Source organism: Nerophis lumbriciformis, linkage group LG29 (genome assembly GCF_033978685.3).
Source record: "Nerophis lumbriciformis linkage group LG29, RoL_Nlum_v2.1, whole genome shotgun sequence".
Lineage (NCBI taxonomy): Eukaryota > Metazoa > Chordata > Actinopteri > Syngnathiformes > Syngnathidae > Nerophis > Nerophis lumbriciformis.
This window is the reverse complement of record NC_084576.2, coordinates 3192383-3336561: the sequence shown is the minus strand read 5'-3', so window position 1 is coordinate 3336561 and position 144179 is coordinate 3192383. Positions and strand designations below refer to the sequence as shown.

The following is a 144179-nucleotide window of genomic DNA, read 5'->3' as shown; positions in this document are numbered from 1 at the left end:
CAACCTGACAGGACTGCAAATGTAATCTCTCACATCTCCATGTCAAATGTTCATCAACATTCCAACATCAACCTGCCAGGACTGCAAACGTAATCTCACACATCACAGTGTCAAATGTTCATCAACATTCCAACATCAACCTGCCAGGATTGCATCAGAAAACGTAATCTCACTCCATAACCTCATTCCAACATCAATTTGCCAGGACTGAAGTAAGAAACAATATCACACAACTCCATGTCAAATGTCTTCATTCTAACATCAACCTGCCAGTACTGCAAACCTAATCTCGAACATCTCCATGTCAAATGTTCATCAACTATCCAACATCAATTTGCCAGGACAGCAGAAGCAAACGTAATCTCACACATCTCCATGTCAAATGTTCATCAAAATTCCAACATCAACCTGCCAGGATTGCAGAAGGAAACATAATCTCAAACATTTCCATATCAAATGTCCTCATTCCAACATCAACGTGCCAGATCTGCAGAAGGAAACATAGTCTCACACATATCCATGTCAAATGTTTATCAAGATTCCAACATTAACCTGCCAGCACTGCAGAAGGAAACGTAATCTCACACATCTCCATGTCAAATGTCCTTATTCCAACATCAAATTGCTAGAACTGCAGAATCAAACGTAGTCTCACACATCTCCATGTGAAATGGTCATCAGAATTACAACATCAACCTGCAAGGACTGCAGACAAAAACGGAATATCACACATCTACATATCAAATGTCTTCATTCCAACATCAATCAGCAAGGACTGCAGATGGAAACGTAATGTCACACATCTCCATGTCAAATGTTCATCAACATTCCAACATCAACCTGCCAGCACTGCAGAAGGAAACATAATCTCACACAACTCCATGTCAAATGTCCTTATTCCAACATCAATACGCTAGAAATGCAGAAGCAAACGTAGACTCACACATCTCCATGTGAAATGGTCATCAGAATTACAACATCAACCTGCAAGGACTGCAGAAGGAAACGTAATATTACACATCTCCATGTAAAATTTCTTCATTCCAACATCAACCAGCAAGGACTGCAGATGAAAACGTAATCTCACATATCTCCATGTCAAATGTTCATCAACATTCCAACATCAACCTGCCAGCACTGCAGAAGGAAACGTAATATTACACATCTCCATGTAAAATTTCTTCATTCCAACATCAACCAGCAAGGACTGCAGATGAAAACGTAATCTCACATATCTCCATGTCAAATGTTCATCAACATTCCAACATCAACCTGCCAGGACTGCAATCGTAATCTCACACATCTCCACGTCAAATGTTCATCAAAATTCCAACATAAACTTGCCAGAACTGCAAATGTAATCCCACACATCACAGTGTCAAATGTTCATCAACATTCCAACATCAACCTGCCAGGACTGCAAATTTAATCTCACACATCTCCATGTCAAATGTTCATCAACATCCCAAATTAACCTGCTAGGACTGCAAATGTAATCTCACACATCATAGTGTCAAATATTCATCAACATTCCAACATCAACCTGCGAGGACTGCAAAAGGAAATGTAACCTCACACATCTCCATGTTAAATGTTCACCATCATTCTAACATCAACCTGCCAGGACTGCAGAAGAAAAACGTAATCTCACACATCTCCATGTCAAATAACCTCATTCCAACATCAATTTGCCAGGACTGCAGAAGGAAACAATGTCACACAATTCCATGTCAAATGTCCTCTTTCCAATATCAACCTGCCAGGACTGCAAACGTAATCTCACACAACTCCATGTCAAATGTTCTCATTCCAACATCAACCTGCCAGTACTGCAAACCTAATCTCGAACATATCCATGTCAAATGTTCATCAACTATCCAACATCAACGTGCCAGGTCTGCAGAAGCAAACGTAATGTCACACATCTCCATGTCAAATTTTCATCCACATTCCAACAGCAAACTGCCAGGATTGCAGAAGGAAACATAATCTCACACATCTCCATGTCAAATGTCCTCATTCCAACATCAATTTGCCAGGACTGCTGAAGGAAACATAGTCTCTCACAAATCCATGTCAAATGGTCATCAGAATTCCAACTTCAACCAGCCAGGACTGCAGAAGGAAACGTAATATCACACATCTCCATGTCAAATGTCTTCATTCCAACATCAACCAGCAAGGACTGCAGATAGAAAGGTAATCTCACACATCTCCATGTCAAATGTTCATCATTATTCCAACATTAATTTGCCAGAACTGCAAATGGAAATGTAATCTCACACATCTCCATGTTAAATGTTCATCAACATTCCAACATCAACCTGCCAGGACTACAGAAGGAAACATAATCTCACACATCTCCATGTCAAATGTCCTCATTCCAACAAAACCTTGCCAGGACTGAAGAAGGAAACGGAATCTCACACAACTCCGTGTCAAATGTCCTCAGTCCAAAATCAAACTGCCAGGACTGCAAACGTAATCTCACACAACTCCATGTCGAATGTCCTCATTCCAACATCAATTTGCCAGGACTGCAAATGTAATCTCACACATCTCCATGTCAGATGTTCATCAACATTCCAATATCAATTTGCCAGGACTGCAGAAGCAAACGTAATCTCACACATCCCCATGTCAAATGTTCCTCAACATTCCAAAATCAAACTGCCAGCACTGCAGAAGGAAACATAGTCTCACACATCTCCATGTCAAATGTCCTTATTCCAACATCAATTTGCCAGGACTGCTGAAGGAAACATAGTCTCTCACAAATCCATGTCAAATGGTCATCAGAATTCCAACTTCAACCAGCCAGGACTGCAGAAGGAAACGTAATATCACACATCTCCATGTCAAATGTCTTCATTCCAACATCAACCAGCAAGGACTGCAGATAGAAACGTAATCTCACACATCTCCATGTCAAATGTTCATCATTATTCCAACATTAATTTGCCAGAACTGCAAATGGAAACGTAATCTCACACAACTCCATGTCGAATGTCCTCATTCCAACATCAATTTGCCAGGACTGCAAATGTAATCTCACACATCTCCATGTCAAATGTTCCTCAACATTCCAACATCAAACTGCCAGCACTGCAGAAGGAAACATAGTCTCACACATCTCCATGTCAAATGTCCTTATTCCAACATCAATTTGCTAGAACTGCAGATGCAAACATAATCTCACACTTATCCATGTCAAATGTTGATCAACATTCCAACATCAACCTGCCAAGACTGCAGAAAGAAACGTAATCTCACCAATCTGGATGTCAAATGACCTCATTCCAACATCAATTTGCCAGGACTGTAGAAGGAAACGTAATCCCACACCAGAATCAGAATCAGAAATACTTTATTAATCCCTGAGGGGAAATTAATCATTTTCAGCACATTTGACATATCCATGTCAAATGTCCTCATTCCAACATCAACCTGCCAGGACTGTAAACGTAATGTCACATATCTCCATGTCAAATGTTCATCAACATTCCAGCATTAATTTGCCAGAACTGCAAATGGAAACGTAATCTCACACATCTCCATGTCAAATAACTTCATTCCAACATCAATTTGCCAGGACTAAAGAAGGAAACAATCTCACACAATTCCATGTCAAATGTCCTCATTCCAATATGAAACCTGCCAGGACTGCAAACGTAATCTCACACAACTCCATGTCAAATGTTCTCATTCCAACATCAACCTGCCAGTACTGCAAACCTAATCTCGAACATATCCATGTCAAATGTTCATCAACTATCCAACATCAACGTGCCAGGTCTGCAGAAGCAAACGTAATGTCACACATCTCCATGTCAAATTTTCATCCACATTCCAACAGCAAACTGCCAGGACTGCAGAAGGAAACGTAATCCTACACATCTCCATGTTTGGTATTCGTCAATATTCCAACATCAATTTGCCAGGACTGCACATGGAAACTTCATTTCACACATCTCCATGTCACATGTTTGTCAACAATCCATCATCAAACTTGCCAGGACTGCATAAAGAAACGTAATCCCACACATCTTCATGTCAAATGTCCTCATTCCAATATCAACCTGCCAGGACTACAGATGGAAACGTAATTCCATATATCTCCATGTCAAGTGTTCATCAACATTCCAACATCCACCTGTCAGGACTGCAGAAGGAAAGGTAATCTCACACATCTCCATGTCAAATGTTCATCAGCATTCCAATATTAATTTGCTTGGACTGCAAGCGTAATCTCACATATATCCATGTCAAATGTTCATCAACATTCCAACATCAACCTGCCAAGACTGCAAACATAATCTCACACATCTCCATGACAAATGTTTATCAACATTCCAACATAAACTTGCCAGGACTGCAGAAGGAAACGTAATCCTACACATCTCCATGTTTGGTATCCGTCAATATTCCAACATCAATTTGCCAGGACTGCACATGGAAACTTCATTTCACACATCTCCATGTCACATGTTTGTCAACAATCCATCATCAAACTTGCCAGGACTGCATAAGGAAACGTAATCCCACACATCTTCATGTCAAATGTCCTCATTCCAATATCAACCTGCCAGGACTACAGATGGAAACGTAATTCCATATATCTCCATGTCAAGTGTTCATCAACATTCCAACATCCACCTGTCAGGACTGCAGAAGGAAAGGTAATCTCACACATCTCCATGTCAAATGTTCATCAACATTCCAATATTAATTTGCTTGGACTGCAAGCGTAATCTCACATATATCCATGTCAAATGTTCATCAACATTCCAACATCAACCTGCCAAGACTGCAAACATAATCTCACACATCTCCATGACAAATGTTTATCAACATTCCAACATAAACTTGCCAGGACTGCAGAAGGAAACGTAATCCTACACATCTCCATGTTTGGTATTCGTCAATATTCCAACATCAATTTGCCAGGACTGCACATGGAAACTTCATTTCACACATCTCCATGTCACATGTTTGTCAACAATCCATCATCAAACTTGCCAGGACTGCATAAGGAAACGTAATCCCACACATCTTCATGTCAAATGTCCTCATTCCAATATCAACCTGCCAGGACTACAGATGGAAACGTAATTCCATATATCTCCATGTCAAGTGTTCATCAACATTCCAACATCACCCTGCCAGGACTGCAGAAGGAAACATAATCTCACACATCTCCATGACAAATGTTTATCAACATTCCAACATAAACTTGCCAGGACTGCATAAGGAAACGTAATCCTACACATCTCCATGTTTGGTATTCGTCAATATTCCAACATCAATTTGCCAGGACTGCACATGGAAACTTCATTTCACACATCTCCATGTCACATGTTTGTCAACAATCCATCATCAAACTTGCCAGGACTGCATAAGGAAACGTAATCCCACACATCTTCATGTCAAATGTCCTCATTCCAATATCAACCTGCCAGGACTACAGATGGAAACGTAATTCCATATACAGTAAATTAGAATATTTTGAAAAACTTGATTTATTTCAGTAATTGCATTCAAAAGGTGTAACTTGTACATTATATTTATTCATTGCACACAGACTGATGCATTCAAATGTTTATTTCATTTAATTTTGATGATTTGAAGTGGCAACAAATGAAAATCCAAAATTCCGTGTGTCACAAAATTAGAATATTACTTAAGGCTAATACAAAAAAGGGATTTTTAGAAATGTTGGCCAACTGAAAAGTATGAAAATGAAAAATATGAGCATGTACAATACTCAATACTTGGTTGGAGCTCCTTTTGCCTCAATTACTGCGTTAATGCGGCGTGGCATGGAGTCGATGAGTTTCTGGCACTGCTCAGGTGTTATGAGAGCCCAGGTTGCTCTGATAGTGGCTTTCAACTCTTCTGCGTTTTTGGGTCTGGCATTCTGCATCTTCCTTTTCACAATACCCCACAGATTTTCTATGGGGCTAAGGTCAGGGGAGTTGGCGGGCCAATTTAGAACAGAAATACCATGGTCCGTAAACCAGGCACGGGTAGATTTTGCGCTGTGTGCAGGCGCCAAGTCCTGTTGGAACTTGAAATCACCATCTCCATAGAGCAGGTCAGCAGCAGGAAGCATGAAGTGCTCTAAAACTTGCTGGTAGACGGCTGCGTTGACCCTGGATCTCAGGAAACAGAGTGGACCGACACCAGCAGATGACATGGCACCCCAAACCATCACCCAACCATGCAAATTTTGCATTTCCTTTGGAAATCGAGGTCCCAGAGTCTGGAGGAAGACAGGAGAGGCACAGGATCCACGTTGCCTGAAGTCTAGTGTAAAGTTTCCACCATCAGTGATGGTTTGGGGTGCCATGTCATCTGCTGGTGTCGGTCCACTCTGTTTCCTGAGATCCAGGGTCAACGCAGCCGTCTACCAGCAAGTTTTAGAGCACTTCATGCTTCCTGCTGCTGACATGCTCTATGGAGATGGAGATTTCAAGTTCCAACAGGACTTGGCGCCTGCACACAGCGCAAAATCTACCCGTGCCTGGTTTACGGACCATGGTATTTCTGTTCTAAATTGGCCCGCCAACTCCCCTGACCTTAGCCCCATAGAAAATCTGTGGGGTATTGTGAAAAAGAAGATGCAGAATGCCAGACCCAAAAACGCAGAAGAGTTGAAGGCCACTATCAGAGCAACCTGGGCTCTCATAACACCTGAGCAGTGCCAGAAACTCATCGACTCCATGCCACGCCGCATTAACGCAGTAATTGAGGCAAAAGGAGCTCCAACCAAGTATTGAGTATTGTACATGCTCATATTTTTCATTTTCATACTTTTCAGTTGGCCAACATTTCTAAAAATCCCTTTTTTGTATTAGCCTTAAGTAATATTCTAATTTTGTGACACACGGAATTTTGGATTTTCATTTGTTGCCACTTCAAATCATCAAAATTAAATGAAATAAACATTTGAATGCATCAGTCTGTGTGCAATGAATAAATATAATGTACAAGTTACACCTTTTGAATGCAATTACTGAAATAAATCAAGTTTTTCAAAATATTCTAATTTACTGGCTTTTACCTGTATCTCCATGTCAAATGTTCATCAACATTCCATTATCAACCTGCCAGGACTGCAAACGTAATCTCAGTCCCTCAAGCATTTTTTCCTCGGTCACACATATCCCGCCCCACTATTTGAGAAGGACTCAGCCTCATCTAAAGACCTGATCTAGGTGGACTCACCTGCAGTCCAATCCTGGCTCCCTTTCAGGGCCCTGGTCAGCTCAGTCAGCAACTTCCTGTCGGCCTCCATCTTTACCTGCAGAGAGTCCAGAGCTTGCCTCTGATGCTCCACCTCCACCTGACCGTCCCTTAGGCGACTCTCAGCGGTCCGGAGTGCCTGGCGCTGATCCACCATCACAGTCTGCAGGCTCAGAACCAGGTGCCTCAGCCCGACTAACTCTTTCCAGATGAGTGGGAGTTCTGGGGGAAGATCTGCGTCCTCTGGTTCCTCTGTCCTCGCTTCTCCCGCCCAAGGCCTGACGGAGTCCTCCTGGGTCAGAACCAGACCAAAGACTGCAAGCGGGCTAAGTAGCAGCAGCAGAACCGCAGCCGCAGGTTTCATTGTGGCAAATGGACGTGAGTGACGGGTGTGCACCTTACACACACACACACACACACACACACACACACACACACACACACACACACACACACACACACACACATAATAGTAATATTGACCAATAGAAGCCGTGTCTACATTTCTCACGATGTAAAGCTGTTTCCAATCACAAAGCAGTTGTTGTCACTGGAAAGTCCAAAAGCAGATTAGAGATCATGTGACTCACTCCAAGGATTACTTCAACATAATGCTTTCTTTGTACTACATTGTACTACAACAACATCATGTACTACCAAATACTTATAACATTATAATGTACTACCAGTACTCTAGTGTGTCTATATTGTACTACAGATACTTTATTGTAATAATAACATTATAATGTACTACCAGTACTCTAGTGCACTATATTGTACTACCAGTTACTTTATTGTACTAACAACATTATAATGTACTACCATTACTCCAGTGTACTATATTGTACTGCCAGATACTTAATTGTACTAATAACATTATAATGTACTACCAGTACTCTAGTGTACTATATTGTACTACCAGATACTTTATTGTACTACTAACATTATAATGTACTACCAGTACTTTACTGTACTATATTGTACTATCAGATACTTTATTGAACTACTAACATTATAATATACTACCAGTACTCTAGTGTACTATATTGTACTGTCAGATATTTCATTGTACTAATAACATAATATACTACCAGTACGCTAGTGTACTATATTGTAATGCCAGATACTTAATTGTACTATACCATTATAATGTACTACCATTACTCTAGTGTACTATATTGTACTGCCAGATACTTAATTGTACTAATAGCATTATAATGTACTACCAGTACTCTAGTGTAATATATTGTACTGTCAGATACTTTATTGTACTACTAACAATAAAATGTACTACCAGTACTCTAGTGTACTATATTGTGCTGCCAGATACTTTATTGTACAACTAGCAATATAATGTACTACCATTACTCCAGTGTACTATATTGTACTGCCAGATACTTAATTGTACTAATAACATTATAATGTACTACCAGTACTCTAGTGTACTATATTATACTACCAGATACTTTATTGTACTACTAACATTATAATGTACTACCAGTACTTTACTGTACTATATTGTACTATCAGATACTTTATTGAACTACTAACATTATAATATACTACCAGTACTCTAGTGTACTATATTGTACTGTCAGATATTTCATTGTACTAATAACATAATATACTACCAGTACGCTAGTGTACTATATTGTAATGCCAGATACTTAATTGTACTATACCATTATAATGTACTACCATTACTCTAGTGTACTATATTGTACTGCCAGATACTTAATTGTACTAATAGCATTATAATGTACTACCAGTACTCTAGTGTAATATATTGTACTGTCAGATACTTTATTGTACTACTAACAATAAAATGTACTACCAGTACTCTAGTGTACTATATTGTGCTGCCAGATACTTTATTGTACAACTAGCAATATAATGTACTACCATTACTCCAGTGTACTATATTGTACTGCCAGATACTTAATTGTACTAATAACATTATAATGTACTACCAGTACTCTAGTGTACTATATTGTACTACCAGATACTTTATTGTACTACTAACATTATAATGTACTACCAGTACTTTACTGTACTATATTGTACTATCAGATACTTTATTGAACTACTAACATTATAATATACTACCAGTACTCTAGTGTACTATATTGTACTGTCAGATATTTCATTGTACTAATAACATAATATACTACCAGTACGCTAGTGTACTATATTGTAATGCCAGATACTTAATTGTACTATACCATTATAATGTACTACCATTACTCTAGTGTACTATATTGTACTGCCAGATACTTAATTGTACTAATAACATTATTATGTACTACCAGTACTCTAGTGTACTATATTGTACTACCAGATACTTTATTGTACTACTAACATTATAATGTACTACCAGTACTTTACTGTACTATATTGTACTATCAGATACTTTATTGAACTACTAACATTATAATATACTACCAGTACGCTAGTGTACTATATTGTAATGCCAGATACTTAATTGTACTATACCATTATAATGTACTACCATTACTCTAGTGTACTATATTGTACTGCCAGATACTTAATTGTACTAATAACATTATAATGTACTACCAGTACTCTAGTGTACTATATTGTACTACCAGATACTTTATTGTACTACTAACATTATAATGTACTACCAGTACTTTACTGTACTATAGTGTACTATCAGATACTTTATTGAACTACTAACATTATAATATACTACCAGTACTCTAGTGTACTATATTGTACTGTCAGATATTTCATTGTACTAATAACATAATATACTACCAGTACGCTAGTGTACTATATTGTAATGCCAGATACTTAATTGTACTATACCATTATAATGTACTACCATTACTCTAGTGTACTATATTGTACTACCAGATACTTAATTGTACTAATAACATTATAATGTACTACCAGTACTCTAGTGTAATATATTGTACTGTCAGATACTTTATTGTACTACTAACAATAACATGTACTACCAGTACTCTAGTGTACTAAATTGTACTACCAGATACTTTATTGTACTCCCATACACTTTATTGTACTAATAACAACATAATGTACTACCAGTACTCTAGTGTACCATATTGACTGCCAGATACTTAATTGTACTAACAACATTATAATGTACTACCAGTACTCTAGTCTACTATATTATACTACCAGATACTTTATTTTACTAATAACATTATAATGTACTACCAGTTCTCTAGTGTACTATATATTGTGCACTATGTGTATATGTATGTTTGTACAATGAATGTGTGTGTGGATGTACGAACTTTGAATGAGTAAGTATGTACTGTATTTGTGTATGTATGTGGGAGCGTAGGTACCTATGTGTGTACGTATGAATAACTGTGTGCATGTGAGTATATATGTGTGTTTGTATGTACAATATATTTGACTCCCAGTGTGTGCGGGAGCCAGAGTACGGCCCCAGCCACCCAGAGAGCCCAACCCAAAACAGCAGGTGTGGCGCCCAGGGAACAAGGGACCACCGGCCCCATGCAGCCAGGCCGGCCAGCGACAGGAACCCCAGAGCCCAGCCCACCATGCCGCCCGGAAGACCCAGCAGCAGGCCGTAGACAGACGTCGCCAGCAAAGGACAAGGCACTGGAGAAGCAGGGGACAGCCATCCCCCAAGCCAGTGAGAGACCACACCCCACACGGGCAGAAAGACGGGACGCCCCGCCCGATGGGCCAAGAGACTCCCCGCAACCAGACGGGAAAACCGCCCCCGCCCCACCAGCAACCGGGCCCCCACGAGCCCAACCCCCACCCCTCAGAGAACACGGTGGGGCCTGCCCCAGGCCACCCCACCCATGTCAGCCGCCGCAGGACCGCCCAACACGGGGCCACGGGAACCACCCACCCCACCCGAAGGGACCCCAACGATGGAGATGGAACAACCAGCAACCGCCCTTGGGAGGGGAAAATGAAAAGAAAAAAAAAAAATATATATATATATATTTTTTTTTTTGATAAATAGTAATAATACTAGTAGGGATTAAAGCAAATAAAAAATAATAATTTAAAAAATAAATTAAAAAAATAAAATATATATATATACAGTATATATTAAAAAAAACGTACCCCCAGAAACATATATATATATATATATATATATATATATATATATATATATATATATATATATATATATCGCCTGCCGCCCGAATGCAGCTGAGATAGGCTCCAGCGCCCCCGCGACCCCGAAGGGAATATGCGGTAGAAAATGGATGGATGGATGTATATATATATATATATATATATATATATATATATATATATATATATATATATATATACATACATACATACACACACACACATAAATATGAGGGGCCGTTAGGGACATTATTCAGAATTACCTCTGACATACACTACTGAAATGCTCTCACATAAACTGAAATGTTTTTCTCTCACACACACTACTAAAACACTCTTATACACACTACTGAAATGCTCTCACATACACTACTGAAATGCTCTCACATATACTACTGAAATGCTCTCATATATACTACTGAAATGCTCTCACATACACTACAGAAATGCTCTCACGTAAACAACTAAAATGTTTTTCTCTCACGCACACACACCACGTGCGTGTGAGAGACAACAATTTCAGTAGTATGTGTGCAAGAATTTCAGTTATGTGTATGAGAGCATCTTACCATGGTATATGAGAGAAGTTGCATTCCGCTTCCGGTCACCAATAATGCCCGCCCCTTTTCAGACAAGTTTTTTAAAATTTTATTTTTAAAGCCAAGTTGTTTGTGAACAAAATGCCTGCCTAACTGCCGACAAGTAGCTTAACCGAGGCAGGAGCTCTACTTTGGCTTCCAAACAACTTCTCTGCATCTCAACGCAAGGGGGAAAGACACCACTTCAGCTGTGGCATTCAGGTGTCATTAATAATGCAGGAATCCATCCAGCTATAAACAGCATTTTTGATGCTGACAACTACTATGGCATTGATGAAGGTCCACTACCTGAACTCCAGACAAATAACATTGTAATTCCAGACATAGATGTAAACATTAATGAGACGACAATGAACATTTTTCAACAAGTGAACCCACTTGAAAATGATGGCAACTATGGAATAGACATTTTCACTTCAATTCTGCACTTTCAGTGAGCAACATGGGAATTATAAGGTTTGTTAAAATGTTCTCTTCACCTGTGCAGTGTATTCTGCGAATTAACGTTTTGTTTAAACATTTTGTAAAAAAAATAATAAAAAAGGAACCTGTTATACAAGTTGTCCACTTTATTATTGCAAATATCAAAATAACACTGCAATACATTTGTGCTGTAAACATTTATGTTTCTACCGTTGAGGTTTTAAAGTTGTTTAAAATACATGATCTGACTAATGATGTCATCCAGCCCCCCACCACCACACACTTTGTCAAAATCTCCCCAAACTTGTCCCAAACGTTTGTGCTACACAATTTTTTTGTCTTATGATTAGTGTATTTATGTTAGGGGCTAGGTGTAAATATTAAGACATTAACTTACCGTATTTTCCGCACTATAAGGCGCACCTAAAAACCACAAATTTTCTCAAAAGCTGACAGTGCGCCTTATAACCCGGTGCGCTTTATATATGGATTAATATTAAGATTCATTTTCATAAAGTTTCGGTCTCGCAACTACGGTAAACAGCCGCCATCTTTTTTCCCCGTAGAAGAGGAAGTGCTTCTTCTTCTACGCAAGCAACCGCCAAGGTAAGCACCCGCCCCCATAGAACAGGAAGCGCTTCTTCTTCTACTGTAAGCAACCACCCGCCCGCGTAGAAGAAGAAGAAGCGCGCGGATATTACCGTACGTTTCATTTCCTTTGTGTGTTTACATCTGTAAAGACCACAAAATGGCTCCTACTAAGCGACAGGGATCCGGTTCATGAAAAGACGCAATCTCTCCATCCGCACACGGATTACTATTTCACAGCAACTGCCTAAAGACTTTCAAGAAAAGCTGGCTACTTTCCGTGCATATTGTAAAAACAAGATAGCTGAAAAAAAGATCCGGCCAGAGAACATTATCAACATGGACGAGGTTCCACTGACTTTTGATATTCCTGTGAACCGCACTGTGGATACAACGGGAGCACGTACGGTGAATATTCGCACCACAGGGAATGAGAAGTCATCCTTCACTGTGGTTCTAGCTTGCCATGCTAATGGCCAGAAACTTCCACCCATGGTGATATTCAAAAGGAAGACCTTGCCAAAAGAGACCTTTCCAGCCGGCGTCATCATAAAAGCTAACTCGAAGGGATGGATGAAGAAAAGATGAGCGAGTGGTTAAGGTAAGTTTACGCGAAGAGGCCGGGTGGCTTTTTTCACGCAGCTCCGTCCATGTTGATATACGACTCCGTGCGCGCCCACATCACGCTGGTTTTTAATATATTATTAAAGTTTGACTGACCTGACTGTTTTTTTGACATTCCTTTAGCGCAGTTAGATGCGGCTTATAACACGCGGGCGTCTTATAGGTGGACAAAGTTTTGAAATATGCCGTTCATTGAAGGCGCGGCTTATAACCCAGGGCGCCTTATGGTGCGGAAAATACGGTAAACTATAATTTTAGACAAACAATATCAGTTGTCTGACTACAAGAAACATTGAAAAGTATATGAACAATAAGACATAAGGAACCTTTTTTGAGAGAGAAAAAATAATATGTTTATGTGAATTTTATTGAATATTCCAAACAATATATTTGTGTGCAGAAAAGTTGTTTGGAAGCCACCTCCATGAATCCAGAAGTTGTGTATTCCGTCCTTGTTAAAATGGTCATGCATCTGTGTGGTGACTCTGAAATAAGAATGTAACAATCAGATCACATGAAAACAGCTAAAACAATATAAGTCATACGGGAAAATGCATTTTTAGACGGTATCATATGCTTGAGTGGCTAGGGGACACCAAAAAAATGGATTGGAAAAGACAGATTTAAATTAAAAATAAAAATTTCCCGCGGGCCGGATTTTGGACGCTGGCGAGCCGTAACCGGCCCGCGGGCAGTAGTTTGGGGACCCCTTATCTAGTCGATAGAAAAGCGCTAAGTACATGTAATCCATTATTATTAGTAGTAGTATTTGACAGAGGTGTGGACTCGAGTCACATGACTTGGACTCGAGTCAGACTCGAGTCATGAATTTGATGACTTTAGACTCGACTTGACAAAATGTAAAAAGACTTGCAACTCGACTTAGACTTTAACATCAATGACTTGTGACTTCACTTGGACTTGAGCCTTTTGACTTGACATGACTTGACATGACTTGCTACTTTCCCCAAAACCCAAAGATGAAAAAGTTATTCGGGAGCGCTCCGTATTTTTCATTGTGTACTTGTCTATCAGCGTTGCGTGTGTCAGCTGGTGTGCTCTCAGTACAACAGCCAATCAAATTAGATCTACTTTGTTTTCATCACACAGCATTCATCCAATCAAATTGCAGGACAACCAAGGAAGAAGACATGTCCAAACCACACGCCAGCGAACAAAAAATGATACCTAAAATAATTTTGTTTGGGTATAAAAATTACGAGGTGGTCAACACAAAACGGTTTGCAGTATGCAACACATGCGGTTCGAAAATTACTGATGGAGAGGCAACAACTTCCAACTTCGTCCGGCATTTGAAGTTGCACAAAGAACGGTAAGTTTTGAATGTAAGATAACGTTTATTGGCTAAGTAACGTGACTTTTATTTGCTGTGTAGTTAAATCAGTGAGGCTGTAAACTCACTGCTAACATTATAACGTTATTGCAAACACGGGAATCTGTTACAGTTCACTACCTTATTCATACTTTTTGTTCAGTGATTTTTTTAAGCAGGGTTACGTTAGTCAATATATCACACGTAACGTTAGACGGCGGTCAGCAGCACCGCGTATTTTAGCCACCTAAAAAAAAGACAAAAATAGTAAAATAAAGGTCAGTTAAAATGTATACTATATTATGAATATGTGTACCGTTTTAGCTAGCTTTCTGACATACTGTTGGTTGTTTACCTCAGTGGTCCCCAACCACCGGCCCGGTACTGGTCCGTGGATCGATTGGTATCGGGCCTCACAAGAAATATTTATTTATTTATTTATTTTTTTTTAAATTAAATCAACATAAAAAACACAAGATACACTTACAAGTAGTGCACCACCCAAAAAACCTCTCTCCCCCCTTTTGTTCTGGGCATTGAACATGAAGACTCTTCCTTCACTGTTCCAAGTGGCCATGAGAGTCTTGGCAGTGCCTGCCTCCAGTGCTCCAGTGGAGCGAGTTTTCAGCCATGGTGGCATCATACTACATCGTGCACAAATGACTGACAGACTCTTGGCTAATTTGGTCTTTTGCAAATGCAATGCAGCATAGGGCCCTGACATATAAAAAGTACAACTTTTTTGTTATGTTCACGTATATGTCATGTTTTTTCAATGTTAACACTTTTGTACAAATAAGTACATTTGCACTTTATTTTTCAATGTGTTTGTTCTGTAAAGGAATGAGTTAATGTTTAAAATGACTGGTTAATAGTGCTATTATGAAGTGCAATGTCAGCACAATTTTCTTTCCTGCAATTTAAAATGCACTTGTTTTAATAAATAAATACAGCGTTTGAAAAGCATACACAATCTGTGTTAATATATTAGTTTGTGGTTAAAAGGACTTTGAAGGACTCGAAACTCAAAATGCAGGACTTAGGACTTGACTTGAGACTTTCCAGTCTTGACTTTGGACTTGACTCGGGTCTTGCCTGTCTTGACTCGGGACTTGACTTGGACTTGAGGGCAAAGACTTGAGACTTACTTGTGACTTGCAAAACAATGACTTGGTCCCACCTCTGCTACTGACATACCACGACGTGACTCACATTTCGACATGTTACCATAGTAACAACGCTGCAAACATTACTCGCTGATTTGACGGTGTACTTTTTCCGTTTCCTCCGAGGCAAACGGCAAGTTTGCAATGGATGTCAGACTCTTAGGAGCCGCGGAAACACTAGTTGCTAACTTGTTTGTAGTAGAGGCATGTTGCCTTACATTTCGCGGGATTAAACAATCATTTAGAAATAAATACTGTCTAAATACCTTTTCCTCCTTTTGCCACGATGTTCATTAGCTGAAACGTTGCGCTTGATAATGCAGCGGTGCACACTCGCAACGTAACGAGTGCTCCAGGCTGCTCGGCTGTTGAGAGGAGAAAGCAGAGGTGGGACCAAGTCATTGTTTTGCAAGTCACAAGTAAGTCTCAAGTCTTTGCCCTCAAGTCCGAGTCAAGTCCCGAGTCAAGACAGGCAAGCCCCGAGTCAAGTCCAAAGTCAAGACTGGAAAGTCTCAAGTCAAGTCCTAAGTCCTGCATTTTGAGTTTCGAGTCCTTTCAAGTCCTTTTAACCACAGACTAATATATTAACACAGATTGTGTATGCTTTTCAAACGCTGTATTTATTTATTAAAACAAGTGCATTTTAAATTGCAGGAAAGAAAATTGTGCTGACATTGCACTTTATAATAGCACTATTAACCAGTCATTTTAAACATTAACTCATTCCTTTACAGAACAAACACATTGAAAAATAACGTGCAAATGTACTTATTTGTACAAAAGTGTTAACATTGAAAAAACATGACATATACGTGAACATAACAAAAAAGTTGTACTTTTTATATGTCAGGGCCCTATGCTGCATTGCATCTGCAAAAGACCAAATTAGCCAAGAGTCTGTCAGTCATTTGTGCACGATGGGGGCGTAGTATGATGCCACCATGGCTGAAAACTCGCTCCACTGGAGCACTGGAGGCAGGCACTGCCAAGACTCTCATGGCCACTCGGAACAGTGAAGGAAGAGTCTTCATGTTCAATGCCCAGAACAAAAGGGGGGAGAGAGTTGTTTTGGGTTGGTGCACTACTTGTAAGTGTATCTTGTGTTTTTTATGTTGATTTAATTAAAAAAAGAAAAAATATATATATATATATATTTCTTGTGCGGCCCGATACCAATCGATCCACGGACCAGTAGCGGGCCGCGGCCCGGTGGTTGGGGACCACTGAGGTAAACAACCAACAGTATGTCAGAAAGCTAGCTAAAACGGTACACTTATTCATAATATAGTATACATTTTAACTGACCTTTATTTTACTATTTTTGTCTTTTTTTAGGTGGCTAAAATACGCGGTGCTGCTGACCGCCGTCTAACGTTACGTGTGATATATTGACTAACGTAACCCTGCTTGAAAAAAATCACTGAACAAAAAGTATGAATAAGGTAGTGAACTGCAACAGATTCCCGTGTTTGCAATAACGTTATAACGTTAGCAGTGAGTTTACAGCCTCACTGATTTAACTACACAGCAAATAAAAGTCACGTTACTTAGCCAATAAACGTTATCTTACATTCAAAACTTACCGTTCTTTGTGCAACTTCAAATGCCGGACGAAGTTGGAAGTTGTTGCCTCTCCATCAGTCATTTTCGAACCGCATGTGTTGCATACTGCAAACCGTTTTGTGTTGACCACCTCGTAATTTTTATACCCAAACGAAATTATTTTAGGTATCATTTTTTGTTCACTGGCGTGTGGTTTGGACATGTCTTCTTCGTTGATTGTCCTGCAATTTGATTGGATGAATGCTGTGTGATGAAAACAAAGTAGATCTAATTTGATTGGCTGTTGTACTGACAGCACACCAGCTGACACACGCAACGCTGATAGACAAGTACACAATGAAAAATACGGAGCGCTCCCGAATAACTTTTTCATCTTTGGGTTTTGGGGAAAGTAGCAAGTCATGTCAAGTCATGTCAATTCAAAAGGCTCAAGTCCAAGTGAAGTCACAAGTCATTGATGTTAAAGTCTAAGTCGAGTTGCAAGTCTTTTTACATTTTGTCAAGTCGAGTCTAAAGTCATCAAATTCATGACTCGAGTCTGACTCGAGTCCAAGTCATGTGACTCGAGTCCACACCTCTGGGAGAAAGCAACGCTGTGTCGCGGCATGCAGGTGCAACAGACCGTTGTTGCATTGAAAGTGTTCTTATATTCTCCACTGAAGCCGTCAAATTATGAAGTAGAGCTCCTGCCTCGGTTAAGCGACTTGTCAGCAGTTAGGCAGACATTTTGTTCAAAAACAAATTGGCTTTAAAAAAATAAAAATAAAAAACTTGTTTGAAAAGGAATGCAACCTCTCTTACTGATGAAATTCTCTCATACACACAACTGAAATCCTTGCACACTGTTAAGTTCCACTCTTCTACTCCAAAAAGGACCCAGGGACAACTCATGATTCCCAATTAATCAACTTTTTATTTTCCAACTTGAATCATTGTTGGTTTAATTTCAGTTGATCTTCAAAATCATCAGTAGGTTGTAAACCTTTAAACCACAGAAACGGAGATGTTAATGTGATTACACAGGTATTTTCAAACAATGTTTTACACATGCTTTTAAACCGCTGAATAATGTTTTAAACTTTCTACATTAGGTTTTAACTTTTAGCAAGAGTTAAACATGAATTTATCCTTTAAACCTCTGAATAATCAAATCAAATCAAATCAACTTTATTTATAGAGCACATTTAAAATTTACCACAGGGGTAGCCAAAGTGCTGTACAATGAGCAGGTTAAAAGATAAAACGAGTACCGAGCAAACACAACACAACACAAACAGAACACGATAAAAAATAAATAATTAAAATAGAATTAATAAAAAAAACATAAAAACAGGATCACAGCAGGTGTATTATGGGGCGCCATTGCAGGATGGATATCACTCAGTGTTAAAAGCCATGGAATAAAAGTATGTTTTTAAGAGAGATTTAAAAACAGGAAGAGAGGAGGCTTGTCTAACACTCAGGGGTAGGTCGTTCCAGAGCTTGGGAGCAGCAACGGCGAAAGCTCTGTCACCTCTAAGCTTCAGCCTTGTGTCAGGGACCGTCAACAGCAGCTGATCGGCTGATCTTAAGGATCGGGTGGGGCAGTAAGGCTGAAGGAGGTCGGAGAGATAGGTTGGCGCGAGGTTGTTTAGACATTTAAAAACAAATAAAAGGAGTTTAAAATGTATTCGGTAACGCACAGGGAGCCAGTGAAGGGACGCTAAAATAGGGGTGATGTGCTCACGTCTGCGGGTCTGTGTTAGCAGACGAGCAGCAGAGTTCTGCACGAGCTGCAGGCGGGCGAGGGAGGCCTGGCTAATGCCAACATACAGGGCATTACAATAATCAAGACGAGTCGAGATAAAAGCGTGGATTAATTTCTCAAGATCATGTCTTGATAGAAGCGGTTTCACTTTCGCTATTTGGCGTAATTGATAAAAGCTTTTTTGAACGACGCTGCTGATTTGTTTTTCGAATTTAAAATCTGAGTCAAACTTTACCCCCAGGTTTGTGACACAGTCGCTGAGATACGGGGTCAGAGTGCCGAGGTCAACGTTGGGGGAGGGAGAGCGACTTGGACCGAACAACATAACTTCTGTTTTATCTTCATTTAGGCTCAGGAAGTTAGCTGAAAGCCAGACTTTGATGTCGTGCAGGCAGTCAATAAGACGTTGAACCGTGTTATTTTGTGCCATGGGAAAATAAATCTGGCAATCATCGGCATAAAAATGAAATGCAATACTGTACTTCCTAAAAATAGAACCAAGGGGGAGAAGGTAAAGCGCAAATAAAATTGGGGCAAGGATTGAGCCCTGGGGGACCCCATGTGGTAAAGGAGCTGTGGACGACATAAAACTGTCTACTTTTACACAAAAACTCCTGTCGGTTAGGTACGACCGGAACCAGTTGAGGGCGGCGCCCTTAATGCCCACACAGTTCTCAAGACGAGTGATTAAGGTGGCGTGGTCGACGGTGTGGAACACAGCAGACAGATCTAAAAGCACCAGGACAACATATTTACCAGAATCAGTGGACAGGAGGATATCGTTAAAAACTTTTAGAAGCGCTGACTCTGTGCTGTGGAGGGCTTTAAAACCGGACTGGAACATGATGTTCTAAACTTTAAACATTAAACCATGAGCTTTGACTTTACATCTTTTAACTTTAACCATTTGCTATTTTAACTTAAGCTTTAAACCTTTTAACATTTTAACTTCAGCTTTAAACTTTTACATGAGCTTTAAACTGGTCAAACACAGTATGCAATCAATGCTCAAATGTAATGCAGTAATTTACCTTGAAGCCAGCAGTTTAAGCAAACAAATTAGGATAGTTCAGTAAGCAATTTAACAAGCTTGCAGGTTCATTTCGACCGTCATCAAATGAAGCATATTCACCGACCATTGGTGTGTTTGGAGAAACTTGTTGAGTGGATCTTGCGGTTGTGGCTGCTAGCTGTTCTTCCTTCCATGTAGTTTGTTTGGTGAATGAGTCTGACTGTGCCTTCAATTAGTAATTTGGCGGCCATTTTACCTCTGCATTCTGGGAATTGTAGTTTTCACAGATTTTGACCATGTAGGGCATGGATTACTGCCACTTCTGAGTTTTTAACTCCACACACACATAATACTGAATTTGTTGTCTCTCACATGCACGTGTAAAAAGCTCACACACACACACACACACACACACACACACACACACACACACACACACACACACACACACACACACACACACACACACACACACACACACACACAGGTGAAATTTGTTTATACATACTAGTGAAACATAACTCCAGGTGTGTGTGTGTGTGCATGAGAGAAAAAAAATATTCAGTAGTGTTTATGAGATTATTTCAGTAGAAAAAGTGAGAAAAAGATTTCAGTTGTTTATTTTGAGAGCATTTCAGTAGTGTGAATAAGAGTGTTTCAGTAGTGTATGTGAGAAGTCATTCTGAATAATGTCCCTAACGGCCCCTCATAAACACGCGCCCCCTCGCACGTACACGCTCAATAACCTTTGTGTGTAGCCGTGGAGGCACCACCTGCGTCTGCCTCACTTCTCGTCTGCCTTGTTATTTTGATCAGGAAACACAGAATTTCCGCGATTTTGACCATGAAAATGATCAAAATATACATCAAATTCACATAGAAAGCATAGACCAACAGACAAATATTCAAACTTGTTTTATTTTATTACTTTGTTTTTTAACATCTCATGGTTAAGCCACCTGGTGGCAAGGTGAGGCACTGCCTCACTTGCCTCCCCTGACAGCACGTCACTGGAGTAGATGCCTCGTTAAGCGGGAAAAATGTATCTGGTTTGAGCCAGGTTTAGCTGAGACCAATGACGTTAAAATTGTTGTCTCTAATGACCTCATTAACAAATAACGTTTTGGGAGACGATGATCTGTTTTTTTTTGTTAATGTTATCTGTAGTAGTGACATTATTATCGTTACGATTATTTTGTGTAGTGCGCCTTAAATAATTTTGATCACATCTAAGAATTGATATGATGGTGAGCTTCAAATTGTTTGCTTGGTGCTGCAATTGATTTAATGCGTCATAATTTGCCACCTCCGTAGAATGCATGTTCACTGCTGGCACAGTCACTACAGAAAAAACATTATGTGAGTTGTGTGTTATTCTTGGAGAAATGCTATGTTTGCAGGAATTTTTCAGCCTGGCGCTGGTTAGTTCTAGCTTAACTGACTCCTCACCCGGACTAACAGACATTTTAATTGCCTGTGTTTGAGCGTGCTCTAGTGTAGTTAGTCAAGTGTGACTCAAACAGTAATCTATGTTCCTAGTCGGAGTGATGGCGCCTTCTCGGTTAGTGGGAAGGCCGTCCCTCAGCAAGCCCGTTTTTCCCCAGAAAGAGGGTCAATTATCAATAAATATTAGTCCCTGTTCTCTACAAAAACTAGCCAGCCACTTGTTAAGCGAGACTAATCTGCAATACCTCTCATCATTGCCTCTCGCAGGCAGGGGGCCAGAGACAAGTACTTGATGCCTGGACATCTTTATAGCGAGATTACAAGTCCTAGCTAGGTTCCTCTTTGTAATCTCTGACTGTCTCATCCTAGTTTCATTGGAGCCAACGTGTACAACTATGTTTGCATAGCTAGTGGTGCGATTAGCCTGTCGTACGTGTGTAGTAGGCCTTTTGCGAGTAAGCTCTCTAAGATTAGCTTCAATGTCAGGCGCTCAGGTCCCGGGAATACACTTAATTATGGCTGGTTTGCTGAGCTGTATGTTCTGGGTGATGGAGTCCCCTATGACTAAGGTGTGGTGTCCGGTAGACTGGGGTGTAGGACTAGCTAAAGGGCCAAATCTATTATGCGTCTCAACCAGTTCACCGCTGTTTGTAGGCCGCTTAGGGCTGCTACAAACTGGGCTAGTCAGCTCACTACAGCTAACGCTGGCAGATGTGTCCGCAGCATATAAAGTTACGGAATGACTCTGCTCTAGTTGGCGGACACGGTCATCTGAACAAATACGTGAGCAAATTGTCGAACAGTTTAAGAACATCATTTCTCAATGAGCTTTTGCAAGGAATTTAGGGAATTCACCATCTACCGTCCGTAATATCATCAAAAGGTTTAGAGAATCTGGAGCAATCACTGCACATAAGCGATGATATTAGGGACCTTCGATCCCGCAGGCGGTACTGCATCAAAAAGCGACATCAGTGTGTAAAGGACATCACCACATGGGCTCAGGAACACTTCAGAAAACCACTGTCAGTAAATAAAGTTAAAGTACCAATGATTGTCACACACACATTCGACCCATCCCCTTGTTCACCCCCTGGGAGGTGAGGAGAGCAGTGGGCAGCAACATTAAATATCTTGTCTTTGCAGTCGGCGTGGCGAAGTTGGTAGAGTGGCCGTGCCAGCAATCGGAGGGTTGCTGGTTACTGGGGTTCAATCCCCACCTTCTACCATCCTAGTCACGTCCGTTGTGTCCTTGGGCAAGACACTTCACCCCTTGCTCCTGATGGCTGCTGGTTAGCGCCTTGCATGGCAGCTCCCGCCATCAGTGTGTGAATGTGTGCGTGACAGAGGTGGGACCAAGTCATTGTTTTGCAAGTCACAAGTAAGTCTCAAGTCTTTGCCCTCAAGTCCGAGTCAAGTCCCGAGTCAAGACAGGCAAGCCCCGAGTCAAGTCCAAAGTCAAGACTGGAAAGTCTCAAGTCAAGTCCTAAGTCCTGCATTTTGCGCTTCGAGTCCTTTCAAGTCCTTTTAACCACAGACTAATATATTAACACAGATTGTGTATGCTTTTCAAACGCTGTATTTATTTATTAAAACAAGTGCATTTTAAATTGCAGGAAAGAAAATTGTGCTGACATTGCACTTTATAATAGCACTATTAACCAGTCATTTTAAACATTAACTCATTCCTTTACAGAACAAACACATTGAAAAATAAAGTGCAAATGTACTTATTTGTACAAAAGTGTTAACATTGAAAAAACATGACATATACGTGAACATAACAAAAAAGTTGTACTTTTTATATGTCAGGGCCCTATGCTGCATTGCATTTGCAAAAGACCAAATTAGCCAAGAGTCTGTCAGTCATTTGTGCACGATGGGGGCGTAGTATGATGCCACCATGGCTGAAAACTCGCTCCACTGGAGCACCTGTGGTAAATTTTAAATGTGCTTTATAAATAAAGTTGATTTGATTTGATTTGGAGGCAGGCACTGCCAAGACTCTCATGGCCACTCGGAACAGTGAAGGAAGAGTCTTCATGTTCAATGCCCAGAACAAAAGGGGGGAGAGAGTTGTTTTGGGTTGGTGCACTACTTGTAAGTGTATCTTGTGTTTTTTATGTTGATTTAATTAAAAAAAGAAAAGAAAAAAAAAATTATTTCTTGTGCGGCCCGATACCAATCGATCCACGGACCAGTACCGGGCCGCGGCCCGGTGGTTGGGGACCACTGAGGTAAACAACCAACAGTATGTCAGAAAGCTAGCTAAAACGGTACACATATTCATAATATAGTATACATTTTAACTGACCTTTATTTTACTATTTTTGTCTTTTTTTAGGTGGCTAAAATACGCGGTGCTGCTGACCGCAGTCTAACGTTACGTGTGATATATTGACTAACGTAACCCTGCTTAAAAAAAATCACTGAACAAAAAGTATGAATAAGGTAGTGAACTGCAACAGATTCCCGTGTTTGCAATAACGTTATAACGTTAGCAGTGAGTTTACAGCCTCACTGATTTAACTAAACAGCAAATAAAAGTCACGTTACTTAGCCAATAAACGTTATCTTACATTCAAAACTTACCCTTCTTTGTGCAACTTCAAATGCCGGACGAAGTTGGAAGTTGTTGCCTCTCCATCAGTAATCTTCGAACCGCATGTGTTGCATACTGCAAACCGTTTTGTGTTGACCACCTCGTAATTTTTATACCCAAACAAAATTATTTTAGGTATCATTTTTTGTTCACTGGCGTGTGGTTTGGACATGTCTTCTTCGTTGGTTGTCCTGCAATTTGATTGGATGAATGCTGTGTGATGAAAACAAAGTAGATCTAATTTGATTGGCTGTTGTACTGAGAGCACACCAGCTGACACACGCAACGCTGATAGACAAGTACACAATGAAAAATACGGAGCGCTCCCGAATAACTTTTTCATCTTTGGGTTTTGGGGAAAGTAGCAAGTCATGTCAAGTCATGTCAATTCAAAAGGCTCAAGTCCAAGTGAAGTCACAAGTCATTGATGTTAAAGTCTAAGTCGAGTTGCAAGTCTTTTTACATTTTGTCAAGTCGAGTCTAAAGTCATCAAATTCATGACTCGAGTCTGACTCGAGTCCAAGTCATGTGACTCGAGTCCACACCTCTGCTTGTAGGTAGAAAAGCGCTATACAAGTATAACCCATTTATTTATCATTTATTCAATTTAATATAAGTTGGAAAAGATTTGCAAATCATTGTATTCTGTTTTTATTTACCTTTTACACAACGTGCACACTTCAGTGGTTTTGGGTTTTGTAGTTACAGTCAAATATTCATGTCTTACATTTATCTACAAGTTGTCATCGATCCAACAAATGTAACGTCGAAGCATCTTCGCTCCGACGTCAAAGCGGAAAGGAAACAAGGTGAGGCTAAAGCAGCCGTGAAAGCCGTCCTCGTAATGCTCGCTGGTGACCGCCACGCCGGCATCCTTTAAGCGGCGCACGTACATGAGCCCGTCGTCTCTCAGCACGTCGTACTCGCAAGTCACCACGTACGTACGAGGGCACCTGGCCAGCACCGCCGAGCTCGCCAGCAGGGGCGCCGCACGCACATCCTGCAGAACTGACGGCACACGGCTCTCGTGCCGTGTTTGACCGTGCCATGAAACGACCTCGTAGCCGTCCTTGTACTTTGGCGGCAGGAGGGCTGTCCAGTCGACGCGCACCCTGAGCTGCGGCAAGATGGCGGCCTGGTAGCGGTTGGACAGGAAGTGGTCCTTGAAGGAGCGGTCCAGGCCGAGGTACTGCAGCCAGAAGTCCACCATCAGCGGCCTAGAGAGCAACACCATGTCTTGGTTCTGCCGATAAGATGGCGTGTTGAAGTCCACAGCTTGGAGTGCCGGGTAGACCAAGGCCTGCACGCTGAACTTCACGCTCATGTTGTCATCGTTGGAAATCTGTGACATAAAGTAGAAATGTGTTTGAAAGCAAATACCAAACTTCACATCTTCTCCTGCTAAAGAACGAGGAATAACTTTTGTTCTCAATCAATCAATCAATCAATCTTTATTTGTATAGCCCTAAATCACAAGTGTCTCAAAGGGCTGCACAAGCCACAACGACATCCTCGGTACAAAGCCCACATACGGGCAAGGAAAAACTCACCCCAGTGGGACGTCGATGTGAATGACTATGAGAAACCTTGGAGAGGACCGCATATGTGGGTAACCCCCCCCCTCTAGGGGAGACCGAAAGCAATGGATGTCGAGTGGGTCTGACATAATATTGTGAGAGTCCAGTCCATAGTGGATCCAACATAATAGTAAGAGTCCAGTCCATAGTGGGGCCAGCAGGACACCATCCCGAGCGGAGACGGGTCAGCAGCGCAGAGATGTTCCCTGCCGATGCACAGGCGAGCGGTCCACCCCGGGTCCCGACTCTGGACAGCCAGCACTTCATCCATGGCCACCGGACCTGTGCCCCCCCCCCCCCCCCCCCCCCCCCTCAAGGAAAAGGGGAGCAGAGGAGAAAAGAAAAGAAACGGCAGATCAACTGGTCTAACAGGGGGGCTATTTAAAGGCTAGAGTATACAAATGAGTTTTAAGATGGGACTTAAATGCTTCTACTGAGGTAGCATCTCTAATTGTTACCGGGAGGGCATTCCATAGTACTGGAGCCCGAATAGAAAACGCTCTATAGCCCGCAGACTTTTTTTGGGCTCTGGGAATCACTAATAAGCCGGAGTTCTTTGAACGCAGATTTCTTGCCGGGACATATGGTACAATGCAATCGACAAGATAGGACGGAGCTAGACCGTGTAGTATTTTATACGTAAGTAGTAAAACCTTAAAGTCACATCTTAAGTGCACAGGAAGCCAGTGCAGGTGAGCCAGTATAGGCGTAATATGATCAAACTTTCTTGTTCTTGTCAAAAGTCTAGCAGCCGCATTTTGTACTAACTGTAATTTTTTAATGCTAGACATAGGGAGCCCCGAAAATAATACGTTACAATAGTCGAGACGAGACGTAATGAACGCATGAATAATGATCTCGGCGTCGCTAGTGGATAAAATAGAACGAATTTTAGCGATATTACGGAGATGAAAGAAGGCCGTTTTAGTAACACTCTTAATGTGTGACTCAAAGGAGAGAGTTGGGTGGAAGATAATACCCAGATTCTTTACTGATTCGCCTTGTGTAATTGTTTGGTTGTCAAATGTTAAGGTGGTATTATTAAATAAATGTCGGTGTTTAGCAGGACCGATAATCAGCATTTCCGTTTTCTTGGCGTTGAGTTGCAAGAAGTTAGCGGACATCCATTGTTTAATTTCATTAAGACACGCCTCCAGCTGACTACAATCCGGCGTGTTGGTCAGCTTTAGGGGCATGTAGAGTTGGGTGTCATCAGCATAACAATGAAAGCTAACACCGTATTTGCGTATGATGTCGCCTAGCGGCAGCATGTAAATACTAAAGAGTGCAGGGCCAAGAACCGAACCCTGAGGAACTCCGCACGTTACCTTAACATAGTCCGAGGTCACATTATTATGGGAGACGCATTGCATCCTGTCAGTAAGATAAGAGTTAAACCCCGACAAAGCTAAGTCTGACATACCAATACGTGTTTTGATACGCTCTAATAAAATATTATGATCGACTGGTGCTCGATGCAAGTTGACTGGAACACCAAAACTGTAAGAGGAGATTTGAATGCTTCATGGTTCCATTCCTGATTACCTCTTGAGCAACTGCTGCCGCCAGGTTGCCCCCCGCGCTGTCACCGGACACGCCCACACGACACGGGTCCACGCCGTACTTTGCCAGCACCTCTGGGGACAGGAAGTGCTTGGCGGCATTGAGGCAGTCCAGATATTGCGTAGGAAATTGTGCCTCGGGATAAAGACGGTACCTGGGAGGACAAGACGGTAAGAATTGAACGTGTTCAACATTAGGTCTTCCGGCAGAACTTGGACTTACTCCACTGAGACCAAAACCGCATTAAGCTTTTTGGCCGTCATTCTGTTGTTTTCATGGTAAGAACCTTCTTCTGTCATCCAACACAAACATTCCTTCATTACCCAGTCTGCAGAGGAAGTCCAGATGAGCACTTACTGGCGCTGCCCAAAGCCCAGCCTCCTCCATGCAAGTAGAGCAGGCCTCTCCTCAGACCACCCTCCGCGCCAGGCTCGTAAACACGCACGGGGACGCCATCGAACGTCACATCCCGGACCCTCATCAAGTCCTTCTTGTCCCGCCTGCATGTCAAGTTTTTCATGATGCGCTCCACGCTCCTGGTATACCATCCAACCAACGTGATGCTGTGGCCCACGCCCACACGCTCCAACAGGAAGGCCTGGAAGATCCTTTCTATTATTATTCATATTTTTTATCACAACCAACCAACACCTATATATATATATATATATATATATATATATATATATATATACATATATATATATATATATATATATATATATATATATATATATATATATATATATATATATATAAATATATATATATACAGGTAAAAGCCAGTAAATTAGAATATTTTGAAAAACTTGATTTATTTCAGTAATTGCATTCAAAAGGTGTAACTTGTACATTATATTTATTCATTGCACACAGACTGATGCATTCAAATGTTTATTTCATTTAATTTTGATGATTTGAAGTGGCAACAAATGAAAATCCAAAATTCCGTGTGTCACAAAATTAGAATATTACTTAAGGCTAATACAAAAAAGGGATTTTTAGAAATGTTGGCCAACTGAAAAGTATGAAAATGAAAAATATGAGCATGTACAATACTCAATACTTGGTTGGAGCTCCTTTTGCCTCAATTACTGCGTTAATGCGGCGTGGCATGGAGTCGATGAGTTTCTGGCACTGCTCAGGTGTTATGAGAGCCCAGGTTGCTCTGATAGTGGCCTTCAACTCTTCTGCGTTTTTGGGTCTGGCATTCTGCATCTTCCTTTTCACAATACCCCACAGATTTTCTATGGGGCTAAGGTCAGGGGAGTTGGCGGGCCAATTTAGAACAGAAATACCATGGTCCGTAAACCAGGCACGGGTAGATTTTGCGCTGTGTGCAGGCGCCAAGTCCTGTTGGAACTTGAAATCTCCATCTCCATAGAGCAGGTCAGCAGCAGGAAGCATGAAGTGCTCTAAAACTTGCTGGTAGACGGCTGCGTTGAACCTGGATCTCAGGAAACCATCACCCAACCATGCAAATTTTGCATTTCCTTTGGAAATCGAGGTCCCAGAGTCTGGAGGAAGACAGGAGAGGCACAGGATCCACGTTGCCTGAAGTCTAGTGTAAAGTTTCCACCATCAGTGATGGTTTGGGGTGCCATGTCATCTGCTGGTGTCGGTCCACTCTGTTTCCTGAGATCCAGGGTCAACGCAGCCGTCTACCAGCAAGTTTTAGAGCACTTCATGCTTCCTGCTGCTGACCTGCTCTATGGAGATGGAGATTTCAAGTTCCAACAGGACTTGGCGCCTGCACACAGCGCAAAATCTACCCGTGCCTGGTTTACGGACCATGGTATTTCTGTTCTAAATTGGCCCGCCAACTCCCCTGACCTTAGCCCCATAGAAAATCTGTGGGGTATTGTGAAAAGGAAGATGCAGAATGCCAGACCCAAAAACGCAGAAGAGTTGAAGGCCACTATCAGAGCAACCTGGGCTCTCATAACACCTGAGCAGTGCCAGAAACTCATCGACTCCATGCCACGCCGCATTAACGCAGTAATTGAGGCAAAAGGAGCTCCAACCAAGTATTGAGTATTGCACATGCTCATATTTTTCATTTTCATACTTTTCAGTTGGCCAACATTTCTAAAAATCCCTTTTTTGTATTAGCCTTAAGTAATATTCTAATTTTGTGACACACGGAATTTTGGATTTTCATTTGTTGCCACTTCAAATCATCAAAATTAAATGAAATAAACATTTGAATGCATCAGTCTGTGTGCAATGAATAAATATAATGTACAAGTTACACCTTTTGAATGCAATTACTGAAATAAATCAAGTTTTTCAAAATATTCTAATTTACTGGCTTTTACCTGTATATATATACACTGTATGTATGTATATATATATATATATATATTAAGGATGTCCGATAATGGCTTTTTGCCGATATCCCGACTCTTAATTACCGATACTGATATCCACTGATACCGATATCAACCGATACCGCTATATAAACAGTCGTGGAATTAACACATTATTATGCTTAATTTGGACAACCAGGTATGGTGAAGATAAGGTCCTTTTTTTTTTTTTAAATTAATAAAATAAAATAAGATAAATAAATTAAAAACATTTTCTTGAATAAAAAAAGAAAGTAAAACAATATAAAAACAGTTACATAGAAACTAGTAATTAATGAAAATGAGTCAAATTAACTGTTAAAGGTTGGTACTATTAGTGGACCAGCAGCACGCACAATCATGTGTGCTTACGGACTGTATCCCTTGCAGACTGTATTGATATATATTGATATATAATGTAGGAACCAGAATATTAATAACAGAAAGAAACAACCCTTTTGTGTGAATGAGTGTAAATGGGGGCGGGAGGTTTTTTGGGTTGGTGTACTAATTGTAAATGTATCTTGAGTTTTTTATGTTTATTTAATAATAAAAAAACAAACAAACAAACAAAAAAAAAACCATACCGATAATTTCCGATATTATCGGCCATCTCTAATATATAACGAACATTGGACACAAATTCCTCAATCTGATTGACAAACACTTTCCCAAAGACAACATCCTAAGAAAAGTATTCAACAAGAACAACATTAAATTGAACTACAGCTGCATGAACAATATACGACAAATCATCTCAAACCACAACAAAACAATTGCAAATGAGCCGTCGGCCCTCAGACAGAGCGACTCCAAAACCGACAAAGGATGTAATTGTCGAAAGAAACCTGATTGCCCCCTCAACGGGGGGTGCTTACAAACATCAGTTGTCTACCAATCTAAGGTAATACGCAAGGACATTAACACATCCGACACATATGTAGGATTAACCGAGGGAGAATTCAAAACCAGATGGAACAATCACAAGGCTTCTTTCAGGAACAAAAACCTGCGAAATACCACAGAACTCAGCAAACACATTTGGGACCTCAAAGACAATAATGTTGAATATTCAATAACATGGCAAATTCTTGCATCCAGCACACCTTACAATAGTGGTAATAAAAGATGCAACCTATGCTTGAAAGAGAAACTGTTTATTATTTACCGTCCAGACCTGTCATCCCTCAACAAGCGCAGCAAAATTGTAACAACATGCCGCCATAGACGGAAACACCTCCTAGGTAACACATGAGCCAATCACCACGCCCCTAGGCCAGCCTGTACCCACCCACTCTGTGCCCTATATAAACCATGGTATGCGAATGCTCCCATTAAAATCTCCTGACGATTGAGGGTACCTCCCCTCATGAAACAGGCCTGTAGAGATGAAATAGTCTTGTGATTGTTTTCCCACACATACATATATATATATATATATATATATATATACGTTAGGTTAGAAAAAAACAGTTCCTGAACCCATGTGGTGATATCCTTTACACACTGAAATCAGTTTTTGATGCAGTACCGCCTGAGGGATCAAAGGTCCGTAATATCATCGCTTACGTGCAGTGATTTCTCCAGATTCTCAAAACCTTTTGATGATATTACGGACCATAGATGGTGAAATCCCTAAATTCCTTGCAATAGCTCGTTGAGAAATATTGTTCTTAGACTTAGACTTCAACTTTATTGATCCACAAGGGAAATTGTTCCACACAGTAGCTCATTTCAAAAGATGAAAAGGGTCGTGCACACAAGGGCACAAAAAGAAGGCGAAAACAAAAGGTATAAAATACACTAAAAACGTACCATGGTAGCAATATAAAATATAACATATATGTAATATTTACATAATATATATACAGTATATAATATATACTGATATATTATCCATCCATCCATCCATTTTCTACCGCTTGTCCCTTTTGGGGTCACGAGGGGTCGCTGGAGCCTATCTCAGCTGCATTCGGGCGGTAGGCGGGGTACACCCTGGACAAGTCGCCACCTCATTGCAGTACTGATATATTATATTCAAGTTAAAAGTTAAGTTCAAGTCCCAAAAATAGTCACACACACACGAGGTGTGGTGAAATGATCCCCTGCATTATGGAGATTCATTTGACCCACCCCCATGTTCACCCCCTGGGAGGTGAGGGGAGTAGTGAGCAGCAGCAATGGCTGGGCTCGGGAAGTATTTGGTGATTTAACCCCCAATTCCAACCCTTGATGCTGAGTGCTGAGCAGGGAGGCAATGGGTCCCATTTTTATAGTCTTTGGTATGACTCACGACCTTCCAGTCTCAGAACGGACACTCCAACCACAAGGCCACTGAGCAGGTCAATTTATTTGATCATATTATATTATATTTTTATATAATATTTATTTGTTCACAAAGTGGTGACCCTCGCCCCATCATTGTTTGTGAATGACTGAGCATTTCATGGAAGCTGCTTTTATACTCAATCATGGCACCCACCTGGTCCCCATTAAACTGTTCACCTGTGGGATGTTCCAAATAAGTGTTTGATTTGCATCCCTCAACTTTCGCAGTCTTTTTTGCCGCTTGTGCCAGCTTTTTTTAAACATGTTGCAGGCATCAAATTCCAAATGAGCTAATATCTACAAAACATAAAGTTTTACCGTTCGAACATTAAATATCTTGTCTTTGCAGTCTATTCAATTGAATATAAATTGAAAAGGATTTGGAAATCATTGTATTCTGTTTTTATTTACCATTTACACAACGTGCCAACTTCACTGGTTTTGGGGGTTTGTATATATATATATATATATATATATATATATATATATATATATATATATATATATATATATATATATATGTATATATATATATATATCCATTCTCATCCACAACAGTACACCATGGCAAAAAAAGAACAATGCAACATTTGACGTCACTATGGGAAGTTTTGACGGAGCAGAAACGTGTGAACTCGTTGGGAGTTTCCTCCTCTCCCAGCTCGCTAGCCTCAATCTGAACCTTGGCATTTACCGTGATGACGGACTGGCAGTGTGTCGCGCCTCGCCAAGGAGCAGCGAGAATACCAAGAAGCGCATATGCCAAATTTTCAAAGAGAACGGCCTACGGATCACGATTGAAGCCAACAAGCAAACCGTCAACTTCCTTGACGTCACTTTCAACCTGAGAAATAACAGCTACCAACCATTCACGAAACCCAACACAACACTCCAATACGTGCACCATGACAGCAACCACCCACCCACCACCACGAAAAGAATACCTACCGGAATCAATAAAAGGCTATCGATGCTGTCATCTAGCAAAGCTGAATTTGACCAAGCAACCCCCCCGTACCAAAAAGCCCTTGATGAAAGCGGATACAATTTCACCCTCACCTATGAACCCACGCCAGGAAACCAGCCAAAAAAGAACAGAAAACGGAACGACATCATCTGGTACAACCCCCCATACAGCAAAAACGTCTCAACGAACATTGGACACAAATTCCTCAATCTGATTGACAAACACTTTCCCAAAGACAACATCCTAAGAAAAGTATTCAACAAGAACAACATTAAATTGAGCTACAGCTGCATGAACAATATACGACAAATCATCTCAAACCACAACAAAACAATTGCAAATGAGCCGTCGGCCCTCAGACAGAGCGACTCCAAAACCAACAAAGGATGTAATTGTCGAAAGAAACCTGATTGCCCTCTCAACGGGGGGTGCTTACAAACATCAGTTGTCTACCAATCTAAGGTAATACGCAAGGACATTAACACATCCGACACATATGTAGGATTAACCGAGGGTGAATTCAAAACCAGATGGAACAATCACAAGGCTTCTTTCAGGAACAAAAACCTGCGAAATACCACAGAACTCAGCAAACACATTTGGGACCTCAAAGACAATAATGTTGAATATTCAATAACATGGCAAATTCTTGCATCCAGCACACCTTACAATAGTGGTAATAAAAGATGCAACCTATGCTTGAAAGAGAAACTGTTTATTATTTACCGTCCAGACCTGTCATCCCTCAACAAGCGCAGCGAAATTGTAACAACATGCCGCCATAGACGGAAACACCTCCTAGGTAACACATGAGCCAATCACCACGCCCCTAGGCCAGCCTGTACCCACCCACTCTGTGCCCTATATAAACCATGGTATGCGAATGCTCCCATTAAAATCTCCTGACGATTGAGGGTACCCCCCCTCATGAAACAGGCCTGTAGAGATGAAATAGTCTTGTGATTTTTTTCCCACACATACATATATATGTATATATATATATACACACACACACACACACATATGTATATGTGTGTGTACAAGACCATGAGAAGACTTGTACACAAGCGGAGATGTTTTAAAGTCTATTCTCTGAACAACAGGAAGTCAGTGCAGTGACCTAAGCACTGGACTAATATGGTCGTATTTCCTGGTTCTAGTCAAGACTCGAGCAGCAGCATTCGGGATGTACTGCAGCTGCTTTACAGCTGGTTTAGAGAGTCCAGTGAGAAGACAATGATAGTAGTCTAACCTGCTGTGGACCAAAGCATGGATCAGTCTTTCTAAGTCTGATTTAGACATTATTCCTCTGATTTTCAAAATGTTACAGGGGGTAAAAATCTGCTGATGTTATTGACTTAATGTGACGTTAAAGTCCAAGTCTGAGTCCATTACTATCTCCAAGATGTATAACCTGATTATTAGGTTTCATGGAGAGTCTCAAGGTGACTATTAACATGTTCTCTTTGCTTCTGTGGACCAAAGACAATGATCTCTGTTTTGTCTGAGTTAAGATGAAGAACATTGTTTTGTATCCACACACTGATCTCATGATAACATTCACCTGCCGTCAGTGACACCTAGATCTGATGTTCACCTGCCGTCAGAGGCACCTAGATCTGATGTTCATCTGTCGTCATTGACACCTAGATCTGATGTTCACCTGCCGTCAGACACCTAGATCTGATGTTCACCTGCCGTCAGAGACACCTAGATCTGATGTTCACCTGCCGTCAGAGGCACCTAGATCTGATGTTCACCTGCCGTCAGCAACACCTAGATCTGATGTTCACCTGCTGTCAGCGACACCTAGATCTGATGTTCACCTGCCGTCAGCGACACCTAGATCTGATGTTCACCTGCCGTCAGTGACACCTAGATCTGATGTTCTCCTGCTGTCAGTGACACATAGATCTGATGTTCACCTGCCGTCAGTGACACCTAGATCTGATGTTCACCTGCTATCAGTGACACCTAGATCTGATGTTCACCTGCCGTCAGCGACACCTAGATCTGATGTTCACCTGCCTTCAGTGACACCTAGATATGATGTTCACCTGCCGTCAGAGACACCTAGATCTGATGTTCACCTGCCGTCAGCAACACCTATATCTGATGTTCACCTGCTGTCAGCGACACCTAGATCTGATGTTCACCTGCCGTCAGTGACACATAGATCTGATGTTCACCTGCTATCAGTGACACATAGATCTGATGTTCACCTGCCGTCAGTGACACCTAGATCTGATGTTCACCTGCCGTCAGTGACACCTAGATCTGATGTTCACCTGCCGTCAGTGACACCTAGATCTGATGTTCACCTGCTGTCAGCGACACCTAGATCTGATGTTCACCTGCCGTCAGTGACACCTAGATCTGAAGTTCACCTGCCCTCAGTGACACCTAGATCTGATGTTCACCTGCCCTCAGTGACACCTAGATCTGATGTTCATCTGTCGTCATTGACACCTAGATCTGATGATCACCTGCCGTCAGTGACTCCTAGATCTGATGTTCACCTGCTGTCAGTGACTCCTAGATCTGATGTTCACCTGCCGTCAGTGACACCTAGATCTGATGTTCACCTGCCGTCAGCGACACCTAGATCTGATGTTCACCTGCCGTCAGCGACACCTAGATCTGATGTTCACCTGCCGTCAGCGACACCTAGATCTGATGTTCACCTGCCGTCAGCGACACCAAGATCTGTTGTTCACCTGCCGTCAGCGACACCTAGATCTGATGTTCACCTGCCGTCAGCGACACCTAGATCTGATGTTCACCTGCCGTCAGTGACACCTAGATCTGATGTTCACCTGCCGTCAGTGACACCTAGATCTGATGTTCACCTGCCGTCAGTGACACCTAGATCTGATGTTCACCTGCTATCAGTGACACCTAGATCTGATGTTCACCTGCCGTCAGTGACACATAGATCTGATGTTCACCTGCCGTCAGAGACACCTAGATCTGATGTTCACCTGCCGTCAGCGACACCTAGATCTGATGTTCACCTGCTGTCAGCGACACCAAGATCTGATGTTCACCTGCCGTCAGTGACACCTAGATCTGATGTTCACCTGCCGTCAGCGACACCAAGATCTGATGTTCACCTGCCTTCAGTGACACCTAGATATGATGTTCACCTGCCGTCAGCGACACCTAGATCTGATGTTCACCTGCCGTCAGTGACACCTAGATCTGATGTTCACCTGCCGTCAGCGACACCTAGATCTGATGTTCACCTGCTGTCAGCGACACCTAGATCTGATGTTCACCTGCCGTCAGCGACACCTAGATCTGATGTTCACCTGCCGTCAGTGACACCTAGATCTGATGTTCTCCTGCTGTCAGTGACACATAGATCTGATGTTCACCTGCCGTCAGTGACACCTAGATCTGATGTTCACCTGCTATCAGTGACACCTAGATCTGATGTTCACCTGCCGTCAGCGACACCTAGATCTGATGTTCACCTGCCTTCAGTGACACCTAGATCTGATGTTCACCTGCCGTCAGAGACACCTAGATCTGATGTTCACCTGCCGTCAGCAACACCTATATCTGATGTTCACCTGCTGTCAGCGACACCTAGATCTGATGTTCACCTGCCGTCAGTGACACATAGATCTGATGTTCACCTGCTATCAGTGACACATAGATCTGATGTTCACCTGCCGTCAGTGACACCTAGATCTGATGTTCACCTGCCGTCAGTGACACCTAGATCTGATGTTCACCTGCTGTCAGCGACACCTAGATCTGATGTTCACCTGCCGTCAGTGACACCTAGATCTGAAGTTCACCTGCCCTCAGTGACACCTAGATCTGATGTTCACCTGCCCTCAGTGACACCTAGATCTGATGTTCATCTGTCGTCATTGACACCTAGATCTGATGATCACCTGCCGTCAGTGACTCCTAGATCTGATGTTCACCTGCTGTCAGTGACTCCTAGATCTGATGTTCACCTGCCGTCAGTGACACCTAGATCTGATGTTCACCTGCCGTCAGCGACACCTAGATCTGATGTTCACCTGCCGTCAGCGACACCAAGATCTGTTGTTCACCTGCCGTCAGCGACACCTAGATCTGATGTTCACCTGCCGTCAGCGACACCTAGATCTGATGTTCACCTGCCGTCAGTGACACCTAGATCTGATGTTCACCTGCCGTCAGTGACACCTAGATCTGATGTTCACCTGCTATCAGTGACACCTAGATCTGATGTTCACCTGCCGTCAGTGACACATAGATCTGATGTTCACCTGCCGTCAGAGACACCTAGATCTGATGTTCACCTGCCGTCAGCGACACCTAGATCTGATGTTCACCTGCTGTCAGCGACACCAAGATCTGATGTTCACCTGCCGTCAGTGACACCTAGATCTGATGTTCACCTGCCGTCAGCGACACCAAGATCTGATGTTCACCTGCCTTCAGTGACACCTAGATATGATGTTCACCTGCCGTCAGCGACACCTAGATCTGATGTTCACCTGCCGTCAGTGACACCTAGATATGATGTTCACCTGCCGTCAGCGACACCTAGATCTGATGATCACCTGCCGTCAGCGACACCTAGATCTGATGTTCACCTGCCGTCAGCGACACCTAGATCTGATGTTCACCTGCCGTCAGTGACACCTAGATCTGATGTTCACCTGCCGTCAGTGACACCTAGATCTGATGTTCACCTGCTATCAGTGACACCTAGATCTGATGTTCACCTGCCGTCAGTGACACATAGATCTGATGTTCACCTGCCGTCAGAGACACCTAGATCTGATGTTCACCTGCCGTCAGCGACACCTAGATCTGATGTTCACCTGCTGTCAGCGACACCAAGATCTGATGTTCACCTGCCGTCAGTGACACCTAGATCTGATGTTCACCTGCCGTCAGCGACACCAAGATCTGATGTTCACCTGCCTTCAGTGACACCTAGATATGATGTTCACCTGCCGTCAGCGACACCTACATCTGATGTTCACCTGCCGTCAGTGACACCTAGATATGATGTTCACCTGCCGTCAGCGACACCTAGATCTGATGATCACCTGCCGTCAGCGACACCTAGATCTGATGTTCACCTGCCGTCAGCGACACCTACATCTGATGATCACCTGCCGTCAGAGACACCTAGATCTGATGTTCACCTGCCGTCAGTGACACCTACATCTGATGTTCACCTGCCGTCAGAGACACCTAGATCTGATGTTCACCTGCCGTCAGCGACACCTAGATCTGATGTTCACCTGCTATCAGAGACACCTAGATCTGATGTTCACCTGCCGTCAGTGACACCTAGATCTGATGTTCACCTGCTATCAGTGACACCTAGATCTGATGTTCACCTGCCGTCAGCGACACCTAGATATGATGTTCACCTGCCGTCAGTGACACCTAGATATGATGTTCACCTGCCGTCAGAGACACCTAGATCTGATGTTCACCTGCCGTCAGCAACACCTAGATCTGATGTTCACCTGCTGTCAGCGACACCTAGATCTGATGTTCACCTGCCGTCAGCGACACCTAGATCTGATGTTCACCTGCTGTCAGTGACACCTAGATCTGATGTTCACCTGCCGTCAGCGACACCTAGATCTGATGTTCACCTGCTATCAGTGACACCTAGATCTGATGTTCACCTGCCGTCAGCGACACCTAGATCTGATGTTCACCTGCCGTCAGCGACACCTAGATCTGATGTTCACATGCCGTCAGCGACACCTAGATCTGATGTTCACCTGCCGTCAGCGACACCTAGATCTGATGTTCACCTGCCGTCAGCGACACCTATATCTGATGTTCACCTGCCGTCAGCGACACCTAGATCTGATGTTCACCTGCTGTCAGTGACACCTAGATCTGATGTTCACCTGCCGTCAGCGACACCTAGATCTGATGTTCACCTGCTATCAGTGACACCTAGATCTGATGTTCACCTGCTATCAGTGACACCTAGATCTGATGTTCACCTGCCGTCAGCGACACCTAGATCTGATGTTCACCTGCCGTCAGTGACACCTAGATCTGATGTTCACCTGCCGTCAGTGACACCTAGATCTGATGTTCACCTGCTATCAGTGACACCTAGATCTGATGTTCACCTGCTATCAGTGACACCTAGATCTGATGTTCACCTGCCGTCAGCGACACCTAGATCTGATGTTCACCTGCCGTCAGTGACACCTAGATCTGATGTTCACCTGCTATCAGTGACACCTAGATCTGATGTTCACCTGCCGTCAGTGACACCTAGATCTGATGTTCACCTGCCGTCAGTGACACATAGATCTGATGTTCACCTGCCGTCAGAGACACATAGATCTGATGTTCACCTGCCGTCAGTGACACCTAGATCTGATGTTCACCTGCCGTCAGCGACACCTAGATCTGATGTTCACCTGCCGTCAGTGACACCTAGATCTGATGTTCACCTGCCGTCAGTGACACATAGATCTGATGTTCACCTGCCGTCAGAGACACATAGATCTGATGTTCACCTGCCGTCAGTGACACCTAGATCTGATGTTCACCTGCCGTCAGCGACACCTAGATCTGATGTTCACCTGCCGTCAGTGACACCTAGATCTGATGTTCACCTGCCGTCAGCGACACCTAGATCTGATGTTCACCTGCCGTCAGCGACACCAAGATCTGATGTTCACCTGCCTTCAGTGACACCTAGATATGATGTTCACCTGCCGTCAGCGACACCTAGATCTGATGTTCACCTGCCGTCAGTGACACCTAGATCTGATGTTCACCTGCCTTCAGTGACACCTAGATATGATGTTCACCTGCCGTCAGCGACACCTAGATCTGATGATCACCTGCCGTCAGCGACACCTAGATCTGATGTTCACCTGCCGTCAGCGACACCTACATCTGATGATCACCTGCCGTCAGAGACACCTAGATCTGATGTTCACCTGCCGTCAGTGACACCTACATCTGATGTTCACCTGCCGTCAGAGACACCTAGATCTGATGTTCACCTGCCGTCAGCGACACCTAGATCTGATGTTCACCTGCTATCAGAGACACCTAGATCTGATGTTCACCTGCCGTCAGTGACACCTAGATCTGATGTTCCCCTTCTATCAGTGACACCTAGATCTGATGTTCACCTGCTATCAGTGACACCTAGATCTGATGTTCACCTGCCGTCAGCGACACCTAGATATGATGTTCACCTGCCGTCAGTGACACCTAGATATGATGTTCACCTGCCGTCAGAGACACCTAGATCTGATGTTCACCTGCCGTCAGCAACACCTAGATCTGATGTTCACCTGCTGTCAGCGACACCTAGATCTGATGTTCACCTGCCGTCAGCGACACCTAGATCTGATGTTCACCTGCTGTCAGTGACACCTAGATCTGATGTTCACCTGCCGTCAGCGACACCTAGATCTGATGTTCACCTGCTATCAGTGACACCTAGATATGATGTTCACCTGCCGTCAGCGACACCTAGATCTGATGATCACCTGCCGTCAGCGACACCTAGATCTGATGTTCACCTGCCGTCAGCGACACCTACATCTGATGATCACCTGCCGTCAGAGACACCTAGATCTGATGTTCACCTGCCGTCAGTGACACCTACATCTGATGTTCACCTGCCGTCAGAGACACCTAGATCTGATGTTCACCTGCCGTCAGCGACACCTAGATCTGATGTTCACCTGCTATCAGAGACACCTAGATCTGATGTTCACCTGCCGTCAGTGACACCGAGATCTGATGTTCACCTGCTATCAGTGACACCTAGATCTGATGTTCACCTGCTATCAGTGACACCTAGATCTGATGTTCACCTGCCGTCAGCGACACCTAGATATGATGTTCACCTGCCGTCAGTGACACCTAGATATGATGTTCACCTGCCGTCAGAGACACCTAGATCTGATGTTCACCTGCCGTCAGCAACACCTAGATCTGATGTTCACCTGCTGTCAGCGACACCTAGATCTGATGTTCACCTGCCGTCAGCGACACCTACATCTGATGATCACCTGCCGTCAGAGACACCTAGATCTGATGTTCACCTGCCGTCAGTGACACCTACATCTGATGTTCACCTGCCGTCAGAGACACCTAGATCTGATGTTCACCTGCCGTCAGCGACACCTAGATCTGATGTTCACCTGCTATCAGAGACACCTAGATCTGATGTTCACCTGCCGTCAGTGACACCTAGATCTGATGTTCACCTGCTATCAGTGACACCTAGATCTGATGTTCACCTGCCGTCAGCGACACCTAGATATGATGTTCACCTGCCGTCAGTGACACCTAGATATGATGTTCACCTGCCGTCAGAGACACCTAGATCTGATGTTCACCTGCCGTCAGCAACACCTAGATCTGATGTTCACCTGCTGTCAGCGACACCTAGATCTGATGTTCACCTGCCGTCAGCGACACCTAGATCTGATGTTCACCTGCTGTCAGTGACACCTAGATCTGATGTTCACCTGCCGTCAGCGACACCTAGATCTGATGTTCACCTGCTATCAGTGACACCTAGATCTGATGTTCACCTGCCGTCAGCGACACCTAGATCTGATGTTCACCTGCCGTCAGCGACACCTAGATCTGATGTTCACATGCCGTCAGCGACACCTAGATCTGATGTTCACCTGCCGTCAGCGACACCTAGATCTGATGTTCACCTGCCGTCAGCGACACCTATATCTGATGTTCACCTGCCGTCAGCGACACCTAGATCTGATGTTCACCTGCTGTCAGTGACACCTAGATCTGATGTTCACCTGCCGTCAGCGACACCTAGATCTGATGTTCACCTGCTATCAGTGACACCTAGATCTGATGTTCACCTGCTATCAGTGACACCTAGATCTGATGTTCACCTGCCGTCAGCGACACCTAGATCTGATGTTCACCTGCCGTCAGTGACACCTAGATCTGATGTTCACCTGCCGTCAGTGACACCTAGATCTGATGTTCACCTGCTATCAGTGACACCTAGATCTGATGTTCACCTGCTATCAGTGACACCTAGATCTGATGTTCACCTGCCGTCAGCGACACCTAGATCTGATGTTCACCTGCCGTCAGTGACACCTAGATCTGATGTTCACCTGCTATCAGTGACACCTACATCTGATGTTCACCTGCCGTCAGAGACACCTAGATCTGATGTTCACCTGCCGTCAGCGACACCTAGATCTGATGTTCACCTGCTATCAGAGACACCTAGATCTGATGTTCACCTGCCGTCAGTGACACCGAGATCTGATGTTCACCTGCTATCAGTGACACCTAGATCTGATGTTCACCTGCTATCAGTGACACCTAGATCTGATGTTCACCTGCCGTCAGCGACACCTAGATATGATGTTCACCTGCCGTCAGTGACACCTAGATATGATGTTCACCTGCCGTCAGAGACACCTAGATCTGATGTTCACCTGCCGTCAGCAACACCTAGATCTGATGTTCACCTGCTGTCAGCGACACCTAGATCTGATGTTCACCTGCCGTCAGCGACACCTACATCTGATGATCACCTGCCGTCAGAGACACCTAGATCTGATGTTCACCTGCCGTCAGTGACACCTACATCTGATGTTCACCTGCCGTCAGAGACACCTAGATCTGATGTTCACCTGCCGTCAGCGACACCTAGATCTGATGTTCACCTGCTATCAGAGACACCTAGATCTGATGTTCACCTGCCGTCAGTGACACCTAGATCTGATGTTCACCTGCTATCAGTGACACCTAGATCTGATGTTCACCTGCCGTCAGCGACACCTAGATATGATGTTCACCTGCCGTCAGTGACACCTAGATATGATGTTCACCTGCCGTCAGAGACACCTAGATCTGATGTTCACCTGCCGTCAGCAACACCTAGATCTGATGTTCACCTGCTGTCAGCGACACCTAGATCTGATGTTCACCTGCCGTCAGCGACACCTAGATCTGATGTTCACCTGCTGTCAGTGACACCTAGATCTGATGTTCACCTGCCGTCAGCGACACCTAGATCTGATGTTCACCTGCTATCAGTGACACCTAGATCTGATGTTCACCTGCCGTCAGCGACACCTAGATCTGATGTTCACCTGCCGTCAGCGACACCTAGATCTGATGTTCACATGCCGTCAGCGACACCTAGATCTGATGTTCACCTGCCGTCAGCGACACCTAGATCTGATGTTCACCTGCCGTCAGCGACACCTATATCTGATGTTCACCTGCCGTCAGCGACACCTAGATCTGATGTTCACCTGCTGTCAGTGACACCTAGATCTGATGTTCACCTGCCGTCAGCGACACCTAGATCTGATGTTCACCTGCTATCAGTGACACCTAGATCTGATGTTCACCTGCTATCAGTGACACCTAGATCTGATGTTCACCTGCCGTCAGCGACACCTAGATCTGATGTTCACCTGCCGTCAGTGACACCTAGATCTGATGTTCACCTGCCGTCAGTGACACCTAGATCTGATGTTCACCTGCTATCAGTGACACCTAGATCTGATGTTCACCTGCTATCAGTGACACCTAGATCTGATGTTCACCTGCCGTCAGCGACACCTAGATCTGATGTTCACCTGCCGTCAGTGACACCTAGATCTGATGTTCACCTGCTATCAGTGACACCTAGATCTGATGTTCACCTGCCGTCAGTGACACCTAGATCTGATGTTCACCTGCCGTCAGTGACACATAGATCTGATGTTCACCTGCCGTCAGAGACACATAGATCTGATGTTCACCTGCCGTCAGTGACACCTAGATCTGATGTTCACCTGCCGTCAGCGACACCTAGATCTGATGTTCACCTGCCGTCAGTGACACCTAGATCTGATGTTCACCTGCCGTCAGTGACACATAGATCTGATGTTCACCTGCCGTCAGAGACACATAGATCTGATGTTCACCTGCCGTCAGTGACACCTAGATCTGATGTTCACCTGCCGTCAGCGACACCTAGATCTGATGTTCACCTGCCGTCAGTGACACCTAGATCTGATGTTCACCTGCCGTCAGCGACACCTAGATCTGATGTTCACCTGCCGTCAGCGACACCAAGATCTGATGTTCACCTGCCTTCAGTGACACCTAGATATGATGTTCACCTGCCGTCAGCGACACCTAGATCTGATGTTCACCTGCCGTCAGTGACACCTAGATCTGATGTTCACCTGCCTTCAGTGACACCTAGATATGATGTTCACCTGCCGTCAGCGACACCTAGATCTGATGATCACCTGCCGTCAGCGACACCTAGATCTGATGTTCACCTGCCGTCAGCGACACCTACATCTGATGATCACCTGCCGTCAGAGACACCTAGATCTGATGTTCACCTGCCGTCAGTGACACCTACATCTGATGTTCACCTGCCGTCAGAGACACCTAGATCTGATGTTCACCTGCCGTCAGCGACACCTAGATCTGATGTTCACCTGCTATCAGAGACACCTAGATCTGATGTTCACCTGCCGTCAGTGACACCTAGATCTGATGTTCACCTGCTATCAGTGACACCTAGATCTGATGTTCACCTGCTATCAGTGACACCTAGATCTGATGTTCACCTGCCGTCAGCGACACCTAGATATGATGTTCACCTGCCGTCAGTGACACCTAGATATGATGTTCACCTGCCGTCAGAGACACCTAGATCTGATGTTCACCTGCCGTCAGCAACACCTAGATCTGATGTTCACCTGCTGTCAGCGACACCTAGATCTGATGTTCACCTGCCGTCAGCGACACCTAGATCTGATGTTCACCTGCTGTCAGTGACACCTAGATCTGATGTTCACCTGCCGTCAGCGACACCTAGATCTGATGTTCACCTGCTATCAGTGACACCTAGATATGATGTTCACCTGCCGTCAGCGACACCTAGATCTGATGATCACCTGCCGTCAGCGACACCTAGATCTGATGTTCACCTGCCGTCAGCGACACCTACATCTGATGATCACCTGCCGTCAGAGACACCTAGATCTGATGTTCACCTGCCGTCAGTGACACCTACATCTGATGTTCACCTGCCGTCAGAGACACCTAGATCTGATGTTCACCTGCCGTCAGCGACACCTAGATCTGATGTTCACCTGCTATCAGAGACACCTAGATCTGATGTTCACCTGCCGTCAGTGACACCGAGATCTGATGTTCACCTGCTATCAGTGACACCTAGATCTGATGTTCACCTGCTATCAGTGACACCTAGATCTGATGTTCACCTGCCGTCAGCGACACCTAGATATGATGTTCACCTGCCGTCAGTGACACCTAGATATGATGTTCACCTGCCGTCAGAGACACCTAGATCTGATGTTCACCTGCCGTCAGCAACACCTAGATCTGATGTTCACCTGCTGTCAGCGACACCTAGATCTGATGTTCACCTGCCGTCAGCGACACCTAGATCTGATGTTCACCTGCTGTCAGTGACACCTAGATCTGATGTTCACCTGCCGTCAGCGACACCTAGATCTGATGTTCACCTGCTATCAGTGACACCTAGATCTGATGTTCACCTGCCGTCAGCGACACCTAGATCTGATGTTCACCTGCCGTCAGCGACACCTAGATCTGATGTTCACATGCCGTCAGCGACACCTAGATCTGATGTTCACCTGCCGTCAGCGACACCTAGATCTGATGTTCACCTGCCGTCAGCGACACCTAGATCTGATGTTCACCTGCTGTCAGTGACACCTAGATCTGATGTTCACCTGCCGTCAGCGACACCTAGATCTGATGTTCACCTGCTATCAGTGACACCTAGATCTGATGTTCACCTGCTATCAGTGACACCTAGATCTGATGTTCACCTGCCGTCAGCGACACCTAGATCTGATGTTCACCTGCCGTCAGTGACACCTAGATCTGATGTTCACCTGCCGTCAGTGACACCTAGATCTGATGTTCACCTGCTATCAGTGACACCTAGATCTGATGTTCACCTGCTATCAGTGACACCTAGATCTGATGTTCACCTGCCGTCAGCGACACCTAGATCTGATGTTCACCTGCCGTCAGTGACACCTAGATCTGATGTTCACCTGCTATCAGTGACACCTAGATCTGATGTTCACCTGCCGTCAGTGACACCTAGATCTGATGTTCACCTGCCGTCAGTGACACATAGATCTGATGTTCACCTGCCGTCAGCGACACCAAGATCTGATGTTCACCTGCCCTCAGTGACACCTAGATCTGTTGTTCACCTGCCGTCAGTGACACCTAGATCTGTTGTTCACCTGCCTTCAGCGACACCTAGATCTGATGTTCACCTGCCGTCAGCGACACCTAGATCTGATGTTCACCTGCCGTCAGCGACACCAAGATCTGATGTTCACCTGCCGTCAGTGACACCTAGATCTGATGTTCACCTGCCGTCAGTGACACCTAGATCTGATGTTCACCTGCTATCAGTGACACCTAGATCTGATGTTCACCTGCTATCAGTGACACCTAGATCTGATGTTCACCTGCCGTCAGCGACACCTAGATCTGATGTTCACCTGCCGTCAGTGACACCTAGATCTGATGTTCACCTGCTATCAGTGACACCTAGATCTGATGTTCACCTGCCGTCAGTGACACCTAGATCTGATGTTCACCTGCCGTCAGTGACACATAGATCTGATGTTCACCTGCCGTCAGAGACACATAGATCTGATGTTCACCTGCCGTCAGTGACACCTAGATCTGATGTTCACCTGCCGTCAGCGACACCTAGATCTGATGTTCACCTGCCGTCAGTGACACCTAGATCTGATGTTCACCTGCCGTCAGTGACACATAGATCTGATGTTCACCTGCCGTCAGAGACACATAGATCTGATGTTCACCTGCCGTCAGTGACACCTAGATCTGATGTTCACCTGCCGTCAGCGACACCTAGATCTGATGTTCACCTGCCGTCAGTGACACCTAGATCTGATGTTCACCTGCCGTCAGCGACACCTAGATCTGATGTTCACCTGCCGTCAGCGACACCAAGATCTGATGTTCACCTGCCTTCAGTGACACCTAGATATGATGTTCACCTGCCGTCAGCGACACCTAGATCTGATGTTCACCTGCCGTCAGTGACACCTAGATATGATGTTCACCTGCCGTCAGCGACACCTAGATCTGATGATCACCTGCCGTCAGCGACACCTAGATCTGATGTTCACCTGCCGTCAGCGACACCTACATCTGATGATCACCTGCCGTCAGAGACACCTAGATCTGATGTTCACCTGCCGTCAGTGACACCTACATCTGATGTTCACCTGCCGTCAGAGACACCTAGATCTGATGTTCACCTGCCGTCAGCGACACCTAGATCTGATGTTCACCTGCTATCAGTGACACCTAGATCTGATGTTCACCTGCCGTCAGCGACACCTAGATCTGATGTTCACCTGCCGTCAGCGACACCTAGATCTGATGTTCACATGCCGTCAGCGACACCTAGATCTGATGTTCACCTGCCGTCAGCGACACCTAGATATGATGTTCACCTGCCGTCAGAGACACCTAGATCTGATGTTCACCTGCCGTCAGCAACACCTAGATCTGATGTTCACCTGCTGTCAGCGACACCTAGATCTGATGTTCACCTGCCGTCAGCGACACCTAGATCTGATGTTCACCTGCTGTCAGTGACACCTAGATCTGATGTTCACCTGCCGTCAGCGACACCTAGATCTGATGTTCACCTGCTATCAGTGACACCTAGATCTGATGTTCACCTGCCGTCAGCGACACCTAGATCTGATGTTCACCTGCCGTCAGCGACACCTAGATCTGATGTTCACATGCCGTCAGCGACACCTAGATCTGATGTTCACCTGCCGTCAGCGACACCTAGATCTGATGTTCACCTGCCGTCAGCGACACCTATATCTGATGTTCACCTGCCGTCAGCGACACCTAGATCTGATGTTCACCTGCTGTCAGTGACACCTAGATCTGATGTTCACCTGCCGTCAGCGACACCTAGATCTGATGTTCACCTGCTATCAGTGACACCTAGATCTGATGTTCACCTGCTATCAGTGACACCTAGATCTGATGTTCACCTGCCGTCAGCGACACCTAGATCTGATGTTCACCTGCCGTCAGTGACACCTAGATCTGATGTTCACCTGCCGTCAGTGACACCTAGATCTGATGTTCACCTGCTATCAGTGACACCTAGATCTGATGTTCACCTGCTATCAGTGACACCTAGATCTGATGTTCACCTGCCGTCAGCGACACCTAGATCTGATGTTCACCTGCCGTCAGTGACACCTAGATCTGATGTTCACCTGCCGTCAGTGACACCTAGATCTGATGTTCACCTGCTATCAGTGACACCTAGATCTGATGTTCACCTGCTATCAGTGACACCTAGATCTGATGTTCACCTGCCGTCAGCGACACCTAGATCTGATGTTCACCTGCCGTCAGTGACACCTAGATCTGATGTTCACCTGCTATCAGTGACACCTAGATCTGATGTTCACCTGCCGTCAGTGACACCTAGATCTGATGTTCACCTGCCGTCAGTGACACATAGATCTGATGTTCACCTGCCGTCAGCGACACCAAGATCTGATGTTCACCTGCCCTCAGTGACACCTAGATCTGTTGTTCACCTGCCGTCAGTGACACCTAGATCTGTTGTTCACCTGCCGTCAGCGACACTTAGATCTGATGTTCACCTGCCGTCAGTGACACCTAGATCTGATGTTCACCTGCTGTCAGCGACACCTAGATCTGATGTTCACCTGCCGTCAGCGACACCTAGATCTGATGTTCACCTGCCGTCAGCGACACTTAGATCTGATGTTCACCTGCCGTCAGTGACACCTAGATCTGATGTTCACATGCCGTCAGTGACACCTAGATCTGATGTTCACCTGCCGTCAGCGACACCTAGATCTGATGTTCACCTGCCTTCAGTGACACCTAGATATGATGTTCACCTGCCGTCAGCGACACCTAGATCTGATGTTCACCTGCTATCAGTGACACATAGATCTGATGTTCACCTGCCGTCAGTGACACCTAGATCTGATGTTCACCTGCCGTCAGTGACACATAGATCTGATGTTCACCTGCCGTCAGAGACACCTAGATCTGATGTTCACCTGCCGTCAGTGACACATAGATCTGATGTTCACCTGCCGTCAGAGACACCTAGATCTGATGTTCACCTGCCGTCAGCGACACCTAGATCTGATGTTCACCTGCTGTCAGCGACACCAAGATCTGATGTTCACCTGCCGTCAGTGACACCTAGATCTGATGTTCACCTGCCGTCAGCGACACCAAGATCTGATGTTCACCTGCCTTCAGTGACACCTAGATATGATGTTCACCTGCCGTCAGCGACACCTAGATCTGATGTTCACCTGCCGTCAGTGACACCTAGATATGATGTTCACCTGCCGTCAGCGACACCTAGATCTGATGATCACCTGCCGTCAGCGACACCTAGATCTGATGTTCACCTGCCGTCAGCGACACCTACATCTGATGATCACCTGCCGTCAGAGACACCTAGATCTGATGTTCACCTGCCGTCAGTGACACCTACATCTGATGTTCACCTGCCGTCAGAGACACCTAGATCTGATGTTCACCTGCCGTCAGCGACACCTAGATCTGATGTTCACCTGCTATCAGAGACACCTAGATCTGATGTTCACCTGCCGTCAGTGACACCTAGATCTGATGTTCACCTGCTATCAGTGACACCTAGATCTGATGTTCACCTGCCGTCAGCGACACCTAGATATGATGTTCACCTGCCGTCAGTGACACCTAGATATGATGTTCACCTGCCGTCAGAGACACCTAGATCTGATGTTCACCTGCCGTCAGCAACACCTAGATCTGATGTTCACCTGCTGTCAGCGACACCTAGATCTGATGTTCACCTGCCGTCAGCGACACCTAGATCTGATGTTCACCTGCTGTCAGTGACACCTAGATCTGATGTTCACCTGCCGTCAGCGACACCTAGATCTGATGTTCACCTGCTATCAGTGACACCTAGATCTGATGTTCACCTGCCGTCAGCGACACCTAGATCTGATGTTCACCTGCCGTCAGCGACACCTAGATCTGATGTTCACATGCCGTCAGCGACACCTAGATCTGATGTTCACCTGCCGTCAGCGACACCTAGATCTGATGTTCACCTGCCGTCAGCGACACCTATATCTGATGTTCACCTGCCGTCAGCGACACCTAGATCTGATGTTCACCTGCTGTCAGTGACACCTAGATCTGATGTTCACCTGCCGTCAGCGACACCTAGATCTGATGTTCACCTGCCGTCAGCGACACCTAGATCTGATGTTCACCTGCTGTCAGTGACACCTAGATCTGATGTTCACCTGCCGTCAGCGACACCTAGATCTGATGTTCACCTGCTATCAGTGACACCTAGATCTGATGTTCACCTGCTATCAGTGACACCTAGATCTGATGTTCACCTGCCGTCAGCGACACCTAGATCTGATGTTCACCTGCCGTCAGTGACACCTAGATCTGATGTTCACCTGCCGTCAGTGACACCTAGATCTGATGTTCACCTGCTATCAGTGACACCTAGATCTGATGTTCACCTGCTATCAGTGACACCTAGATCTGATGTTCACCTGCCGTCAGCGACACCTAGATCTGATGTTCACCTGCCGTCAGTGACACCTAGATCTGATGTTCACCTGCTATCAGTGACACCTAGATCTGATGTTCACCTGCCGTCAGTGACACCTAGATCTGATGTTCACCTGCCGTCAGTGACACATAGATCTGATGTTCACCTGCCGTCAGCGACACCAAGATCTGATGTTCACCTGCCCTCAGTGACACCTAGATCTGTTGTTCACCTGCCGTCAGTGACACCTAGATCTTTTGTTCACCTGCCTTCAGCGACACCTAGATCTGATGTTCACCTGCCGTCAGCGACACCTAGATCTGATGTTCACCTGCCGTCAGCGACACCAAGATCTGATGTTCACCTGCCGTCAGTGACACCTAGATCTGATGTTCACCTGCCGTCAGTGACACCTAGATCTGATGTTCACCTGCTATCAGTGACACCTAGATCTGATGTTCACCTGCTATCAGTGACACCTAGATCTGATGTTCACCTGCCGTCAGCGACACCTAGATCTGATGTTCACCTGCCGTCAGTGACACCTAGATCTGATGTTCACCTGCTATCAGTGACACCTAGATCTGATGTTCACCTGCCGTCAGTGACACCTAGATCTGATGTTCACCTGCCGTCAGTGACACATAGATCTGATGTTCACCTGCCGTCAGAGACACATAGATCTGATGTTCACCTGCCGTCAGTGACACCTAGATCTGATGTTCACCTGCCGTCAGCGACACCTAGATCTGATGTTCACCTGCCGTCAGTGACACCTAGATCTGATGTTCACCTGCCGTCAGTGACACATAGATCTGATGTTCACCTGCCGTCAGAGACACATAGATCTGATGTTCACCTGCCGTCAGTGACACCTAGATCTGATGTTCACCTGCCGTCAGCGACACCTAGATCTGATGTTCACCTGCCGTCAGCGACACCTAGATCTGATGTTCACCTGCCGTCAGCGACACCTAGATCTGATGTTCACCTGCCGTCAGCGACACCAAGATCTGATGTTCACCTGCCTTCAGTGACACCTAGATATGATGTTCACCTGCCGTCAGCGACACCTAGATCTGATGTTCACCTGCCGTCAGTGACACCTAGATATGATGTTCACCTGCCGTCAGCGACACCTAGATCTGATGATCACCTGCCGTCAGCGACACCTAGATCTGATGTTCACCTGCCGTCAGCGACACCTACATCTGATGATCACCTGCCGTCAGAGACACCTAGATCTGATGTTCACCTGCCGTCAGTGACACCTACATCTGATGTTCACCTGCCGTCAGAGACACCTAGATCTGATGTTCACCTGCCGTCAGCGACACCTAGATCTGATGTTCACCTGCTATCAGAGACACCTAGATCTGATGTTCACCTGCCGTCAGTGACACCTAGATCTGATGTTCACCTGCTATCAGTGACACCTAGATCTGATGTTCACCTGCCGTCAGCGACACCTAGATATGATGTTCACCTGCCGTCAGAGACACCTAGATATGATGTTCACCTGCCGTCAGAGACACCTAGATCTGATGTTCACCTGCCGTCAGCGACACCTAGATATGATGTTCACCTGCCGTCAGAGACACCTAGATCTGATGTTCACCTGCCGTCAGCAACACCTAGATCTGATGTTCACCTGCTGTCAGCGACACCTAGATCTGATGTTCACCTGCCGTCAGCGACACCTAGATCTGATGTTCACCTGCTGTCAGTGACACCTAGATCTGATGTTCACCTGCCGTCAGCGACACCTAGATCTGATGTTCACCTGCTATCAGTGACACCTAGATCTGATGTTCACCTGCCGTCAGCGACACCTAGATCTGATGTTCACCTGCCGTCAGCGACACCTAGATCTGAAGTTCACCTGCCCTCAGTGACACCTAGATCTGATGTTCACCTGCCCTCAGTGACACCTAGATCTGATGTTCATCTGTCGTCATTGACACCTAGATCTGATGATCACCTGCCGTCAGTGACTCCTAGATCTGATGTTCACCTGCTGTCAGTGACTCCTAGATCTGATGTTCACCTGCCGTCAGTGACACCTAGATCTGATGTTCACCTGCCGTCAGCGACACCTAGATCTGATGTTCACCTGCCGTCAGCGACACCAAGATCTGTTGTTCACCTGCCGTCAGCGACACCTAGATCTGATGTTCACCTGCCGTCAGCGACACCTAGATCTGATGTTCACCTGCCGTCAGTGACACCTAGATCTGATGTTCACCTGCCGTCAGTGACACCTAGATCTGATGTTCACCTGCTATCAGAGACACCTAGATCTGATGTTCACCTGCCGTCAGTGACACCTAGATCTGATGTTCACCTGCTATCAGAGACACCTAGATCTGATGTTCACCTGCCGTCAGTGACACATAGATCTGATGTTCACCTGCCGTCAGAGACACCTAGATCTGATGTTCACCTGCCGTCAGCGACACCTAGATCTGATGTTCACCTGCTGTCAGCGACACCAAGATCTGATGTTCACCTGCCGTCAGTGACACCTAGATCTGATGTTCACCTGCCGTCAGCGACACCAAGATCTGATGTTCACCTGCCTTCAGTGACACCTAGATATGATGTTCACCTGCCGTCAGCGACACCTAGATCTGATGTTCACCTGCCGTCAGTGACACCTAGATATGATGTTCACCTGCCGTCAGCGACACCTAGATCTGATGATCACCTGCCGTCAGCGACACCTAGATCTGATGTTCACCTGCCGTCAGCGACACCTAGATCTGATGTTCACCTGCCGTCAGTGACACCTAGATCTGATGTTCACCTGCCGTCAGTGACACCTAGATCTGATGTTCACCTGCTATCAGTGACACCTAGATCTGATGTTCACCTGCCGTCAGTGACACATAGATCTGATGTTCACCTGCCGTCAGAGACACCTAGATCTGATGTTCACCTGCCGTCAGCGACACCTAGATCTGATGTTCACCTGCTGTCAGCGACACCAAGATCTGATGTTCACCTGCCGTCAGTGACACCTAGATCTGATGTTCACCTGCCGTCAGCGACACCAAGATCTGATGTTCACCTGCCTTCAGTGACACCTAGATATGATGTTCACCTGCCGTCAGCGACACCTAGATCTGATGTTCACCTGCCGTCAGTGACACCTAGATATGATGTTCACCTGCCGTCAGCGACACCTAGATCTGATGATCACCTGCCGTCAGCGACACCTAGATCTGATGTTCACCTGCCGTCAGCGACACCTACATCTGATGATCACCTGCCGTCAGAGACACCTAGATCTGATGTTCACCTGCCGTCAGTGACACCTAGATCTGATGTTCACCTGCCGTCAGTGACACCTACATCTGATGTTCACCTGCCGTCAGAGACACCTAGATCTGATGTTCACCTGCCGTCAGCGACACCTAGATCTGATGTTCACCTGCTATCAGAGACACCTAGATCTGATGTTCACCTGCCGTCAGTGACACCTAGATCTGATGTTCACCTGCTATCAGTGACACCTAGATCTGATGTTCACCTGCCGTCAGCGACACCTAGATATGATGTTCACCTGCCGTCAGTGACACCTAGATATGATGTTCACCTGCCGTCAGAGACACCTAGATCTGATGTTCACCTGCCGTCAGCAACACCTAGATCTGATGTTCACCTGCTGTCAGCGACACCTAGATCTGATGTTCACCTGCCGTCAGCGACACCTAGATCTGATGTTCACCTGCTGTCAGTGACACCTAGATCTGATGTTCACCTGCCGTCAGCGACACCTAGATCTGATGTTCACCTGCTATCAGTGACACCTAGATCTGATGTTCACCTGCCGTCAGCGACACCTAGATCTGATGTTCACCTGCCGTCAGCGACACCTAGATCTGATGTTCACATGCCGTCAGCGACACCTAGATCTGATGTTCACCTGCCGTCAGCGACACCTAGATCTGATGTTCACCTGCCGTCAGCGACACCTATATCTGATGTTCACCTGCCGTCAGCGACACCTAGATCTGATGTTCACCTGCTGTCAGTGACACCTAGATCTGATGTTCACCTGCCGTCAGCGACACCTAGATCTGATGTTCACCTGCTATCAGTGACACCTAGATCTGATGTTCACCTGCTATCAGTGACACCTAGATCTGATGTTCACCTGCCGTCAGCGACACCTAGATCTGATGTTCACCTGCCGTCAGTGACACCTAGATCTGATGTTCACCTGCCGTCAGTGACACCTAGATCTGATGTTCACCTGCTATCAGTGACACCTAGATCTGATGTTCACCTGCTATCAGTGACACCTAGATCTGATGTTCACCTGCCGTCAGCGACACCTAGATCTGATGTTCACCTGCCGTCAGTGACACCTAGATCTGATGTTCACCTGCTATCAGTGACACCTAGATCTGATGTTCACCTGCCGTCAGTGACACCTAGATCTGATGTTCACCTGCCGTCAGTGACACATAGATCTGATGTTCACCTGCCGTCAGAGACACATAGATCTGATGTTCACCTGCCGTCAGTGACACCTAGATCTGATGTTCACCTGCCGTCAGCGACACCTAGATCTGATGTTCACCTGCCGTCAGTGACACCTAGATCTGATGTTCACCTGCCGTCAGTGACACATAGATCTGATGTTCACCTGCCGTCAGAGACACATAGATCTGATGTTCACCTGCCGTCAGTGACACCTAGATCTGATGTTCACCTGCCGTCAGCGACACCTAGATCTGATGTTCACCTGCCGTCAGTGACACCTAGATCTGATGTTCACCTGCCGTCAGCGACACCTAGATCTGATGTTCACCTGCCGTCAGCGACACCAAGATCTGATGTTCACCTGCCTTCAGTGACACCTAGATATGATGTTCACCTGCCGTCAGCGACACCTAGATCTGATGTTCACCTGCCGTCAGTGACACCTAGATCTGATGTTCACCTGCCTTCAGTGACACCTAGATATGATGTTCACCTGCCGTCAGCGACACCTAGATCTGATGATCACCTGCCGTCAGCGACACCTAGATCTGATGTTCACCTGCCGTCAGCGACACCTACATCTGATGATCACCTGCCGTCAGAGACACCTAGATCTGATGTTCACCTGCCGTCAGTGACACCTACATCTGATGTTCACCTGCCGTCAGAGACACCTAGATCTGATGTTCACCTGCCGTCAGCGACACCTAGATCTGATGTTCACCTGCTATCAGAGACACCTAGATCTGATGTTCACCTGCCGTCAGTGACACCTAGATCTGATGTTCACCTGCTATCAGTGACACCTAGATCTGATGTTCACCTGCTATCAGTGACACCTAGATCTGATGTTCACCTGCCGTCAGCGACACCTAGATATGATGTTCACCTGCCGTCAGTGACACCTAGATATGATGTTCACCTGCCGTCAGAGACACCTAGATCTGATGTTCACCTGCCGTCAGCAACACCTAGATCTGATGTTCACCTGCTGTCAGCGACACCTAGATCTGATGTTCACCTGCCGTCAGCGACACCTAGATCTGATGTTCACCTGCTGTCAGTGACACCTAGATCTGATGTTCACCTGCCGTCAGCGACACCTAGATCTGATGTTCACCTGCTATCAGTGACACCTAGATATGATGTTCACCTGCCGTCAGCGACACCTAGATCTGATGATCACCTGCCGTCAGCGACACCTAGATCTGATGTTCACCTGCCGTCAGCGACACCTACATCTGATGATCACCTGCCGTCAGAGACACCTAGATCTGATGTTCACCTGCCGTCAGTGACACCTACATCTGATGTTCACCTGCCGTCAGAGACACCTAGATCTGATGTTCACCTGCCGTCAGCGACACCTAGATCTGATGTTCACCTGCTATCAGAGACACCTAGATCTGATGTTCACCTGCCGTCAGTGACACCGAGATCTGATGTTCACCTGCTATCAGTGACACCTAGATCTGATGTTCACCTGCTATCAGTGACACCTAGATCTGATGTTCACCTGCCGTCAGCGACACCTAGATATGATGTTCACCTGCCGTCAGTGACACCTAGATATGATGTTCACCTGCCGTCAGAGACACCTAGATCTGATGTTCACCTGCCGTCAGCAACACCTAGATCTGATGTTCACCTGCTGTCAGCGATACCTAGATCTGATGTTCACCTGCCGTCAGCGACACCTAGATCTGATGTTCACCTGCTGTCAGTGACACCTAGATCTGATGTTCACCTGCCGTCAGCGACACCTAGATCTGATGTTCACCTGCTATCAGTGACACCTAGATCTGATGTTCACCTGCCGTCAGCGACACCTAGATCTGATGTTCACCTGCCGTCAGCGACACCTAGATCTGATGTTCACATGCCGTCAGCGACACCTAGATCTGATGTTCACCTGCCGTCAGCGACACCTAGATCTGATGTTCACCTGCCGTCAGCGACACCTAGATCTGATGTTCACCTGCTGTCAGTGACACCTAGATCTGATGTTCACCTGCCGTCAGCGACACCTAGATCTGATGTTCACCTGCTATCAGTGACACCTAGATCTGATGTTCACCTGCTATCAGTGACACCTAGATCTGATGTTCACCTGCCGTCAGCGACACCTAGATCTGATGTTCACCTGCCGTCAGTGACACCTAGATCTGATGTTCACCTGCCGTCAGTGACACCTAGATCTGATGTTCACCTGCTATCAGTGACACCTAGATCTGATGTTCACCTGCTATCAGTGACACCTAGATCTGATGTTCACCTGCCGTCAGCGACACCTAGATCTGATGTTCACCTGCCGTCAGTGACACCTAGATCTGATGTTCACCTGCTATCAGTGACACCTAGATCTGATGTTCACCTGCCGTCAGTGACACCTAGATCTGATGTTCACCTGCCGTCAGTGACACATAGATCTGATGTTCACCTGCCGTCAGCGACACCAAGATCTGATGTTCACCTGCCCTCAGTGACACCTAGATCTGTTGTTCACCTGCCGTCAGTGACACCTAGATCTGTTGTTCACCTGCCTTCAGCGACACCTAGATCTGATGTTCACCTGCCGTCAGCGACACCTAGATCTGATGTTCACCTGCCGTCAGCGACACCAAGATCTGATGTTCACCTGCCGTCAGTGACACCTAGATCTGATGTTCACCTGCCGTCAGTGACACCTAGATCTGATGTTCACCTGCTATCAGTGACACCTAGATCTGATGTTCACCTGCTATCAGTGACACCTAGATCTGATGTTCACCTGCCGTCAGCGACACCTAGATCTGATGTTCACCTGCCGTCAGTGACACCTAGATCTGATGTTCACCTGCTATCAGTGACACCTAGATCTGATGTTCACCTGCCGTCAGTGACACCTAGATCTGATGTTCACCTGCCGTCAGTGACACATAGATCTGATGTTCACCTGCCGTCAGAGACACATAGATCTGATGTTCACCTGCCGTCAGTGACACCTAGATCTGATGTTCACCTGCCGTCAGCGACACCTAGATCTGATGTTCACCTGCCGTCAGTGACACCTAGATCTGATGTTCACCTGCCGTCAGTGACACATAGATCTGATGTTCACCTGCCGTCAGAGACACATAGATCTGATGTTCACCTGCCGTCAGTGACACCTAGATCTGATGTTCACCTGCCGTCAGCGACACCTAGATCTGATGTTCACCTGCCGTCAGTGACACCTAGATCTGATGTTCACCTGCCGTCAGCGACACCTAGATCTGATGTTCACCTGCCGTCAGCGACACCAAGATCTGATGTTCACCTGCCTTCAGTGACACCTAGATATGATGTTCACCTGCCGTCAGCGACACCTAGATCTGATGTTCACCTGCCGTCAGTGACACCTAGATATGATGTTCACCTGCCGTCAGCGACACCTAGATCTGATGATCACCTGCCGTCAGCGACACCTAGATCTGATGTTCACCTGCCGTCAGCGACACCTACATCTGATGATCACCTGCCGTCAGAGACACCTAGATCTGATGTTCACCTGCCGTCAGTGACACCTACATCTGATGTTCACCTGCCGTCAGAGACACCTAGATCTGATGTTCACCTGCCGTCAGCGACACCTAGATCTGATGTTCACCTGCTATCAGTGACACCTAGATCTGATGTTCACCTGCCGTCAGCGACACCTAGATCTGATGTTCACCTGCCGTCAGCGACACCTAGATCTGATGTTCACATGCCGTCAGCGACACCTAGATCTGATGTTCACCTGCCGTCAGCGACACCTAGATATGATGTTCACCTGCCGTCAGAGACACCTAGATCTGATGTTCACCTGCCGTCAGCAACACCTAGATCTGATGTTCACCTGCTGTCAGCGACACCTAGATCTGATGTTCACCTGCCGTCAGCGACACCTAGATCTGATGTTCACCTGCTGTCAGTGACACCTAGATCTGATGTTCACCTGCCGTCAGCGACACCTAGATCTGATGTTCACCTGCTATCAGTGACACCTAGATCTGATGTTCACCTGCCGTCAGCGACACCTAGATCTGATGTTCACCTGCCGTCAGCGACACCTAGATCTGATGTTCACATGCCGTCAGCGACACCTAGATCTGATGTTCACCTGCCGTCAGCGACACCTAGATCTGATGTTCACCTGCCGTCAGCGACACCTATATCTGATGTTCACCTGCCGTCAGCGACACCTAGATCTGATGTTCACCTGCTGTCAGTGACACCTAGATCTGATGTTCACCTGCCGTCAGCGACACCTAGATCTGATGTTCACCTGCTATCAGTGACACCTAGATCTGATGTTCACCTGCTATCAGTGACACCTAGATCTGATGTTCACCTGCCGTCAGCGACACCTAGATCTGATGTTCACCTGCCGTCAGTGACACCTAGATCTGATGTTCACCTGCCGTCAGTGACACCTAGATCTGATGTTCACCTGCTATCAGTGACACCTAGATCTGATGTTCACCTGCTATCAGTGACACCTAGATCTGATGTTCACCTGCCGTCAGCGACACCTAGATCTGATGTTCACCTGCCGTCAGTGACACCTAGATCTGATGTTCACCTGCCGTCAGTGACACCTAGATCTGATGTTCACCTGCTATCAGTGACACCTAGATCTGATGTTCACCTGCTATCAGTGACACCTAGATCTGATGTTCACCTGCCGTCAGCGACACCTAGATCTGATGTTCACCTGCCGTCAGTGACACCTAGATCTGATGTTCACCTGCTATCAGTGACACCTAGATCTGATGTTCACCTGCCGTCAGTGACACCTAGATCTGATGTTCACCTGCCGTCAGTGACACATAGATCTGATGTTCACCTGCCGTCAGCGACACCAAGATCTGATGTTCACCTGCCCTCAGTGACACCTAGATCTGTTGTTCACCTGCCGTCAGTGACACCTAGATCTGTTGTTCACCTGCCGTCAGCGACACTTAGATCTGATGTTCACCTGCCGTCAGTGACACCTAGATCTGATGTTCACCTGCTGTCAGCGACACCTAGATCTGATGTTCACCTGCCGTCAGCGACACCTAGATCTGATGTTCACCTGCCGTCAGCGACACTTAGATCTGATGTTCACCTGCCGTCAGTGACACCTAGATCTGATGTTCACATGCCGTCAGTGACACATAGATCTGATGTTCACCTGCCGTCAGCGACACCAAGATCTGATGTTCACCTGCCCTCAGTGACACCTAGATCTGTTGTTCACCTGCCGTCAGTGACACCTAGATCTTTTGTTCACCTGCCTTCAGCGACACCTAGATCTGATGTTCACCTGCCGTCAGCGACACCTAGATCTGATGTTCACCTGCCGTCAGCGACACCAAGATCTGATGTTCACCTGCCGTCAGTGACACCTAGATCTGATGTTCACCTGCCGTCAGTGACACCTAGATCTGATGTTCACCTGCTATCAGTGACACCTAGATCTGATGTTCACCTGCTATCAGTGACACCTAGATCTGATGTTCACCTGCCGTCAGCGACACCTAGATCTGATGTTCACCTGCCGTCAGTGACACCTAGATCTGATGTTCACCTGCTATCAGTGACACCTAGATCTGATGTTCACCTGCCGTCAGTGACACCTAGATCTGATGTTCACCTGCCGTCAGTGACACATAGATCTGATGTTCACCTGCCGTCAGAGACACATAGATCTGATGTTCACCTGCCGTCAGTGACACCTAGATCTGATGTTCACCTGCCGTCAGCGACACCTAGATCTGATGTTCACCTGCCGTCAGTGACACCTAGATCTGATGTTCACCTGCCGTCAGTGACACATAGATCTGATGTTCACCTGCCGTCAGAGACACATAGATCTGATGTTCACCTGCCGTCAGTGACACCTAGATCTGATGTTCACCTGCCGTCAGCGACACCTAGATCTGATGTTCACCTGCCGTCAGCGACACCTAGATCTGATGTTCACCTGCCGTCAGCGACACCAAGATCTGATGTTCACCTGCCGTCAGCGACACCTAGATCTGATGTTCACCTGCCGTCAGCGACACCAAGATCTGATGTTCACCTGCCTTCAGTGACACCTAGATATGATGTTCACCTGCCGTCAGCGACACCTAGATCTGATGTTCACCTGCCGTCAGTGACACCTAGATATGATGTTCACCTGCCGTCAGCGACACCTAGATCTGATGATCACCTGCCGTCAGCGACACCTAGATCTGATGTTCACCTGCCGTCAGCGACACCTACATCTGATGATCACCTGCCGTCAGAGACACCTAGATCTGATGTTCACCTGCCGTCAGTGACACCTACATCTGATGTTCACCTGCCGTCAGAGACACCTAGATCTGATGTTCACCTGCCGTCAGCGACACCTAGATCTGATGTTCACCTGCTATCAGAGACACCTAGATCTGATGTTCACCTGCCGTCAGTGACACCTAGATCTGATGTTCACCTGCTATCAGTGACACCTAGATCTGATGTTCACCTGCCGTCAGCGACACCTAGATATGATGTTCACCTGCCGTCAGAGACACCTAGATATGATGTTCACCTGCCGTCAGAGACACCTAGATCTGATGTTCACCTGCCGTCAGCGACACCTAGATATGATGTTCACCTGCCGTCAGAGACACCTAGATCTGATGTTCACCTGCCGTCAGCAACACCTAGATCTGATGTTCACCTGCTGTCAGCGACACCTAGATCTGATGTTCACCTGCCGTCAGCGACACCTAGATCTGATGTTCACCTGCTGTCAGTGACACCTAGATCTGATGTTCACCTGCCGTCAGCGACACCTAGATCTGATGTTCACCTGCTATCAGTGACACCTAGATCTGATGTTCACCTGCCGTCAGCGACACCTAGATCTGATGTTCACCTGCCGTCAGCGACACCTAGATCTGATGTTCACATGCCGTCAGCGACACCTAGATCTGATGTTCACCTGCCGTCAGCGACACCTAGATCTGATGTTCACCTGCCGTCAGCGACACCTATATCTGATGTTCACCTGCCGTCAGCGACACCTAGATCTGATGTTCACCTGCTGTCAGTGACACCTAGATCTGATGTTCACCTGCCGTCAGCGACACCTAGATCTGATGTTCACCTGCTATCAGTGACACCTAGATCTGATGTTCACCTGCTATCAGTGACACCTAGATCTGATGTTCACCTGCCGTCAGCGACACCTAGATCTGATGTTCACCTGCCGTCAGTGACACCTAGATCTGATGTTCACCTGCCGTCAGTGACACCTAGATCTGATGTTCACCTGCTATCAGTGACACCTAGATCTGATGTTCACCTGCTATCAGTGACACCTAGATCTGATGTTCACCTGCCGTCAGCGACACCTAGATCTGATGTTCACCTGCCGTCAGTGACACCTAGATCTGATGTTCACCTGCCGTCAGTGACACCTAGATCTGATGTTCACCTGCTATCAGTGACACCTAGATCTGATGTTCACCTGCTATCAGTGACACCTAGATCTGATGTTCACCTGCCGTCAGCGACACCTAGATCTGATGTTCACCTGCCGTCAGTGACACCTAGATCTGATGTTCACCTGCTATCAGTGACACCTAGATCTGATGTTCACCTGCCGTCAGTGACACCTAGATCTGATGTTCACCTGCCGTCAGTGACACATAGATCTGATGTTCACCTGCCGTCAGCGACACCAAGATCTGATGTTCACCTGCCCTCAGTGACACCTAGATCTGTTGTTCACCTGCCGTCAGTGACACCTAGATCTGTTGTTCACCTGCCGTCAGCGACACTTAGATCTGATGTTCACCTGCCGTCAGTGACACCTAGATCTGATGTTCACCTGCTGTCAGCGACACCTAGATCTGATGTTCACCTGCCGTCAGCGACACCTAGATCTGATGTTCACCTGCCGTCAGCGACACTTAGATCTGATGTTCACCTGCCGTCAGTGACACCTAGATCTGATGTTCACATGCCGTCAGTGACACCTAGATCTGATGTTCACCTGCCGTCAGCGACACCTAGATCTGATGTTCACCTGCCTTCAGTGACACCTAGATATGATGTTCACCTGCCGTCAGCGACACCTAGATCTGATGTTCACCTGCTATCAGTGACACATAGATCTGATGTTCACCTGCCGTCAGTGACACCTAGATCTGATGTTCACCTGCCGTCAGTGACACATAGATCTGATGTTCACCTGCCGTCAGAGACACCTAGATCTGATGTTCACCTGCCGTCAGTGACACATAGATCTGATGTTCACCTGCCGTCAGAGACACCTAGATCTGATGTTCACCTGCCGTCAGCGACACCTAGATCTGATGTTCACCTGCTGTCAGCGACACCAAGATCTGATGTTCACCTGCCGTCAGTGACACCTAGATCTGATGTTCACCTGCCGTCAGCGACACCAAGATCTGATGTTCACCTGCCTTCAGTGACACCTAGATATGATGTTCACCTGCCGTCAGCGACACCTAGATCTGATGTTCACCTGCCGTCAGTGACACCTAGATATGATGTTCACCTGCCGTCAGCGACACCTAGATCTGATGATCACCTGCCGTCAGCGACACCTAGATCTGATGTTCACCTGCCGTCAGCGACACCTACATCTGATGATCACCTGCCGTCAGAGACACCTAGATCTGATGTTCACCTGCCGTCAGTGACACCTACATCTGATGTTCACCTGCCGTCAGAGACACCTAGATCTGATGTTCACCTGCCGTCAGCGACACCTAGATCTGATGTTCACCTGCTATCAGAGACACCTAGATCTGATGTTCACCTGCTATCAGTGACACCTAGATCTGATGTTCACCTGCCGTCAGCGACACCTAGATATGATGTTCACCTGCCGTCAGTGACACCTAGATATGATGTTCACCTGCCGTCAGAGACACCTAGATCTGATGTTCACCTGCCGTCAGCAACACCTAGATCTGATGTTCACCTGCTGTCAGCGACACCTAGATCTGATGTTCACCTGCCGTCAGCGACACCTAGATCTGATGTTCACCTGCTGTCAGTGACACCTAGATCTGATGTTCACCTGCCGTCAGCGACACCTAGATCTGATGTTCACCTGCCGTCAGCGACACCTAGATCTGATGTTCACATGCCGTCAGCGACACCTAGATCTGATGTTCACCTGCCGTCAGCGACACCTAGATCTGATGTTCACCTGCCGTCAGCGACACCTATATCTGATGTTCACCTGCCGTCAGCGACACCTAGATCTGATGTTCACCTGCTGTCAGTGACACCTAGATCTGATGTTCACCTGCCGTCAGCGACACCTAGATCTGATGTTCACCTGCTATCAGTGACACCTAGATCTGATGTTCACCTGCTATCAGTGACACCTAGATCTGATGTTCACCTGCCGTCAGCGACACCTAGATCTGATGTTCACCTGCCGTCAGTGACACCTAGATCTGATGTTCACCTGCCGTCAGTGACACCTAGATCTGATGTTCACCTGCTATCAGTGACACCTAGATCTGATGTTCACCTGCTATCAGTGACACCTAGATCTGATGTTCACCTGCCGTCAGCGACACCTAGATCTGATGTTCACCTGCCGTCAGTGACACCTAGATCTGATGTTCACCTGCTATCAGTGACACCTAGATCTGATGTTCACCTGCCGTCAGTGACACCTAGATCTGATGTTCACCTGCCGTCAGTGACACCTAGATCTGATGTTCACCTGCCGTCAGAGACACATAGATCTGATGTTCACCTGCCGTCAGTGACACCTAGATCTGATGTTCACCTGCCGTCAGCGACACCTAGATCTGATGTTCACCTGCCGTCAGTGACACCTAGATCTGATGTTCACCTGCCGTCAGTGACACATAGATCTGATGTTCACCTGCCGTCAGAGACACCTAGATCTGATGTTCACCTGCCGTCAGTGACACCTAGATCTGATGTTCACCTGCCGTCAGTGACACCTAGATCTGATGTTCACCTGCCGTCAGCGACACCTAGATCTGATGTTCACCTGCCGTCAGCGACACCAAGATCTGATGTTCACCTGCCTTCAGTGACACCTAGATATGATGTTCACCTGCCGTCAGCGACACCTAGATCTGATGTTCACCTGCCGTCAGTGACACCTAGATCTGATGTTCACCTGCCTTCAGTGACACCTAGATATGATGTTCACCTGCCGTCAGCGACACCTAGATCTGATGATCACCTGCCGTCAGCGACACCTAGATCTGATGTTCACCTGCCGTCAGCGACACCTACATCTGATGATCACCTGCCGTCAGAGACACCTAGATCTGATGTTCACCTGCCGTCAGTGACACCTACATCTGATGTTCACCTGCCGTCAGAGACACCTAGATCTGATGTTCACCTGCCGTCAGCGACACCTAGATCTGATGTTCACCTGCTATCAGAGACACCTAGATCTGATGTTCACCTGCCGTCAGTGACACCTAGATCTGATGTTCACCTGCTATCAGTGACACCTAGATCTGATGTTCACCTGCTATCAGTGACACCTAGATCTGATGTTCACCTGCCGTCAGCGACACCTAGATATGATGTTCACCTGCCGTCAGTGACACCTAGATATGATGTTCACCTGCCGTCAGAGACACCTAGATCTGATGTTCACCTGCCGTCAGCAACACCTAGATCTGATGTTCACCTGCTGTCAGCGACACCTAGATCTGATGTTCACCTGCCGTCAGCGACACCTAGATCTGATGTTCACCTGCTGTCAGTGACACCTAGATCTGATGTTCACCTGCCGTCAGCGACACCTAGATCTGATGTTCACCTGCTATCAGTGACACCTAGATATGATGTTCACCTGCCGTCAGCGACACCTAGATCTGATGATCACCTGCCGTCAGCGACACCTAGATCTGATGTTCACCTGCCGTCAGCGACACCTACATCTGATGATCACCTGCCGTCAGAGACACCTAGATCTGATGTTCACCTGCCGTCAGTGACACCTACATCTGATGTTCACCTGCCGTCAGAGACACCTAGATCTGATGTTCACCTGCCGTCAGCGACACCTAGATCTGATGTTCACCTGCTATCAGAGACACCTAGATCTGATGTTCACCTGCCGTCAGTGACACCTAGATCTGATGTTCACCTGCTATCAGTGACACCTAGATCTGATGTTCACCTGCTATCAGTGACACCTAGATCTGATGTTCACCTGCCGTCAGCGACACCTAGATATGATGTTCACCTGCCGTCAGTGACACCTAGATATGATGTTCACCTGCCGTCAGAGACACCTAGATCTGATGTTCACCTGCCGTCAGCAACACCTAGATCTGATGTTCACCTGCTGTCAGCGACACCTAGATCTGATGTTCACCTGCCGTCAGCGACACCTAGATCTGATGTTCACCTGCTGTCAGTGACACCTAGATCTGATGTTCACCTGCCGTCAGCGACACCTAGATCTGATGTTCACCTGCTATCAGTGACACCTAGATCTGATGTTCACCTGCCGTCAGCGACACCTAGATCTGATGTTCACCTGCCGTCAGCGACACCTAGATCTGATGTTCACATGCCGTCAGCGACACCTAGATCTGATGTTCACCTGCCGTCAGCGACACCTAGATCTGATGTTCACCTGCCGTCAGCGACACCTATATCTGATGTTCACCTGCCGTCAGCGACACCTAGATCTGATGTTCACCTGCTGTCAGTGACACCTAGATCTGATGTTCACCTGCCGTCAGCGACACCTAGATCTGATGTTCACCTGCTATCAGTGACACCTAGATCTGATGTTCACCTGCTATCAGTGACACCTAGATCTGATGTTCACCTGCCGTCAGCGACACCTAGATCTGATGTTCACCTGCCGTCAGTGACACCTAGATCTGATGTTCACCTGCCGTCAGTGACACCTAGATCTGATGTTCACCTGCCGTCAGCGACACCTAGATCTGATGTTCACCTGCCGTCAGTGACACCTAGATCTGATGTTCACCTGCTATCAGTGACACCTAGATCTGATGTTCACCTGCCGTCAGTGACACCTAGATCTGATGTTCACCTGCCGTCAGTGACACATAGATCTGATGTTCACCTGCCGTCAGCGACACCAAGATCTGATGTTCACCTGCCCTCAGTGACACCTAGATCTGTTGTTCACCTGCCGTCAGTGACACCTAGATCTGTTGTTCACCTGCCTTCAGCGACACCTAGATCTGATGTTCACCTGCCGTCAGCGACACCTAGATCTGATGTTCACCTGCCGTCAGCGACACCAAGATCTGATGTTCACCTGCCGTCAGTGACACCTAGATCTGATGTTCACCTGCCGTCAGTGACACCTAGATCTGATGTTCACCTGCTATCAGTGACACCTAGATCTGATGTTCACCTGCTATCAGTGACACCTAGATCTGATGTTCACCTGCCGTCAGCGACACCTAGATCTGATGTTCACCTGCCGTCAGTGACACCTAGATCTGATGTTCACCTGCTATCAGTGACACCTAGATCTGATGTTCACCTGCCGTCAGAGACACATAGATCTGATGTTCACCTGCCGTCAGTGACACCTAGATCTGATGTTCACCTGCCGTCAGCGACACCTAGATCTGATGTTCACCTGCCGTCAGTGACACCTAGATCTGATGTTCACCTGCCGTCAGTGACACCTAGATCTGATGTTCACCTGCCGTCAGAGACACATAGATCTGATGTTCACCTGCCGTCAGTGACACCTAGATCTGATGTTCACCTGCCGTCAGCGACACCTAGATCTGATGTTCACCTGCCGTCAGTGACACCTAGATCTGATGTTCACCTGCCGTCAGCGACACCTAGATCTGATGTTCACCTGCCGTCAGCGACACCAAGATCTGATGTTCACCTGCCTTCAGTGACACCTAGATATGATGTTCACCTGCCGTCAGCGACACCTAGATCTGATGTTCACCTGCCGTCAGTGACACCTAGATATGATGTTCACCTGCCGTCAGCGACACCTAGATCTGATGATCACCTGCCGTCAGCGACACCTAGATCTGATGTTCACCTGCCGTCAGCGACACCTACATCTGATGATCACCTGCCGTCAGAGACACCTAGATCTGATGTTCACCTGCCGTCAGTGACACCTACATCTGATGTTCACCTGCCGTCAGAGACACCTAGATCTGATGTTCACCTGCCGTCAGCGACACCTAGATCTGATGTTCACCTGCTATCAGAGACACCTAGATCTGATGTTCACCTGCCGTCAGTGACACCTAGATCTGATGTTCACCTGCTATCAGTGACACCTAGATCTGATGTTCACCTGCTATCAGTGACACCTAGATCTGATGTTCACCTGCTATCAGTGACACCTAGATCTGATGTTCACCTGCTATCAGTGACACCTAGATCTGATGTTCACCTGCCGTCAGCGACACCTAGATATGATGTTCACCTGCCGTCAGTGACACCTAGATATGATGTTCACCTGCCGTCAGAGACACCTAGATCTGATGTTCACCTGCCGTCAGCAACACCTAGATCTGATGTTCACCTGCTGTCAGCGACACCTAGATCTGATGTTCACCTGCCGTCAGTGACACCTAGATCTGATGTTCACCTGCCGTCAGCGACACCTAGATCTGATGTTCACCTGCCGTCAGTGACACCTAGATCTGATGTTCACCTGCTATCAGTGACACCTAGATCTGATGTTCACCTGCCGTCAGTGACACCTAGATCTGATGTTCACCTGCCGTCAGTGACACATAGATCTGATGTTCACCTGCCGTCAGCGACACCAAGATCTGATGTTCACCTGCCCTCAGTGACACCTAGATCTGTTGTTCACCTGCCGTCAGTGACACCTAGATCTGTTGTTCACCTGCCGTCAGCGACACTTAGATCTGATGTTCACCTGCCGTCAGTGACACCTAGATCTGATGTTCACCTGCTGTCAGCGACACCTAGATCTGATGTTCACCTGCCGTCAGCGACACCTAGATCTGATGTTCACCTGCCGTCAGCGACACTTAGATCTGATGTTCACCTGCCGTCAGTGACACCTAGATCTGATGTTCACATGCCGTCAGTGACACCTAGATCTGATGTTCACCTGCCGTCAGCGACACCTAGATCTGATGTTCACCTGCCTTCAGTGACACCTAGATATGATGTTCACCTGCCGTCAGCGACACCTAGATCTGATGTTCACCTGCTATCAGTGACACATAGATCTGATGTTCACCTGCCGTCAGTGACACCTAGATCTGATGTTCACCTGCCGTCAGTGACACATAGATCTGATGTTCACCTGCCGTCAGCGACACCTAGATCTGATGTTCACCTGCCTTCAGTGACACCTAGATATGATGTTCACCTGCCGTCAGCGACACCTAGATCTGATGTTCACCTGCTATCAGTGACACCTAGATCTGATGTTCACCTGCCGTCAGTGACACCTAGATCTGATGTTCACCTGCCGTCAGTGACACATAGATCTGATGTTCACCTGCCGTCAGAGACACCTAGATCTGATGTTCACCTGCCGTCAGTGACACATAGATCTGATGTTCACCTGCCGTCAGAGACACCTAGATCTGATGTTCACCTGCCGTCAGCGACACCTAGATCTGATGTTCACCTGCTATCAGAGACACCTAGATCTGATGTTCACCTGCTATCAGTGACACCTAGATCTGATGTTCACCTGCCGTCAGCGACACCTAGATATGATGTTCACCTGCCGTCAGTGACACCTAGATATGATGTTCACCTGCCGTCAGAGACACCTAGATCTGATGTTCACCTGCCGTCAGCAACACCTAGATCTGATGTTCACCTGCTGTCAGCGACACCTAGATCTGATGTTCACCTGCCGTCAGCGACACCTAGATCTGATGTTCACCTGCTGTCAGTGACACCTAGATCTGATGTTCACCTGCCGTCAGCGACACCTAGATCTGATGTTCACCTGCTATCAGTGACACCTAGATCTGATGTTCACCTGCCGTCAGCGACACCTAGATCTGATGTTCACCTGCCGTCAGCGACACCTAGATCTGATGTTCACATGCCGTCAGCGACACCTAGATCTGATGTTCACCTGCCGTCAGCGACACCTAGATCTGATGTTCACCTGCCGTCAGCGACACCTATATCTGATGTTCACCTGCCGTCAGCGACACCTAGATCTGATGTTCACCTGCTGTCAGTGACACCTAGATCTGATGTTCACCTGCCGTCAGCGACACCTAGATCTGATGTTCACCTGCTATCAGTGACACCTAGATCTGATGTTCACCTGCTATCAGTGACACCTAGATCTGATGTTCACCTGCCGTCAGCGACACCTAGATCTGATGTTCACCTGCCGTCAGTGACACCTAGATCTGATGTTCACCTGCCGTCAGTGACACCTAGATCTGATGTTCACCTGCTATCAGTGACACCTAGATCTGATGTTCACCTGCTATCAGTGACACCTAGATCTGATGTTCACCTGCCGTCAGCGACACCTAGATCTGATGTTCACCTGCCGTCAGTGACACCTAGATCTGATGTTCACCTGCTATCAGTGACACCTAGATCTGATGTTCACCTGCCGTCAGTGACACCTAGATCTGATGTTCACCTGCCGTCAGTGACACCTAGATCTGATGTTCACCTGCCGTCAGAGACACATAGATCTGATGTTCACCTGCCGTCAGTGACACCTAGATCTGATGTTCACCTGCCGTCAGCGACACCTAGATCTGATGTTCACCTGCCGTCAGTGACACCTAGATCTGATGTTCACCTGCCGTCAGTGACACATAGATCTGATGTTCACCTGCCGTCAGAGACACCTAGATCTGATGTTCACCTGCCGTCAGTGACACCTAGATCTGATGTTCACCTGCCGTCAGTGACACCTAGATCTGATGTTCACCTGCCGTCAGCGACACCTAGATCTGATGTTCACCTGCCGTCAGCGACACCAAGATCTGATGTTCACCTGCCTTCAGTGACACCTAGATATGATGTTCACCTGCCGTCAGCGACACCTAGATCTGATGTTCACCTGCCGTCAGTGACACCTAGATCTGATGTTCACCTGCCTTCAGTGACACCTAGATATGATGTTCACCTGCCGTCAGCGACACCTAGATCTGATGATCACCTGCCGTCAGCGACACCTAGATCTGATGTTCACCTGCCGTCAGCGACACCTACATCTGATGATCACCTGCCGTCAGAGACACCTAGATCTGATGTTCACCTGCCGTCAGTGACACCTACATCTGATGTTCACCTGCCGTCAGAGACACCTAGATCTGATGTTCACCTGCCGTCAGCGACACCTAGATCTGATGTTCACCTGCTATCAGAGACACCTAGATCTGATGTTCACCTGCCGTCAGTGACACCTAGATCTGATGTTCACCTGCTATCAGTGACACCTAGATCTGATGTTCACCTGCTATCAGTGACACCTAGATCTGATGTTCACCTGCCGTCAGCGACACCTAGATATGATGTTCACCTGCCGTCAGTGACACCTAGATATGATGTTCACCTGCCGTCAGAGACACCTAGATCTGATGTTCACCTGCCGTCAGCAACACCTAGATCTGATGTTCACCTGCTGTCAGCGACACCTAGATCTGATGTTCACCTGCCGTCAGCGACACCTAGATCTGATGTTCACCTGCTGTCAGTGACACCTAGATCTGATGTTCACCTGCCGTCAGCGACACCTAGATCTGATGTTCACCTGCTATCAGTGACACCTAGATATGATGTTCACCTGCCGTCAGCGACACCTAGATCTGATGATCACCTGCCGTCAGCGACACCTAGATCTGATGTTCACCTGCCGTCAGCGACACCTACATCTGATGATCACCTGCCGTCAGAGACACCTAGATCTGATGTTCACCTGCCGTCAGTGACACCTACATCTGATGTTCACCTGCCGTCAGAGACACCTAGATCTGATGTTCACCTGCCGTCAGCGACACCTAGATCTGATGTTCACCTGCTATCAGAGACACCTAGATCTGATGTTCACCTGCCGTCAGTGACACCTAGATCTGATGTTCACCTGCTATCAGTGACACCTAGATCTGATGTTCACCTGCTATCAGTGACACCTAGATCTGATGTTCACCTGCCGTCAGCGACACCTAGATATGATGTTCACCTGCCGTCAGTGACACCTAGATATGATGTTCACCTGCCGTCAGAGACACCTAGATCTGATGTTCACCTGCCGTCAGCAACACCTAGATCTGATGTTCACCTGCTGTCAGCGACACCTAGATCTGATGTTCACCTGCCGTCAGCGACACCTAGATCTGATGTTCACCTGCTGTCAGTGACACCTAGATCTGATGTTCACCTGCCGTCAGCGACACCTAGATCTGATGTTCACCTGCTATCAGTGACACCTAGATCTGATGTTCACCTGCCGTCAGCGACACCTAGATCTGATGTTCACCTGCCGTCAGCGACACCTAGATCTGATGTTCACATGCCGTCAGCGACACCTAGATCTGATGTTCACCTGCCGTCAGCGACACCTAGATCTGATGTTCACCTGCCGTCAGCGACACCTATATCTGATGTTCACCTGCCGTCAGCGACACCTAGATCTGATGTTCACCTGCTGTCAGTGACACCTAGATCTGATGTTCACCTGCCGTCAGCGACACCTAGATCTGATGTTCACCTGCTATCAGTGACACCTAGATCTGATGTTCACCTGCTATCAGTGACACCTAGATCTGATGTTCACCTGCCGTCAGCGACACCTAGATCTGATGTTCACCTGCCGTCAGTGACACCTAGATCTGATGTTCACCTGCCGTCAGTGACACCTAGATCTGATGTTCACCTGCCGTCAGCGACACCTAGATCTGATGTTCACCTGCCGTCAGTGACACCTAGATCTGATGTTCACCTGCTATCAGTGACACCTAGATCTGATGTTCACCTGCCGTCAGTGACACCTAGATCTGATGTTCACCTGCCGTCAGTGACACATAGATCTGATGTTCACCTGCCGTCAGCGACACCAAGATCTGATGTTCACCTGCCCTCAGTGACACCTAGATCTGTTGTTCACCTGCCGTCAGTGACACCTAGATCTGTTGTTCACCTGCCTTCAGCGACACCTAGATCTGATGTTCACCTGCCGTCAGCGACACCTAGATCTGATGTTCACCTGCCGTCAGCGACACCAAGATCTGATGTTCACCTGCCGTCAGTGACACCTAGATCTGATGTTCACCTGCCGTCAGTGACACCTAGATCTGATGTTCACCTGCTATCAGTGACACCTAGATCTGATGTTCACCTGCTATCAGTGACACCTAGATCTGATGTTCACCTGCCGTCAGCGACACCTAGATCTGATGTTCACCTGCCGTCAGTGACACCTAGATCTGATGTTCACCTGCTATCAGTGACACCTAGATCTGATGTTCACCTGCCGTCAGAGACACATAGATCTGATGTTCACCTGCCGTCAGTGACACCTAGATCTGATGTTCACCTGCCGTCAGCGACACCTAGATCTGATGTTCACCTGCCGTCAGTGACACCTAGATCTGATGTTCACCTGCCGTCAGTGACACCTAGATCTGATGTTCACCTGCCGTCAGAGACACATAGATCTGATGTTCACCTGCCGTCAGTGACACCTAGATCTGATGTTCACCTGCCGTCAGCGACACCTAGATCTGATGTTCACCTGCCGTCAGTGACACCTAGATCTGATGTTCACCTGCCGTCAGCGACACCTAGATCTGATGTTCACCTGCCGTCAGCGACACCAAGATCTGATGTTCACCTGCCTTCAGTGACACCTAGATATGATGTTCACCTGCCGTCAGCGACACCTAGATCTGATGTTCACCTGCCGTCAGTGACACCTAGATATGATGTTCACCTGCCGTCAGCGACACCTAGATCTGATGATCACCTGCCGTCAGCGACACCTAGATCTGATGTTCACCTGCCGTCAGCGACACCTACATCTGATGATCACCTGCCGTCAGAGACACCTAGATCTGATGTTCACCTGCCGTCAGTGACACCTACATCTGATGTTCACCTGCCGTCAGAGACACCTAGATCTGATGTTCACCTGCCGTCAGCGACACCTAGATCTGATGTTCACCTGCTATCAGAGACACCTAGATCTGATGTTCACCTGCCGTCAGTGACACCTAGATCTGATGTTCACCTGCTATCAGTGACACCTAGATCTGATGTTCACCTGCTATCAGTGACACCTAGATCTGATGTTCACCTGCTATCAGTGACACCTAGATCTGATGTTCACCTGCTATCAGTGACACCTAGATCTGATGTTCACCTGCCGTCAGCGACACCTAGATATGATGTTCACCTGCCGTCAGTGACACCTAGATATGATGTTCACCTGCCGTCAGAGACACCTAGATCTGATGTTCACCTGCCGTCAGCAACACCTAGATCTGATGTTCACCTGCTGTCAGCGACACCTAGATCTGATGTTCACCTGCCGTCAGTGACACCTAGATCTGATGTTCACCTGCCGTCAGCGACACCTAGATCTGATGTTCACCTGCCGTCAGTGACACCTAGATCTGATGTTCACCTGCTATCAGTGACACCTAGATCTGATGTTCACCTGCCGTCAGTGACACCTAGATCTGATGTTCACCTGCCGTCAGTGACACATAGATCTGATGTTCACCTGCCGTCAGCGACACCAAGATCTGATGTTCACCTGCCCTCAGTGACACCTAGATCTGTTGTTCACCTGCCGTCAGTGACACCTAGATCTGTTGTTCACCTGCCGTCAGCGACACTTAGATCTGATGTTCACCTGCCGTCAGTGACACCTAGATCTGATGTTCACCTGCTGTCAGCGACACCTAGATCTGATGTTCACCTGCCGTCAGCGACACCTAGATCTGATGTTCACCTGCCGTCAGCGACACTTAGATCTGATGTTCACCTGCCGTCAGTGACACCTAGATCTGATGTTCACATGCCGTCAGTGACACCTAGATCTGATGTTCACCTGCCGTCAGCGACACCTAGATCTGATGTTCACCTGCCTTCAGTGACACCTAGATATGATGTTCACCTGCCGTCAGCGACACCTAGATCTGATGTTCACCTGCTATCAGTGACACATAGATCTGATGTTCACCTGCCGTCAGTGACACCTAGATCTGATGTTCACCTGCCGTCAGTGACACATAGATCTGATGTTCACCTGCCGTCAGAGACACCTAGATCTGATGTTCACCTGCCGTCAGTGACACATAGATCTGATGTTCACCTGCCGTCAGAGACACCTAGATCTGATGTTCACCTGCCGTCAGCGACACCTAGATCTGATGTTCACCTGCTGTCAGCGACACCAAGATCTGATGTTCACCTGCCGTCAGTGACACCTAGATCTGATGTTCACCTGCCGTCAGCGACACCAAGATCTGATGTTCACCTGCCTTCAGTGACACCTAGATATGATGTTCACCTGCCGTCAGCGACACCTAGATCTGATGTTCACCTGCCGTCAGTGACACCTAGATATGATGTTCACCTGCCGTCAGCGACACCTAGATCTGATGATCACCTGCCGTCAGCGACACCTAGATCTGATGTTCACCTGCCGTCAGCGACACCTACATCTGATGATCACCTGCCGTCAGAGACACCTAGATCTGATGTTCACCTGCCGTCAGCGACACCTAGATCTGATGTTCACCTGCTATCAGAGACACCTAGATCTGATGTTCACCTGCCGTCAGTGACACCTAGATCTGATGTTCACCTGCTATCAGTGACACCTAGATCTGATGTTCACCTGCCGTCAGCGACACCTAGATATGATGTTCACCTGCCGTCAGTGACACCTAGATATGATGTTCACCTGCCGTCAGAGACACCTAGATCTGATGTTCACCTGCCGTCAGCAACACCTAGATCTGATGTTCACCTGCTGTCAGCGACACCTAGATCTGATGTTCACCTGCCGTCAGCGACACCTAGATCTGATGTTCACCTGCTGTCAGTGACACCTAGATCTGATGTTCACCTGCCGTCAGCGACACCTAGATCTGATGTTCACCTGCTATCAGTGACACCTAGATCTGATGTTCACCTGCCGTCAGCGACACCTAGATCTGATGTTCACCTGCCGTCAGCGACACCTAGATCTGATGTTCACATGCCGTCAGCGACACCTAGATCTGATGTTCACCTGCCGTCAGCGACACCTAGATCTGATGTTCACCTGCCGTCAGCGACACCTATATCTGATGTTCACCTGCCGTCAGCGACACCTAGATCTGATGTTCACCTGCTGTCAGTGACACCTAGATCTGATGTTCACCTGCCGTCAGCGACACCTAGATCTGATGTTCACCTGCTATCAGTGACACCTAGATCTGATGTTCACCTGCTATCAGTGACACCTAGATCTGATGTTCACCTGCCGTCAGCGACACCTAGATCTGATGTTCACCTGCCGTCAGTGACACCTAGATCTGATGTTCACCTGCCGTCAGTGACACCTAGATCTGATGTTCACCTGCTATCAGTGACACCTAGATCTGATGTTCACCTGCTATCAGTGACACCTAGATCTGATGTTCACCTGCCGTCAGCGACACCTAGATCTGATGTTCACCTGCCGTCAGTGACACCTAGATCTGATGTTCACCTGCTATCAGTGACACCTAGATCTGATGTTCACCTGCCGTCAGTGACACCTAGATCTGATGTTCACCTGCCGTCAGTGACACATAGATCTGATGTTCACCTGCCGTCAGAGACACATAGATCTGATGTTCACCTGCCGTCAGTGACACCTAGATCTGATGTTCACCTGCCGTCAGCGACACCTAGATCTGATGTTCACCTGCCGTCAGTGACACCTAGATCTGATGTTCACCTGCCGTCAGTGACACATAGATCTGATGTTCACCTGCCGTCAGAGACACATAGATCTGATGTTCACCTGCCGTCAGTGACACCTAGATCTGATGTTCACCTGCCGTCAGCGACACCTAGATCTGATGTTCACCTGCCGTCAGTGACACCTAGATCTGATGTTCACCTGCCGTCAGCGACACCAAGATCTGATGTTCACCTGCCTTCAGTGACACCTAGATATGATGTTCACCTGCCGTCAGCGACACCTAGATCTGATGTTCACCTGCCGTCAGTGACACCTAGATCTGATGTTCACCTGCCTTCAGTGACACCTAGATATGATGTTCACCTGCCGTCAGCGACACCTAGATCTGATGATCACCTGCCGTCAGCGACACCTAGATCTGATGTTCACCTGCCGTCAGCGACACCTACATCTGATGATCACCTGCCGTCAGAGACACCTAGATCTGATGTTCACCTGCCGTCAGTGACACCTACATCTGATGTTCACCTGCCGTCAGAGACACCTAGATCTGATGTTCACCTGCCGTCAGCGACACCTAGATCTGATGTTCACCTGCTATCAGAGACACCTAGATCTGATGTTCACCTGCCGTCAGTGACACCTAGATCTGATGTTCACCTGCTATCAGTGACACCTAGATCTGATGTTCACCTGCTATCAGTGACACCTAGATCTGATGTTCACCTGCCGTCAGCGACACCTAGATATGATGTTCACCTGCCGTCAGTGACACCTAGATATGATGTTCACCTGCCGTCAGAGACACCTAGATCTGATGTTCACCTGCCGTCAGCAACACCTAGATCTGATGTTCACCTGCTGTCAGCGACACCTAGATCTGATGTTCACCTGCCGTCAGCGACACCTAGATCTGATGTTCACCTGCTGTCAGTGACACCTAGATCTGATGTTCACTTGCCGTCAGCGACACCTAGATCTGATGTTCACCTGCTATCAGTGACACCTAGATATGATGTTCACCTGCCGTCAGCGACACCTAGATCTGATGATCACCTGCCGTCAGCGACACCTAGATCTGATGTTCACCTGCCGTCAGCGACACCTACATCTGATGATCACCTGCCGTCAGAGACACCTAGATCTGATGTTCACCTGCCGTCAGTGACACCTACATCTGATGATCACCTGCCGTCAGAGACACCTAGATCTGATGTTCACCTGCCGTCAGCGACACCTAGATCTGATGTTCACCTGCTATCAGAGACACCTAGATCTGATGTTCACCTGCCGTCAGTGACACCTAGATCTGATGTTCACCTGCTATCAGTGACACCTAGATCTGATGTTCACCTGCTATCAGTGACACCTAGATCTGATGTTCACCTGCCGTCAGCGACACCTAGATATGATGTTCACCTGCCGTCAGTGACACCTAGATATGATGTTCACCTGCCGTCAGAGACACCTAGATCTGATGTTCACCTGCCGTCAGCAACACCTAGATCTGATGTTCACCTGCTATCAGTGACACCTAGATATGATGTTCACCTGCCGTCAGCGACACCTAGATCTGATGATCACCTGCCGTCAGCGACACCTAGATCTGATGTTCACCTGCCGTCAGCGACACCTACATCTGATGATCACCTGCCGTCAGAGACACCTAGATCTGATGTTCACCTGCCGTCAGCGACACCTACATCTGATGATCACCTGCCGTCAGAGACACCTAGATCTGATGTTCACCTGCCGTCAGCGACACCTAGATCTGATGTTCACCTGCTATCAGAGACACCTAGATCTGATGTTCACCTGCCGTCAGTGACACCTAGATCTGATGTTCACCTGCTATCAGTGACACCTAGATCTGATGTTCACCTGCTATCAGTGACACCTAGATCTGATGTTCACCTGCCGTCAGCGACACCTAGATATGATGTTCACCTGCCGTCAGTGACACCTAGATATGATGTTCACCTGCCGTCAGAGACACCTAGATCTGATGTTCACCTGCCGTCAGCAACACCTAGATCTGATGTTCACCTGCTGTCAGCGACACCTAGATCTGATGTTCACCTGCCGTCAGCGACACCTAGATCTGATGTTCACCTGCTGTCAGTGACACCTAGATCTGATGTTCACCTGCCGTCAGCGACACCTAGATCTGATGTTCACCTGCTATCAGTGACACCTAGATCTGATGTTCACCTGCCGTCAGCGACACCTAGATCTGATGTTCACCTGCCGTCAGCGACACCTAGATCTGATGTTCACATGCCGTCAGCGACACCTAGATCTGATGTTCACCTGCCGTCAGCGACACCTAGATCTGATGTTCACCTGCCGTCAGCGACACCTATATCTGATGTTCACCTGCCGTCAGCGACACCTAGATCTGATGTTCACCTGCTGTCAGTGACACCTAGATCTGATGTTCACCTGCCGTCAGCGACACCTAGATCTGATGTTCACCTGCTATCAGTGACACCTAGATCTGATGTTCACCTGCTATCAGTGACACCTAGATCTGATGTTCACCTGCCGTCAGCGACACCTAGATCTGATGTTCACCTGCCGTCAGTGACACCTAGATCTGATGTTCACCTGCCGTCAGTGACACCTAGATCTGATGTTCACCTGCTATCAGTGACACCTAGATCTGATGTTCACCTGCTATCAGTGACACCTAGATCTGATGTTCACCTGCCGTCAGCGACACCTAGATCTGATGTTCACCTGCCGTCAGTGACACCTAGATCTGATGTTCACCTGCTATCAGTGACACCTAGATCTGATGTTCACCTGCCGTCAGTGACACCTAGATCTGATGTTCACCTGCCGTCAGTGACACATAGATCTGATGTTCACCTGCCGTCAGCGACACCAAGATCTGATGTTCACCTGCCCTCAGTGACACCTAGATCTGTTGTTCACCTGCCGTCAGTGACACCTAGATCTGTTGTTCACCTGCCTTCAGCGACACCTAGATCTGATGTTCACCTGCCGTCAGCGACACCTAGATCTGATGTTCACCTGCCGTCAGCGACACCAAGATCTGATGTTCACCTGCCGTCAGTGACACCTAGATCTGATGTTCACCTGCCGTCAGTGACACCTAGATCTGATGTTCACCTGCTATCAGTGACACCTAGATCTGATGTTCACCTGCTATCAGTGACACCTAGATCTGATGTTCACCTGCCGTCAGCGACACCTAGATCTGATGTTCACCTGCCGTCAGTGACACCTAGATCTGATGTTCACCTGCTATCAGTGACACCTAGATCTGATGTTCACCTGCCGTCAGTGACACCTAGATCTGATGTTCACCTGCCGTCAGTGACACATAGATCTGATGTTCACCTGCCGTCAGAGACACATAGATCTGATGTTCACCTGCCGTCAGTGACACCTAGATCTGATGTTCACCTGCCGTCAGTGACACCTAGATCTGATGTTCACCTGCCGTCAGTGACACCTAGATCTGATGTTCACCTGCCGTCAGAGACACATAGATCTGATGTTCACCTGCCGTCAGTGACACCAAGATCTGATGTTCACCTGCCGTCAGTGACACCTAGATCTGATGTTCACCTGCCGTCAGTGACACCTAGATCTGATGTTCACCTGCTATCAGTGACACCTAGATCTGATGTTCACCTGCTATCAGTGACACCTAGATCTGATGTTCACCTGCCGTCAGCGACACCTAGATCTGATGTTCACCTGCCGTCAGTGACACCTAGATCTGATGTTCACCTGCTATCAGTGACACCTAGATCTGATGTTCACCTGCCGTCAGTGACACCTAGATCTGATGTTCACCTGCCGTCAGTGACACATAGATCTGATGTTCACCTGCCGTCAGAGACACATAGATCTGATGTTCACCTGCCGTCAGTGACACCTAGATCTGATGTTCACCTGCCGTCAGTGACACCTAGATCTGATGTTCACCTGCCGTCAGTGACACCTAGATCTGATGTTCACCTGCCGTCAGAGACACATAGATCTGATGTTCACCTGCTATCAGTGACACCTAGATCTGATGTTCACCTGCCGTCAGCGACACCTAGATCTGATGTTCACCTGCCGTCAGTGACACCTAGATCTGATGTTCACCTGCTATCAGTGACACCTAGATCTGATGTTCACCTGCCGTCAGTGACACCTAGATCTGATGTTCACCTGCCGTCAGTGACACATAGATCTGATGTTCACCTGCCGTCAGAGACACATAGATCTGATGTTCACCTGCCGTCAGTGAAACCTAGATCTGATGTTCACCTGCCGTCAGCGACACCTAGATCTGATGTTCACCTGCCGTCAGTGACACCTAGATCTGATGTTCACCTGCCGTCAGTGACACCTAGATCTGATGTTCACCTGCCGTCAGAGACACATAGATCTGATGTTCACCTGCCGTCAGTGACACCTAGATCTGATGTTCACCTGCCGTCAGCGACACCTAGATCTGATGTTCACCTGCCGTCAGTGACACCTAGATCTGATGTTCACCTGCCGTCAGCGACACCTAGATCTGATGTTCACCTGCCGTCAGCGACACCAAGATCTGATGTTCACCTGCCTTCAGTGACACCTAGATATGATGTTCACCTGCCGTCAGCGACACCTAGATCTGATGTTCACCTGCCGTCAGTGACACCTAGATATGATGTTCACCTGCCGTCAGCGACACCTAGATCTGATGATCACCTGCCGTCAGCGACACCTAGATCTGATGTTCACCTGCCGTCAGCGACACCTACATCTGATGATCACCTGCCGTCAGAGACACCTAGATCTGATGTTCACCTGCCGTCAGTGACACCTACATCTGATGTTCACCTGCCGTCAGAGACACCTAGATCTGATGTTCACCTGCCGTCAGCGACACCTAGATCTGATGTTCACCTGCTATCAGAGACACCTAGATCTGATGTTCACCTGCCGTCAGTGACACCTAGATCTGATGTTCACCTGCTATCAGTGACACCTAGATCTGATGTTCACCTGCTATCAGTGACACCTAGATCTGATGTTCACCTGCCGTCAGCGACACCTAGATATGATGTTCACCTGCCGTCAGAGACACCTAGATCTGATGTTCACCTGCCGTCAGCAACACCTAGATCTGATGTTCACCTGCTGTCAGCGACACCTAGATCTGATGTTCACCTGCCGTCAGCGACACCTAGATCTGATGTTCACCTGCTGTCAGTGACACCTAGATCTGATGTTCACCTGCCGTCAGCGACACCTAGATCTGATGTTCACCTGCTATCAGTGACACCTAGATCTGATGTTCACCTGCCGTCAGCGACACCTAGATCTGATGTTCACCTGCCGTCAGCGACACCTAGATCTGATGTTCACATGCCGTCAGCGACACCTAGATCTGATGTTCACCTGCCGTCAGCGACACCTAGATCTGATGTTCACCTGCCGTCAGCGACACCTATATCTGATGTTCACCTGCCGTCAGCGACACCTAGATCTGATGTTCACCTGCTGTCAGTGACACCTAGATCTGATGTTCACCTGCCGTCAGCGACACCTAGATCTGATGTTCACCTGCTATCAGTGACACCTAGATCTGATGTTCACCTGCTATCAGTGACACCTAGATCTGATGTTCACCTGCCGTCAGCGACACCTAGATCTGATGTTCACCTGCCGTCAGTGACACCTAGATCTGATGTTCACCTGCCGTCAGTGACACCTAGATCTGATGTTCACCTGCTATCAGTGACACCTAGATCTGATGTTCACCTGCTATCAGTGACACCTAGATCTGATGTTCACCTGCCGTCAGCGACACCTAGATCTGATGTTCACCTGCCGTCAGTGACACCTAGATCTGATGTTCACCTGCTATCAGTGACACCTAGATCTGATGTTCACCTGCCGTCAGTGACACCTAGATCTGATGTTCACCTGCCGTCAGTGACACATAGATCTGATGTTCACCTGCCGTCAGCGACACCAAGATCTGATGTTCACCTGCCGTCAGTGACACCTAGATCTGATGTTCACCTGCCGTCAGAGACACCTAGATCTGATGTTCACCTGCCGTCAGAGGCACCTAGATCTGATGTTCACCTGCCGTCAGCAACACCTATATCTGATGTTCACCTGCCGTCAGTGACACCTAGATCTGATGTTCACCTGCCGTCAGAGGCACCTAGATCTGATGTTCACCTGCCGTCAGCGACACCTAGATCTGATGTTCACCTGCCGTCAGCGACACCTAGATCTGATGTTCACCTGCCGTCAGCGACACCTAGATCTGATGTTCACCTGCCGTCAGCGACACCAAGATCTGATGTTCACCTGCCGTCAGCGACACCTACATCTGATGATCACCTGCCGTCAGCAACACCTAGATCTGATATTCACCTGCCGTCAGTGACACCTAGATCTGAAGTTCACCTGCTATCAGTGACACATAGATCTGATGTTCACCTGCCGTCAGCAACACCTATATCTGATGTTCACCTGCCGTCAGCAACACCTAGATCTGATGTTCACCTGCCGTCAGCGACACCTAGATCTGATGTTCACCTGCTATCAGTGACACATAGATCTGATGTTCACCTGCCGTCAGAGACACCTAGATCTGATGTTCACCTGCTATCAGTGACACCTAGATCTGATGTTCACCTACCGTCAGCGACACCTAGATCTGAAGTTCACCTGCCGTCAGCGACACCTAGATCTGAAGTTCACCTGCCCTCAGTGACAACTTGATTATTGCAATATTATCTCATTAGCATGTTAGCTATTCAGGCACTTGCTGGTAGTTGAGGTAATGGTTGATTTTTATTGTTGATACTGAACACTACAGTCCATCAAGTCAACTGCCTTGTGAGTTAAACACACCTGGCCCATAAAGTGATATCATAAAGTCATATCATAAAGCGTTATCTTTGTCCTCTGTGCAGGAAACAAGTCCCGTTTGTAGCAGAGTTGTTATCCGACTGAGCTGCTGGTCTCTAAGTCTGTTTACATTAAAAGGTTTTTGTGGGAGAAGTCTCACCTTTATTGACCCACAATATTGACATTTCGGAAGAGAAATAATGAATAGTGCAAGTATTAATCACAAGATACAATTGAAAAAGATCATTCCAGCGTTGCAAGGACCATGATCACATTCTTCAATTCTAAGAAAAGGAGTTTTAGTAGAAAATAAAGGAACACGCTGAGAAGAAGAACAAATATTTACCCTTTATTAACCTCAAAGTCTCCTTTGACAACTGATAACTTGTGGAACCTGATTAGCGGCACAGAAATCACCTGAACTCTTACTTCATATGTCGCTTACAATATTCATTTTTTTCTTTTTCAACTCCCACTGAGTTGCATGAGAAACGTTGTGTGTTCAAAGTAAATAGAGGAGAGTCATGTCCATAAACAGTGCTGGAATCATTGAGCTGCAGGCGGTGTCCACACTACACTCACATGTTGTAAAAGTCCCACTCCACACTACACTCACATGTTGTCAAAGTCCCACTCCACACTACACTCACATGTTGTAAAAGTCCCACTCCACACTACACTCACATGTTGTAAAAGTCCCACTCCACACTACACTCACATGTTGTCAAAGTCCCACTCCACACTACACTCACATGTTGTAAAAGTCCCACTCCACACTACACTCACATGTTGTAAAAGTCCCACTCCACACTACACTCACATGTTGTCAAAGTCCCACTCCACACTACACTCACATGTTGTAAAAGTCCCACTCCACACTACACTCACATGTTGTAAAAGTCCCACTCCACACTACACTCACATGTTGTAAAAGTCCCACTCCACATGTTGTAAAAGTCACTGTACTTAATGTTGCTGTAATTAAAGTTATTGTAATTAATGTTGCTGTAATAAATGTTGCTGTAATCAATGTTGCTGTAATTAAAGTTGTTGTAATTAATGTTTCTGTAATAAATGTAACTGTAATTAATGTTGCTGTAATTAATGTTGCTGTGATTAATGTTGCTGTAATAAATGTAGCTGTAATTAATGTTGCTATAATTAATGTTGCCGTAATTAATGTTGCTGTAATAAATGTAGCTGTAATTAATGTTGCTGTAATTAATGTAGCTGTAATTAATGTTGCTATAATTAATGTTGCCGTAATTAATGTTGCTGTAATAAATGTAGCTGTAATTAATGTTGCTGTAATAAATGTAGCTGTAATAAATGTTGCTGTAATTAATGTTGCTGTATTTATTGTTGCTGTAATTAATGTTGCTGTAATAAATGTTGCTGTAATAAATGTAGCTGTATTTAATGTTGCTGTAATTAATGTTGCTGTAATTATTGTTGCTGTAATTAATGTTGCTATAATAAATGTTGCTGTAATAAATGTAGCTGTAATAAATGTAGCTGTAATTAATGTTGCTGTAATCAATGTTGCTGTATTTATTGTTGCTGTAATTAATGTTGCTGTAATAAATGTTGCTGTAATAAATGTAGCTGTATTTAATGTTGCTGTAATTAATGTTGCTGTAATTATTGTTGCTGTAATTAATGTTGCTATAATAAATGTAGCTGTAATAAATGTTGCTATAATTAATGTTGCCGTAATTAATGTTGCTGTAATAAATGTTGCTGTAATAAATGTTGCTGTAATAAATGTAGTTGTAATTAATGTTGCTGTAATTATTGTTGCTGTAATTAATGTTGCTGTAATAAATGTAGCTGTAATAAATGTTGCTATAATTAATGTTGCTGTAATAAATGTAGCTGTAATAAATGTTGCTGTAATTAATGTTGCTATAATAAATGTTGCTGTAATAAATGTAGCTGTAATAAATGTTGCTATAATTAATGTTGCTGTAATAAATGTAGCTGTAATAAATGTTGCTGTAATTAATGTTGCTATAATAAATGTAGCTGTAATAAATGTTGCTATAATTAATGTTGCTGTAATAAATGTAGCTGTAATAAATGTTGCTGTAATTAATGTTGCTATAATAAATGTTGCTGTAATAAATGTAGCTGTAATAAATGTAGCTGTAATAAATGTTGCCGTAATTAATGTTGCTGTAATAAATGTTGCTGTAATAAATGTAGTTGTAATAAATGTTGCCGTAATTAATGTTGCTGTAATAAATGTAGCTGTAATAAATGTTGCTGTAATTAATGTAGCTGTAATAAATGTAGCTGTAATAAATGTTGCCGTAATTAATGTTGCTATAATAAATGTTGCTGTAATAAATGTTGCTGTAATAAATGTAACTGTAATTAATGTTGCTGTAAATAATGTTGCTGTAATAAATGTTGCTGTAATAAATGTAGCTGTAATAAATGTAGCTGTAATAAATGTTGCCGTAATTAATGTTGCTGTAATAAATGTAGCTGTAATAAATGTTGCTGTAATTAATGTAGCTGTAATAAATGTAGCTGTAATAAATGTTGCCGTAATTAATGTTGCTGTAATAAATGTTGCTGTAATAAATGTAGTTGTAATTAATGTTGCTGTAATTATTGTTGCTGTAATTAATGTTGCTGTAATAAATGTAGCTGTAATAAATGTTGCTGTAATAAATGTTGCTGTAATTAATGTTGCTGTAATTATTGTTGCTGTAATTAATGTTTCTGTAATCACCATTGCTGTAATAAATTTAGCTGCTATTATTGTTGCTGTAAATAATGTAGCTGTAATTAATCCTACTGTAATAAATCTTGCTGGAATTAAAGTTGCTGTAATTAATGTAGCTGTAATTAATCCTACTGTAATAAATGTTGCTGTAATTAAAGTTGCTGTAATAAATGTTGCTGTAATTAATGTTGCTGTAATAAATGTTGCTGTAATAAATGTTGCTGTAATTAATGTTGCTGTAATTAATGTTGCTGTAATTAATGATGCTGTAATCAATGTTGTTGTAATTAAAGTTGCTGTAATTATTGTTACTGTAATTAATGTTGCTGTAATAATTGTAGCTGTAATTAATGTTGCTGTAATAAATGTTGCTATAATTAATGTTGCTGTAATAAATGTAGCTGTAATAAATGTTGCTGTAATTAATGTTGCTGTAATCAATGTTGCTGTAATTAAAGTTATTGTAATTAATGTTGCTGTAATCAATGTTGCTGTAATTAAAGTTATTGTAATTAATGTTGCTGTAATCAATGTTGCTGTAATAAATGTTGCCGTAATTAATGTTGCTATAATAAATGTTGCTGTAATAAATGTTGCTGTAATAAATGTAACTGTAATTAATGTTGCTGTAAATAATGTTGCTGTAATAAATGTTGCTGTAATAAATGTAGCTGTAATAAATGTAGCTGTAATAAATGTTGCCGTAATTAATGTTGCTGTAATAAATGTAGCTGTAATAAATGTTGCTGTAATTAATGTAGCTGTAATAAATGTAGCTGTAATAAATGTTGCCGTAATTAATGTTGCTGTAATAAATGTTGCTGTAATAAATGTAGTTGTAATAAATGTTGCCGTAATTAATGTTGCTGTAATAAATGTAGCTGTAATAAATGTTGCTGTAATTAATGTAGCTGTAATAAATGTAGCTGTAATAAATGTTGCCGTAATTAATGTTGCTATAATAAATGTTGCTGTAATAAATGTTGCTGTAATAAATGTAACTGTAATTAATGTTGCTGTAAATAATGTTGCTGTAATAAATGTAGCTGTAATAAATGTTGCTGTAATAAATGTTGCTGTAATTAATGTTGCTGTAATTATTGTTGCTGTAATTAATGTTTCTGTAATCACCATTGCTGTAATAAATTTAGCTGCTATTATTGTTGCTGTAAATAATGTAGCTGTAATTAATCCTACTGTAATAAATCTTGCTGGAATTAAAGTTGCTGTAATTAATGTAGCTGTAATTAATCCTACTGTAATAAATGTTGCTGTAATTAAAGTTGCTGTAATAAATGTTGCTGTAATTAATGTTGCTGTAATAAATGTTGCTGTAATAAATGTTGCTGTAATTAATGTTGCTGTAATTAATGTTGCTGTAATTAATGATGCTGTAATCAATGTTGTTGTAATTAAAGTTGCTGTAATTATTGTTACTGTAATTAATGTTGCTGTAATAATTGTAGCTGTAATTAATGTTGCTGTAATAAATGTTGCTATAATTAATGTTGCTGTAATAAATGTAGCTGTAATAAATGTTGCTGTAATTAATGTTGCTGTAATCAATGTTGCTGTAATTAAAGTTATTGTAATTAATGTTGCTGTAATCAATGTTGCTGTAATTAAAGTTATTGTAATTAATGTTGCTGTAATCAATGTTGCTGTAATAAATGTTGCCGTAATTAATGTTGCTATAATAAATGTTGCTGTAATAAATGTTGCTGTAATAAATGTAACTGTAATTAATGTTGCTGTAAATAATGTTGCTGTAATAAATGTTGCTGTAATAAATGTAGCTGTAATAAATGTAGCTGTAATAAATGTTGCCGTAATTAATGTTGCTGTAATAAATGTAGCTGTAATAAATGTTGCTGTAATTAATGTAGCTGTAATAAATGTAGCTGTAATAAATGTTGCCGTAATTAATGTTGCTGTAATAAATGTTGCTGTAATAAATGTAGTTGTAATAAATGTTGCCGTAATTAATGTTGCTGTAATAAATGTAGCTGTAATAAATGTTGCTGTAATTAATGTAGCTGTAATAAATGTAGCTGTAATAAATGTTGCCGTAATTAATGTTGCTATAATAAATGTTGCTGTAATAAATGTTGCTGTAATAAATGTAACTGTAATTAATGTTGCTGTAAATAATGTTGCTGTAATAAATGTTGCTGTAATAAATGTAGCTGTAATAAATGTAGCTGTAATAAATGTTGCCGTAATTAATGTTGCTGTAATAAATGTAGCTGTAATAAATGTTGCTGTAATTAATGTAGCTGTAATAAATGTAGCTGTAATAAATGTTGCCGTAATTAATGTTGCTGTAATAAATGTTGCTGTAATAAATGTAGTTGTAATTAATGTTGCTGTAATTATTGTTGCTGTAATTAATGTTGCTGTAATAAATGTAGCTGTAATAAATGTTGCTGTAATAAATGTTGCTGTAATTAATGTTGCTGTAATTATTGTTGCTGTAATTAATGTTTCTGTAATCACCATTGCTGTAATAAATTTAGCTGCTATTATTGTTGCTGTAAATAATGTAGCTGTAATTAATCCTACTGTAATAAATCTTGCTGGAATTAAAGTTGCTGTAATTAATGTAGCTGTAATTAATCCTACTGTAATAAATGTTGCTGTAATTAAAGTTGCTGTAATAAATGTTGCTGTAATTAATGTTGCTGTAATAAATGTTGCTGTAATAAATGTTGCTGTAATTAATGTTGCTGTAATTAATGTTGCTGTAATTAATGATGCTGTAATCAATGTTGTTGTAATTAAAGTTGCTGTAATTATTGTTACTGTAATTAATGTTGCTGTAATAATTGTAGCTGTAATTAATGTTGCTGTAATAAATGTTGCTATAATTAATGTTGCTGTAATAAATGTAGCTGTAATAAATGTTGCTGTAACTAATGTTGCTGTAATAAATGTTGCTATAATTAATGTTGCTGTAATAAATGTAGCTGTAATAAATGTAGCTGTAATAAACGTTGCTATGATTAATGTTGCTGTAATAAATGTTGCTGTAATAAATGTAGCTGTAATTAATGTTGCTGTAATTAATGTTGCTGTAATTATTGTTGCTGTAATTAACGTTGCTGTAATAAATGTAGCTGTAATAAATGTTGCTTTAACTAATGTTGCTGTAATAAATGTTGCTATGTTTAATGTTGCTGTAATAAATGTTGCTGTAATAAATGTAGCTGTAATTAATGTTGCTGTAATTAATGTTGCTGTAATTATTGTTGCTGTAATTAACGTTGCTGTAATAAATGTAGCTGTAATTAATGCCGCTGTAATTAACGTTGCTGTAATAAATGTAGCTGCTATTATTGTTGCTGTAATTAAAGTAGCTGTAATTAATCTTGCTGTAATTAATGTAGCTGTAATTAATGTTGCTGTACTAAATGTTGCTGTAATAAATGTTGCTGTAATTAATGTTGCTGTAACTAATGTTGCTGTAATTAATGTTGTTGTAATTAATGTTGCTGTACTTAATGAAGCTGTAATTAATGTAGCTGTAATTAATGTTGCTGTAATTAATGTAGCTGTAATTAATGTTGCTGTGATTAGTGTAGCTGTAATTAATGTTGCTGTAATTAATGATGCTGTAATAAATGATGCTGTAATTATTGTTGCTGTAATTAATGTTGCTGTAATTAGTGTTGCTGTAAATAGTGTACCTGTAATTAATGTCGCTGTAGTAAATGTTGCTGTTATAAATGAATACTGTAATTAATGTTGTTGTAATTAGTGTACCTGTAATTAATGTTGCTGTAATAAATGTTGCTGTAATAAATGAATTCTGTAATTAATGTTGCTGTAGTTAGTGTTGCTGTCATAAATGTTGCTGTAATAAATGAATACTTTAATAATGTTGCTGTAATTAGTGTTGCTGTAAATAGTGTACCTGTAATTAATGTCGCTGTAGTAAATGTTGCTGTTATAAATGAATACTGTAATTAATGTTGTTGTAATTAGTGTACCTGTAATTAATGTCGCTGTACTAAATGTTGCTGTAATAAATGTTGCTGTAATTAATGTTGCTGTAACTAATGTTGCTGTAATTAATGTTGTTGTAATTAATGTTGCTGTACTTAATGTAGCTGTAATTAATGTAGCTGTAATTAATGTTGCTGTAATTAATGTAGCTGTAATTAATGTTGCTGTAATTAATGTGTGTGTAATAAATGATGCTGTAATTATTGTTGCTGTAATTAATGTTGCTGTAATTAGTGTTGCTGTAAATAGTGTACCTGTAATTAATGTCGCTGTAGTAAATGTTGCTGTAATAAATGAATACTGTAATTAATGTTGTTGTAATTAGTGTACCTGTAATTAATGTTGCTGTAATAAATGTTGCTGTAATAAATGAATTCTGTAATTAATGTTGCTGTAGTTAGTGTTGCTGTCATAAATGTTGCTGTAATAAATGAATACTTTAATAATGTTGCTGTAATTAGTGTTGCTGTAAATAGTGTACCTGTAATTAATGTCGCTGTAGTAAATGTTGCTGTAATAAATGAATACTGTAATTAATGTTGTTGTAATTAGTGTACCTGTAATTAATGTTGCTGTAATAAATGAATTCTGTAATTAATGTTGCTGTAGTTAGTGTTGCTGTCATAAATGTTGCTGTAATAAATGAATACTTTAATAATGTTGCTGTAATTAGTGTTGCTGTAAATAGTGTACCTGTAATTAATGTCGCTGTAGTAAATGTTGCTGTAATAAATGAATACTGTAATTAATGTTGTTGTAATTAGTGTACCTGTAATTAATGTCGCTGTAATAAATGTTGCTGTAATAAATGTTGCTGTAATAAATGAATACTGTAATTAATGTTGTTGTAATTAATGTACCTGTAATTAATGTCGCTGTAATAAATGTTGCTGTAATAAATGTTGCTGTAATAAATGAATACTGTAATTAATGTTGCTGTAATAAATGTTGCTGTAATAAATGTACCTGTAATTAATGTTGCTGTAATTAATGTTGCTGTAGTTATTGTTGCTGTAATTAATGTTGCTGTAATAAATGTAGCTGTAATTAATACTTCTGTAATTAACATTGCTGTAATAAATGTAGCTGCTATTATTGTTGCTGTAATTAATGTAGCTGTAATTAATCTTGCTGTAATACATTTTGCTGTAATTAATCTTGCTGTAATAAATGTTGCTGTACTTAATGTAGCTGTAATTAATATAGCTGTAATTAATGTTGCTGTGATTAGTGTAGCTGTAATTAATGTTGCTGTAATTAATGTGTGTGTAATACATGATGCTGTTATTAATGTTGCTGTAAATATTGTACCTGTAATTAATGTCGCTGTAGTAAATGTTGCTGTAATAAATGAATACTGTAATTAATGTTGTTGTAATTAGTGTACCTGTAATTAATGTCGCTGTAGTAAATGTTGCTGTAATAAATGAATACTGTAATTAATGTTGCTGTAATTAGTGTTGCTGTAATTAGTGTAGCTGCAAAATCACCCTCTGAAGAAGACAAAGCAGACAATCTATTGCTGTAGTTGAGTGAAAAAGGAGCAAAGTACAGGTTGTTAAATTACCCCGCCGAAGACAAGAAAGCAGAGAAGTTGTAGCAGCCTCAGCTTCCAAGACTCCTTGATGCCAACAGGTACTGGAGTCCAGTAGACGTGAGCCACCAGAACCAGAAGCAGGACTAGAAGCATGAAGAGGAGCAGCATTAGCAGAAACATCTTGAATACAACACTGGAGCCTGGAATGACCCTAACACACACAGTTGAAAGTCACAGGGGGCGGGGCCAAAAGTACCTGCAAACGACACACCTCCAAATGGCGACAAGTATTTCTTGTTCGGTTGCAGTCATGTGACCCAGAGGCACGCCAGGTTTCAGGCGATGGTCTAGAGCAGGCTTCCCCAACCTTTTTTCCACCAGGGACTGGTTTAATGTATGCATTATTTTCACGGACCAGCTTTCCAAGCGTGGCAGATCAAAACAGCAAAAAGATGAGCATGAAAAATCAACTCACTATAACGCTGAAGTAGTGGGAGCCCTGGGCATGTTTCTTTGAGAAGAGATGGTCCCCGGCATGTTGATGGCATATAATGTATACCAGTGTTTCTTAACCAGTGTTGAGCCGCAAGCGCTCCCTAGAATGTAATATATACAGGTAAAAGTCAGTAAATTAGAATATTTTGAAAAACTTGATTTATTTCAGTAATTGCATTCAAAAGGTGTAACTTGTACATTATATTTATTCATTGCACACAGACTGATGCATTCAAAATGTTTATTTCATTTAATTTTGATGATTTGAAGTGGCAACAAATGAAAATCCAAAATTCCGTGTGTCACAAAATTAGAATATTACTTAAGGCTAATACAAAAAAGGGATTTTTAGAAATGTTGGCCAACTGAAAAGTATGAAAATGAAAAATATGAGCATGTACAATACTCAATACTTGGTTGGAGCTCCTTTTGCCTCAATTACTGCGTTAATGCGGCGTGGCATGGAGTCGATGAGTTTCTGGCACTGCTCAGGTGTTATGAGAGCCCAGGTTGCTCTGATAGTGGCCTTCAACTCTTCTGCGTTTTTGGGTCTGGCATTCTGCATCTTCCTTTTCACAATACCCCACAGATTTTCTATGGGGCTAAGGTCAGGGGAGTTGGCGGGCCAATTTAGAACAGAAATACCATGGTCCGTAAACCAGGCACGGGTAGATTTTGCGCTGTGTGCAGGCGCCAAGTCCTGTTGGAACTTGAAATCACCATCTCCATAGAGCAGGTCAGCAGCAGGAAACATGAAGTGCTCTAAAACTTGCTGGTAGACGGCTGCGTTGACCCTGGATCTCAGGAAACAGAGTGGACCGACACTAGCAGATGACATGGCACCCCAAACCATCACCCAACCATGCAAATTTTGCATTTCCTTTGGAAATCGAGGTCCCAGAGTCTGGAGGAAGACAGGAGAGGCACAGGATCCACGTTGCCTGAAGTCTAGTGTAAAGTTTCCACCATCAGTGATGGTTTGGGGTGCCATGTCATCTGCTGGTGTCGGTCCACTCTGTTTCCTGAGATCCAGGGTCAACGCAGCCGTCTACCATCAAGTTTTAGAGCACTTCATGCTTCCTGCTGCTGACCTGCTCTATGGAAATGGAGATTTCAAGTTCCAACAGGACTTAACGCCTGCACACAGCGCAAAATCTACCCGTTCCTGGTTTACGGACCATGGTATTTCTGTTCTAAATTGGCCCGCCAACTCCCCTGACCTTAGCCCCATAGAAAATCTGTGGGGTATTGTGAAAAGGAAGATGCAGAATGCCAGACCCAAAAACGCAGAAGAGTTGAAGGCCACTATCAGAGCAACCTGGGCTCTCATAACACCTGAGCAGTGCCAGAAACTCATCGACTCCATGCCACGCCGCATTAACGCAGTAATTGAGGCAAAAGGAGCTCCAACCAAGTATTGAGTATTGTACATGCTCATATTTTTCATTTTCATACTTTTCAGTTGGCCAACATTTCTAAAAATCCCTTTTTTGTATTAGCCTTAAGTAATATTCTAATTTTGTGACACACGGAATTTTGGATTTTTATTTGTTGCCACTTCAAATCATCAAAATTAAATGAAATAAACATTTGAATGCATCAGTCTGTGTGCAATGAATAAATATAATGTACAAGTTACACCTTTTGAATGCAATTACTGAAATAAATCAAGTTTTTCAAAATATTCTAATTTACTGGCTTTTACCTGTAGGTCTGGTGATAATGTTCCCCTTTAAGCGTTAGTCTTTTGTTTCCTTTAAAAAGGATATAACTGGTTGACTCCATTGCTCTATAGGAGTTGTTAGTTTACCGACACTAAATTGGATTAAGGTAGCCGAGGAACGTGTCTTTCCGGACATGTGCTCCAATCCGCGCTGTTACAGATTGAAAAGTGCAAAAAATTAAACTTGAAAATGGAATAACAGAAATTGAAGGCTTTTCCCCCATAACTAGAATTTGAGTCAGATATTGCAATTGTCGTTTTAAAAAAGTGTCATTGTAGAGGTTGCCCTCTAGTGGGTTCTGCGGACCACCACACACTGCCACGAGAGCCCGGATTTCAGGGTACAACACTGTTTTGGTCAATGCGTGGACCTTGGAGTTTGTTTTCCCGGAATGTAAAGGAAAGTTGACGCGGGCAAGGCGTGAATGTAAGTACATATTTTATTTTAAATCCTAACAGACTACAAAAAAGGAAGCAAACAAAAGGTGCGCACAATGGCGGAGAACAAACTATAATAATGAAACAAAACTTGCACAAAGGCAGAAACTATGATCAATAAACAAAAACTTACTTGGCATGGAACTATGGAAGCATGAAGACAAACAGAGGTAGCAGGGGTGTCAGAAGTAGCATGGTATGAAAGGATAATGTCACCAGGACGATCAGCAGAAACAGACAGGCTTAAATAACAGTGACATGATCAGGTGCTAGACTCAAAACGTGAAACAGGTGCGTGACATGACAGGTGAAAACTAATGGGTTGCTATGGTGACAAAACAAACAAAAGTGAAAAAAAGGGTCCAAAAACAAAACCGAACATGACTAAAACAAAACATGATCACACAGACATGACAGTTGTATTCTCATAAATAGTGATAGGCTTTTGCTTTCCAGCAAATCGTCTTTCCTTCAGTCCATGTCTCTCTCTCTCTCTCTGGCTCCCACTCCCACTCCCGTGTCTCGTTCCGGCTGCTGCTAATAAAGGCGACAGGTGATTAGATAACAAAGGCCCACCTGGACCATCTACTCACCTGTCGCTGTCTTTGAGGCCGGTCCTTGCACACCCCGTTCCGCGGTAGGCCAGCAGGCCACGCCCCCCTCCACAGTCATTAAATAGCTGTCCATTTTTTGTTTCAGAAATGAAAATGGACAATATGGCCCGAAATTTGTTTTCTGATTTGCATTTAAGAATTACAAATAGAATGAACGGAAAGTACACCGACTTGGTCCGACAGTGTGTTGTTGTATCCTGCGTCAGAAAGATCAGATAATCATGGATAATTGTTTTCATACAACAAAATGCAGGCTACATCACTCTCGCTTGTATTCTTACAGGCCAGTACACGGTCTTGTCTTTAAATAAAACTTTCGGTTGCGGTGTCAGAATAATATATATAAGGTATATATATATATATATATATATATAATATAATATATATATATATAATATATATATATATATATATATATATATTATATATATATATTATATATATTTACTTTGAGCTCCCCCCGGATGACAGAGCTTCTCACCCTATCTCTAAGGGAGAGCCCTGCCACCCGGCGGAGGAAACTCATTTCGGCCGCTTGTACCCGTGATCTTGTCCTTTCGGTCATAACCCAAAGCTCATGACCATAGGTAAGGATAGGAACGTAGATCGACCGGTAAATTGAGAGCTTTGCCTTCCGGCTCAGCTCCCTCTTCACCACAACGGATCGATACAGCGTCCGCATTACTGAAGACGCCGCACCGATCCGCCTGTCGATCTCACCATCCACTCTTCCCTCACTTGTGAACAAGACTCCGAGGTACTTGAACTCCTCCACTTGGGGCAGGGTCTCCTCCCCAACCCGGAGATGGCACTCGACCCTTTTCCGGGCGAGAACCATGGACTCGGACTTGGAGGTCCTGATTCTCATCCCAGTCGCTTCACACTCGGCTGAGAACCGATCCAGCGAGAGCTGAAGATCCTGGCCAGATGAAGCCATCAGGACCACATCATCTGCAAAAAGCAGAGACCTAATCCTGCAGCCACCAAACCAGATCCCCTCAACGCCTTGACTGCGCCTAGAAATTCTGTCCATAAAAGTTATGAACAGAATCGGTGACAAAGGGCAGCCTTGGCGGAGTCCAACCCTCACTGGAAACGTGTCCAACTTACTGCCGGCAATGCGGACCAAGCTCTGACACTGATCATACAGAGAGCGGACCGCCAAAATCAGACAGTCCGATACCCCATACTCTCTGAGCACTCCCCACAGAACTTCCCGAGGGACACGGTCGAATGCCTTCTCCAAGTCCACAAAACACATGTAGACTGGTTGGGCAAACTCCCATGCACCCTCAAGGACCCTGCCGAGAGTATAGAGCTGGTCCACAGTTCCACGACCAGGACGAAAACCACACTGTTCCTCCTGAATCTGAGGTTCGACTATCCGGCGTAGCCTCCTCTCCAGTACACCTGAATAGACCTTACCGGGAAAGCTGAGGAGTGTGATCCCACGATAGTTAGAACACACCCTCCGGTTCCCCTTCTTAAAGAGAGGAACCACCACCCCGGTCTGCCAATCCAGAGGTACCGCCCCCGATGTCCACGCGATGCTGCAGAGTCTTGTCAACCAAGACAGCCCCACAGCATCCAGAGCCTTAAGGAACTCCGGGCGGATCTCATCCACCCCCGGGGCCTTGCCACCGAGGAGCTTTTTAACTACCTCAGCAACCTCATCCCCAGAAATAGAAGAGCCCACCACAGATTCCCCAGGCACTGCTTCCTCATAGGAAGACGTGTTGGTGGGATTGAGGAGGTCTTCGAAGTATTCCCTCCACCGATCCACAACATCCGCAGTCGAGGTCAGCAGAACACCATCCTCACCATACACGGTGTTGATAGTGCACTGCTTCCCCTTCCTGAGGCGGCGGATGGTGGTCCAGAATCGCTTCGAAGCCGTTTGGAAGTCGTTTTCCATGGCTTCGCCGAACTCCTCCCATGTCCGAGTTTTTGCCTCCGCAACCGCTGAAGCCGCACACCGCTTGGCCTGTCGGTACCTGTCCGCTGCCTCAGGAGTCCTATGAGCCAAAAGAACCCGATAGGACTCCTTCTTCAGCTTGACGGCACCGCTCACCGCCGGTGTCCACCAACGGGTTCTAGGATTACCGCCACGACAGGCACCAACTACCTTGCGGCCACAGCTCCAATCAGCTGCCTCGACAATAGATCCATGATGATCGACTTTGTAGTTGTGTCATCGGATTTGCGGCCTCATGTTTTGGACACTCGGGTGAAGAGAGGGGCGGAGCTTTCAACCGATCACCACCTGGTGGTGAGTTGGCTGCGATGGTGGGGGAGGATGCCGGACAGACCTGGCAGGCCCAAACACATTGTGAGGGTTTGCTGGGAACGTCTGGCAGAGTCTCCTGTCAGAGAGAGTTTCAAAATAAAATTCAAATAAGCTAATAATTTTTTCATGGTTGTTTTCAATTCCAAATGATTAAAGGATAATTACATGACCAACACATAACCCATCCATCCATCCATTTTCTACCGCTTGTCTCGTTGGGGGTCGCGGGGGATGCTGGAGCCTATCTCAGCTGAATTTGGGCGGAAGGCGGGGCACACCCTGGACAAGTCGCCACCTCATCACAGGGCCAACACAGATAGACAGACAACATTCACACACTAGGGACCATTTAGTGTTGCCAATCAACCTATCCCCAGGTGCATGACTTTGGAGGTGGTAGGAAACCGGAGTACCCGGAGGGAACCCACGCAGTCACGGGGAGAACATGCAAACTCAATCAATCAATCAATCAATCTTTATTTATATAGCCCTAAATCACAAGTGTCTCAAAGGGCTGCACAAGCCACAACGACATCCTCGGTACAAAGCCCACATACGGGCAAGGAAAAACTCACCCCAGTGGGACGTCGATGTGAATGACTATGAGAAACCTTGGAGAGGACCGCATATGTGGGTAACCCCCCCCCTCTAGGGGAGACCGAAAGCAATGGATGTCGAGTGGGTCTGACATAATATTGTGAGAGTCCAGTCCATAGTGGATCCAACATAATAGTAAGAGTCCAGTCCATAGTGGGGCCAGCAGGACACCATCCCGAGCGGAGACGGGTCAGCAGCGCAGAGATGTTCCCGGCCGATGCACAGGCGAGCGGTCCACCCCGGGTCCCGACTCTGGACAGCCAGCACTTCATCCATGGCCACCGGACCTGTGCCCCCCCCCCCCCCCTCAAGGAAAAGGGGAGCAGAGGAGAAAAGAAAAGAAACGGCAGATCAACTGGTCTAACAGGGGGGCTATTTAAAGGCTAGAGTATACAAATGAGTTTTAAGATGGGACTTAAATGCTTCGACTCCACACAGAAAGATTCCGAGTGCAGGATCGAACCCAGGACCTTCGTATTGTGAGGCACACACACTAACCCCTGTTTCACCGTGCTACACAAAATATAACGCTTTGGCTGAATAAAATATATTGACCAAATGTTGTTTATCCTGTTCCATGAAAGTAAGAAATAATACAAGGTTTTGAAACTAGAATAGGCCAGCGCGAGTATGTCATCGGCAAAATTAACATCAATACATTTTTTTTACCGCTTGAACCTCTCAGGGTCGCGGTGGGACTGGAGCCTATATCAGCTGCATTTGGGCGTAAGGCAGGGTACAGCCTGGACAAGTCGTCAGCAAAATTAACAATTTATGCCAAAATGATAACATTTACAGAGGAATAATGCTGGCCCCACTATGGACTGGACTCTCACTATTATGTTAGATCCACTATGGACTGGACTTTCACAATATTATGCTAGATCCACTCAACGTCCATTGCACCGGTCGCCCTAGGGGTCCTCTCCAAGGTTTCTCATTGTCATCCCACTGGGTTGAGTTTTTCCTTTTCCTGATGTGGGATCTGAACCGAGGATGTCGTTGTGGCTTGTGCAGCCCTTTGAGACACTTGTGATTTAGGGCTATATAAATAAACATGAATTGATTGATATGTAAAAACTAAAACAATTTTACCTGGAGACAGAGTGAAGTTTTGTCCTGTAGAGTCGACGGTCTGTGTGAAGAAGTATCTGATTGGTAAAACCATGTTTTGTTCAAGTCCCGGGACCCCAAATGACAGGTTTGGCAGCATTGACTCGTTCATAACGCTCACGGGAAATGCAATAAATGCACCAAAGACAAAAACAACACAAGATAAGACATGTTTCAGATGTGTGAGGGTGCCCTATGTGAATTTATAACAATGTTTTCTTCTTAGCAGTGAAGCTAAACTTTTGATAGGAAACTGTGGTACTTCATGGCAGACATGTTGGCTCAAATAGACGGTCCTATAAGCCCGTGATGCGTTCATTATTTCACGAAGCTGTGTGTCAGCGCTATACGAGATTATTTCATCTGTCAAAGTCAGAACAATGTATGGACTAGATTCCTGTTACCGCCACCCACCGACTTTGACAGATAAAATAATTGTACACATGTTGTTAAAAAATAATTAAATAAATCATTGAATAACTAATTAATCATGAAATAATAAAATTGAATTTAAATAATGATTAAATATTTAAAAAATAAATAACTACATGTAATTTTACATTAAATAAATGAATGACATATTTACTAAGACATTTATATATTTAATTCCAAATCCAATTAATGACATGGTAAAGAATTATTTCAAGATTTATTTAAGTTTGTACCATTACATTGTCCATTCAAGTAATTGAATAAATAATGAATGAAATCATGAAATGATTCATCATGAAATTAAATCAATAATTAGATGAAATAATTAAATGTACTTTTGCACTAAATAAATTAATATAATGTTTGCAATGTAATGTAAATACATAAATACATTTATGTATTTAAATCCAAATTATAATTAATTGATAAAATAATAAAATGTAATTTAAATAATGATTAAATATTTTAAAAATAAATAACAAAATGTAATTTTACATTAAATAAATGAATGGCATATTTACTAAGACATTTATATATTTAATTCCAAATCCAATTAATGACATGGTAAGGAATTATTTCAAGATTTATTTAAGTTTGTACCATTAAATTGTCCATTCAAGTAATTGAATAAATAATGAATGAAATCATGAAATGATTCATCATGAAATTAAATCAATAATTAGATGAAATAATTAAATGTACTTTTGCACTAAATAAATTAATATAATGTTTGCAATGTAATGTAAATACATAAATACATTTATGTATTTAAATCCAAATTATAATTGATTGATGAAATCATAAAATTTAATTTAAATAATGATTAAATATTTAAAAAATAAATAACTACATGTAATTTTACATTAAATAAATGAATGACATATTTACTAAGACATTTATATATTTAATTCCAAATCCAATTAATGACATAGTAAGGAATCATTTCAAGATTTATTTAAATTTGTACCATTAAATCGTCCATTCAAATAGTCGAATAAATAATGAATGAAATCATGAAATGATTCATCATGAAATTAAATCAATAATTAGATGAAATAATTAAATGTACTTTTGCACTAAATAAATTAATATAATGTTTGCAATGTAATGTAAATACATAAATACATTTATGTATTTAAATCCAAATTATAATTGATTGATGAAATAATAAAATTTAATTTAAATAATGATTAAATATTTAAAAAATAAATAACTACATGTAATTTTACATTAAATAAATGAATGACATATTTACTAAGACATTTATATATTTAATTCCAAATCCAATTAATGACATGGTAAGGAATTATTTCAAGATTTATTTAAGTTTGTACCATTAAATTGTCCATTCAAATAATTGAATAAATAATGAATGAAATCATAAAATCATTCATCATGAAATTAAATCAAGAATTAGATGAAATAATTAAATGTACTTTTGCACTAAATAAATTAATATAATGTTTGCAATGTAATGTAAATACATAAATACATGTATGTATTTAAATCCAAATTATAATTGATTGATGAAATAATAAAATGTAATTTAAATAATGATTAAATATTTAAAAAATAAATAACAAAATGTAATTTTACATTAAATAAATGAATGACATATTTACTAAGACATTTATATATTTAATTCCAAATCCAATTAATGACATGGTAAGGAATTATTTCAAGATTTATTTAAGTTTGTACCATTAAATTGTCCATTCAAGTAATTGAATAAATAATGAATGAAATCATGAAATTATTCATCATGAAATTAAATCAATAATTAGATGAAACAATTAAATGTACTTTTACATTAAACACATGAATGTAATGTTTGTAATGTAATGTAAATACATAAATACATTTATGTATTTAAATCCAAATTGTAATTAATTGATGAAATAATACAATTGAATTTAAATAATGATTAAATATTTTAAAAATAAATAACAAAATGTAATTTTACATTAAATAAATGAATGACATATTTACTAAGACATTTATATATTTAATTCAAAATCCAATTAATGACATGGTAAGGAATTATTTCAAGATTTATTTAAGTTTGTACCATTAAATTGTCCATTCAAATAATTGAATAAATAATGAATGAAATCATAAAATCATTCATCATGAAATTAAATCAAGAATTAGATGAAACAATTAAATGTACTTTTACATTAAATACATTAATGTAATGTTTGTAATGTAATGTAAATACATAAATACATGTATGTATTTAAATCCAAATTATAATTAATTGATAAAATAATACAATTTAATTTAAATAATGATTAAATATTGAAAAATAAATAACAAAATGTAATTTTACATTAAATAAATGAATGACATATTTACTAAGACATTTATATATTTAATTCCAAATCCAATTAATGACATAGTAAGGAATTATTTCAAGATTTATTTAAGTTTGTACCGTTAAATTGTCCATTCAAATAATTGAATAAATAATGAATGAAATCATGAAATTATCCATCATGAAATTAAATCAATAATTAGATGAAATAATTAAATGTACTTTTACATTAAATACATTAATGTAATTTTTGTAATGTAATGTAAATACATAAATACATTTATGTATTTAAATCCAAATTATAATTAATTGATAAAATAATAAAATTTAATTTAAATAATGATTAAATATTGAAAAATAAATAACAAAATGTAATTTTACATTAAATAAATGAATGACATATTTACTAAGACATTTATATATTTAATTCCAAATCCAATTAATGACATAGTAAGGAATTATTTCAAGATTTATTTAAGTTTGTACCGTTAAATTGTCCATTCAAATAATTGAATAAATAATGAATGAAATCATGAAATTATCCATCATGAAATTAAATCAAGAATTAGATGAAACAATTAAATGTACTTTTACATTAAATACATTAATGTAATGTTTGTAATGTAATGTAAATACATAAATACATGTATGTATTTAAATCCAAATTATAATTAATTGATAAAATAATAAAATTGAATTTAAATAATGATTAAATATTGAAAAATAAATAACAAAATGTAATTTTACATTAAATAAATGAATGACATATTTACTAAGACATTTATATATTTAATTCCAAATCCAATTAATGACATGGTAAGGAATTATTTCAAGATTTATTTAAGTTTGTACCATTAAATTGTCCATTCAAGTAATTGAATAAATAATGAATGAAATCATGAAATTATTCATCATGAAATTAAATCAATAATTAGATGAAACAATTAAATGTACTTTTACATTAAACACATGAATGTAATGTTTGTAATGTAATGTAAATACATAAATACATTTATGTATTTAAATCCAAATTGTAATTAATTGATGAAATAATACAATTTAATTTAAATAATGATTAAATATTTTAAAAATAAATAACAAAATGTAATTTTACATTAAATAAATGAATGACATATTTACTAAGACATTTATATATTTAATTCCAAATCCAATTAATGACATGGTAAGGAATTATTTCAAGATTTATTTAAGTTTGTACCATTAAATTGTCCATTCAAATAATTGAATAAATAATGAATGAAATCATGAAATTATTCATCATGAAATTAAATCAATAATTAGATGAAATAATTAAATGTACTTTTACATTAAATACATTAATGTAATTTTTGTAATGTAATGCAAATACATAAATACATTTATGTATTTAAATCTAAATTATAATTAATTGATGACACATTAAAATAAATATTTAAAGATGTCTTGAATTTTTTGATTAGTATGTGAATGTTTTGTTTTTGAAATCCTAGACGTTCTAGTTTGGCACACATGCATTCTGGATCATCGTAGGAGGACCACGCAGGACATCAAGGACGGAGCAGGGATATGAGCCTCCATCATAGTGGACGTCACAAACCCTGAGCCATACTTCCCGCCTGGACAACAGTGAGAGAAAAAACACAAACTGTTTTTTTCACGAGTATGTGACAAGCATTTTTAAATGATTTTGAAGGCTCCACAGCATTGAGGAGCTCTTGGAGCTGTTGGAGCTCTCGGAGGTGCTACCATGGATACATAACACAACTCTTAAAGGTGCCATGTGTAAAAATGTGGCTAGAAATGGTACTGCAATCATGGTCAAATCTGCGTAGTCCCCTCCCACTCTCCATGACTGAGGTTGCCAGATACGCAGCCGAATCCGAAATCTAGTTTAAGGAATCGACAAATCCTACGCTGTAGGTTTCTCTTGTTTATGCTTCTTGCAAGATGGTTTACTAAATAATTATGCCACATTTTACTTATGCCGATTAGCCAAATGTATTTGTAAAGTTACGCAGCGATATTTTAATCAGGAGTCGGGAAAGATTGTTGGTATTACCCTGCTAAAATGTCTAGTTTGACCGCACGGCAGAGGTGGGACCAAGTCATTGTTTTGCAAGTCACAAGTAAGTCTCAAGTCTTTGCCCTCAAGTCCGAGTCAAGTCCCGAGTCAAGACAGGCAAGCCCCGAGTCAAGTCCAAAGTCAAGACTGGAAAGTCTCAAGTCAAGTCCTAAGTCCTGCATTTTGAGTTTCGAGTCCTTTCAAGTCCTTTTAACCACAGACTAATATATTAACACAGATTGTGTATGCTTTTCAAACGCTGTATTTATTTATTAAAACAAGTGCATTTTAAATTGCAGGAAAGAAAATTGTGCTGACATTGCACTTTATAATAGCACTATTAACCAGTCATTTTAAACATTAACTCATTCCTTTACAGAACAAACACATTGAAAAATAAAGTGCAAATGTACTTATTTGTACAAAAGTGTTAACATTGAAAAAACATGACATATACGTGAACATAACAAAAAAGTTGTACTTTTTATATGTCATTTGCAAAAGACCAAATTAGCCAAGAGTCTGTCAGTCATTTGTGCACGATGGGGGCGTAGTATGATGCCACCATGGCTGAAAACTCGCTCCACTGGAGCACTGGAGGCAGGCACTGCCAAGACTCTCATGGCCACTCGGAACAGTGAAGGAAGAGTCTTCATGTTCAATGCCCAGAACAAAAGGGGGAGAGAGTTTTTTTGGGTTGGTGCACTACTTGTAAGTGTATCTTGTGTTTTTTATGTTGATTTAATTAAAAAAAGAAAGAAAAAAATATATATATTTCTTGTGCGGCCCGATACCAATCGATCCACGGACCAGTACCGGGCCGCGGCCCGGTGGTTGGGGACCACTGAGGTAAACAACCAACAGTATGTCAGAAAGCTAGCTAAAACGATACACATATTCATAATATAGTATACATTTTAACTGACCTTTATTTTACTATTTTTGTCTTTTTTTAGGTGGCTAAAATACGCGGTGCTGCTGGCCGCCGTCTAACGTTACGTGTGATATATTGACTAACGTAACCCTGCTTAAAAAAAATCACTGAACAAAAAGTATGAATAAGGTAGTGAACTGCAACAGATTCCCGTGTTTGCAATAACGTTATAACGTTAGCAGTGAGTTTACAGCCTCACTGATTTAACTACACAGCAAATAAAAGTCACGTTACTTAGCCAATAAACGTTATCTTACATTCAAAACTTACCCTTCTTTGTGCAACTTCAAATGCCGGACGAAGTTGGAAGTTGTTGCCTCTCCATCAGTAATCTTCGAACCGCATGTGTTGCATACTGCAAACCGTTTTGTGTTGACCACCTCGTAATTTTTATACCCAAACGAAATTATTTTAGGTATCATTTTTTGTTCACTGGCGTGTGGTTTGGACATGTCTTCTTCGTTGGTTGTCCTGCAATTTGATTGGATGAATGCTGTGTGATGAAAACAAAGTAGATCTAATTTGATTGGCTGTTGTACTGAGACCACACCAGCTGACACACGCAACGCTGATAGACAAGTACACAATGAAAAATACGGAGCGCTCCCGAATAACTTTTTCATCTTTGGGTTTTGGGGAAAGTAGCAAGTCATGTCAAGTCATGTCAATTCAAAAGGCTCAAGTCCAAGTGAAGTCACAAGTCATTGATGTTAAAGTCTAAGTCGAGTTGCAAGTCTTTTTACATTTTGTCAAGTCGAGTCTAAAGTCATCAAATTCATGACTCGAGTCTGACTCGAGTCCAAGTCATGTGACTCGAGTCCACACCTCTGCCGCACGGACCACCATCAAAATAGTTATATATAAAAATATATAATATATGGCAAAGGCCTACTTTGATGGCAAGCCAAGGCCAACAGTAAAATTACCGCCACATTTCCTTCAGCATAACCCCATGTTGCATCCAACCTGACGCACTGCATTCTCTTCCATGTACACACATCACCATCTTTCAGTGCAGAGTGCAATTCTATGAGCCAACCCACATTACGCAAAAACCACGGTACACAAAAATTATAAATCCTACTACCATGTCAATTAAGTTAAGTTAACTTAATTGTTAAAGTACCAATGGTGATTGTCACACACACACTAGGTGTCCTCTGCATTTGACCCATCCGCTTGTTCACCCCCTGGGAGGTGAGGGGAGCAGTGGGCAGCAGCAGTGGTCGCGCCCGGGAATCATACACAAATCATTACATGTAATACTGTCACGTGGGGGTCGCAGCTTGCTGCGGGGTAGTTCTTCCAGTGCAAAATACGGCTCCGGACGACAGCGTGAAGGTAAGAGATTATTTAATAGTAGTAAATTATACTCCGTTCGTGTTGGAGGAGTTGTGAATGACTGCAGGGCCACAACATTAGGTACACCTGCAGACTGCAGCTGTACCTAATTCACAACTCCTCCAACACGAACATTATTGTTTTTGCACTTTTTGGCTTCTTATTAAATAACTTTTGTAACCTATTTTTATGGGCTTTCCTCTTTGTGATGTTAAGTTCCTGTTATGCGCTGTTATACAGTATATGCCTTGAGCTCTTATTTTGAAGGCGCTAAGAGCGGAAGTGATGACACGTTGGAGTGGAGTGGAGGTTTTTGAAAGAAGGTAAATAAAGTGGTCCTCGTGTAAACTGGAGCCTCCGTGTTTGTTATTTTGTAGTTTCTTTCAGTATAGGCGACATTTATAAACCCTCGGTTACACTTTTTTAAATAGATTCAATCTTGCACGTGGAAAGTTTAAGTGAGGGCTTTAGTTGATATAACACTCCCGTCAGGGGGTGCATTAATCCAGCACAACAGCGGCGCATGGACTTCATTTATAAGTAAAGGTAAGACCATAATAACGTTTTTTTTATTAAATGTGCTTTTTTGTGCGCTACAGTTTGTATGTGTAAAGTTAAAGGTAAGTTAAAGTACCAATGATTGTCACACACACACCAGGTGTAATGAAATTTGTCCTCTGCATTTGACCCATCCCCTTGATCACCCCCTGGGAGGTGAGGGGAGCAGTGGGCAGCAGCAGTGGTCGCGCCCGGGAATCATACACAAATCATTACATGTAATACTGTCACGTGGGGGTCGCAGCTTGCTGCGGGGTAGTTCTTCCAGTGCAAAATACGGCTCCGGACGACAGCGTGAAGGTAAGAGATTATTTAATAGTAGTAAATTATACTCCGTCCCAAAAACAATAATGTTCGTGTTGGAGGAGTTGTGAATGACTGCAGGGCCACAACATTAGGTACACCTGCAGACTGCAGGTGTACCTAATTCACAACTCCTCCAACACGAACATTATTGTTTTTGCACTTTTTGGCTTCTTATTAAATAACTTTTGTAACCTATTTTTATGGGCTTTCCTCTTTGTGATGTTAAGTTCCTGTTATGCGCTGTTATACAGTATATGCCTTGAGCTCTTATTTTGAAGGCGCTAAGAGCGGAAGTGATGACACGTTGGAGTGGAGTGGAGGTTTTTGAAAGAAGGTAAATAAAGTGGTCCTCGTGTAAACTGGAGCCTCCGTGTTTGTTATTTTGTAGTTTCATACAGTATAGGCGACATTTATAAACCCTCGGTTACACTTTTTTAAATAGATTCAATCTTGCACGTGGAAAGTTTAAGTGAGGGCTTTAGTTGATATAACACTCCCGTCAGGGGGTGCATTAATCCAGCACAACAGCGGCGCATGGACTTCATTTATAAGTAAAGGTAAGACCATAATAACGTTTTTTTTATTAAATGTGCTTTTTTGTGTGCTACAGTTTGTATGTGTAAAGTTAAAGGTAAGTTAAAGTACCAATGATTGTCACACACACACCAGGTGTAATGAAATTTGTCCTCTGCATTTGACCCATCCCCTTGATCACCCCCTGGGAGGTGAGGGGAGCAGTGGGCAGCAGCAGTGGTCGCCCCCGGGAATCATACACAAATCATTACATGTAATACTGTCACGTGGGGGTCGCAGCTTGCTGCGGGGTAGTTCTTCCAGTGCAAAATACGGCTCCGGACGACAGCGTGAAGGTAAGAGATTATTTAATAGTAGTAAATTATACTCCGTCCCAAACAGACAGAAACAAACAAAAGAAAAGCGTGCCGAAAACACCTAGAGTAAAGACGTTGCATGGGCTAGGACTTGGCATAAACAGAATTTACGTGGCATGAACGCGTGATACAAACACAACGAAGGCAGAACGAGTGACTGGCAAAGGCAACTTAAATAATGCCTCTGATTAGCGCTCGGGAAGCAGGTGAGCGGTCGAGCACTAATCAGAGACAGGTGAACACAATGAGTGACCATGACAACCAAAACAAACTCACAGGAGCACAACCAAGAACTAAAGCAGTCCAAAAGTAACAGAAAATAACTAAACAAACATGATCCGGACCACGGATCATGACAGAATTCCCTCCTCAAGGACAGATACTAGATGTCCAAAACAAAAAACAAGCAGGGTCAAAAGTCACGGGAGGGCGAAGGGAGGACTTGGCGGTGGGTCGCCAGGCCAAGTGTCCCCGAATCCATCGAGGCAAAGTCAAGTGGCGGCGGCGAGTGGAACGCCGCTGCAGCAGGCGAGGCGGGCGCCCAGGGAATGGCCACATTCGTGGCCGACGGGGAGGTGGGCGCAACTGTCAACTTTATTATAAGAAAATGGAAGAGTTTGGGAACAACAGCAACTCAGCCACAAAGTGGTAGGCCACATAAACTGACAGAGAGGGGTCAGCGGATGCTGAAGCACATAGTGCAAAGACTTTCTGCACAGTCAGTTGCTACAGAGCTCCAAACTTCATGTGACCTTACAATTAGCCCACGTACAGTACACAGAGAGCTTCATGGAATCTTCATCTTCATGGTATCTAAGCCATACATCACCAAGTCCAATGCAAAGCGTCGAATGCAGTGGTGTAAAGCACGTCGCCACTGGACTCTAGAGCAGTGGATACGCCTTCTCTGGAGTGATGAATCACGCTTTTCCATCCGGCAATCTGATTGGCCAGTCTGGGTTTGGAGGTTGCCAGGAGAACGCTACATTTTGGACTGCAGAAGTTTGGTGGAGGAGGAATTATGGTCTGGGGTTGTTTTTCAGGAGTTGGTCTTTGCCCCTTAGTTCCAGTGAAAGGAACTTTGAATGCTCCAGGATACCAAAACATTTTGGACAATTCCATGCTCCCAAACTTGTGGAATGGGATGGCACTTCAAGTTCATATGTGAGTGAAGGCAAGTGGCCAAATACTTTTGGCAATATAGTGTACCGTATTTTCCGCACCATAAGGCGCCCTGGGTTAAAAGCCGCGCCTTCAATGAACGGCATATTTCAAAACTTTGTCCACCTATAAGCCGCCCGGTGTTGTAAGCCGCATCTAACTGCGCTAAAGGAATGTCAAAAAAACAGTCAGATAGGTGAGTCAAACTTTAATAATATATTAAAAACCAGCGTTCTAACAACTCTGTTCACTCCCAAAATGTACGCAAATGTGCAATCACAAACATAGTAAAATTCAAAATAGTGCAGAGCAATAGCAACATAATGTTGCTCGAACGTTAATGTCACAACACACAAAATAAACATAACGCTCACTTTCTGAAGTTATTCTTCATTCATAAATCCCTCGAATTATTCTCCTTCGTTGTCCGAATTGAAAAGTTGGGCGAATGTGGGATCCAAAATGTCGTCTGGCGCTGTCTCCGTCTCCCTGTCTTGGTGAACGTCACGTGTGTTCGCCTTCTGTCATCCACTGTTCCCACGCAGTTAGCAGTCTAGCTTCGAATGCCCTGTTGACACCAATATCTAGCGGCTGGAGGTCTTTTGTCAATCCACCCGGAATGACGGCGAGTATTGAATTAAGCGCGTAAGCGTGTCTCTTAATGTGATGTTATGAGCTAGCAAATATAACAACTACACTACCCAGCATGCAATGATAGTGACGAGCATGCGCGGTAGCCCTGAGAAGCGTTGTATGCTGGCAGTTAGAATGTGGTTATGAGCACGCTGTGAGTAAACGTTGAGAACTCAGTTAACACGCCTCGTCTGCATTATTTATAATTAGACAGACAACACACTTAATAGGAGCCATTTTGGGGTCTTTACATAAACACACAAATAGAAATGAAACGTCACATATCCCAGCATGCACCGCGCGCTTCTTCGTCATCCACTGTTCCCACGCAGTTAGCAGTCTAGCTTCGAATGCCCTGTTGACACCAATATCTAGCGGCTGGAGGTCTTTTGTCAATCCACCCGGAATGACGGCGAGTATTGAATTAAGCGCGTAAGCGTGTCTCTTAATGTGATGTTATGAGCTAGCAAATATAACAACTACACTACCCAGCATGCAACGATAGTGACGAGCATGCGCGGTAGCCCTGAGAAGCGTTGTTGTATGCTGGGAGTTAGAATGTGGTTATGAGCACGCTGTGAGTAAACGTTGAGAACTCAGTTAACACGCCTCGCCACGTCCAAGTCACAAAAAAAAAAAAAAATTCACCCACAAAATCACAGGTAGAAAATAGACTTTTTGGACAATTTAAAGGGGAAGTTTCTGTCCCCCTCCTGACCTCCCTCCGCCCACCCCTAGAGAGAGTTCCAGACCGCAGGGAGCGCGTCTGGTATCCGCCCCTTGAGGGGGGGGCTGGGGTCGGGAGCTGTGCTGGTGGGGTGGCTCAGCATCACCAAGCCAAGCCACAGCCACCAGCACGGCCGCCGCCACCGGTCTTACGGCCTGCTAAGCCACAACCTCCGGTTCGGCCACCACCACCGGTCTTTTGGCCTGCCAAGACGCAACCCCCAGCTAGGCCACCTCCACCTGCACCAAAGCTAGCACGTATGTACTCCCCTTCACGCCATGTATTGTCCAAATCTTTTTCACCTCGGGAGAACAAACCACGCCACAGTCCCAGTCGTGACAGAAACAAAGACAAATTCTGAAGCATCTAAACAATTGTTCTACTGATATCGCTTTTCTACAGGAAACACATCTGAAAACTGAACATTTAAAATATTTGAAAAAAGGATGGGTTGGCGAGATAGTTGGTGTTGGACTGTCCTCCAAAAGATCTGGTGTTGCTATAATGTTTAGCAAAAAGATTAACTATATCATAAATAGTATATTTTTAGATTCAGAGGGTAGCTATATGATTATAAATTGCCATATAGATAATTACAATACCACACTGGTAAACTTAAATGCACCAAATGATGATAAACCGTCTTTCTTTGGTGACATAGTGCTCAAATTTGCAGATTATGTTGATTCTGACATTATTATGGGTGGTGGTCTAAATTGAACAATAAATCCAAATATTGATAAAACTGGTAAGATTGTTAGACCCAAGAAATCAGTTGTTTCTCTTCTGAAATCAATGCAAACTCTTATGCAAACTCTTAACCTAATAGATATTTGGAGAACCTTGAATCCATATGAGAAGAATATCACTTTTAATTCCAGCAAACATCAGTCATTTTCAAGAATTGATATGTTCTTTGCTTCTAAGGCAATTGTAGAATACATGCATGCTAAAATCCTCCCAGTAATTATTTCTGAGCGTAGTCCAATTCATATCGATGTAAGCTTTCCACCAGTCGCTTTTCAATTCAAACAATGGAAAATGTATATTTCTTTATTAGAAAGTGAAGAAAACAGACACATAATTAATACTGACTGGTATACACACATAATACATACGACTGGTATACACACATAGTAAATACTCAATCAATCAATCTTTATTTATATAGCCTTAAATCACAAGTGTCTCAAAGGGCTGCACAAGCCACAACGACATCCTCGGTACAAAGCCCACATACGGGCAAGGAAAAACTCACCCCAGTGGGACGTCGATGTGAATGACTATGAGAAACCTTGGAGAGGACCGCATATGTGGGTAACCCCCCCCCCCTCTAGGGGAGACCGAAAGCAATGGATGTCGAGTGGGTCTGACATAATATTGTGAGAGTCCAGTCCATAGTGGATCCAACATAATAGTAAGAGTCCAGTCCATAGTGGGGCCAGCAGGACACCATCCCGAGCGGAGACGGGTCAGCAGCGCAGAGATGTTCCCAGCCGATGCACAGGCGAGCGGTCCACCCCGGGTCCCGACTCTGGACAGCCAGCACTTCATCCATGGCCACCGGACCTGTGCCCCCCCCCCTCAAGGAAAAGGGGAGCAGAGGAGAAAAGAAAAGAAACGGCAGATCAACTGGTCTAACAGGGGGGCTATTTAAAGGCTAGAGTATACAAATGAGTTTTAAGATGGGACTTAAATGCTTCTACTGAGGTAGCATCTCTAATTGTTACCGGGAGGGCATTCCATAGTACTGGAGCCCGAATAGAAAACGCTCTATAGCCCGCAGACTTTTTTTGGGCTCTGGGAATCACTAATAAGCCGGAGTTCTTTGAACGCAGATTTCTTGCCGGGACATATGGTACAATGCAATCGACAAGATAGGACGGAGCTAGACCATGTAGTATTTTATACGTAAGTACCGTATTTTCCGCACTATAAGGCGCACCGGATTATTAGCCGCACCTTCTATGAATTACATATTTCATAATTTTGTCCACCAATAAGCCGCCCCGGACTAAAAGCCGCGCCTACGCTGCGCTAAAGTGAATGTCAAAAAAACGCTGCGCTAAAGTGAATGTCAAAAAAACAGTCAGATAGTTCAGTCAAACTTTAATAATATATTGAAAACCAGCGTTCTAACAACTCTGTCCCAAAATGTACGCAAATGTGCAATCACAAACATAGTAAAATTCAAAATGGTGTAGAGCAATAAATAGCAACATAATGTTGCTCGAACGTTAATGTCACAACACACAAAATAAACATAGCGCTCACCTTCTGAAGTTATTCTTCATTCGTAAATCCTTCGAATTCTTCGTCTTCGGTGTCCGAATTGAAAAGTTGCGCAATCGTGGGATCCAAAAATGGCCGGTTCCGTCTCGTAGAAGTCATCGGGAGTCAGTGTCGCTGTTGTTGTGCAGCAGTTCTGTGAATCCTGCCTTCCGGAAAGCTCGGACCACAGTTGTGACCGAAACTATCTGCCCAGGCATTTACAATCCACTGGCAGATGTTGGCGTATGTCGACCGGCGCTATCTGCCCGTCTTAGTGAAGGTGTGTTCGCCTTCGGAGCTGTGTGAAAAAAGCCACCCGGCCTCTTCGCGTAAACTTCCCTTAACCACTCGCTCATCTTTTCTTCATCCATCCATCCCTTCGAGTTAGCTTTTATGATGACGCCGGCTGGAAAGGTCTCTTTTGGATGGGTGGAAGTTAGCATGGCAAGCTAGAACCACAGTGAAGGATGACTCCTCATTCCCTGTGGTGCGAATATTCACCGTACGTGCTCCCGTTCCACAGTGCAGTTCACAGGAATATCAGTTGCTGTGAAATACGGTAGTAATCCGTGTGCGGATGGAGAGATTGCGTCTTTTTATGATCCGGATCCTTGTCGCGTAGTAGGAGCCATTTTGTGGTCTTTACAGATGTAAACAGGAAATGAAACGTACGGTGATATCCGCGCGTTTTTTCTTCTTCTTCCGGGGGCGGGTGAAGCGCTTCCTGTTCTATGGGGGCGGGTGAAGCGCTTCCTGTTCTATGGGGGCGGGTGCTTTCCTTGGCGGTTGCTTGCGTAGAAGAAGAAGCGCTTCCTGTTCTACCGGGAAAAAAGATGGCGGCTGTTTACCGAAGTTGCGAGACCGAAACTTTATGAAAATGAATCGTAATAAAGCGCACCGGGTTATTAGGCGCACTGTCAGCTTTTGAGAAAAATTGTGGTTTTTAGGTGCGCCTTATAGTGCGGAAAATACGGTAGTAAATACTGACTGGTATACACACATAGTAAATACTGACTGGTATACACACATCCATCCATCCATCCATCCATCTTCTTCCGCTTATCCGAGGTCGGGTCGCGGGGGCAGCAGCCTAAGCAGGGAAGCCCAGACTTCCCTCTCCCCAGCCACTTCGTCCAGCTCCTCCCGGTGGATCCCGAGGCGTATACACACATAATAAATACTAATTGGTATACACACATAAATACTGACTGGTATACACACACATAATACATACTGACTGGTATACACACACATAATACATACTGACTGGTATACACACATAATAAATACTGACTGGTATGCACACATAATAAATACTGACTGGTAGACACACATAATAAATACTGACTGGTATACACACATAATAAACACTGACTGTATATACACATAATAAATGCTGACTGGTATACACAAGCGATGGAGATTATAGCAGTAGAAAAAACTGCCTTTAGTTGAGATAATGAGTCATATATTGGAATATGGGATCCACTATTTAAATGTTTTTTTAACTATTAAATGAACCTAAAATATGACTTCTTTTATCTTTGTGGAAAATATTGGACACAGTGTGTTGTCAAGCTTGTAAGCCAATGTGACACTATTGTTCATTTCTTAAATGTTTTTATTTAATTTTGTATATATATGGCTATGATGATAATGTAAATGAGGGATTTCTAATAACTGCTATGTTGGAATTCTTACTAATATTGATACTGTTGATAATATTCATTTTTGTTCGACTACTTTTGGATTGTTTTGTGTCATGTTTGTGTGTCCTCTCAATTGCTCTGTTGATTGCTATTCTGAATGTTGCTGGTTTTAGAATTGGAATTGTATTATTATGATATTAATGTGTATTATTTTGTTGGACTGAATAATAAAAATAAAAAAACGAAGCTGGAATCGAAACTGGAATCCTGAAGTTGCTGGCACGGACGGTCTACTTTCCGCGCCTCCCAGGAAATAGCAGCCATATTAGCTCACGTTGAAGTCAAAATGAAAAGTTGACGTCTCACTGAAGGACTGTAGAATCTTGTGGTAATGATTATTATCCATCCAATCATTTTCCACTTCTTGTCCCTTTCGGGGTTGTGTGGGGAGCTGGAGTCTATCCCAGCTGCACTCGGCCATAATATATTATTTGCAAACAGCGAGCAAATACAGATCTCGTTTTTTACACTTTTTAAAATCAACACTTCCTCATTTGATCCACCCTTGATAAACAGAAAGCAAATAATTAAGCAGTCGAAGCCTTTGGGCCAACCAAAGTTTTGTTGGAGATAACTGGAAAGATAACTCTTTTGTTGACTTAACCAAAATGCTCCAACTTGCACAAACTCCACCCATGCTAATACTCTCATTTCAACCATTTGTTGAAGATCTTTTACGCGTCAAGTCTGACGACACACACACACACACACACACACACACACACACACACACACACACACACACACACACACACACACACTGTGTATGTGACAAACCAGAGAAGAGGAGCAGAGGGTTAGGACTTGAAACTGTAGAAACATCTCCAAGGATCCTGGTAAGTTCTTGCAATTATTAACTAAGTTTTACGTTCTAGTGTAACACTTAAGTTGTATTTTCTAAAGAACTTACTCAGCTTTACACCATTGGAACAGCATTGTCCCCCTTACAGGTAAAAGCCAGTAAATTAGAATATTTTGAAAAACTTGATTTATTTCAGTAATTGCATTCAAAAGGTGTAACTTGTACATTATATTTATTCATTGCACACAGACTGATGCATTCAAATGTTTATTTCATTTAATTTTGATGATTTGAAGTGGCAACAAATGAAAATCCAAAATTCCGTGTGTCACAAAATTAGAATATTACTTAAGGCTAATACAAAAAAGGGATTTTTAGAAATGTTGGCCAACTGAAAAGTATGAAAATGAAAAATATGAGCATGTACAATACTCAATACTTGGTTGGAGCTCCTTTTGCCTCAATTACTGCGTTAATGCGGCGTGGCATGGAGTCGATGAGTTTCTGGCACTGCTCAGGTGTTATGAGAGCCCAGGTTGCTCTGATAGTGGCCTTCAACTCTTCTGCGTTTTTGGGTCTGGCATTCTGCATCTTCCTTTTCACAATACCCCACGGATTTTCTATGGGGCTAAGGTCAGGGGAGTTGGCGGGCCAATTTAGAACAGAAATACCATGGTCCGTAAACCAGGCACGGGTAGATTTTGCGCTGTGTGCAGGCGCCAAGTCCTGTTGGAACTTGAAATCTCCATCTCCATAGAGCAGGTCAGCAGCAGGAAGCATGAAGTGCTCTAAAACTTGCTGGTAGACGGCTGCGTTGACCCTGGATCGCAGGAAACAGAGTGGACCGACACCAGCAGATGACATGGCACCCCAAACCATCACTGATGGTGGAAACTTTACACTAGACTTCAGGCAACGTGGATCCTGTGCCTCTCCTGTCTTCCTCCAGACTCTGGGACCTCGATTTCCAAAGGAAATGCAAAATTTGCATGGTTGGGTGATGGTTTGGGGTGCCATGTCATCTGCTGGTGTCGGTCCACTCTGTTTCCTGAGATCCAGGGTCAACGCAGCCGTCTACCAGCAAGTTTTAGAGCACTTCATGCTTCCTGCTGCTGACCTGCTCTATGGAGATGGAGATTTCAAGTTCCAACAGGACTTGGCGCCTGCACACAGCGCAAAATCTACCCGTGCCTGGTGTACGGACCATGGTATTTCTGTTCTAAATTGGCCCGCCAACTCCCCTGACCTTAGCCCCATAGAAAATCTGTGGGGTATTGTGAAAAGGAAGATGCAGAATGCCAGACCCAAAAACGCAGAAGAGTTGAAGGCCACTATCAGAGCAACCTGGGCTCTCATAACACCTGAGCAGTGCCAGAAACTCATCGACTCCATGCCACGCCGCATTAACGCAGTAATTGAGGCAAAAGGAGCTCCAACCAAGTATTGAGTATTGTACATGCTCATATTTTTCATTTTCATACTTTTCAGTTGGCCAACATTTCTAAAAATCCCTTTTTTGTATTAGCCTTAAGTAATATTCTAATTTTGTGACACACGGAATTTTGGATTTTCATTTGTTGCCACTTCAAATCATCAAAATTAAATGAAATAAACATTTGAATGCATCAGTCTGTGTGCAATGAATAAATATAATGTACAAGTTACACCTTTTGAATGCAATTACTGAAATAAATCAAGTTTTTCAAAATATTCTAATTTACTGGCTTTTACCTGTATGTGGCCCTAATAATCTCTTACAAACCACAACAATAATGATCAATTTAGTAATGGTTATCATGTGACAGTCATGTGACTATCCCGGGATATACCCCAAAAGAGAAATTATGTGTTAGGGAAGCTAGCTCATTTTCAAAAGCTTATTTTTCTTTACCATTAAAAACAATTTTAAATCCATGTAACAATTGTAATGCTTAAATAAGGTGTCAAATATCGCCCACTATACAATATATAGAATTCAACGGATCTTACTATATTTCTTCATACATTTCACAGAAAACAAGCTACAGACGCCAGCTAGCTTTAACCATTAAGATTTTAATAAAAGCAAAAAGGTTAATAAAACATTTGATAAATGTCAGTTTCAATGTGTTTACATCAATTTTATAAATACTTCAATTTGAAGCACAGTACATCTGTACCACACTAAAAAGTGTCTAATAAGATCTACATTTATCGTGAATAATAGAACATTTATTCATTCATAACATTTTGCCAAAACAAAAAGAAACAAAGAAAACCTGTCATATGCGATATGCGTTTCCAAAGATGCGGAGGACCTCAGGCAGTGTGAAACAAACCGTCGTCTGTAGCGTACAGCGAACAACAGAGCAGCAACTAAGACACCAGAATGTAAAGGAGAAACAGGTGAGGACGCTAATCAATAAACAGAAAGCAGGTGCGGCTAATCAGCCACCTAGCAACAAGAAAACGAAACCAAGGTAGCAAAGGGGCAATGAAAACTTAACTGGCCACTAAACTAAGGAGAATAATACACAGACTCTAACATTGTGTAACAAATCATAATAAAAACATCTCTAACATTATTTAAATCGATTGTTTCGGATAAAAGGACGACAAAGAAAAAAAAACCACCTGTTTCGATGATGACGTCTAAAAAAAACAATGACGTATGAAAAAAACTTTTAAGGCTTTTCTGAAAGCTGCTTAACAGCCTACTGAAATGCGATTTTCTTATTTAAACGGGGATAGCAGGTCCATTCTATGTGTCATACTTGATCATCTCCCGATATTGCCATATTTTTGCTGAAAGGATTTAGTAGAGAACATCGACGATATTGTTTGCAACTTTTGGTCGCTGATAAAAAAGCTTTGCCTCTACCGGAAGTAGCAGACGAGTAGCGTGACGTCACAGGTTGTGGAGCTCCTCACATCTGCACATTGTTTACAATCATGGCCACCAGCAGCGAGAGCGATTCGGACCGAGAAAGCGACAATTTCCCCATTAATTTGAGCGAGGATGAAAGATTTGTGGATGAGGAAAGTGAGAGTGAAGGACTAGAGGGCAGTGGGAGCGATTCAGATAGGGAAGATGCTGTGAGAGGCGGGTGGGACCTGATATTCAGCTGGGAATGACTAAAACAGTAAATAAACACAAGACATATACAGGTAAAAGCCAGTAAATTAGAATATTTTGAAAAACTTGATTTATTTCAGTAATTGCATTCAAAAGGTGTAACTTGTACATTATATTTATTCATTGCACACAGACTGATGCATTCAAATGTTTATTTCATTTAATTTTGATGATTTGAAGTGGCAACAAATGAAAATCCAAAATTCCGTGTGTCACAAAATTAGAATATTACTTAAGGCTAATACAAAAAAGGGATTTTTAGAAATGTTGGCCAACTGAAAAGTATGAAAATGAAAAATATGAGCATGTACAATACTCAATACTTGGTTGGAGCTCCTTTTGCCTCAATTACTGCGTTAATGCGGCGTGGCATGGAGTCGATGAGTTTCTGGCACTGCTCAGGTGTTATGAGAGCCCAGGTTGCTCTGATAGTGGCCTTCAACTCTTCTGCGTTTTTGGGTCTGGCATTCTGCATCTTCCTTTTCACAATACCCCACAGATTTTCTATGGGGCTAAGGTCAGGGGAGTTGGCGGGCCAATTTAGAACAGAAATACCATGGTCCGTAAACCAGGCACGGGTAGATTTTGCGCTGTGTGCAGGCGCCAAGTCCTGTTGGAACTTGAAATCTCCATCTCCATAGAGCAGGTCAGCAGCAGGAAGCATGAAGTGCTCTAAAACTTGCTGGTAGACGGCTGCGTTGACCCTGGATCTCAGGAAACAGAGTGGACCGACACCAGCAGATGACATGGCACCCCAAACCATCACCCAACCATGCAAATTTTGCATTTCCTTTGGAAATCGAGGTCCCAGAGTCTGGAGGAAGACAGGAGAGGCACAGGATCCACGTTGCCTGAAGTCTAGTGTAAAGTTTCCACCATCAGTGATGGTTTGGGGTGCCATGTCATCTGCTGGTGTCGGTCCACTCTGTTTCCTGCGATCCAGGGTCAACGCAGCCGTCTACCAGCAAGTTTTAGAGCACTTCATGCTTCCTGCTGCTGACCTGCTCTATGGAGATGGAGATTTCAAGTTCCAACAGGACTTGGCGCCTGCACACAGCGCAAAATCTACCCGTGCCTGGTTTACGGACCATGGTATTTCTGTTCTAAATTGGCCCGCCAACTCCCCTGACCTTAGCCCCATAGAAAATCTGTGGGGTATTGTGAAAAGGAAGATGCAGAATGCCAGACCCAAAAACGCAGAAGAGTTGAAGGCCACTATCAGAGCAACCTGGGCTCTCATAACACCTGAGCAGTGCCAGAAACTCATCGACTCCATGCCACGCCGCATTAACGCAGTAATTGAGGCAAAAGGAGCTCCAACCAAGTATTGAGTATTGTACATGCTCATATTTTTCATTTTCATACTTTTCAGTTGGCCAACATTTCTAAAAATCCCTTTTTTGTATTAGCCTTAAGTAATATTCTAATTTTGTGACACACGGAATTTTGGATTTTCATTTGTTGCCACTTCAAATCATCAAAATTAAATGAAATAAACATTTGAATGCATCAGTCTGTGTGCAATGAATAAATATAATGTACAAGTTACAGCTTTTGAATGCAATTACTGAAATAAATCAAGTTTTTCAAAATATTCTAATTTACTGGCTTTTACCTGTATATACTCTATTAGCCACAACACAACCAGGCTTATATTTAATATGCCACAAATTAATCCCGCATAACAAACACCTCCCCCCTCCCGTCCATATAACCCGCCAATACAACTCAAACACCTGCACAACACACTCAATCCCACAGCCCAAAGTACCGTTCACCTCCCCAAAGTTCATACAGCACATATATTTCCCCAAAGTTACGTACATGACATGCACATAGCGGCATGCATGTACGGGCAAGCGATCAAATGTTTGGAAGTCGCAGCTGCATGCGTACTCACGGTACCGCGTCTGCGCATCCAACTCAAAGTCCTCCTGGTAAGAGTCTCTGTTGTCCCAGTTCTCCACAGGCCAATGGTAAAGCTTGACTGTCATCTTCCGGGAATGTAAACAATGAAACACCGGCTGTGTTATCCGGCACAACAGTCAGGGGGTGCATTCTACGGCGGGGTGCGTTATCCGGCACAACAGGTGAGGACGCTAATCAATAAACAGAAAGCAGGTGCGGCTAATCAGCCACTTAGCAACAAGAAAACGAAACCAAGGTAGCAAAGGGGCAATGAAAACTTAACTGGCCACTAAACTAAGGAGAAGAATACACAGACTCTAACATAGTGTAACAAATCATAATAAAAACATCTCTAACATTATTTAAATCGATTGTTTCGGATAAAAGGACGACAAAGAAAAAAAAACCCACCTGTTTCGATGATGACGTCTAAAAAAAAACAATGGCGTATGAACAAAACTTTTAAGGCTTTTCTGAAAGCTGCTTAAAGTATACACTTGTATTTTGCCTGAGGACAGGCTGATTGGCAACACTAAAATGGCCTTAAGTGTGTGAATGTTGTCTATCTGTTCTGTGTTGGCCCCGTGATGAGGTGCACACTTGTCCAGGGTGTACCCAAATTTCTGCTCGAATGCAGCTGGGATAGGCTCCAGCACCACCGCGACCCCGAGAGGGACAAGCGGAAGAAAATGGATGGATGGATGGACCTTGGAAACAGGGATATAGGAGAACTTCCAGTCATGTATTTCATTCACGCCACATTATTTAAATGTTATTAACAATATTAAACAGTTACTTAACAACCATTAAACAGTAAATTAACAATTATCACCTATTATTAAGAAAATGTAACTTTATTAACGATTACGTTTTTAACAGGTATTAACCGTAATTAAACATCAGTAATTTAACAGTCATTAACAGTTAGCAAATATATTAAATTCAACAATAGTTATTCAACAATTATTTAAGCCATTTTTTGTAATTTTTAACAGTTATTAAAATATGAAACATAATTGGAAGTTAATAGTTTAACAGTTATTACAGATGCTAAACAGCTAGTAATCCGTAATTTAACAGTTACAAAACATTAGATGTTATTGACAATTAGTTATTAAACAGTTAACCTTAATTAAACAGTCACTAATCAGTCATGTAAAGGTTATTACAAATATAAGATATAACAGTTAACAATTAATAGTTATTAAATAGGTAGGGATGATGTTTGATAAGAAATCCTCTTATCGAACCGATTCCTTATCGATTCTCTTATCGAATCCAGATAGGTTGTCGTATATGGAAAAGAACACAATATTTGGTTTAACAAAAGCTCACTTTTATTTTATAAGAAAAAAATACAATAAAATAAATAAATAAATATTGACTGTTACCCCCCTAAAAAAATAAAATAAATAAATATTGACTGTTGTTACCCAAAGTATATTAAGTGGGATTTTTCAAAAAAACAAATATATACAGTAACACAAAAACAACCTGTCTCTGTGATCACTATAGGTGAATAGCCATGCCTTGAGGCATTTTTTCCCGTCCATTATTTTTGCTGCTTGTGTGACGTAGCTCAGTCATTAGACTGAGCTACGTCATTTCCTGTGATGTCCCACAGGGCATTTCTTGTGGGGCGGGATTCGTTCCCAGGGTTTTGAATAAAGAACCAACTCTTTTGCTTTACTATAGTGGCCTCGATAACGGGAACCGGTTCTCAAAAAGGGATCCGAGTCCATGGAATCGGTTCTTTTCTTATCGAACAGTTCTTTTCTTATCGAACAACCGGGAGAACCGGTTTCGAACATCATCCCTAATCATACAGTAGTTTATCAGTTAACAGTTAAAAAAAACCAAAAACGGTAATTTAAGTTATTTAACAGACATTTTCCATAATTTAACAGTTATCAGTTATTATCAATCAATCAATCAATCTTTATTTATATAGCCCTAAATCACAAGTGTCTCAAAGGGCTGCACAAGTCACAACGACATCCTCGGTACAAAGCCCACATACGGGCAAGGAAAAACTCACCCCAGTGGGACGTCGATGTGAATGACTATGAGAAACCTTGGAGAGGACCGCATATGTGGGTAACCCCCCCCCTCTAGGGGAGACCGAAAGCAATGGATGTCCAGTGGGTCTGACATAATATTGTGAGAGTCCAGTCCATAGTGGATCCAACATAATAGTAAGAGTCCAGTCCATAGTGGATCCAACATAATAGTAAGAGTCCAGTCCATAGTGGATCCAACATAATAGTAAGAGTCCAGTCCATAGTGGGGCCAGCAGGACACCATCCCGAGCGGAGACGGGTCAGCAGCGCAGAGATGTTCCCAGCCGATGCACAGGCGAGCGGTCCACCCCGGGTCCCGACTCTGGACAGCCAGCACTTCATCCATGGCCACCGGACCTGTGCCCCCCCCCCCCCCCTCAAGGAAAAGGGGAGCAGAGGAGAAAAGAAAAGAAACGGCAGATCAACTGGTCTAACAGGGGGGCTATTTAAAGGCTAGAGTATACAAATGAGTTTTAAGATGGGACTTAAATGCTTCTACTGAGGTAGCATCTCTAATTGTTACCGGGAGGGCATTCCATAGTACTGGAGCCCGAATAGAAAACGCTCTATAGCCCGCAGACTTTTTTTGGGCTCTGGGAATCACTAATAAGCCGGAGTTCTTTGAACGCAGATTTCTTGCCGGGACATATGGTACAATGCAATCGACAAGATATGACGGAGCTAGACCGTGTAGTATTTATTGATTGTTAGACACTAAGTGTTCATTTAGCTGCTGTGCGACAATTTTTTCGAGGATTTTCGAAATAAAGGGAAGGTGGGACACCGGTCGGTAGTTTACCATGAGGTCAGGATCAAGGTTAGGTCTTTTGAGCAGAGGATGAATAACCGCTTTCTTGAATGCTAGGGGAACAGTGCCAGAGGAAAGTGATAAGTTTATAATATTTAGCACTGATGGACCTAATAATACAAAAAGCTCCTTGATAAGTTTCCCAGGAAGTGGGTCAAGTAAACATGTTGTTTGTTTTATCCCACTTACACGCTGTAATAGTTCCTCTAATGTTATTTCATCAAAAAGAGAGAGACTATTTTGTATTGCAGTATCCGCCGTAGTTGTATCTGTGTTCATAGAACCCAGTTGTAGCTGGGATGCGTTATCTTTAATCTCCTTTCTAATGAGTTCAATTTTCTTATTAAAGAAATTCATAAAGTCATCTGCCGAGTGGGTGGAGCTATTGGGAGGAGTCCCTTGTTGGGTTAGCGATGCTACTGTACTAAACAAAAATTTAGGGTCGTTTTTGTTGAGGCGGATGAGATTTGAGTAATATTTAGCTTTAGCTAAGGTAAGCATGCGTTTATACGATATTAAACTATCACTCCATGCTTGATGGAAAACCTCAAGCTTGGTCGCGCGCCATTTGCGTTCCAACTTTCTACATGATAATTTATGAGCTCTGGTTTCCTCTGTAAACCATGGGGTGCGCCTTTTAGGGGCCCTTTTTTGTTTTAGCGGTGCTATACTATCAATGGTTTTGCGCAGGGCATTGTCAAAGTTGTTAGTGAAAAAAAATCTGAAACGTTATTAACAGTTACTAACCAGTAATTTAACAGTAAACAGTTCTAAAACAGTTATTAAACAGTAAGTTAACCATTATATTACAGTTAATGACTGTTTAAAAAAAACCCTGATATCCAAACAACCATCCATTTTCTACCGCTTGTCCCTCGGGGCTGCTGGACCCTAAAAAAAACAAAACAAAAACTGATATCATCTATTTTAAAAAATATACAACTTTAGCAGTTATCTACGGTTGTAAACATGTTTAACAGGTATTAACTAGAAAGGTGTTTACTTTCACTGAAGACTAACAAATGTCCAGGCCCTGATAGAATCAGTGATATTTTACTTAAGTCATGCGCAAAGCAACTCATTTTTATATTTTCTTATATCTTTAACCTATCTTTAAGCTTACTGCGTGTTCCAAGTGTGTGGAAGTGTACCATTATTATCCCTGTCCCTGAAAGCAGCAGACCTACCGCTTTGAATGACTTAAGGCCAGTTGCTCTTACTTCACTTGTGATGAAATGTTTGGAAATAATTGTCAATCAATCAATCAATCTTTATTTATATAGCCCTAAATCACAAGTGTCTCAAAGGGCTGCACAAGTCACAACGACATCCTCGGTACAAAGCCCACATACGGGCAAGGAAAAACTCACCCCAGTGGGACGTCGATGTGAATGACTATGAGAAACCTTGGAGAGGACCGCATATGTGGGTAACCCCCCCCCTCTAGGGGAGACCGAAAGCAATGGATGTCGAGTGGGTCTGACATAATATTGTGAGAGTCCAGTCCATAGTGGATCCAACATAATAGTAAGAGTCCAGTCCATAGTGGGGCCAGCAGGACACCATCCCGAGCGGAGACGGGTCAGCAGCGTAGAGATGTTCCCAGCCGATGCACAGGCGAGCGGTCCACCCCGGGTCCCGACTCTGGACAGCCAGCACTTCATCCATGGCCACCGGACCTGTGCCCCCCCCCCCCCTCAAGGAAAAGGGGAGCAGAGGAGAAAAGAAAAGAAACGGCAGATCAACTGGTCTAACAGGGGGGCTATTTAAAGGCTAGAGTATACAAATGAGTTTTAAGATGGGACTTAAATGCTTCTACTGAGGTAGCATCTCTAATTGTTACCGGGAGGGCATTCCATAGTACTGGAGCCCCAATAGAAAACGCTCTATAGCCCGCAGACTTTTTTTGGGCTCTGGGAATCACTAATAAGCCGGAGTTCTTTGAACGCAGATTTCTTGCCGGGACATATGGTACAATGCAATCGACAAGATAGGACGGAGCTAGACCGTGTAGTATTTTATACGTAAGTAGTAAAACCTTAAAGTCACATCTTAAGTGCACAGGAAGCCAGTGCAGGTGAGCCAGTATAGGCGTAATATGATCAAACTTTCTTGTTCTTGTCAAAAGTCTAGCAGCCGCATTTTGTACCAACTGTAATCTTTTAATGCTAGACATAGGGAGACCCGAAAATAATACGTTACAGTAGTCGAGACGAGACGTAACGAACGCAATTGTAAAGTTTAATCTTGCAACAGAAATCGAGCATGTACTCAACCCTATGCAGTTTTCCTATAGGGCACACAGAGGTGTGTTGGATGCTTCAACCACCCTTCTTAACATTCTATTTACCATCTAGAGGGAAATAAAACCCACTCTAGACTTTTATTTGTTGATTTATCATCTGCTTTTAACACTATCCAACCTCATATCCTAGTCTAAAGGCTGATCAGGGATTGTAATCTGAGTTTTAATCAGACTGGTTGGATTTGAGATTTTTTAACTAATAGATCCCAACAAGTCAAGGTGAATAGTATTTTATCTGAGTTATCACTTGTCAGGACTTGGTCCGGGGTGTTTGCTTTTCCAGGATGCAGCGGAAAATTGGCACGGGCGAGACGGGAATGGAGGTACATATTTTTATTGAAACACTAGAACTAACTATAAATACAAAAAAAAAGGATCAAACAAAAGGCGCGCACAGTGGCGGAGAATAAACTATGAACACTTAAACAAAAACATTAACTGTGGCTTGATAAACAAAAACTTACTGTGACAAGGGACATGAAGCAGGATCATAGAGTGTGCAGAAGCATATATGTGGTGCGGTATGGGGTGCGAGGTCGTCAGAAAAACAAACTGAAAAACACTGAACTTAAATACTACAGACATGATTAACGAAAACAGGTGCGTGACTCAAGACGTGAAACAGGTGCGTGACGTGACAGGTGAAAACTAATGGTTGCTATGGTGACCAGACAAGGGAGTGAAAGACGGAAACTAAACAAAACATGACTTAAAACAAAACATGATAATACAGACATGACAGAACCCCTCCCTTAAGGACAGATACCAGATGTCCAAAACTTAACAAAAGTCATGGGAGGGCGGGAGGGGGACATGGCGGTGGGTCGCCAGCCCAAGTGGCCCCGAATCCACCGAGGCAGAGTTAGGTGGCGGCGGCGAGTGGAACGCCGCTGCAGCAGGGGAGGCGGGCGCCCAGGGAATGGCCACATTCGTGGCCGACTGGGAGGTGGGCGCACTTGGCGTGGCAGGCGACCAGGTAGCGGCCATATCCATAGCCGACGAGGAGGCAGGCGCGTTGTCAACTTGGCAGGCGTGGCAGCTCGGCGTGGCAAGTCAGGCGGCGAAGCTCGGCGTGACGCGTCCAGCGGCGAAGCTCGGTGTGGGTCTTGGTCTTGGCATGGCGAGTCTTGGTCTTGGCATGGCGAGTCTTGGTCTTGGCATGGCGAGTCTTGGTCTTGGCATGGCGAGTCTTGGTCTTGGCATGGCGAGTCTTGGTCTTGGCATGGCGTGTCTTGGTCTTGGCATGGCGTGTCTTGGTCTTGGCATGGCGTGTCTTGGTCTTGGCATGGCGTGTCTTGGTCTTGGCATGGCGTGTCTTGGTCTTGGCATGGCGTATCTTGGTCTTGGCATGGCGTGTCTTGGTCTTGGCATGGCGTGTCTTGGTCTTGGCATGGCGTGTCTTGGTCTTAGCATGGCGTGTCTTGGTCTTGGCATGGCGTATCTTGGTCTTGGCATGGCGTGTCTTGGTCTTGGCATGGCGTGTCTTGGTCTTGGCATGGCGTGTCTTGGTCTTGGCATGGCGGGTCTTGGTCTTGGCATGGCGGGTCTTGGTCTTGGTCTTGGCATGGCGGGTCTTGGTCTTGGTCTTGGCATGGCGGGTCTTGGTCTTGGTCTTGGCATGGCGGGTCTTGGTCTTGGCATGGCGGGTCTTGGTCTTGGTCTTGGCATGGCGGGTCTTGGCGTCGTGAAGCTGCGACTGTCAGGACTTGGTCCGGGGTGTTTGCTTTTCCAGGATGCAGCGGAAAATTGGCACGGGCGAGACGGGAATGGAGGTACATATTTTTATTGAAACACTAGAACTAACTATAAATACAAAAAAAAAGGATCAAACAAAAGGCGCGCACAGTGGCGGAGAATAAACTATGAACACTTAAACAAAAACATTAACTGTGGCTTGATAAACAAAAACTTACTGTGACAAGGGACATGAAGCAGGATCATAGAGGAGTGTGCAGAAGCATATATGTGGTGCGGTATGGGGTGCGAGGTCGTCAGAAAAACAAACTGAAAAACACTGAACTTAAATACTACAGACATGATTAACGAAAACAGGTGCGTGACTCAAGACGTGAAACAGGTGCGTGACGTGACAGGTGAAAACTAATGGTTGCTATGGTGACCAGACAAGGGAGTGAAAGACGGAAACTAAACAAAACATGACTTAAAACAAAACATGATAATACAGACATGACATCACTCTTCAACAGGCACACCTCAAGGATGTGTGCTTTCAGCCCTTATTTTTATCCTGTACACAAACATGTGCCAGAGTAAGCATGCTAACAGGACGCTAGTGAAATTTGCAGATGACACGGTCATTGTCAGTCTTCTCAGTGGAAATGAGTCCAGCCATGGTCCCGTAGTTACTGATTTTGTCAGCTGAAGTGAGGAATCCTACAGCTCACCATATCTACAAACCCCGTTTCCATATGAGTTGGGAAATTGTGTTAGATGTAAATATAAACGGAATACAATGATTTGCAAATCCTTTTCAACCCATATTCAATTGAATGCACTACAAAGACAAGATATTTGATGTTTAAACTCATAAACTTTATTTATTTTTTGCAAATAATGATTAACTTAGAATTTCTTGGCTACAACACGTGCCAAAGTAGTTGGGAGAGGGCATGTTCACCACTGTGTTACATCACCTTTTCTTTTAACAACCCTCAATAAACGTTTGGGAACTGAGGAGACACATTTTTTAAGCTTCTCAGGTGGAATTCTTTCCCATTCTTGCTTGATGTACAGCTTAAGTTGTTCAACAGTCCGGGGGTCTCCGTTGTGGTATTTTAGGCTTCATAATGCGCCACACATTTTCAATGGGAGACAGGTCTGGACTACAGGCAGGCCAGTCTAGTACCCGCACTCTTTTACTATGAAGCCACGTTGATGTAACACGTGGTTTAGCATTGTCTTGCTGAAATAAGCAGGGGCGTCCATGGTAGCGTTGCTTGGATGGCAACATATGTTGCTCCAAAACCTGTATGTACCTTTCAGCATTAATGGTGCCTTCACAGATGTGTAAGTTACCCATGTCTTGGGCACTAATACACCCCCATACCATCACAGATGCTGGCTTTTCAACTTTGCGCCTATAACAATCCGGATGGTTCTTTTCCTCTTTGGTCCGGAGGACACGACGTCCACAGTTTCCAAAAACAATTTGAAATGTGGACTCGTCAGACCACAGAACACTTTTCCACTTTGTATCAGTCCATCTTAGATGAGCTCAGGCCCAGCGAAGCCGACGGCGTTTCTGGGTGTTGTTGATAAACGGTTTTCGCCTTGCATAGGAGAGTTTTAACTTGCATTTACAGATGTAGCGACCAACTGTAGTTACTGACAGTGGGTTTCTGAAGTGTTCCTGAGCCCATGTGGTGATATCCTTTACACACTGATGTCGCTTGTTGATGCAGTATAGCCTGAGGGATCGACGGTCACGGGCTTAGCTGCTTACGTGCAGTGATTTCTCCAGATTCTCTGAACCCTTTGATGATATTACGGACCGTAGATGGTGAAATCCCTAAATTCCTTGCAATAGCTGGTTGAGAAAGGTTTTTCTTAAACTGTTCAACAATTTGGTCACGCATTTGTTGACAAAGTGGTGACCCTCGCCCCATCCTTGTTTGTGAATGACTGAGCATTTCATGGAATCTACTTTTATACCCAATCATGGCACCCACCTGTTCCCAATTTGCCTGTTCACCTGTGGGATGTTCCAAATAAGTGTTTGATGAGCATTCCTCAACTTTATCATTATTTATATCCATCTTTCCCAACTTCTTTGTCACGTGTTGCTGGCATCAAATTCTAAAGTTAATGATTATTTGCAAAAAAAAAAAAAGTTTATCAGTTTGAACATCAAATATGTTGTCTTTGTAGCATATTCAACTGAATATGGGTTGAAAATGATTTGCAAATCATTGTATTCCGTTTATATTTACATCTAACACAATTTCCCAACTCATATGGAAACGGGGTTTGTAAAACAAAGGACATGATTATTGATTTTAGAACCCACACCAATGCCAAGCCTACCACATTCATCAAAAGGTCAGTCTGTAGACTGTGTGGACAGCTACAAGTACCTCGGCACAGTCATAGACTCAAAGCTGACCTTTGAGATGAACTGCGAAGCAGTGTGTAAAAAGGGACACCAACATCTTCATTGCCTGAGGAAACTGTCACGTCTCCACATACAGGTAAAAGCCAGTAAATTAGAATATTTTGAAAAACTTGATTTATTTCAGTAATTGCATTCAAAAGGTGTAACTTGTACATTATATTTATTCATTGCACACAGACTGATGCATTCAAATGTTTATTTCATTTAATTTTGATGATTTGAAGTGGCAACAAATGAAAATCCAAAATTCTGTGTGTCACAAAATTAGAATATTACTTAAGGCTAATACAAAAAAGGGATTTTTAGAAATGTTGGCCAACTGAAAAGTATGAAAATGAAAAATATGAGCATGTACAATACTCAATACTTGGTTGGAGCTCCTTTTGCCTCAATTACTGCGTTAATGCGGCGTGGCATGGAGTCGATGAGTTTCTGGCACTGCTCAGGTGTTATGAGAGCCCAGGTTGCTCTGATAGTGGCCTTCAACTCTTCTGCGTTTTTGGGTCTGGCATTCTGCATCTTCCTTTTCACAATACCCCACAGATTTTCTATGGGGCTAAGGTCAGGGGAGTTGGCGGGCCAATTTAGAACAGAAATACCATGGTCCGTAAACCAGGCACGGGTAGATTTTGCGCTGTGTGCAGGCGCCAAGTCCTGTTGGAACTTGAAATCTCCATCTCCATAGAGCAGGTCAGCAGCAGGAAGCATGAAGTGCTCTAAAACTTGCTGGTAGACGGCTGCGTTGACCCTGGATCTCAGGAAACAGAGTGGACCGACACCAGCAGATGACATGGCACCCCAAACCATCACTGATGGTGGAAACTTTACACTAGACTTCAGGCAACGTGGATCCTGTGCCTCTCCTGTCTTCCTCCAGACTCTGGGACCTCGATTTCCAAAGGAAATGCAAAATGTGCATGGTTGGGTGATGGTTTGGGGTGCCATGTCATCTGCTGGTGTCGGTCCACTCTGTTTCCTGAGATCCAGGGTCAATGCAGCCGTCTACCAGCAAGTTTTAGAGCACTTCATGCTTCCTGCTGCTAACCTGCTCTATGGAGATGGAGATTTCAAGTTCCAACAGGACTTGGCGCCTGCACACAGCGCAAAATCTACCCGTGCCTGGTTTACGGACCATGGTATTTCTGTTCTAAATTGGCCCGCCAACTCCCCTGACCTTAGCCCCATAGAAAATCCGTGGGGTATTGTGAAAAGGAAGATGCAGAATGCCAGACCCAAAAACGCAGAAGAGTTGAAGGCCACTATCAGAGCAACCTGGGCTCTCATAACACCTGAGCAGTGCCAGAAACTCATCGACTCCATGCCACGCCGCATTAACGCAGTAATTGAGGCAAAAGGAGCTCCAACCAAGTATTGAGTATTGTACATGCTCATATTTTTCATTTTCATACTTTTCAGTTGGCCAACATTTCTAAAAATCCCTTTTTTGTATTAGCCTTAAGTAATATTCTAATTTTGTGACACACGGAATTTTGGATTTTCATTTGTTGCCACTTCAAATCATCAAAATTAAATGAAATAAACATTTGAATGCATCAGTCTGTGTGCAATGAATAAATATAATGTACAAGTTACACCTTTTGAATGCAATTACTGAAATAAATCAAGTTTTTCAAAATATTCTAATTTACTGGCTTTTACCTGTAGATAGAACCATGTTGTCACTCTTTTATCGGGCATATATTGAATCGATTCTGTCTTTCTCCCTGGTGTCTTGGTTTGGTAGTTTGTCCTTGAGTAACAAGTCTGCACTAAATCAAATTGAAAAAGCGGGCTAGTTAGATTTTAGGTGAGTCGCAACTCAACCTATCTGACATCCATGCCACATAGCTGCAACGCAATGCGAGCTCTATTATTCACCACTGCACCCATCATCCTTTACGCAGTGAATTCCAGCTCCTTCGCTCTGGTCGGATGGTTATTGTTCCTCTTTGTAGGACTAAACGATATAAAAATACTTTTGTACCTACTGCCATCACATGCTTAAATAAGGCTATCACATTATGATTTTGTTTTTTAATGTATTTAATATGTCATAGCACTTTAATCACAATGATTCTATTGGTTTATTAGGTATTATATTTTATTGTTCTAGGGCAGTGGTTCTCAAATGGGGGTACGCGTACCCCTGGGGGTACTTGAAGGTATGCCAAGGGGTACGTGAGATTTTTTTTAAATATTCTAAAAAATAGCAACAATTCAAAAATCCTTTATAAATATATTTATTGAATAATACTTCAACAAAATATGAATGTAAGTTCATAAACTGAACATCAAATCAAGTAGGCTATTCCATTCATTACAATGCAACAATGCAACTATGCAATATTCAGTGTTGACAGCTAGATTTTTTGTGGACATGTTCCATAAATATTGATGTTAAAGATGTCTTTTTTTTTAAAGAAATGTTTAGAATTAAGTTAATCCATCCAGATGGATCTCTATTACAATCCCCAAAGAGGGCACTTTAAGTTGATGATTACTTCTATGTGTAAAAATCTTTGTTTATAATTGAATCACTTGTTTTATTTTATGTTTATGTTCCAGTCCGGTTTTAAAGCCCTCCACAGCACAGAGTCAGCGCTTCTAAAAGTTTTTAACGATATCCTCCTGTCCACTGATTCTGGTAAATATGTTGTCCTGGTGCTTTTAGATCTGTCTGCTGCGTTCGACACCGTCGACCACGCCACCTTAATCACTCGTCTTGAGAACTGTGTGGGCATTAAGGGCGCCGCCCTCAACTGGTTCCGGTCGTACCTAACCGACAGGAGTTTTTGTGTAAAAGTAGACAGTTTTATGTCGTCCACAGCTCCTTTACCATATGGGGTCCCCCAGGGCTCAATCCTTGCCCCAATTTTATTTGCGCTTTACCTTCTCCCCCTTGGTTCTATTTTTAGGAAGTACAGTATTGCATTTCATTTTTATGCCGATGATTGCCAGATTTATTTTCCCATGGCACAAAATAACACGGTTCAACGTCTTATTGACTGCCTGCACGACATCAAAGTCTGGCTTTCAGCTAACTTCCTGAGCCTAAATGAAGATAAAACAGAAGTTATGTTGTTCGGTCCAAGTCGCTCTCCCTCCCCCAACGTTGACCTCGGCACTCTGACCCCGTATCTCAGCGACTCTGTCACAAACCTGGGGGTAAAGTTTGACTCAGATTTTAAATTAGAAAAACAAATCAGCAGCGTCGTTCAAAAAAGCTTTTATCAATTACGCCAAATAGCGAAAGTGAAACCGCTTCTATCAAGACATGATCTTGAGAAATTAATCCACGCTTTTATCTCGACTCGTCTTGATTATTGTAATGCCCTGTATGTTGGCATTAGCCAGGCCTCCCTCGCCCGCCTGCAGCTCGTGCAGAACTCTGCTGCTCGTCTGCTAACACAGACCCGCAGACGTGAGCACATCACCCCTATTTTAGCGTCCCTTCACTGGCTCCCTGTGCGTTACCGAATACATTTTAAACTCCTTTTATTTGTTTCTAAATGTCTAAACAACCTCGCGCCAACCTATCTCTCCGACCTCCTTCAGCCTTACTGCCCCACCCGATCCTTAAGGTCAGCCGATCAGCTGCTGTTGACGGTCCCTGACACAAGGCTGAAGCTTAGAGGTGACAGAGCTTTCGCCGTTGCTGCTCCCAAGCTCTGGAACGACCTACCCCTGAGTGTTAGACAAGCCTCCTCTCTTCCTGTTTTTAAATCTCTCTTAAAAACATACTTTTATTCCATGGCTTTTAACACTGAGTGATATCCATCCTGCAATGGCGCCCCATAATACACCTGCTGTGATCCTGTTTTTATGTTTTTATTAATTCTATTTTAATTATTTATTTTTTATCGTGTTCTGTTTGTGTTGTGTTGTGTTTGCTCGGTACTCGTTTTATCTTTTAACCTGCTCATTGTACAGCACTTTGGCTACCCCTGTGGTAAATTTTAAATGTGCTCTATAAATAAAGTTGATTTGATTTGATTTGATTTTTCAACAAACTTTTAGTTATTTTTATATCTTTTTTTCCAAATAGTTCAAGAAAGACCACTACAAATGAGCAATATTTTGCACTGTTAAACAATTTAATAAATCAGAAACTGATGACATAGTGCTGTATTTTACTCATGTATCTCTTTTATTCAACCAAAAATGCTTTGCTCAGATTAGGGGGTACTTGAATTAAAAACAATTCACAGGGGGTACATCACTGAAAAAAGGTTGCGAACCACTGCTCTCGGGTGTGCCTGTATACTCGTGATCGTTTGTGGATTTTTAAATGTTTTAGTGTTTTATATGATTTGGTTTGCTTGCTTCATGATGTCCTGACGCTAAATTACAAATGTCTGCACAGTTATTTTACCTCCGGGTACCATTAAAGAAACCTTGAACCCTGAACTTTGAACTTGTCTTTGAAGTCATTAAACAGTTCTGACAAGTAATATTGTTTGTTTAACAGTCATATTAAACAGTTATAGGCAGTTATTTGGTTATTAAAGGTCTACTGAAACCCACTACTACCGACCACGCAGTCTGATAGTTTATATATCAATGATGAAATCTTAACATTGCAACACATGCCAATACGGCCGGGTTAGCTTGCTAAAGTGTCATTTTAAATTTTGCGCGAAATATCCTGCTGAAAACGTCTCGGTATGATGACGCCTGCGCGTGACGTCGCGGATTGTAGAGGACATTTTGGGACAGCATGGTGGCCAGCTATTAAGTCGTCTGTTTTGATCGCAAAATTCCACAGTATTCTGGACATCTGTGTTGGTGACTCTTTTGCAATTTGTTCAATGAACAATGGAGACAGCAAAGAAGAAAGCTGTAGGTGGGAAGCGGTGTATTGCGGCAGGTGTTGTGCCGTAGAATGCACCCCCTGACTGTTGTGCCATATAACACAGCCGGTGTTTCATTGTTTACATTCCCGAAAGATGACAGTCAAGCTTTACCATTGGCCTGTGGAGAACTGGGACAACAGAGGCTCTTACCAGGAGGACTTTGAGTTGGATGCGCAGACGCGGTACCGTGAGTACGCATGCAGCTGCAGCTTCCAAACATTTGATCGCTTGCCCATATGTGCGCGCTGCTATGTGCATGTCACGTACGTAACTTTGGGGACTTTGGGGAAATATATGTGCTGTATGAACTTTGGGGAGGTGAACGGTACTTTGGGCTGAGGGATTGAGTGTGTTGTGCAGGTGTTTGAGTTGTATTGGCGGGTTATATGGACGGGAGGGGGGAGGTGTTTGTTATGCGGGATTAATTTGTGGCATATTAAATATAAGCCTGGTTGTGTTGTGGCTAATAGAGTATATATATGTCTTGTGTTGCTTTCGATACCGTCGATCATAATATTTTATTAGAGCGTATCAAAACACGTATTGGTATGTCAGACTTAGCTTTGTCGTGGTTTAACTCTTATCTTACTGACAGGATGCAATGCGTCTCCCATAATAATGTGACCTCGGACTATGTTAAGGTAACGTGCGGAGTTCCTCAGGGTTCGGTTCTTGGCCCTGCACTCTTTAGTATTTACATGCTGCCGCTAGGCGACATCATACGCAAATACGGTGTTAGCTTTCATTGTTATGCTGATGACACCCAACTCTACATGCCCCTAAAGCTGACCAACACGCCGGATTGTAGTCAGCTGGAGGCGTGTCTTAATGAAATTAAACAATGGATGTCCGCTAACTTCTTCCAACTCAACGCCAAGAAAACGGAAATGCTGATTATCGGTCCTGCTAAACACCGACATTTATTTAATAATACCACCTTAACATTTGACAACCAAACAATTACACAAGGCGAATCAGTAAAGAATCTGGGTATTATCTTCGACCCAACTCTCTCCTTTGAGTCACACATTAAGAGTGTTACTAAAACGGCCTTCTTTCATCTCCGTAATATCGCTAAAATTCGTTCTATTTTATCCACTAGCGACGCTGAGATCATTATTCATGCGTTCGTTACGTCTCGTCTCGACTACTGTAACGTATTATTTTCGGGTCTCCCTATGTCTAGCATTAAAAGATTACAGTTGGTACAAAATGCGGCTGCTAGACTTTTGACAAGAACAAGAAAGTTTGATCAAATTACGCCTATACTGGCTCACCTGCACTGGCTTCCTGTGCACTTAAGATGTGACTTTAAGGTTTTACTACTTACGTATAAAATACTACACGGTCTAGCTCCGTCCTATCTTGTCGATTGCATTGTACCATATGTCCCGGCAAGAAATCTGCGTTCAAAGAACTCCGGCTTATTAGTGATTCCCAGAGCCCCAAAAAAGTCTGCGGGCTATAGAGCGTTTTCTATTGGGGCTCCAGTACTATGGAATGCCCTCCCGGTAACAATTAGAGATGCTACCTCAGTAGAAGCATTTAAGTCCCATCTTAAAACTCATTTGTATACTCTAGCCTTTAAATAGCCCCCCTGTTAGACCAGTTGATCTGCCGTTTCTTTTCTTTTCTCCTCTGCTCCCCTTTTCCTTGAGGGGGGGGGGGCACAGGTCCGGTGGCCATGGATGAAGTGCTGGCTGTCCAGAGTCGGGACCCGGGGTGGACCGCTTGCCTGTGCATCGGCTGGGAACATCTCTGCGCTGCTGACCCGTCTCCGCTCGGGATGGTGTCCTGCTGGCCCCACTATGGACTGGACTCTTACTAATATGTTGGATCCACTATGGACTGGACTCTCACAATATTATGTCAGACCCACTCGACATCCATTGCTTTCGGTCTCCCCTAGAGGGGGGGAGTTACCCACATATGCGGTCCTCTCCAAGGTTTCTCATAGTCATTCACATCGACGTCCCACTGGGGTGAGTTTTTCCTTGCCCGTATGTGGGCTTTGTACCGAGGATGTCGTTGTGGCTTGTGCAGCCCTTTGAGACACTTGTGATTTAGGGCTATATAAATAAAGATTGATTGATTGATTGATTGATTATGTTTATTTACTGTTTTAGTCATTCCCAGCTGAATATCAGGTCCCACCCGCCTCTCACAGCATCTTCCCTATCTGAATCGCTCCCACTGCCCTCTAGTCCTTCACTCTCACTTTCCTCATCCACAAATCTTTCATCCTCGCTCAAATTAATGGGGAAATCGTTGCTTTCTCGGTCCGAATCGCTCTCGCTGCTGGTGGCCATGATTGTAAACAATGTGCGGATGTGAGGAGCTCCACAACCTGTGACGTCACGCGCATATCGTCTGCTACTTCCGGTACAGGCAAGGCTTTTTTATCAGGAACCAAAAGTTGCGAACTTTATCGTCGATGTTCTCTACTAAATCCTTTCAGCAAAAATATGGCAATATCGCGAAATGATCAAGTATGACATGGAAATGGACCTGCTATCCCCGTTTAAATAACAAAATCGCATTTCAGTAGGCCTTTAAACAAATATGAAGTTATTGAACAGTTATGTATCAGATGTTGAATAGTGAACACTTATGTTGGTTATTTAACGCTTATTGAATGGATGGATGAATTGTTATTATTCACCATTAACCAGTAATTAAATGGGTTGAAAGTTGTTGAACAGTTTTCAATTACATATTGACGTTAATAACAGTTACATAGTTTTTTTTAACTGTTTTAACAATTTAACAGTTACTTAACAGTCAAGCGTAGTAGAAGAAGTTATTAACATTCAATTAACAGTTTTTTTTACAGGATTAACCAGCTAATATTATTAAAAAAAACTCCTGTTGTCCACAGTGTATTGGCAAGAGCAGCCTGTGATCTCCACCATAAGTCGGCCATGGGGGACAGCATGAGTAAATCATCCATGCCCTTGCAGAAGTCCTCCTTCTTCCTGCCTGCCAAACACGTCAACGCCCCACCCGGCGCCAACAGCGCCCCTCCTCGCCCGAGCATCTTCTCCACGCTGAGACGACTTCCTGTTGCCAAACCTAATGATTTCATACCTCTGTTCAGTGACTGCATCGCTGCCGCCACTTCCAGGACTCAGGAGTACCTGCTTTTCAAGGACCCTGAGGACAAGTTCCACCCCAGTCCCGAGGCGCTGACTCAGGTAGTATGGACTTCCAGTGTTTCTGTCAGAAGAGATTTTGGACGCTTTGTGACCCCACACACAGATCTTCCTCATGACCTACATCTCCCAGAGTGTACACCTCAGCATGACGGACGTCTTCAACTGCACAGCCATGACGCCCGGGCAGCGCGTCCTGCTGGGGGCCGACTGGGTGTGGGCCGTGTTGGAGAAGCCCACAAAGAACCCTCGCATTCAGATCGCCGTGCAGGTGCTTCACCCGCCCGACAAGGAGGGTGACAAAGAGGAAGACCATCTCCCGGAGAGCTGCAACGAATCCGTCCAGATGGCCCAGAGGGAGTCCAACGACAGGAACATGTATGAGCGAATGGTGGACTTCTGCACCTCCGTCGGCAAGGACTGCTACGCCCTCTTCTTGTTCTTGGGGAAGAAACACGACAAGGGAAACATCTACGGCCTTCTCAGCAACAACTTTGAGGCGGCCATCGAGAAGTGCGACAAGATCGACCGAGCTCTTCTTGAGAACTTCTTCAAGGGCTCGCGCTACCTGCACACACCTTCTGGAATGATGCAGGCCATCGTCACCAAGAAGGAGGGAGACCCTCTCACCCTCATGATTAAGTTCAGCTAGTCCACAACGATAACAAATCACGCATCAAATTAGTAATTCGCTTTTAGAAAAACAGATTAACTACAACATCCCGGTTTTATCGTACGTCCAAACATCGCCTACAAACAAGTCATTTTGGACTTTTTGCTATTGTTACCAATACACGTCAGACTTTTCATGGAGAAACATAGTCATTTTAAAATTGGACTTTCTGGTGTACCGTCATTTCATATTTGATTATTATTAGCAATATTGTACTGAGCATTAAGGATGTGAATCTTACAACTCAACAGTCAATTACATTGTGACTTTTGGGGTTACGATTCAATTCAGAATCGATTCCCAATTCAAACAAATATTCACAATAAAAAAAATGGCGTATACCAGGGGTGCTCACACTTTTTCTGCAGGCGAGCTACTTTTCAATTGATCAAGTCGTGGGGATCTACCTCATTCATATATATCATTTATATTTACTTATTTATGAAATATATGTTTTTGTTAACAAGTTAAAGGTGTTTAATGATAATGCAAGCATGTTTAACACATACAGTTAATATTGTTAATACATTAAAGGTGTTTAATGATAATACAGGTATGTTTAATACATATAGTTAATATTGTTAACAAGTTAAAGGTGTTTAAAGATAATGCAAGCATGTTTAACACATATAGTTAATATTGTTAACAACTTAAAGGTGGTTAAAGATAAAACAAGCATGTTTAACACATATAGTTAATATTGTTAACAACTTAAAGGTGGTTAAAGATAATACAAGCATGTTTAACACATATAGTTAATATTGTTAACAAGTTAAAGGTGGTTAAAGATAATACAAGCATGTTTAACACATATAGATTCCTTTCTTTCATGAAGACAAGAATATAAGTTGGTGTATTACCTGATTCTGATGACTTGCATTGATAGGAATCAGACAGTGGTGATGATAATGTCCGCATTTTCGAATGGAGGAGAAAAAAAGTCCTCCTTTCTGTCCAATACCACATGAAAGTGGTTGGTTTTGGCATCTTATTTGTCCAGCTTCCGTACTCCTTTGTATACACTTTACAAGAAATACATTGTCGGCAAACTCCGTAGCTTGCTAGCTTGTGCACGCCAGCTTTCTGAGACTCTTATTTTGGTAGCGCAGGCAGGATGAAGCAGAGCTTTTATTGTGCAACTGTGCAGTCGGTCTTTGGAGTTTTGACGACATGTACGGCGCCAGAGTCTGTTGAAATAAAGTGTTTCTCGCCTTCCAGTCGGTAATTTTAATGAGCTGGCAGCAGCCAGCGTCATCTCAGAAGACCCTCGGGTGCCGTGAATGTCAATCAAGTGACGAAAGTGACGTCATAGTGAAGATTTATGATCGCTCATTTTTAGGACTATTTTTTTAATGCTTGGCTGGTGATCGACTGACACACCCTCCGAGATCGACCGGTAGCTCGCGATCGACGTAATGAGCACCCCTGGCGTATACATTAAAATACAACTTTTTAACACGGGTTACAGGTATGAAGTACAGTACTCTGTGCATCCGGAAAGTACTCGCGACGCTTCACTTTTTCCAGATTGTGTTATATTACAGCCTTATATGCCCTGAGACTGGAAGGTCGTGAGTTCAAACCCCGGCCGAGTCATACCAAAGACTATAAAAATGGGACCTATTACCTCCCTGCTTGGCACTCAGCATCAAGAGTTGGAATTGGGGGTTAAATCAACAAAATGATTCCCGAGCTTGGCCACCGCTGCTGCTCACTGCTCCCCTCACCTCCCAGGGGGTGGAACAAGGGGATGGGTCAAATGCAGAGGGTAATTTCGCCACACCTATCAGTGGTACTTTAACTTTAACTTTATTGCAAAATGTAATGAATTCATTTCTGTTCTCAAAGTTCTACATAAAATACCTATAATGACCATGTGAACATTTTTTTTTATATTGCAAATTTATTAAAAATGTAAAAAACTTAAAAAATCACATGTACATAAGTATTTACAGCTTTTGCTCAATATTTTGTTGATGCACCTTTGGCAGCAATTACAGCTTCCAGTCTTTTTGAATACGATGCCATCAGCTTGGCACGCCCATATTTGGGCAATTTCACTTATTTTCTTTGCAGCACCTCCCAAGCTCCTTGTGGTTGGATGGGAAGCGTTGGTTTTCTTTCATCCAGGATAGGAAGTTTCTGTCACATTGCTGTGTATGTCATCAATTTAAGACCCTGTATATGTTATTGAATAAATGGCGGAGTCCCCATTTAACCACCAGGGGGCATTCCCATCTAAGTGATTCAGTTGGTAGAGTAGACATAAGGACGAAAACAGTACTAATTTCTGCGTCCTTACCAGAGGTGGGACCAAGTCATTGTTTTGCAAGTCACAAGTAAGTCTCAAGTCTTTGCCCTCAAGTCCGAGTCAAGTCCCGAGTCAAGACAGGCAAGCCCCGAGTCAAGTCCAAAGTCAAGACTGGAAAGTCTCAAGTCAAGTCCTAAGTCCTGCATTTTGAGTTTCGAGTCCTTTCAAGTCCTTTTAACCACAGACTAATATATTAACACAGATTGTGTATGCTTTTCAAACGCTGTATTTATTTATTAAAACAAGTGCATTTTAAATTGCAGGAAAGAAAATTGTGCTGACATTGCACTTTATAATAGCACTATTAACCAGTCATTTTAAACATTAACTCATTCCTTTACAGAACAAACACATTGAAAAATAAAGTGCAAATGTACTTATTTGTACAAAAGTGTTAACATTGAAAAAACATGACATATACGTGAACATAACAAAAAAGTTGTACTTTTTATATGTCAGGGCCCTATGCTGCATTGCATTTGCAAAAGACCAAATTAGCCAAGAGTCTGTCAGTCATTTGTGCACGATGGGGGCGTAGTATGATGCCACCATGGCTGAAAACTCGCTCCACTGGAGCACTGGAGGCAGGCACTGCCAAGACTCTCATGTTCAATGCCCAGAACAAAAGGGGAGAGAGAGTTGTTTTGGGTCGGTGCACTACTTGTAAGTGTATCTTGTGTTTTTTATGTTGATTTAATTAAAAAAAAGAGAAAGAAAAAAAATTATTTCTTGTGCGGCCCGATACCAATCGATCCACGGACCAGTACCGGGCCGCGGCCTGGTAGTTGGGGACCACTGAGGTAAACAACCAACAGTATGTCAGAAAGCTAGCTAAAACGGTACACATATTCATAATATAGTATACATTTTAACTGACCTTTATTTTACTATTTTTGTCTATTTTTAGGTGGCTAAAATACGCGGTGCTGCTGACCGCCGTCTAACGTTACGTGTGATATATTGACTAACGTAACCCTGCTTAAAAAAAATCACTGAACAAAAAGTATGAATAAGGTAGTGAACTGCAACAGATTCCCGTGTTTGCAATAACGTTAGCAGTGAGTTTACAGCCTCACTGATTTAACTACACAGCAAATAAAAGTCACGTTACTTAGCCAATAAACGTTATCTTACATTCAAAACTTACCGTTCTTTGTGCAACTTCAAATGCCGGACGAAGTTGGAAGTTGTTGCCTCTCCATCAGTAATTTTCGAACCGCATGTGTTGCATACTGCAAACCGTTTTGTGTTGACCACCTCGTAATTTTTATACCCAAACAAAATTATTTTAGGTATCATTTTTTGTTCACTGGCGTGTGGTTTGGACATGTCTTCTTCGTTGGTTGTCCTGCAATTTGATTGGATGAATGCTGTGTGATGAAAACAAAGTAGATCTAATTTGATTGGCTGTTGTACTGAGACCACACCAGCTGACACACGCAACGCTGATAGACAAGTACACAATGAAAAATACGGAGCGCTCCCGAATAACTTTTTCATCTTTGGGTTTTGGGGAAAGTAGCAAGTCATGTCAAGTCATGTCAATTCAAAAGGCTCAAGTCCAAGTGAAGTCACAAGTCATTGATGTTAAAGTCTAAGTCGAGTTGCAAGTCTTTTTACATTTTGTCAATTCGAGTCTAAAGTCATCAAATTCATGACTCGAGTCTGACTCGAGTCCAAGTCATGTGACTCGAGTCCACACCTCTGGTCCTTACACAGGACATTGTTACATGAATGTGGAGTGAATTAATGATGGGTTCTCAGTTCTCTGTGAAGCATTTTGAGTGTCTAAAAAAATTGCTATATAAATGTAGTCCATTATTATAATTATTAGTATTATTATGATGGTCTGTTGTACTTTGTAATAACCCACTCTGTTAATTGACAGCTGTGCTTTTATTTTGAAGGCTACAGTATATATTTTGACGATGATGCCCATTTGAGCACAGCACAATTGTAACATGTAACACGCCTTTTAAAAAGAAAAACAAACATTTAGATAATAAATATTGTATGAAAAACAATACAATAGAACAGGCCCGGCCCTAACCAATCTGGCACCCTAGGCAAGATTTTAGGTGGCGCCCCCCCACATCGGCAGTGAAGTGTATATACTCACAAGAAACCGAATAGCTTTGTCTTTGACCTTTTTTTTTTTTTACTTACAACTATACCTAATATATAAAGGGGTGGAAAAGTGACTATTACCTACAGGGCAAACATTAGCTAACCAGAAGGCAATAACAATGTAAATAAAAACACCTGCTTAAAAGATCTAATACAAATGTCCCTGAGGAATGTAAGGTGGGAGCAGAGGTGGGTAGTAACGCGCTACATTTACTCCGTTACATCTACTTGAGTAACTTTTGGGATAAATTGTACTTCTAAGAGTAGTTTTAATGCAACATACTTTTACTTTTACTTGAGTATATTTATAGAGAAGAAACGCTACTTTTACTCCGCTACTTTTATCTACATTCAGCTCGCTACTCGCTACTCATTTTTATCGATCTGTTAATGCACGCTTTGTTTGTTTTGGTCTGTCAGACAGACCTTCATAGTGCCTGCGTTTCAACAAATACAGTCACTGGTGACGTTCACTCCGTTCCACCAATCAGATGCAGTCACTGGTGACGTTGGACCAATCAAACAGAGCTAAAGGTCACATGACCTGACTTAAACAAGTTGAAAAACTTATTGGGGTGTTACCATTTAGTGGTCAATTGTACGGAATATGTACTGTACTGTGCAATCTACTAATTCAAGTTCCAATCAATCAATCAAAAGTGTGAAGGAAAATAGACCATTTTTTATTTCAACCGTACACACCGTCAAAAGCCTAAAGACTGACTGCACAGTTCCTGTCTTCACAATAAAAGTGCCGCTCCATCGCGCCTGCGCTTTCAAAATAAGAGTCTCCGAAAGCCTGCGCAAACAAGCTAGCAAGCTACGGAGTTTGCCGCCAATGTATTTCTTGTAAAGTGTAT

At 43.6% G+C, this 144179-nt stretch overlaps 2 protein-coding genes across 2 annotated transcripts; one reads left to right on the top strand and one right to left on the bottom strand.

Moving 5' to 3' along the window:
- Nucleotides 1–25194: 25194 nt before the first annotated feature.
- LOC133571886 (neutral cholesterol ester hydrolase 1-like) lies at nt 25195–92634 on the bottom strand. The gene is made up of 5 exons (XM_061924406.1): nt 92499–92634; nt 27959–28199; nt 27824–27893; nt 27584–27755; nt 25195–25803 (listed from the first exon to the last, which is right to left on the bottom strand). The coding sequence occupies exons 1-5, from the start codon at nt 92619–92621 to the stop codon at nt 25195–25197; spliced, it is 1215 nt and encodes a 404-aa protein (XP_061780390.1). The 5' UTR covers nt 92622–92634.
- A 23209-nt stretch (nt 92635–115843) lies between these two features.
- rep15 (RAB15 effector protein) lies at nt 115844–139124 on the top strand. The gene is made up of 3 exons (XM_061924407.2): nt 115844–115909; nt 137935–138250; nt 138315–139124. The coding sequence occupies exons 2-3, from the start codon at nt 137978–137980 to the stop codon at nt 138858–138860; spliced, it is 819 nt and encodes a 272-aa protein (XP_061780391.1). The 5' UTR covers nt 115844–115909; nt 137935–137977; the 3' UTR covers nt 138861–139124.
- Nucleotides 139125–144179: the final 5055 nt, after the last annotated feature.

Bases quoted from the DNA above. Each gene is read 5' to 3' on its own strand.
- LOC133571886 (XM_061924406.1), bottom strand. From the start codon at position 92,621: ATGCTTCTAGTCCTGCTTCTGGTTCTGGTGGCTCACGTCTACTGGACT. The intron at 27,756-27,823 runs GTAAGTCCAAGT...TTGTCCTCCCAG, and splicing joins GCGGTTTTGGTCTCAGTGGA to GTACCGTCTTTATCCCGAGG. The intron at 25,804-27,583 runs GTAATCAGGAAT...TTTATGTCACAG, and splicing joins CGGCAGCAGTTGCTCAAGAG to ATTTCCAACGATGACAACAT.
- rep15 (XM_061924407.2), top strand. From the start codon at position 137,978: ATGGGGGACAGCATGAGTAAATCATCCATGCCCTTGCAGAAGTCCTCC. The intron at 138,251-138,314 runs GTAGTATGGACT...CCCCACACACAG, and splicing joins GTCCCGAGGCGCTGACTCAG to ATCTTCCTCATGACCTACAT.